Here is a 144,179-nt window from a genome sequence, read left to right as displayed (position 1 = left end):
AGAAGACACCCTGGGGTTGTTTTCTTTCTCCTCTTAGAGCCCTATGTAATAATGCACATGCCGTGCCAGTGCCTGCATTCAAAGCTGACTGATGACTCCAGAAATTCCCTCCCTTCCTCTACACATCCAAGCAGTAATCAAGAATGACTGTCATTACTCTTAGGACCGCCTCCTTATCCCCACACTACTCATATCTTCAATATTTCAGATATCTCAACATTTCTCAACATTAGAGCAATTGTCTTCTAACTGTTCTCCCTGCTGCCAGCCCCTGATCCATACTCCATACTGCTTTCTAATGAGCAAAACTGACCATAGGACTGGCCAGTTTAAAATTCTTTAATGGCTTCCAATAGCCTTCAGGTTAAAAATCCAAACTATCCTAGCACAGGCTCTGATAAAACGATTACCTCGGTTCATATCCTGTCTTTGCTATACACCCAGTTGGGCAAATTTCTTAATCTCTTTGATTCACAATTTCCTCATCTATAAAATGGAATAACAATAGTCCTTCTTCATAGGTTTGTTGTTAAAATTCAAGGAGGTACTCCTTTAAATATGTTTAGCACTGTGCCTAGTAAGCAGTGCAGCCTATAGTTGAAATCAAAGCCCATCATATTCCAAATATGTTTTCTTTTGTGACTCTACTATTCTGCCTTTATCCCAATTTATTTCCAAACAAAAATTGTCACAACAGTATTTTTGGTTCCACATGCTTTTCCAGAAGCTTTCCACTTCCCCCACTAAAAAGTAGAACTGGGCAGGACATTTTGACCACCTCAATAAACTGAGTCTGGGACAAGTTAGGCTATGTAATCTCTGAGGCTGAGTCATAAAAGGCAATAGACCTTTTGTCCAATGATCTCTTTTAGAGCATGCACCTTTGGAGGCCTAAGCTTCCACATGAAAAGTTCAGCTACCGGAAGCTGCCATTCTTGATAGGTCATTGGATCACACAAAAAATAGAAATACCTGAGGATCCCTAGATGTCCAGCCATCCTCCTAACAGGCCCAGGAGTCATTGCATGGAATACAAAAGAGCAGACCTCTCCAAAGCCCTCTCCAAATTGCAGATTTAAGAGTTAAACAAATGATCATGATTATTTAAGCCCCTAAGTTTTGGAGTGTTTTGTTATTCACTAACAGAAAACCAGAACACCCACAGAAATCTCCAAATCTGTTTAATCACTTTCATTTCTCCCTAAAACACACCTTCCATGGCCTTCACATACGCAGCTGCCTCTGCGTACAAATCACCTCCAGCACCCACACATGCCCTCATTTAAAGAGTTGCTTTGCATTCAAGAGTCATTGTACTCAGAAATAGAACATATAATCCTAACATGCAAAAAAATGAACCTGGACCACCTACTTATGCCATATACGAGAACATATTCAAAATGGATTAAAGATTTAAATGTAAGACCCGAAACCATAAGACTCCTAGAAGAAAATATAGGGAGTAAATTTGCAGACATTACTCTGAGCAATATTTTTACTGCTATATCCCCTTGGGCCAGGGAAGTAAAAGAAAAAATAAATATATGGGATTATATCAAACTTAAAAGTTTTTTTTTCACAGCAAAGGAAACCATCAATAAAACAAAAAGGCAGCCTACTGAATGGGAGAAGATAGTTGTCAATGATACATCTGATAAGGGGTTAATATGCAAAATTTATAAAACACTCATTCACCTCAACACCAAAAAAAACACAAGCAATCCAATTAAAAAATGGGCAGAGGACATGAAGAGACATTTCTCTAAAGAGGATATACAGATGGCCAACAGACATATGAAAAAATGCTCAACCTCACTAATCATCAGAGAAATGCAAATAAAAACCACAATGAGATACCACCTCACTCCAGTCAGAATGGCTATCATCAATGAATCAACAAACAAATGCTGGCAAGGTTGTGGAGAAGAGGTGCACTGTTGGTGGGATTGCAGATTGGGGCAGCCATTATGGAAATCAGTGTGGCGGTATCTCAGAAAACTGAAAATGGAACTACCTTATGACCCAGCAATTCCACTCTTAGGTATCTGTCCAGAGAAATCCAAGACACTAATTCGAAAAATATATACACCCCTATGTTTACTGCAGCACTGTTTACAATAGCTAAAACTTGGAAACAACCGAAATGCCCTTCAGTAGATGACTGGATTAAGAAACTGTGGTACATTTATACAATTACTTAGCTATAAAGAAGAATGAAGTGTTACCATTTGCAATGATATGGATGGACCTAGAAAACATGCTAAGCAAAATAAGTCAGTTGAAGAAAGACAAATACCATATGATCTCACTTATATGTGGAATCTAAAAAACTGCATAAATGAGCAAAGTAAACAGAAATAGTCTCAGAGATAAAGAGGAAAAACTGATGGTTGCTAGATGGGAGTGGGATGGGGATGAAGGAGAAGGGGAGGGGATTAGAAAGCACAAATTGGTAGTACAATATTGCCACAGGGATATGAAAGACAGTTTGGGAAATATAATCAAATTGTAAAGATTTTGTAGGGTGTCAGATGGGCACTTGTCTTATTAGGGAGAGCACTTCATGGACAGTGTAGATGCCTGACCACTGCAGTGCACACCTGAAGCTGAAGCTGCATAATATTATATGTCAACTATAATTGTATATATAGTCATGGGATATGGAGTTTAGCATAGGGAATAGAGTCAATGGAATTGTAATAGATATATACGATGTCAGAGGGCAATAGATTGGGGGGGGTTATCACGTTGTGAGGGGTGAAATGTCTAACTAGTTCATTGCTTTGTACACCTGAAACTTACAAAAAAATTACTGTAGGTAGTTTTAGTTATACTTCTAGTAATCATTAGTCAGTGTTGCAGTTTTAGTCATCTTTCACCAAATCTGGACGTGGGTGGCTAAGAAACCAAACTTCAAGTCAACATGTTTTGGCTTAAATGTTTTTTGTTCATTGCTTCCAGAGTGTAGGACTTAATTTCTACAAACCTCTTTTCCTCCAAAAAGGAGTAATAGCCAAACCCCTATCTTAGTATTGTAGATTTTCATTCATAGCTCCTAGCAACATTCCTAGTATTTAATGAATTCAATACATGTTGTTGTTATTAGAGGGCTAATTATATTACATCACAATCATCTATTTATTTCTGTTTCCTTGCTGAACAGGAACAACGTATCCTCAATGCCTGGCACCTAGGATATGTAAAAAATATTTTTGTTAAATAAATAAATGAAGGAAAAAAATGGATGGATGGATGGACGGATGGATGGATGAATGAATGAACGAATGAATGAATGAATGGACACATATAATTTAGCCTCCCTCACATCAAGCATGTAGGAGAGGTAGGATAATAGAGATCTCCAGTCCTAAGGGAAGCAGTTTTAATGCTGGCTGCATGTTTTTCTTCATGTCAGGTCCAATTCTTCTCTTTTCCTAATGGTGCGATAGCACCACAGCCATTATTTCTTAGCCCTAATTCCCAAAACCATGCAGAGAGAATCCTCGTTTGGCCAAATGAACACTTTTGCTCCTGACAATCCAAACCAGATGGTAGGGACTGTAAGAAAAGCCAGTGCCAGAATCAGATAGCCTCCGCTACAGATTCCCTTTCCTCTTCTAACCAGTTTATAGCATGCCATCTAGATACCTGACCTTGCCAAGTAAAACCCAGTTAATCTTTTACAATGTCAGTCTTCTTTATAGACTCCATGATATGGGAATGCCATATGGTAGCAATGTGCAGAAGGGACTCTGCTCTTACTGACAAGCAAGTTTATGCTGCACTAAGCAAATAATTTACCTCTTGCCTCATGCATGATACTTCCCCACTGATTTCTGCTCAATAGAGAAAAATTGATATAAATTATTAAACAGCAACATAGCCTTGATTAATAAGATGAGAAGAGATATTCTACACCTAATTTTCATTTTCACCATTGGATTTACATGTGTGCATATTTATACATAAAATTCTCATTATAACAGCTAGCAATCTATGGATATGCTTGCTAAGTTCCAAAACCTGCTATGAGAACTTAATGTTTTTCCAGTACATAGCAATGTTTTTCCAGTACACCTTAATTTCAATATCCAGAAAACCCCAGTATGTCCTCTTGCCTTAGCATGAAAGGAAAAGTTTAAATATTTTTTGAATGACTAAAATCCAGGGTGTTAGCTCTACTAGTCATAAATTTCTTTAAAAGAAAATATGGGGTTAATTTTATTGTTGTTACTATTGTAGATTCTACGCTTCTTATAAGTGGAATCATTTCTGCATTCTTTCTGTTTGAAGGCCACAGAATACTGAGGGTTAGAAAGATTTCTGAGGTGTGGCACCACCCTCTCTGATTGGGCAGTAGCTCTCGAACGATGTGGGCCTTTTGCTGTTGACTCACCAGAGGGCAGCTTTGCAGCTTGATGTCAGCACGCAAGAATGTCAGACACTTCTCTCCACCAGCCCCCACCCCAAACCCCCAGCAGTAGCCCAGAATTAAGCAAAGCTGTTTGGGTTTGCCTCCGACCAGCCTCCTGGCTGGGCTTCTGGCTGCCCTGGTAACCATGCTTCAGCAAAAAATTCCCCACCAGCTCTCTGCTGGGGAGCACTAAATTATTCCACTTATATGTCTCTGAGGATACCAATACAATTTCCCAATTTAGGTTTGGATATTTGGGGGACTGTGTATGGTTTTCTGGGTGCCCCTCTAAAACATAACACACACATACACACATACACATACACACACACACCTTCTGTAGAAGGAAAGCACTAGCAAAATTTCTAGATTCTAAATGGATTGTGTGCAGTTTGGACTCCTGGTATTTGATCTACCTCAATTCCCGCCACATCTCTGACTGTTCCAACTGAAGACTCAGATGAGAGCTAAGACCATCCCTGAGGCCCTTTCTACCCTAACAGTCTATGATCCCATGAAATTAGACAACTAGGAGCTTTCTGAGAGGATTGGCTTCCTGATGTTCAGAAGGGTGCTCATGGCAGAGCTCCCGGCCACACAGTAGCTCGTCCGAGCTCGGTGAGAACTGATTTTTATATGTTACCTATGTTCACATCTCTTCTCCTCCTCTCTGCAGCATCTCTCCTGTTAGTAGCAAAGAGAGTCATAGTTCTAGCTTAGTTTTAAGTTTTAGTCTTAGTTCTAGCGTTGGTTTTCACCTTTTAGATGGTGTTTGTGGTTTTAGGCAATGGAAAGCACTAAGCAGATGGTAGACTGTATACCCAGTTGAGGTAATCATGGCCAAGGTCATGCAAGCCATTAAACCAGTATAGTTAAGACAAGGTAAAATTGATGAATCACAGAAATTAAGTCTTCAACTTGCTGAAGTGTGAGGATCCAGAGTTTAAGGAGGTTGGATTCCCTTGGTACACTAAGATTTGAGGAGAAATGGCTCTCTCTGATCTTGCCCTCATTCCATTTCTTTATCCTGATGAATGGCACCAACCTAAACTCCTGGTTCTATTTGAAGGTCTTCCAGGATTCTCCAGTTTGGTTACTGTGGTGGGCTAAACTGTGACCCTTAAAAATAGATGCTGAAGCTGAATAATATTGTATGTCAACTATAATTTAATATATATATATAGTCACAGGATATGGAATATAGCATAGGGAATAGAGTCAATGGAATTGTAATAGATATATATGATGTCAGAGGGGCAATAGATTGGGAGAGGGGGAGTTAAAATTTTGTGAGGGGTGACCTGTCTAACTATTGCACTGTTTTGTACACCTGAAATTAATAAAAATAAAGAGAGGGAAAAAAAATAGATGTCCATATCTTACTCCCCGGAACCCAGGAACATGGCCTTCTTTGGAAAAAGTTAAGGCTCTAGAAATGAGACCATCCTGAATGATCCAGGTCCCCAAGTCCATTGATAAGTGTCCTTATAGGAAACACACAGAGGAGAGACACAGTCAGAAGAGGGCATGGCCATATAACAAGCGAGGCAGAAGTGGAGTCCAGCCACAAGCCAAGGAACTCCTGAAGCCACCAGAAGCTGGAAGAGGTAAGGAACAGATTCTTCTTGGGAGCCTGTGCTGGGAACTCAGTATCTGCCAACATTTTGATTTCAGACTTCCTGCCTTCAGAACAGTGAATACGTTCCTGTTGTTTCAAAGTAACCAAGTTTCTAATAATTTATTATGGCAGCCATAGAAAACTAATACAGTTACAAACTCAAATACCCTATAGGAATCACACAGGTAATGAAATAAGCAAGCAGTCTAGGTAGGGAAATTCTAGTTTTTGCATCCCATATAATTTTTTCGTATTAAAACTGATCATCTCAAAGACTTGGAAACAACACAAAGCGCAAATGGTCTGTAGCAAAAGAGAGAAAAATGCCCTAGCCAAAAGTGTATATCACTCAGATCCACCTAATTGTTACTGTGTGAAAATATGTGTGAAAATATGAGCCCAGTATGACCACATCATCCCATTTTTATTGGATTTTTTGGTTTTGATCTCCTGCATTTTAAGCGTTGGTTCAAAAACCAAACAGGCAAACTGCACTTTGTGGGCCTAGTCAAATGTATCTGAGAGCTGAACTGTAACCACAAGTGGCCAATTGCAGCCTCTGGAGCCAGCTGACACTTCTAACAGAACTTAAGGTACATGCCACCAACAGTTCATGATAGAACCACGAACAGAAGAACCTTCTTTTCTTCCTACTTTCACCCCATCTGCCAGCCCAGGCCATTTTCATTCAAAATCTCCCCCCATCCTTGGTGTAGAGAGAGAGAAATATTTTGTTGAAACCTGAGATAGTTCTCATATACCTGCCTCTTCTTTCTTGGTCTTTCCTCTTAGTTTCCCTATACCACCTTAATTGGAACCCTGACCATTTAGTATCTAAAAGCCGTGCACGCTCTTGCGTGTGTGTGTGTGTGTGTGTGTGTGTGTGTGTGTGTGTGTGTTTAAGAGGATTAAGGGGAGAGACTTTGCAATGTAATGTGTAATTGCTTTAGGAGGAAAAAATGAAAGAAAACAAATTATTCACCAGGGAGAATTGAAAATCAAAAGCCATTTTTCTGTGCTTATTTTATCACAGAACATTAAAATGTATTTTACTAAAAGGATTGGTATTTAGGTCAGATAAAACTTGAGATATAAAACTGAGACATAACTTAATATTGACACAACTTCTGTGTTTAGTTTATTAAATGTTGCTACTTCTGTGATCCGTTACCACATCGCTAGAGCTCCCCACTTCCCAGTTTCAGACAGTGGGTGTCCTCTGGAGCACTGTAAAGTGAAACATAGTTCGGCTAGAGTAATGTTTCAGTCTGTCTACGAAGGTGATTAGGAAGATAGTTATGAGCTGTGAAAGTACTACAACACTAAAACTAATACAAAGATTTGTATTGTAACTCTTGGTTGAGTCTTCAGTAAGGAAAGTTGAAATCAGCTTTCTTAATTGATCCCTGTGTTCTCATGGAAATATTCTGAAAATAAGTAGGGGTGAGAGTGGGAATTTACTGAACGGGACTGAGGGATTTTACTGGGGAGATGAAAATGTTCTAGTGTGATGATGGTTACACAACTCAGTACATTTATTAGAAATCATTGGGTTGTGCACTTAAAATGGGTGAACTTATAATATTTAAATGTGTTTTTTTTAATTAAAGTTGGAGAATCATTAAAGGAATGAAACAAGACTCATAAAACAAGACTCTCTCTTTTATCCCATTACCAACCTGTCAACAAATTTGGCAGTTGTTCCTACCAAATATCTCTTATTTCTTATCTTTTTACATATTTCAAGTACATAATACCTAACTCAAAATATAACATGTACAAAATAAAACACAATGAAGAATTTTCCTCCCACTGTTCTCCCTCAGCCACCCAGTGCCCCTCCCTGAAAATAATTAATGTTGTCAGTTTCTCGAGTTTCTTATGTATCATTCTACAGACACTTTTTGCATTTCCAAGAGCGTGTGTGTGCATGTACACACACGTGTATGTGTGTGCGTGTGTGTGTTTTATCCCCCCCAACACACATAAACCTTTTTTTTCCCTGAAACTTGTAACATATTGCACAGTGTTCTGTACATCTCTTTTTCACTTAATAATTAGTACCACATCAGAATCTAAATATCACTCAAATCTTTTCCTCTTTACTATCCCACTGCCAGAGAACTGGGTAGGATCCTTACCACCTCTTTCCTGGGCCGCTGTACTTCATCTTATGTGAGATACCATCAGTTATAAGATACACTGGTCTTTGGGGGCCATTAAGAGAGAAAAAAGGTTGCCAATTAAATTATGACATGCCATTGATTGTAAGATGCCTCCCAATTTCAGAAAAAAACATGATGATAAAAATACATATATATGCACAAACATATAAACAGTAAAATATGGCATTATAACATTCTCCAACCAGTTCTCCAACATCAAACCTGGCTTCCCTTCAATTCAGGGTCTCCTGCCAGAGTGATTTTTCTAAGCTCTAGGTTTAATCTTTTCATTTCTCTACTTTAAATCCTTTATGGTCTCCCACTGCGACAGGATGAAGTCCAAATAATTTAGTGTGACACATGAGACCTTTCCCTTTTCTGGCCTCATTTCTCTCCACTAACCTATGCTCTAGACATGCTCAGCTATTGATTATTCCTCAAAAATGCAGTGCTCTTTTGAAATTTTGTGCTTTTGTACAGGTTGTTCCCGCTGCCTGGAATACACTTGACCCTCTTTCCTTTCAGCTAAATATCATTTGTCCTCTAAGATTCATCTCTGGGAACACTGCCATGAACTTCCTGAGTTCAATTAAATGTTCTTTCTGTACTGCCACCCTTACTGTGCTGAATTCCATCAAAAGCACTTCTTGTCTAACATTGGGCTTCACTGTTTCCTTGCCTGTCTTCACGGCTCTTAATTTACTTGCATCACAAGGGATTGCCACAGTGCCTAGGTTATGGTAAGCATTCAGTAAGTATTTATTGAATGAATGTGTACTTTGGCCCTGGATGTAATCAACATATCTGCAATAATGGAGGTGTGGTCAGCCCAGTAGAGGGGAAAGTACACTGGGTCTGAAGTCAGAAGATGCCAGTTACGGGCTCGAACACATCTAACTCTCTGATCTTAGTTTGGTCAGTTAATGTTTCCAAGACTTGATTTCCTCACCTAAAAACATGAACAGTATTACCTTCCCAGATGGCTGTGAAAAGGATTCAGTGCGGGAAGCATCTGAAGTAATTGGCCTGGAGTTAGTGCTCTAAACATAGCACCATCCTATGCTGTCAAACAGATTTTACGTACCCTGAAAGCAAACACACCCCTGACTTGTGTTGTAATACCAAATGGCCTGTGTTTTCCTGTTATTTTATTCCAATGTTGAAAAGCCGATATATACCATGTTTAAGAAAGCAAGGTGATAAAAAACACATACACTCAATTCTTGCCCATACCATTACCCCCAACCCCTGTAGGTAATCACCTTTAATAGTTTCTTTTGGATCCTTCCCAGGTTATAGTTTTAAAACACAAATACACGTGCATATAATTACATATTATATCCCCCTTGAAATCAGGAGAATGCTGCAAACAGCACCAACACACAGACTAGTAATTCTTTCGCACTGTCCATCATGTGAATGATATGCTCCCTAATGAGACTTCGCCTTTACAAGAAAAAATTATTTTCAGAATCGCAAACAGGTTCCAGTTGGGGCCTGTGGCTCAGGTACAGAACCAGTTCTGCCTTTTTAAAGGCTATGTCTTTAGATACCGACATTTCTTTATGTGTTTAGACATCAAGCATTGGTAGTATGAGGCAGTAGATTGGGCTTCATAGTTATTATTCTTGCAGTTTTGTTGGTCACATAAATGATAAAGTACAAGATTATTAAGAGTTTGGCAAAATGTGGATATTCACATAATAGACCTTTGTTTCCTTGGCAAGTTTAATTATGGCAAGGATAGCCCATGTCCTCTCTCCCTTCATCTGTATTGTTTCCCCCTCATGCATCCGTCACCTCAGTTGTTAGCCTGAAGTTCTTAAAAGTCTCAGATGAGTGGCCCCAGGTTAATCACTATGCTTCTCACTCCCAAATCCCTGACGGCCCACTGTCTTTACTGACGTTCTCCACATGGACAGGAAAACAGACAAATTAGGAGAAATCTAATGAGTTAGTCATCACACAGCAGATTCACCATCTCACGCCCAGCAAAGTACTGTAACTCTAACCCCACTTATCATGTATACACACAGTAGAAAACTTAGCAGACAGGTTAAGAATGGGCTAGGGAAGAGGCTAGAAACTCCTGATGGTCTTACATGGTGATGGAAGCACAGGACTCTTCCATAAGCCGACATGTGGGAGCCCGAGTCAGCCCTCTACACTGTACAGGCCACAAATACTGCAGACCCAGCAGACAAAGAAAAATAAGTGCAAGGAGCTATGAGAACCAGCAAAGGCACTGAATCCAACACAGTGAGGGAGTAGGGAGGATTAATAAGACAATCACGTGAAGCCCATTTATAGCTGATTTCTCAAAGACCATAAAGATATTAACACAATTTACTATTTGGTATCTGAGCCAGACTAATAGGATAACACAATGAATGAGCTGGAGATGGTCAGGTGGAGAAGGGCAGAGAGAATAAGACATGCGGAAGCATGGAGTTTCGGTTCCAGTCAAGATGGAGCAGTAGGTAAATGCTGTGTTACCTTCCCTCACAACTACATCAAAATTACAGCTACAAAACCACCATCATTGAGAATTGCTGGAAATCTTGCAGAACTGAAGCCCTACAACTAAGGAGGTACAGAAAAAGCCACCTCAAGACGAGTAGGAGGGGCAGAGATGTGGATTGGGCTGGTCCTACACACACGTACGCCCACTAAAAATCAGGAGGGATATCTTGGTTGCAAAGGTCCCTCCTGGAGGATTGAGGGGTCCCACCCCATGCCCAGCCCACAGTTCCAATGCTGGGGAGAGAAGTCCCATATTTTCTTGTTGTGAAAACCAACGGAGATTGTGGCTGAGTGAGACAGAGGCAGCTGCACTCGCAGGCACTCCTCTTAAAAGGACTGCGCACAGACTTACCAATGGAATCACTGTCTCTGAGCTCCAGCACTGGGGCAGCAGCTGGAGATGGTGCAGGGACATATAGTGGGGAACTGAGTTGTCTGGCTTCAGAACATGGCTGGAGGGGCAGCTTTCTCCAGGATGGGGGAACTGGTGGAAGCCATTGTTTCTTTACTGAGCCCTCCCCCTTCCCAGCTGCAGACACAGGCGGCTGCCATATCTGAGTCTCTATCAAGCTGGCTAATGCCCTTCATTTGCCACACCCTAGTGATTCTAGACCCTGCCCCGCCCAGATTTCCGGCACACCCAAGCCGCTTCCAGCAGCTTTCTCATACAAACTGCCTGCTTTGGCTCATAATGCAGAATTTCCTAGGGTCTCTCAAAGGTTCATGGAACCCAGACAAGCAGCATCTGGCTTCAGCATGTCCTGTACTTCTGGCTGAGCAGCCCAAAGCCAGCACTAGCGGCAGCTGGCCTTCATTCACGGCTTGGCTTCTCAAGGCACTTCCAAGCACGGCACAGGCATCAGCCATCTGCTGATTGTTTTGTGCTTCCTGCAGGGTAGCACCAGGTGGGGCACAGGCTGGGGCTGAATTTGACCTGCAGTGGGTCCCCTCCCAGTTAGCTCATCTTTGAAATGAGCTGGAGCATCACCTAGCTGCCTCCAAGGATGACAAACCCAAGGGGTGGATTGGGCAGGTATCAGAGCCCTGCTGAGGCAAATCCTGTTTTGTAGAGTTAGTCCCTGCACAACTCCTCCACTGTAGTCATGGCCAGTCCTCACAACCAATAAACCCAAGGGCCAATCCCTCTCATTGACATGCAAATAGCAACAAAGGCCTAACTACAAGAGGAAGGTACACACAACCCATGCAAGGGACGCAACTGGAGTGCATGGTTCAGAAAGAGTGTGCCACTGAGCCCCACAGCACATCTACTATATAAGGTCACTCTACTAAGACCAGAAGACATAGCAGCCCTACCTAATACATAGAAACAAACACAGGGAGGCAGCCAAAATAGGGAGACAAAGAAACATTTCCCAAATAAAACAACAGAACAAAGCTCCAGAAAAAGAACTAAACAAAATGGAGACTAGCAATCTACCAGACACAGAGTTCCAAACACTGGTTATAAGGATGTTCAATGATCTCAGGGAGAACTTCAACAAAGAGATAGGAAACATAAAAATGGAGATAGAAAACATAAAAAGGAACCACTCAGAGATAAAGAATACAATATTGTAAATGAAGAATACATTACAGGAAATCAACAGTAGATTAGATGAAGCTAAGGATTGAATCAGCGATTTAGAAAACAAGGTAGCAGATAACACCTAATCAGAATACCGAAAAGGAAAAAGAACCCCCAAAAATGAGAAATGTTTAAGGGGCCTCTGGGACAACATCAAGCATAGCAACATTTGCATTATATGGGGTACCAGAAGGAGAAGAGAGACAGCAAGGAATTGAAAACCTATTTGAAGAAATAATTTTAGAAAACTTCTCTAACCTGGTGAAGAAAATAGATATATAAGCCCAGGAAGCACAGAGTCCCAAACTAGATGAACCCAAAGAGGCCCACACCAAGACACATCATAATTAAAATGCCAAAGATTAAAGACAAAGGAAGAATCTTAAAAGCTGCAAGAGAAAAGCAGTTAGTTATCTACAAGAGAGCTCACATAAGAATATCAGTTGATTTCTCAACAGAAACTTTGCAGGCCAGAAGGAATTGCATAAAATATTCAAAGTGATGAAAAGTAAGGACCTACAACCAAGATTACTCTACCCAGGAAAGCTATCATTTAGAATCTAAGGACAGAAAAAGAGCTTCCCTGACAAGAAAAAGCTAAAGGAGTTCATCACCATCAAACCAGTATTACAAGGCATCTTAGAGAGTTTTCTTTAAGATGAAAAAAAAAATAAATAAATAATATGAATAATAAAATAGCAATAACTGTATATTTATCAACAATTACTTTCAATGTAAATGGATTAAAGCTCCAATCAAAAGGGGCTAGGGGTGAATGGATAAGCAAACAAAACCTTTACATATGCTGCCCATAAGAGACTCACTTCAGATTGAAAGACACACACAGGCTGAAAGTAAAGGGATTGAAAATATATTTCATGAAAATGGAAACAAACAAAAAGCTGGGGTAGTAATACCCTGTTTCCCCAAAAATAAGATCTAGCTGGACCATCAGCTCTAATGCGTCTTTTGGAACAAAAATTAATATAAGACTTGGTATTATATTATATTATATTATATTATATTATATTATATTATATTATATTATATTGTATTATATTAGACCCAGTCTTACATTATAGTAAAATAAGACTGGGTCTTATATTAATTTTTGCTTCAAAAGATGCATTAGAGCTGATGGTCTGGCTAGGTCTTATTTTCAGGGAAACACGGTACTCATAGCAAACAAAATAGACTGTAAAACAAAGACTATAACAACAGACAAAGAAGGACATAGTAATCCCACTTCTGGGTATTTATCCGAAGGAACCCAAAATGCTACTTTGATGGATGCGCTCATCCATATGTTCACTGCAGTATTATTTACAATAACCAAGATAGGAAGGCAACCTGGGTGTCCCTGAACAGATGAATGGATAAAGAGTTGGTACATATATTCAATGGAATATTACTCAGCTGTAAAAAAGAATGAAATCTTGCCATCTGCAACAACATGGATGGACCTGGAGGTTACTGTGCTGAATGTAGGAAGTCAGACAGCAAAAGACAAATGTCATATGATTTCACTTATAACTGTAATCTAAAGAAGAAAATAAACAAATGCAATGGAAACAAACTCATAGATTCAGAGAACATTGCGATAGTTGCCAGATGGGAGGAGGGTTGGGGGGGAGTGAAAAAGGAGAAGGGATTAAGAAGTACAAATTGGTTGTTACACAGTAGGGTATAGCATAAGGAACATAGTTAATAATATAGTAATAACTATGTGTGGTGTCATATGGGTACTAGATTTATCAGGGTGATAGATGGTAGGGGGGTTAGGGCAAGGTGAAAAAGTTGAAGTTATTAAGAAATACAAATTGGTAGCTACAAAATAGTCATGGGCATGTAAAGTAAAGTATAGGGACTATAATAAATAATATGGTAATAGCTATGTATAGTGCCAGGTGGATACTAGTCCGGGGATCACTTCGTAAATTATATAAATGTCTAACCACTGTGCTGTATACCTGAAACTAATATAAAACACTATTGAATGTCAACTCTAATTGAAAATTTTTTTAAAGGGGGAAAATATAGAGAAGAATAAGAGGTTCAAAGTTCCAGGTATAAAACAAATAACTTTTGGGGATGTAATATACAGCATGGAGAATATAGTCAATGATATTGTGATAGTGTGGTACAGTGTCAGATGGTTGCTGGACTTATCATGGTGACCACTTCTTTAGCATAGGGAATATAATCAATGTAGTAATAACTATGTATAGTGCCAGGTGAGTACTGTTGAATAACTATGATGTACACTTGAAACTAGTATCATTATATGTTAACTATATTTTAATAAAAATCTGTTTTTAAAAAAGCACTAAGGCTCTAAGTCTTGAAATAACAGGGCATTTTAATAACTCAGGATAGTCCATGTGAGTGGAGATGGAATACCGGGGAGACAGATCCAGCGTCATGATGAGAGATAAGATGAGGCTGGAGAAATGGCCAAAGCCAGATGATGAAGGACTTTGTGAGGTCATGCTGTAGAGCTTAGATTTTAACCAGAAGGCTCTGCTAGGAGCCACTACAGGAATTTAAACAGGGAATAACAAGATCAAATATAACTTGTGAGAATGTCACTCATAGTACGTATGCAGATCATAGATTTGAGAGCTGCTTTCATAGTACCTACTGTACTATATTGTAATAGGCATTCATCTGTCTCCACATTAAACTGTAACCTCAATGAGAGCAGACAGCATGTCTACTTTCCACTATTATATCTAATACAATGCCTAGCACATATTTAGTCATGGATGGATGGATGGATGGATGGATGGATGGATGGATGGATGGATGGATAGATAGATAGATAGATAGATAGATAGATAGATAGATAGATAATTAGATAATTAGATAGATAGATAATAGATGGTGGGTATCCAATATCTTTCATTTTTTTGTCTCTAATGTGTATGCAGTACTTAGCACAATGTAGGTAACTGATATAGCTTTGTTGAATAAATTAATGAATGTAGACTTCTGCCTCATTCTCCAGACTTACTTCCCAGCATTCTCCAAGATGCATGATCTGACACAATAAAATTGTATAGTTTACCCAAATTTCCTTTATTGTTTGCCTCTAGTATGCTGTTCCTTCTGATTGGAATTCCCTACCCCTATTTCATGTCTGTCCAGTGAAAACCAATTATTTCAACACTCAGCTCAAATTTTACCCACTTTGGGTGAGACTTTAGTAATAACAATACTTCCTATAGCCATGCTAATTCCTCCTGAGCCACTAGTTTCTTGGCTCTGATTGTGTACCTTCTCATTTATATAGTTTTAATTGCATTCATCACATTTTGTATTATAATTTATTTATGTACAGCTCTAGATTTTGAGCTTCTAGAGAGCAGGGACAGTCCCATTTTGCTTCCTTAACACCCATCCCAGCCTAAGCCTTGATCATAAGGGACAATCAAATAATGTGTTTATGAATGTTATCTATTTTTAAAAACTATTTCTATTTTAATACTTCTGGAGTCATTACTTTCCAATGTGTTAAGCAGTTCTTCCTTTTTGTATCCTAATGCCATCGCAGGCTACCTTCAGCGTGTGCCCTAGGGGTTGGTGAACAATTCTGTGTCGATAGAATTCACTGCCTTTGTGGTTTCTTCTTTGTCATCTCACCTTTCCTGCAGATTAAGGAGTCCTAAATCTGATGAGGTAGATCTTTAATCTTTCTTTTCTTTTTTTTTTTTGTCCTTCAGATCCTATCTTTATCCAATTTATCCTATAGGATGCTTAGAGATCCCAGAACCACACAGTATTTTAGGAACAAACGCAAGTCTCCTATCATTATACAAATAAAAGATAATATATTTTTGTGTCATTTTCAACATTTTTCCAGGGATGGTCATGATTTTTTTAGCTTTTGAAGTAAAAGCAATAAATTGAAGCAGAATTTTTTCAGTGACCTCTCAGTCTCCTTCTTTTCATAAACAAGAGCTCAAATCCTAGTGCAGTGTTTCCCCTGCCCCCCAATTCTCTCCCCAATGTCTTTTTCCCTGCCTTTTTTTCATGGCCACCTACCTCTGTCTGCAAGGGGTAGTTTCAACCCTGGTTACCAGCTCCTGTTCAATAAGATATGGTGTACAGCTTACTCCTTTCAACTAGAATACGTAAAAAAAAAAAAAAAAAAAAAAAAAAAAAAAAACTAAGAACAACAGATTCTCTTTACGTTTTCTCTAAAATTAATCATTTTCCATTTTGCTAATTTCTGCTCTCAAGATTTAATAATTATTTTTATTGTAGTTAGTACTTGTAGAGTACTGTATTTATGTCAGGCACTATTTTAAGTTATTTATATTATATACATATAGTCATTCAATCCTTACAAAATTCCTATGACATCCATACACATTATTATCCCTCTTTTAAAAATGAAGAAACTGAGGCACTGTGAAACGGAGTGATTTTAACCTATGCAGTCTGACTCAGCCTAGAGGTGGGGTTTGGTGGAGAGGGAGGGAAGAGAAAAGGCAGAGAGTTTGATCTGAGCCTTTCCTTTATTAGCCATGTCTCTGGGTTAACTTGCTTAATTTTAATTTAGACTTGCTGAGCCTCAGTTTTGACATCTGAAATGTGAAAATGGAAATAGATACTTCAGTTTATTGAGAAGAGTAAATATAACCATGTATGTAAAGTATCTAGGCAACTGAAAGTGTTTAACAGATACTTCCCTCTCCTCTCCACCCAGCTAGTTCTTTTTTTATATTACTACCACCATCTGAGAGCCACTATTAGAAATCCTGTCCTGTACGAGCTGTATGAAATGAAGCCCCCATTCTCTTCACTGCAAACTGGCAATCATAAAACCCAAGGTAAGATTAAATGAGATCATGTTTGAAAGGCAATTAGCACAGAGCCCAGCATATGGTAAATGCTCAATAAATGTCAGCAGCTATAATGACAGTGGTGATAAGGAAGGGGAAGGGACAATGAAGGATTACGGTCGGTGATGAGGTTTTCACCCCAGTTCTCCCTTCTCACCTAAAAAAATGACTCCATCTGCCCTCCAGAGCTATAAGACATAGAAAAGCTTGTCACTGTTACTTCTTTAAGGGAGGGAAACTACTTGAATCCCCAGAAACTATCCTCAAGCACAACAGTCTCAACCTTCTAGTAATATTATCTGGGACATTTATTAAAATTTCAGATAGCAGGAAACCACTGAGAAGTTCTGGTCAATAGGAAAAACATGTGGCCCAGAGACCTACAGATCCACGCTTTGAGTTGGTAGCCCTGGGGTCCCATTAAAACATTGCCCTGGGATTAAATGAGTATATTTCTTGTCTGGAACCAAGATTATTGCTAGGAATCTAAATGAGATTCTTAGGGAGATTTAAGATTGATTGTCGCATTAAGGGGGCTGTTTATTTAGAAATATTTATCACCGCTTGCCAACTCAAAGCATTTATTCAAGTATCACAGTTTAATTATTGAGAATATAATAAATAACAAAATAGACACTCCTTTGGCAAATATATGTGTACATTTATACACATAGATATGTGTACTTGTGTATACACATCTGAGCATTTATCTCAGCAGTCTGAAGTATCCTTAAAATAATTTTCAGTCTGTTATATTATATCATACAGCCTAGTCTTAAATTTCTGCTCCTGCTGGACTACAGATGGTATCATCAAATATTTACCTATTGTTACATAAAGGACAATGAATACGTGTTTTCTGTCATTCTGAAAGGCCTAACCTTGTTTTATTCAAAATATGTTTCTCATACACTCATCAAGAATGTTTTAATGCACATTAAAAAGGTCACCCCATGAACATCTCCAATATTAGTAAAGAAAATTTATGTATAGATAGTGCCACTTTATAGATTAAGAAGGTGAGGGGAAGAGTTTACATTTCCACAGACAACAAAGAAAAGCAACATGATAATTTAATGGTCATCAAACTAATTCTGTGCCCAAATCATTAGACCATAATCTGCCATCAACTAACTTTGGTCAATCTTGTTTGCTTTGAAGAAAAAGAATTTTCAAAGATAAAAAGTGAAATTTTCATATTTCACTTGTACCCATTATTATGGCTTCCACAGTATTATTAAGAAGTTAAATCTAAAGTCCTTCCAAAGACTAATTTAAGCTCACAACCCAATAAGCAGATAAATTCATCTTTACTGATCTTAAAAAAAAATAGAGACATTTAAAAAAAATTAGATGTCTCTGGCCAAACCTTGAGTAAACTAGAAACTAAAGGAAAATTGCAAGCATTTCTTAATGTAAACCACGTAACTCCACTTAGAGATAATAAACATCTCACCTTTTATAAGGACTTCTAGTATTTTTCTAACGTTTGTTATGTAAAGAATTACATCAGATGAATATCACTAATTCCAGATCTACCCTTCAACATTACTCTGATCAAGTACTTTTAATCCAAACATTCTTTGCAATGTTCAGAAGTAACATATTTTAATTTAACCATTTATAAACATTTGAAATTAACCATTGCCTCAAGGCCAAATTTAAAGAAAAAAAATTAAGAACTTTAGTCATTTATGCTTTTCTTAATGTCATAGCTCATTAAAATTTGTTCTAAAAATTATTCTGGGTCTTATTACATATTTAATGTCTTAGTCCTTCAGTTGAATGTTTTTAATATTACCTTTTGAAATTAGAGATGAAAATGGTTTACTTCATCTTGCTAGTCATCCTATGCCTTTTAAAGGAAGAGTTGTTTGGCTGGACAAAAGTGTGTGTGTGTGGGGGGGGGGGTGTGGTTAAGGATTAATAGGCTGTTGTAAATTAGAATGATGTGATATTATTGCTCAGTTGACAATGTAAGAAACAGGTGCGTATTGGGTTTCTCTTTGGCTTGACAAGCAGGTGTGTGGTATGTCACTGGTGCTGATTCATCCAGTCTCTCAACTTCAAACCAAAGCAATCCAAAATTCCTAGACATTTTGTTCATTTTAGACAGGAACCCTTGTGAACTCCAACCAGGCCTGGGATTCTACTTGCCCACGGACAATTTTACTAGGTACATTCAGTGGTGTTTCAAAGTTCACAAGGATAACTTTATAGGGTTGGCTGATTTTCTTTTTATAGAGCTTGACCTCATCTCTTGAAGCCTCCTAGAAGGCAAAATCAGTGAAACTTAGGACTATTCAAAGTAGATGTTGAGGGGAGAGTAATTCTCCAGTGTAGTGAACTTAAATTAACAGACTACTCTTACTCATTAATGGACATTTAAGCAACCATGTTTTGCATTCAACCGCAGTTTGAATCACACGATTCATCGTGAATCACACGATGAGTTGTAGGAGGACGTGTAAAATATATGGAATGCTGGTTCTTAGCGAAGGGTCCATGGTGAAAGGTCCTTCTAGTCATGTGTGAAAATTGTGTGTGTGTGTGTGTGTGTGTGTGTGTGTGTGCAACTGTGCATTTTCCTGAAGAGAAAAACCATAGATTTCCAGAAATTCTCAATGGGGCATAGGATTCCCAAAAGGTGAAAACCACTGACATGGAGAAAATAATAAATGACTACCTGTCTTTGCTTTAGTATCAGGTATTATAAAACATTGCAAGATTGCCTTCTATGACCTTTCCTAATCACATCAATCAAGACTGATTCCTATGCCTTTCTCCTCCCCTCAGAGATACTTTGAGCCTCACTCCAGTAGGTATTGCTCAGGAGGCCAGGCCCTTGAGAAGACTCTCCGACTTGGTCAGCTCCATCAGAGCACTGGTGGAACACCAGATGATTTTAGATGGCACAGCCATGACATTGAGACAAAGTCAGATAGTGACAGACATCCCACTTGACACTCTCCTTTAGTTCTTCTTAACATGGGCAAGGAAATAAATGCTGATGGGATTATTTTACCACTTCTACAAGACTTTCTAGTTTCTTCTTTCAACAGAGAGCAAGCCTCAAGCTCAGTCTTCATAGGCAACTCTATATAGCAAGAATTTCATAACATTACTTTGTTCATGGTATCTCTTTTCATGGTTATCTTCATTCAAGGCAAATTATATTGGTTTTTGACTTATAGTTAATTGAGAAAATTAATTTTGAAATAAATGTATTTAATTTTAAAAAGGAGAGACAACTTAAAGAAAAATATTTTTATTAGTGCAGATGATACAAGGATACGACAAAATCATAAAAGTGGTATGTAAAATGTAGAAATTTGGGGAACACCAGAATAAACAATTGTTCATTAAGTCATGCTTTTCTTTTTTACAAGATTGACAGTCTTTTGTAAAATTTAATTTATTTAGGACAACTCTTATAACCAGCAACAGAAATTTCTACTAAGCATTTCTGAAAAGTAAGTACAAATTCTAAGAAATGGCTTTAAAACTGATTTGTTAGGATGCTTTCAGATACTCGTAATGGAAAACACAACTGAAAGTATCTTAAACAAATAAGGACTATCTCCTGATGTTTCCAAGGTAGATTCAGGCAGTGACTCAATGACAACACCAAGAGCCCAGGTTCTGGCTATATTTTCCTCTGCCATCTTAGCACATCACTTTTGTCCTCATATTTGTTCCCCTGTGACCTCAGGATAGCTTCCATGGCACCAACTCCTCACCCAACAATGACCAGATTCAGGAATGTATGAACCACTGTCTTCTGTCCCTTTCAAGAGCAAAGGAAACCTACTCAACTATTTCCTATATTTGCCTTCACATTTCATAAGCAACTTTGTACCTCATGCCTACATTAAATCAGACATTGCCAAGAAAAAGAAAATTAGCAGGATTGCCTTAGCTCAAACCCCATTCACCCACTGGAGCTAGGGAGGGACCAATGACAATCATGGACTTAAATAACTGAACAACATTGGGGTTCTCTTGGCAAAAAAATTATGAAAAGAATGACTCTAGGGTAGGCAACCACACTGTTTACCATTAGTTTTCATTAATACAAGATTTTAACAAGTCTGGAGGTAGCAGAAAGGCTAAGGATTAATGTTGGAGAAAATTGTTATTTCAATGTCACAAATAAGTAATAGAAACCTGGGCCAAATTGACAAAATACACACAGAAGATGGTAGTTAGAAAACTAACAGTTTTTTTAAGGGTCCAAATAGAGTAAACTCTCAAAAAAATTATCTCAGGAGTTTAAAAAACATTGATTAACTGAAAATCATTCTCCCCATCCTACCCCTTTCAGATCTTGTGAGCAGGAAAAAGATCCACAAGGACAATCCCAAGGCAATACAAAAAAAAAAATGTTGTTGTCTTAAGAATTTTATATTTTCTTTATAGCTGCAGAGTAGTCATCATGAGGGAAAAATAAGACCAAACTGTACTTTGTTAGACATTTTCTTTTTTTTTTCTTTTTTCAACTTACAGGTGAAATGTGTCAAGAGCATCTCTACCTTACCTGTGCATAGGGCTTGTAAATGTTTTAATCTGGCCCTGGCAGGTAACTTCAGCACCAGTAAATAATGGAATATAAACCTTCAACTCCGTTTTCTCAATGTACTTGTGCTATAAATGATTTCTAAGCATAGTTCTTGGCTTTATTCACCACTCCAGAATGAATGGAATCAAATAAATGACTGAATCAGGATTTGGACTGAGACATAAGTGACAGGAAAGGTCACAACAAATATTGAAATATTGATTGAGCACCTGAAAGGTGCCAAGTTCTTTGTATTTGTTTTGATTTTCATCACAACAGTAACTGCAATACAGACAATTTCATTCTGATTTTAAAGATGTACATACAAGTGAGGGACAACGAAAGGGGGTGATTTGCTAGAGTTTACAAAGCTAGTAAATAGTGGAACAAAGATTTGAACTCCGGTCTTTCTGACCCCAAATTCCATGTTTTTTCCATTGAACCATCTTGCCTTCTGAAGGTCGGTGCAGCCAAATACCAAAGGATAAAATCAAGAGATTATGAAATGGGATTAAAGGAACAGGCTGAGATGTGGAGGATTAGAAAAACAAAAGTCAAAACCAAATCTAGGTGACAAATACATATTTAGTATATACTAAGAGCCAAAGAATGGCATAGAAAAGAGACTGGAATATGGGGGGACGGGGGGAGTCTAGAATCAATACTGACTCCAAGATACTTTGAGATCTAAAGGGAGGGGCTTCTTAAATGTTCCTTGGTGTGGGGCCAGAACAGGGAGTAGATGTGGGTTGGACAGGCACACCTGGGGAATAAGGAATGCACTTGGCAGGGTGGGGTTGGGGAAAACACACTTTATGGTGAGGTTGTCTTTTCACAGCGAGGTGAGATTTCACTTACCTTATACTTATATGGATCTGAGGGCAAACTCTATCTACCTAACTTTTAATTAACTGGCAGACTTTTTCTCCTTGATCATGGTCCAAATACTTCCATGTTTTACACATAGGTGGATGTTATGTTTATCATGAATCTTAGTAACCAGAGTTTATTGGGGATTATTAACGCTATGACAGTGTTACCATATTGGAGATACTTCTGAAGAAATGATGGCTCAGGTAGCATTTTTTCTATTCTTATACCAAATAGCTGGGTTATTGTTGCCTGAGTGGTCATCTGCGTGCCACTGTTATCTTAGATATGTCACTTATGGAGATTAAATATTAGTATTACAATTGTTGTTCCAAAGTATACAACACAGTTTTAGCTATCTGACTCATCTTAAGGAAAAGAATGTAGTTTATTTAAGTGTATCAATTTTAACCTGCCAATCTTCATAATGGCCTGCATATTTTTCACCAGCCCTTCTCATACCAGTGCTACCAGAAGATATGGCAGATATCTGTATCTATCCAAGCCAAAAGACAAATAATGTTAGTGCTGAGACATATTTTCAACCTGGGCTTACCAACAACCCATTTTAGTCTCAACCAAAAGTTGGATATACTCCACAAAAAAGTTGAAAAATCGCAGGAGGCCAAACCATGCAACAGAATTTCCAGAGACAGAAAACCAATGCCACACCCCTTCCCACCCACTTTCTCTAAGAGCACAGAAAATGGAGACTGCTCCACATGTCACTGGACAAAGGTCAACAGGTAATTTTATCAGTCCAATCCTACTGATCCCTGGAGGTTGTACTTAAACTTATTTTACTAAATATAATTACTAAGCACTCAATTTCTCAAAAAACATTGAACTGATTTTTCTAAATGAATTCTTCTATATTTAAACATACTTTGGAATTAGCCTGCAATATTTAGTGGTGATAGATTGTATTGCTTCTTTTACAAAGGTAATAGGAAGATTGTCTGCCTCTCCTAGAAACAGATCTATTGTGAAAGAGTCCAAAAGCTCTGGGGTTGTGGTCAGAAACAGCCTTGAGTTCAAATCCTGGCTCAACAATTTGATTCTGCATTACCTTGGGCAAGTTCCACAACCCCCCTAAATCTCTTCATCTAAAATATTGGGATAATAAATTTTACTTTAACAAATTGTTGGTTTGAGTCCAATGAGATGGCGCAAACAAGTATTTATAACAACATGTGACTTTTAAGATATTATAAAGAAATGGTAACTTAAATTTAAAAAGTAATAGACTCAATGAAGGGTCAGAAAGGGACTGTACGGAAGTACATTATAGTGACATAGAATGACTATTTGATTATTGGAAGCAAATAGAATGTTTGGGTATTTTGAAAATTCCACATAAAATCTAAAGCAAGCATCTTCCAAATATTGATGACTTCCATATCTAAATCTGCGGTCTTGACCTCTACTCCAAGCTTTAGACTTTGATATCCAGCTTCCCACAGGACTGGTCCATTTCAACACATCCAAAACTGAACTTACATCTTACCCTGCAGAACTATGGTTATATCCTAACTTAGTGGAGGGTACCTATGATTTCACTCAGTCACAGAATTCTCAAACCTGGATGTCATCCTAAAATCCTCCTTTTGTCATGTTCCACCCCAAACATTTAAATTAAGGATGATAGAGCTCTGGTTCTTGAACCTGGCAGAGCTTCACAACTAGGTGCTTTGTAAAAAGCCCTACCCCAGAGAGTGACTCAGAAGGCCTGAAGTATGTCGTGGGAACCTGCATTCACATATAAATAAACAAAACTTCCACAGAGACTCTGATATTCATTAAGATTTGGGAGCCACTCTTGCGGTGTACCGTCTTACCAGATCTCATATTTGCCCCTTCCCCTCCATCCCTACTGCAGCTCCCCCATTTCAGACCCTCGTATCTCTCTTGAATACTGAAATGATAAGTGGTCACTCTACATGTTGTCCCTCTGGCCCCTACCCCATTTAATCTATTCTTCCAGTGCTGCCAGTTTTATTTATCTGAACCTAAGCTTTAGAGAAAAACAGACCTAAATTCAAATCTCTGCTTTGCTAACTACCAGACTAATAATCTTCAGCAAGTTATTTCATCTCTCCTTAAGACACAATTTTCTCGTCAGGAAAATAAGGATGATACTAAAACCTATTAGATGAGGTTTCTATGGGATTACACATGTAAAGCTCTTAGTACAGGCACTGGAATATAGCAAGCTATTAGAATGACCACTATTGCCTTTGTTATTGCGACACAAATCTAATTATGTAATTCCTGTTTCACGTCCTCCTTCTGCTCCCAGCCATCTTGTCAGAGAGCAACTCTCACTGTTAGGCCTTCTTGATTCCCTTGCTTTTCTCCAGCCTGGACCTCTAACTATTACTCGTCATGACACATCCTCTGGTATTGCATGGCCTTCCAGATTTCTTCCCAGGGCTCACACCTGAGGCCTGCCCAGATGTTACAGCTCAGTCAAATGAGAATATCTAACCTGTGTTCACTTGATTCATCCCCTGCCTCTGACTTACCAACTACCAACTAACGAACTCTAAATAAAGTTAATAAGCACAATCCTCTTTTTGTTTTGTATAGTGCCCAAGTTACCATAGATATATGGTATACATAATTACATGTTCCTCCCTAATCAAAGTTCTGAGCGATTCTTGCCTCGGCCAATACCTAAAGTTTAAGCTCAGGGAGAAAAAAAGAAGATAGAAACTCAGGTAAGCTCAGGTAGAAGTAAAGGAGCCCAGCCTAGAGAGATGTCATTTTCTGGGGGAGGGGGGTGAGTCTGGTAGTCAGATCATCACTCTTCTTTATAAGGGAGTGAGACATCTTCATTCCAGAAAGGGCACATTGTGGCTGAAGCAGTACCCCAGCTTTTGACTGGGGGTATTTGAAGGCTCGGAGGAGACAAAGTAAAGCCCTTGGGAAAAGAGATAAGTAGGACACACACAACAATCGTAATGATGATCACAGCCTAACTTTTATTGAGCATCCACTATGGATTGGGTGCTACGTTAATTCTTCTACAAACATTTTCTCTAATTGTCACAACAGCCTTATAAGAGGTTGAGTGTCAGATGGAGAAACTGACTCTCAGGGGAGTTAAGAGACCACCCAGCAAGTAAACAAGCCTGCCCCACCCCCTACCCCCACCACTCACCCCACCACTTTGCTTGCAAGAGCCCAACCACAAGTGCACATGAGGAGATATTGCATCTCACTGAGCACGGCCATGTCCCAGGGGTTCTCTTAAATCGATTTGCATACTGTGCTCAGAAGAGCATAGTTCCTATGCTCTTCCGAGCACCATTTGCAAAGTTCTTGTTTCTTTGATCTCTAGGATCCCATTTCCTTCATTCAGGCCAGACAGGGCTGGTTGCAGGTGAGGCTAGAGCAAACTAACTTAGGGGACTCAAGTGCCAACTGTAGGTTGACAGCACAGTTTCAGATACTGGCCTAGACAACACTATTCTTTTAAAACACACAGCAATTCACTCATAAATCTACCAGACTCTGCCTATCATATAAAAGTAAATAAACTTCCTGAGAATCAGTACTGGAGAATTACTCCAAAATACTCAGGCCACATGTCCTCATTAGTTAGAATCCAAAAAACAACACAACCTAGCAACATGAGAATGAAAAAGTAATTTTTGGCACAAACCTGCAAAAGCAGCCATTAAAACTTACATGACAAAACATACATGACAACTTTGAAACAACGTGAAGTAGACTTATAAGTTCAAGTCTAAAAAGGAGTCAAAACTATATCTACCATATGGACATAATTATGTTTTTGTTTAAAGCACAGAAGACAAAACAACAGAAAGAATGTACCACAGTATGAATGGGGATTCACTCTAGGTGGTGGCAGCAGAGGTTATACTGTTTATTTTTCTGCTTATTGACACTCTGTGATATTTTTAAGGAGAAAAGGTTAATTCTCAATGAAAAATATTAACTGTATTTTAATAAAAAGAACTAGCCTTCTGGAAATTCATAGTGTATATCTGAATTGTTTCAGAGTCTGACTTAGCCCACCCGCCTATTTTCTTCATAATGTAGCCATGTTCCCATGACCTAACAACCTGGTGGCCTGTAGTAGGTTTGGCTATTTTCTTTACTACCTTATAAAGAGACTTCAATAGGTTTTTGGCTTCATAAACTATCAGAAATCCAGTCTTCTTCCCAGCAGTCCATTTACATAGTGTGATGTGGTGTTAAAACACAGGACCACACAAGCAAGGGCTGGTTTTAATTGTTAAGCATTTCCCATTGTGTTTGATTTCTTCCTTCTCTCTGACGGACTCGAGTAGAACTCATCTATAAACTGCTGTTCCTTAAGGACTCCCAACCCAAATAGGGCTGTCCCCCCACAGCGTATCCTGAAAAAAGTAGCCAAGTCACAAGATTGCACCAACCAATGATATCTCAGAATCCTCACCTAAGAAAAACTGGATGCCAGCTTCATCATAGAGAACACAGAAAATATCAAAGGACCCTTGTTACTGTCTTTCAGTGGTTGATACATTTTTCAGTTTCTGTTTCAAAATACTTTGGCAGCCATTTTACTCCAGGGAGCCAGAGAGGGGAAAGTCTGTTCTTGCATCATTACCAACAGCTTGGGGAAAACCCAGTCCTTTAACACACAGAGCTGGCTGCGTTTGTCTGCACAGAGACAGTCAAACTGCGACCCCTTAACATCTCATGCCTTCTGCTGTTATTCACTGAGCACCACTTGTGAGATTTAGTAGAGAGCACAAAACACTCCAACGAGCCCCTTTCGGATCTGCAAGTGTGAGGTACACCTCCTTTCTTCCACCTCCTGTTAACCCTGCTTTGTTGAAAAGGTGAGTTCTGTCAATTCATTTCTATAAAGCAATACTGCTCTATATGACACTGCCAAAACCACAGTAATGATATCAGGTGAGGACAATCTGGATCACTAGAAAGACAAACTGTAGGTTTTCAAACAAGTATGAGACATATATCTACCATATAAGGGAAGAGGAACCCAAGAAGATTACGAAAGAAAAAGAGCTATAATGGTGGAGGAGGGACAAGACATCTAAGGGAAATGTAGATCTAGAGATAATAAAGAAACCAAGAAAAGAGTTAAAAAAAAAAAAAAAAGTGGAGAAAATTTCTGTCTGAAAAGAAAAAAAACACTCCCTTTTTACCTCACTTTTGGGTGGTCTGCATTGGAGGGTGTTAAGTGGTGTTGAGGAACCCCAAACCTTCCAGCAAGATCAAATTCGCTTTTCCACAGATTGTTTCCTCACCTAGGACAGGACCATCACACCCTCTTTCAGAATTGCTCTCTCTCCTTCCCCCGAGTGAAATTACGTGATCTTCTATATTTATGTTTGGCATTGATTTCTTTTTAATTTTGACAAAATGAATCAGAACTGAAGAAAACAAAAATAACATCTCATACAAGGCCAACTGGACAAATATTTTCCAGGGATTGACAATTTCTTTGGTGTTAATTCCATGATTGTGTTCTTTTCTGGCTCTCACAGGGGATCCAAACAAACTCAGTAAAAATCAGCACCATTTATTAACACTATTCATTTTACCAGACTGTGAGGCAATCCAAAAGAAGATACATGGTTCTTCCCTTAAAGAGATGAGAATCTCAAAAATGTGTACACACTGCACTGTACACCTGAAGCTGAAGCTGAAAAATAATGAATGTCAACTCTGTTTTTATATGTACATATATATAGTTACAAGAAGTGGAGTACAGCATCAGGAATAAAGACAGTTGAAATGTAATGGCTGTGTGCGATGTCAGAGGGGTAGAAGATTGGGGGAGGGAGGTTATCACTTTGTGAGGGATATAAATGATAAATGTCTAACTATTACATTGTTTTGCACACCTGAAACTAAAAAAAAAAGAACTGCATACATAAGCCCCAGCTAAGATTTTAAAGGATCTCAGAGATGGTTTATAGTGAGAAAATGCACATTGATAATAAAGAATATGTTAAATTCCTATGAAGTTTCTACCTTGGTAATCATTACAGAAGAAGAGTGACCAAGAAAAATGATTTTTATTTTTTATTTCTAGCCTATGATACAATGCACTTGTCACTAGACTCATGTGACCTTCTGCACATGAAATATCGCTAATAGAACTGAAGAATTGAAATTATATTTTCATTTAATTTAATTGAAATAATAAACATAATTATTTATATTAAACTAATATTCAATTCAATTATTGGTAAACATTAAGTACGTTTGAAGCAATTTAGATATATGAATCTACTTTTTCAACTGCAAACATTATAAAATCTAAATATTATTTCAAATGACAATTTAACACCCTAATTAATGTGCTATAAGTGGAAAAAATGCCACAGATATCAAATAGTTACACGAAAAATAAATGCAAAATATTTCAATATTTTGTATTTGTCACATGTGAAAATTGATATATTAGGTATATTGAGCTAAGTTAAATATATTATTAAAATTATTTTCACTTTTTTTACTTTTGTAGTGTGTCTATTAAAATTTTTTTTTAATTTTTAATGACATATTTGGCTCACATTATATTACTTTCAGACATGCTTGTTGTTTTCTGAAAGCATATTATTTTTATTTCTTTGTTTATGTTCAAAAAGAAACTCAAACCTCTCCAAACTGAGGTTGCCTTTTAACTTTTCTATCAAACATGGCTGACTTAAGCAGGAAAGACACAGACTCAGCTGAGGAGAACAAGCCCTCCAGTACTGCTCCCTGCCCTCACCCCTCCAAGTATTGCAGAGGTTTGAGCAGAGCCCCATTCTCAGAAACACAGTTTCCCTTCTCTAAGACACTCCTAGACAATAAAATAGGACATTTCTGGAATGTGTTAAATACAAAAAGAAATCCCTACTCATTTCTGCTCCCTTATTTCAGGTGGGCGGTGGTCCCTTAGGTGGTCCACCGCTTTTGTTCTTGCCCTGTTTGCCCATGGGTGGGACTGATTATAGAGAAGATGATTACCCCGTTCTGTCTGTTCTTTGCAGGGGAAGCAGTAAATATTAAGCTACATACACCTGAGTGCCTGCGTCAGAAATGAAGTTACAGGTAGCCTGGTCCTTCCCACCTCCCCCAAAATTGAGACCCAAAAGCTCACAACCTGGGGTTGCGGTTTAAGAAATGAGCGTGGAATATGTCATTTCTTGTCTCTACTTCTCTGCCTGGCTAGCTCCTGCTCACCCCAATTAAGTCTTCTTTCTTTCAGGAAACCTTTCCAAATCCAAGCTATTGAGTCTCAATGTCCTTTTCTTTACTTCAGTCATACCCTGTGTCTCCTTTTATATTCATCACCACTTTCTTGTTAAAGATCTAGTATCTTCTGGGTTGTGTTTCCTCATCATTGCTTGACATCCTTAATACAAAAGGCCAACATACAAAGGACATCCTGACTCTTAAGAGAGTCTAACTAGTTTAATTGCCTAGGAATAAGCAAGGAGTTAGCCTAGAGTCCATATATAAGAGTGCTTCCCAAACCTTAGCTATTCATGTTTTTGGTTTCTTTTTTTCTTTTTTTTTGGGGGGGGTGGGGGGTTGGTGTTTTTTGTTTTTTTTCTCATACCTGAGTTCCTTCAGAACTCTTATTAATGTTTGTCTTTAAATCAATTTTTAAGTAAATGTGTTTAAAGAAACTTTTTATCACTGCCATAAGGAAAACTAATATTTTTTCATATGCATTAAAAATACATAGAAATCAAAATAAAACATTTACCCATGTACCACCTAAAATAAAATCCTTTCTTCTACCACCAATGGTATACTCATGACATGAAGGAACAATGATCTAGAATGTCATTGGCACACTAGATGAAAGTCTAAAGTGTGGACATTGGCCTTATGAAAACTTTGTGGCAAACTGAAATATCTAGCTTAGGAAAGCAGACAGAGCTTCTTCAGGACAAAGACTTTCTTTGAACCATGGATCACATACATGCAGCTCCCCATTCTGGACGCAAAGCCAACTATGGGCTGGGGAATTCAGAAGTACAGGAACTCAATACACTCCAAGAAAAACAAAATGATCACAAGAAATGCATTCCCAACCAATTCCACTCCCAGCTTCCAGCTCCCTACAGCAACATCTGAGTGAGCAACACACTGACAGTTGGCATGGACAAATATTTTAACTTAGAGGCAAAAGAAAACAAATATGTACAAAATCTGAAGTTGACTTATAGTGTGCTATGTATCCCAAAGTGACCAAGTGGGTCTCTCTAAAGACTTCATCAGAGGAGATCCAAGATGGCAGAGTAAACACTGTGCCTGCTTCCTTCCATGAACACATTAAAATTACAATTAAATTATACAACACTCAACAAGGAGAAGCATCTGAAGTCTGGTTGAACAGAAGTTTTATAAGTAAGGATATACAGAAGAAGCCACATTGAGACTGGTAGGAGGGGTGGAGATGTGAAACGGGCTGGTTGAGGATGGGAGAGATATCTAGGCCACGGAGGTTCCCCCGGAGGCAAGAGACCCCATCCCCACACCGGCCTCCCCAACCCAGAGTACTGGTGCTGGGAAGAAGAGCTCCCACAACACCTGGCTGTAAAAAACAGTTGGGATTCCAACGATCAGGGTGGGACCAAAGGCTGCAGGACATACTCTTAAAGGGCCCGCACATAGACTTCTCACTCACAGGCACACACCTTAGGCTCCAGTGGAGGGACAGTAATTTGGAGGATGTCAAAGACATATGAGGGGAGGGGCAGACTGAGGTGTGTGGACTTAGAGCAAGGACTGGAGGACAGTCACCGTTTTCCCTGAATGGGGCCTTCCTCTCATGCAGCCAGCAGGTGAATGCCATCTTTCCTTAGTTGAGACCGCTCCCACACAGCCAAATCTGAATCTGATTGGCCTGGTGAGCTCCAATGCTCCATCCTGCTGACTCACTGGGACCCCACCCAACCCAACTCACCCAACACCAGAGGCACTTTCTCCCGAGCAGTCAGCCCTGCCCACATTACACTCTTTATTGGAAAACTATCAGAATCTGCAGGACCCACAGGAGTGACAGCTGGCCTTGGTGTTCTCTGAGACTTCTGCTGAGTAGCTAGTAGCTCCAGGCTAAGCAAAGGCACCAAACCAGAGTCTACATTAACCTGATGACCACAATTCTTCCCACTCTAGTGACTCCCTGAGACCCTGCCTCACCCAACTCATGTACCACATGAGGCTTTATCCAGGACTGAACCTTAAGGAAGCTGGCAGGTGGCAGCAGGCCTTGGGGTTTTGGGCAGAGCTGCCCCAGGCCCAGTACTGGTGGCAGCCATCCTCAGTTCACATTATGGTTTTTCCCATGCTCATCCAGGGTTAGCATAGTCAGCAAACGACTTCAGATCACTTTGTAGCTCCTACCAAGCAATCCCCAACTGGTCACAGACAGTGGTTGATCAAGGCCTGCACCAGAGCCCCTCACAAGAGGCCCCAGAACCAACACTTGGAGGTTGGCTCAGACCACAGCACAGCACCGCCTAATTACCCCCACAAGCTGTACACACAAAGGGTGGTCTCAGCAGGCACTGGAGCCCACTGAGGTCAATCCCACTCAGTGGGGTAAGGCCCCCATACAGCAGCCTATAAGCTGTGGACATGGCCAAACCCCACAGCCAATCAGCCTGAGGGTCAATCCCTCAGGTGGGTGCACTGATGTGCCAATAGCAATAAAGCCTGAACTATAACAAGAAGGCACACACAACACATACAAGGGACACTCCTGGAGCACCTGGAGCAGGTGCCAGGGCCGCACAGGGCACCTACTACATAAGGCCACCCAGCAAGACTGGGAGACATAGCAGATCTACGTATTACATAGAAACAAACACAGAGAGGCAGCCAAAATGAGGAAACAAAGAAATACATCCCAAATTAAAGAACAATAGAAAACTCCAGAAACAGAACTAAATGAAATGAAAGCAGCAACCTACCAGAGACAGAGTTCAAAACACTGGTTATAAGGATGCTCAAGGAACTTAGTGAGAACTTCAACAAAGAGATAGCAAGCATCAAAAAAGACATAGAAACCATAAAAAGAACATGTCATAAGTGAAGACTACATTAACTGAAATAAAAAATGCACTAGAAGAAATCACCAGCAAATAAGATAAAGCAGAGGCTTGAATCAGCAATTTGGAAGAGAAGGTAGCAGAAAACACCCAGTTGGAACAGCAAAAAGAAAAAAAGCATCCAAAAATAAGAGGAAAGTTTAAGAGACCTCTGGGACATCAAGTGTAACAACATTTACATCATAGGGGTACAAAAGGAAAAGAGAAAAAGCAAGGGATTGAGAACTTCTTTGAAGAAATAATGACTGAAAACTTTCCTAACCTGGCAAAGGAAATAGACATACAAGTCCAGGAATCACAGAGTCCCAAACAAGATGAACCCAAGTCCAAGCAGGCCCACACCAAGACACATTATAATTAGAATAGCAAAGGTTAAAGACAAAGAGAGAATCCTAAAAGCAGCAAGACAGAGGCAACTAGTAACTTAAAAGGAAGCTCCCAGAAGATTGTCAGTTGGTTTCTCAACAGAAACTTTGGAGGCCAGAGGGATTGGCACTAAATATTCAATGTAATGAAAAGCAAGAACCTACAACCAAAATTATTCTACACAGCAAAGCTATCATTTAGAATTGAAGGACAGATAATTAGCTTCCCAGACAAGAAAAAGCTAAAGGAGTTCATTACCACCAAAGCAGTATTACAAGGAATGTTAGAGGGCCTTCTTTAAGATGGAAAAAAAGATCAAAATTATGAATAAAAAAGTGGCAATAGCTACATATCTATCAACAATTATTTTCAATGTAAATGGATTAAATGCTCTACCCAAAAGACATAGGAGGGCTGAATGGATAAGAAAACAAAACTCCTACATGCACTGCCTACTAGAGACTCACTTGATATTGAAAGACACACACCGACAGAAAGTAAACAGGTACAAAAAGATATTTCATGAAAATGGAAACAAACAAACAAACAAAAAACTGGGGTAGCAATACTTATACCAGACAAAATAAACTTTTAAACAAAGGCTATAACAAGAGACAAAGAAGGACAGTAATCCCACTTCAGAGTATTTATCTGAAGAAACCCAAACACTACTTTGAGGGGATGTGTGTATCCATATGGTCATTGCAGCATTGTTTACAATGGTCAAGATATGGAGTCAGCCTGGGTGTTCATTGATGGATGAGTAGATAAAGAGGAGGTGGTACATATATACAATGGCATATTTGTCGGCCATGGAAGGGAATGGGTTCTTACCATCTGCAGGGGCGTGAATGGACCTGGAGGGTACTGTGCAGAATAGAGTAAATCAGACAGTGAAAGAGCTGCAATGTGATTTTGCTTATATGTGGAATCTAAAGAACAAAATAAGAAACAAACTCATAGAAACAAAACAGAAACAAACTCATAGATACAGAGAATATTGTGATGGTTGCCAGATGAGAGGGGGGATTGGGAATGAGTGAAAAGGGGGAAGAAATTAAGAAGGACAAATTGGTTGTTACACAGTAATCATGGGGATGTAGGGTATAGCATAAGCAATATAATCAATAATATTGTAATAACTATGTATGGCATCAGATGGGTACTAGGTTTACTGGGATGATAGATGGGAGAGGGTTTGAGGATCAGGGTGAAAAGGGTGAAGAGATTAAGAAGTACAAATTGGTAGTTACAACATAGTCATGGGGGTGTAAAGTACAGCATAGGGAATATAGTCAATAATATGGTTATAACTATGTATAGTGCCAGGTGAGTACTAGACTAGTCAGAGGGTTCATTTCTTAAATTATATAAATGTCTAACTACTATGCTGTATTAATGCTGAAATTAATATAAAATAATATTGAATCTCAACTGTAATTTAAAATTTGAAAAGGGGAGGAAAGGTGACGGGGAATAAGAGGCCCAAATGTCCAGGTGTATAACAAGTCATGGGGATGTAATGTACAGCATAGGGAATATAGCCAATAATATTGTGATAGCGTGGTACAGTGTCAGGTTGCTGCTAGACTTACGATATTGGTCACTTCTTTAGATACGTAAATGCTGAATAACTATGGTGTACACCTGAAACTAATATAATATTGCATGATAGCTATATTTTAATAAAAATCTTTAAAAAAATGAAGTACTGATAGAGGGTAGGGCATAAATGAATCTTGAAAACATTAGGCTAAATGAAAGAAGCTAGTTACAAAAGACCAACTATTATATAATTCCATTTATATGAAAGTCTACAATAAGGAAATGTACAGAGACAGAAAGTAGATTAGTGGTTACTTAGGGCTGGAGTGGGGGGCTAGAGGGGTGCTAAAGGAAACAGACTTTCTTACTGAGGTGATGAAAATGTTCTACAATTGACTGTGGTGATGGTTGCTCTGTAACTACTACAATCCATTGAATTATACACTTTAAATGGGTGAATTGTATGGCTTGTAAACTACGTCTCAATAAAGTTTTTGGGATTTTTTTAAGTGCATCACCAAAAAGACTGGTAGTGAACACATCAAAATATTAAGAGTGGCTGGCTTTGCACAGAACTATGATGTATTTCTAATCACTAGACTCACCCCTGGGTCACATTCTTGAATTCTACAGAAATAATTTATCTTAAACTCTCAATACTTGAAGCATCCAAAGAACAAAATTTGTGATAAAATAATTGTTAAGAAGTGATCATCCACTTTCAAAACCACGCTAATGAAATAGTTGAGGATGAATATGGTATAGTGAGTGCTCTGTGAGGCCAGACAGGGATGTCCCTGGGCTCATTTCTCACAGCAGTGCAAGGCATGGCTCCTGCTGGAGGGAAGTAGGACGGATCTGGATTGTGCAAATGTATTTGTGTGTGTGTGTGTGTGTGTGTGTGTGTGTGTGTGTACACAGTAATACAATATTTATTTAAAAAAAGAGAGAGAGACTTCAACAAAGACTATTTAGTGATAGTTTCATAATTTCCCTTAAAATAAGTTCTTCAGACAAAATAAATTCAGCTTGGCTTTTTCTTCTAAGTCCTCTTTCTTATTTGGAAGCTACTATTTTTAACAGTGCAGTATAGTTGTTCTTTGTCCATGCGTACAAAATGAAATGAGACTTCTCTCTTTGGAAAAATGATATTAAAATTCTAGGACTTCAAATTTTATTAAAATCCCCTAGGAGCATATAATGACTTCAGACCTAGTCTACATTGTAGTTTTACACATATGATCTTATTTCAACCAATTTTCAAATAGAAATAGTAAGAACAGTCAAAAGAACACTTTTTTTAAGTACATTAAATAAACATAGATTTTATATAATATATCCATAGAGATTTAGGCATTTAGGATGATAAAGAGAGTTTCTGATAGCTAAATGGGTAAACAACAAGCAAGTTCCTTCCTATCAAATAAAACTAAGGGTGTCGCAATCAGGTTATTTTGGAGGCATATTATTTCCAAGAACTGGCAATCACTCTCAGTTAACAGAAAATTACACCCATATATTCTTAGAAATTTCTCAGTTCTCTCCTCACTTCATAGTGCTAGGGTGGTAATGTTCCTCTTTGAGGTGGTGTACATTAAATACACGTGGGTTTATGTGAAAATACTAGGGGATTTTTACATACTTTCCCACCCTAGATGCACCAATGCACCTAAAATATTTTGCAGAGGTAGTTATAGTTTAATACACATTCTAGAAAATCTTTTTGAGTAGTGACAATGTTGCTCTAAAAATTAATAGTTCTTAGAAAGGAAGGGATTATGTTCTTGAAACAAAATAATGTCAACAGCTATTTATTTTCAACAGTACAAATGTTCTCTTCTTTTGCGTGAAACATATGACAAATATTGCTTTTTTAGGTCCCTTTATAAAGTACAAAGGCAATATTAGTTAGCCTTACAGAGATTAATAAGCAGAGAAAATAGTATTTTAATTAGTTGCAGGGACTAATATAGATGAAAAACAATTTGTACTACTCACAAAAGGAATGGTCTGTAATAATATTAACATTTACTGTTAATTGTAGCATATTAGCATGAACTTTCACATTCATGTTTTCTACTCTCATAAAGGCTTTCATATTCATTATCTTCTTTTGGTTTCTATAAAATAAGATAGAAATACTATCTTCAATTTAACTATAAATACCGTGTTTCCCAGGTCTTATCTTACTATAATATAAGACTGGGTCTTATATAATATAATATAAGACAGGGTCTTTATAATATAATACAATATAATGTAATGTAATGTAATATAATATAACATAAGATAATATAATACAATACCAGGTCTTATATTAATTTTTGCTCCAAAAGACCCATTAGAGCTGATGGTCCAGCTAGGTCTTATTTTTGGGGAAACACAGTAAATAGAAGTCTAGAGAAGATAAATAATTTTCCCAATGTAACAAAGCAAAAGTAGTAGTTAACCCGGGACAAATCCTACTATTTTTATCTTCTGGTCAAATGAAATTATCAAACTGTGGTGCATCTTTATACTATATATCAACCTTACAAGTCAAATTATCTTGTGCTCCTGTCATTTTTCTTCTCTGAAACCTAATACATCACTTGAACAAAGTCCAAATAAAACCCCACAAATATTGTATTACTTAATAACAATTATTTACTATGCTGTAAATAATTACTGGGTTGGGCAATCCTTTAAAGGAGATATCATTATTCCCATTTGACTGATGACAAAACTAAGGCTTAAAGAGCCTCAGCTATGTGGACAGGATCACATAGGCACATATAATTAGAGAGGAAATGGAATCCTGCTCTAACAAACTGCAGAGCTGGCATCTTTACCCTTCTCAAGACTCCTCAAGTGAGGATGCAGGGCTCCAGGATGATTTTCCAGCCAAGGGAACTGTTCAAATGTGGACAGGCCAAGAAACAGACCAAAGCTGGTCTTCATACAAGCTAGAAAATTACTTTGGTGAATCAAATTAATTGTTATATTACAAAGAGACTACCCAAAATACTCCATCAAGAAATTAAGTGTTTATAATGTCATATAAAGAAAAACATTAACAAGTTGTTGTTAACCTCAGAGGCAACCACTCTAAAAGGATGCAAAGTTATCCACAGTGACAACTATGGTGAAAATCTTCTAAAGACTTATAATCCAAAACCAATTCTATGTGGGCACAAATGTACCTTTGTTCACACATTTGGCTCCCAATCTGCCTGCACTTCTCAAGACTCTGCTTTCTCTCCCTCCAACTGACTGCTGCAGACTTGTGGTATCACCTCTCTGACTGATGCACAGTGACAGTCTAGCCTTTTCTCCAATCCTGTTCTTATTTGGGATTACACATTCTCTGGATTAGAAGACACTGAGTTAATACTTTGGGGCTACAAACAATACCAAGTTGCATCTGAGAATACAATAGTAAGTAAGCAATACTGACTAGAAACAGCTAGTTGCTTTTGCAACACCTAGTCCACAATCAATGTCCAGTAAATATTTGTGGAGTTGAACCCAATAATATCAAAAATAATTCAGAAGGAATATTTCCCCAGGGTATGTAGAAATATGTAAGTTCCACAATGGATAATTGAAAATTGACTCTACTTATGCTCAGAAACCCAGAAATGGAAGGGGATTTAGAGATAATCACACCCCGTGAATAACTGAGGCCCAGAGAGATATGGCCAAGGTCACAAAGATAATTAGTGGCAAAAGTGATCCATGAACTGATTATGTCAGACTCTTGGTTGAATGGTCTTTCTACAACATTGTCACTTAGCAATATAATTTTTAAACTGAATTTAATCACACTCTCCAATATATGGTTACTGCAAAACAGATTCCTAGGTACATGTATATTTAGGCCCTTACAAGCCCATGCTTTAAAAATGCTGGATGTTCCTAAACCTGAGTTAGGAGACCTGTGTCTCATTTTTAACTGGTCACTTAATAGTGAATCACTTTGTCATGCTGGATATCAGTGTCCTGAACTATAAAATGAAGAGGCCAAATGTGTCTGTTAAGTTGCAATTGACAAAAAAAAAAAAATATATATCAAACTGATTAAAGCAAATAATTCAAACTGAACTTATCCCTTGTATCTAAAGATACAGGGCTCAGAAATAGACATGTTTCAAGTATGGCTTATTCCAGGAGCTAAATTTTGTCACCAGGATCTAATCTTCTCCCATGTGTCTGCTACGTCCCTCTCTATTGACATGGTTTCAGGCCCCAGGTGTCACAAGATGGTTGCCAGCTACTCTAGGCCTATATCCTTGCAAATTCAAGTCCTTTGGGTCAGGCAAAATCAACAACTACAGTGGACAAAATGCCTATTTAGGTCACTTACATATGCATTGATTTCTAGTTCTGTGAGCTCCCATTAATGTCTATCTTAGGTTGTAAGTATATAAACTACTTTGCGGAAAGTTAGTACCTCCCTGTGCCCCAGAGGCAGGCATTTCTTACACTTCCACTGCCATGGCCACGACTAGTAAGTAGCATCTCATCATGTGCTCCATGTTTCAGTTCTGCCTGATTGTAGTTTCTTCCACATACTCTATTGTCACATGTCACTCTTCCCTCTGTCTGAGATGCCCTTATTCTCTCTTGTCTGTGGAAAATGCTTACTCATTGAGCCAAACATCACTTTCCCTGGGCAACCTTCCCTGTTTACAGCCCTCCCGCAAGTGAAATTGACTACTCGATTGACCTAGACCTCCCTACCTGCCTCGACAGGAATACATATATTGTGTCCCCTTCATTTGTTTACATGTATTCTCCAAGAACTATTGGTATTTAGAACTATTCTCCAGAACCACGCTTTCTTCATCTTTGTGTCCCCAGGACCAAATACAGTGCCTGAAACACAAAAATCCATCAATAAATTTTGATGTATCAATTTATCTGATGAATCAATAAACTCTAGTTCATCCATAACATAACTGACTCCCATTCTGTCACCTGAAAAACAATTAAAAAACATGCATGTTCATCCCACACCCCACTCCAACCTGCTGACAATAACAAATGATTTTACAGTCTTGTATGTTCATAAAGCAGAGTTGATCCTGCTTTCTAACCATTGTCAGGACAAACATTTTTTTGGCTTTCACAAAGTGAATGGGATTCCACCACCACTACATCTGAGGCATCTGGGCATTAGAGAATATGCTCCCCAACCCCTGCATAATCATATATATTTCAGTGTTCCACTCTCTTAGATAAGACTACTAGAACACTTTTAATGAGGTTTGTTGAGTGTACAATTTGTGTTGTCTATCACTATGCCTCAGCTATAGTGGTTAATTTGAGAAGAAATTCTGTGTGCTTGGGGAATTTGTTCATGAACAATATCCCTGCTTGTCCTCCATTGCCCATGGGCAAGCCAGACGTTATTATGCCAGAGGAGTGCAGGGTACAAGACCTTTCTTAGGGACCTTCGAGACAGGCGTTTGGGTGTGGGTTATCACTCTGTGTACCCCACCTCTATCCCACTTCTTTATTTTTATACAGGGACAATCATTTAAAAGAGGCATCTGAAAAAGCCTAGAAAAAGAAAATAAAGGTAGCATGCAATGAGGAAAGGCAGGCCATTGTCCTTTTCTTGGTTACAGGAATGTGTAAATTAACTTCTGATGACATCCACAGCTACAAGAAAGGAAGACCAAAATACGGGTCCCTAACTTCTATGATTCACTGCAGCACAGGAAAAGCTCAGCTTAATAGGCTGCACCACTGACTTGGGTGTGGCTGCTACTTGTTAGAGCTCAATAAATAGGCTGACCCCCAGTTGATTGCCAGTCATGGAACTTAAGGAAGCCAAGAATTTAGATTAAGGAACTTAGTGGGAGATGCTATCTAAGGTTGGTGATGTTTTATTTGCTTGACTCACTGTCCATGAATTGGGGAAAAACAAATAAACAAATTCAGAAAGCATGTTTACTAAAAGAGTTCATTCAGTATTGCAATACTGGTGTTATTGTCATTGCAGAGCCACTCAGAGACCACACACGTCGCTGGGAAGAAGTCTAACTGTGGCCTCTTAAGAGTTACACTCTCACACTCTTGGGGAAACACGACCTTTCGGCTTCCTTGAATGAACCATGCTATCTCTCAAATCCAGGCTTGGTGCATACTGTCCCATTTGCCTGGAATACCCTTCTTCCACTGCCTTCCTGATCCCCCAATTTCATGTAGTTAAATCTTATTTTCCTTTAGCTCACCATCCCCCAAGAATACCTCCCATGATCTCCTAGATTTGATTATACCTCCTTGCATTCTGAACTTTTCCTTCCCTAGTATTTACCACACCTCTAGTTATTTGTTCAATGTCTGCCCTCTCTGTTTGGTTGTAAAGTCCATAGAACCAGGTCCCTTACGTTTTGTTCACAGCTCTGAACAAGAAAATAGAGGAGTGTGGGGTAGCCTGATTAAATGGAAGAAGAGTGCAGAGAAAGTTTTTCTTATTCTTATACAAATAGCAAAAAAAAGGGGTGGGGCGGTATCTAGAAAATAAAAATGAAGTAAAGACAAAACTAACATTCAAATATGTAGTAAGTCCCTCTTATGTGCCAGGCAGTAGACTATGATATATATGCTTGGGGCCTGCAAAGACCAACAAATTCCTGCTCAACAAACTGTAGTTTTTATCTTCATTGAGTCAGAAAACAAGAGGTTGATGAAACAGAAGGATATACAGATTCCTGAAATAGGAAGAGGGAAATGAGAGAAAGACAATCTGGGGAGAAAAAACAGACTTTGAACATTTGCCAATTTCATTGACTCCTTTTATCTTCTTCACCTGCACCTCAGTCTGCTTTTGCACTTGTGTTTTATAACAGAATATGGAACATAAAGAATATGGAACATGCTTCTTAAGATTTATAAAGACATTTTGAGTTCTTTACTTTATACATCATAGTATTCTTTCAAATAAACAGGTCAATCAATAAACATCATGGAACCCCTGAAGACTGTGTACTTTAAAAGATATGCCTAATTCAGCATTCATATCTCAGCTCTCCACATCCCTTCTAGCCACACAGCTGCTTGTGTGTGCATGTATCCTTGTCATTTTCCTCCTAAATCAGCACTCTGTAATCACAATAACACATGTTGGTGCTGTATTAGGTAAGGAAGTTGAGACAGTACCTTACATGACTCAACCCAGTTCATGTTCCCTGAAGCTTCATTTATTTGACACACACCACCCCCTCATTCTGACCACACTGCCTTGGCAGCACCACTAAGTACTGAAGGTGACAGTGATTAAGTCCAGTCTCCTAAATAAAAAATACATTATGTATCTGTTTTCTTATAGGAAGAAAAGTCATGCTAGTCTCCATGTAAATATGCCTGTGCAATTCTATAAAGAACACCCATATATTAAATTTTCACTGGCCTACAAACAGAAAAGAAGAAGGATCAAAAAATGTGTTTATTCTTGGCAAATGTGTGTTTTTTGTGTGTTTTTTTCCAGAAGCTGATTGCAGAGAGGAAGGACTGTAACAAAATTCCTTCCCTCTCAAATTCCTATGATTTTATGGGGACACCCCATGGAGCTTGGAGTAACATGATGATAAAAGATAAGCATAGGGCTTTGGAAATTCTCCAGAAGCCGGGAAAGTAGCATTACCAAGGCAGAAAATGTAAGTTGAACAAGAATTTTTAAACAGCTTATGTTTACCTAGTAGATGTCAACTCTTCATCACCCAGACAGTGCTAATTCTAGAGATGTAAAGGAAGTTGGGGGTTGGGATTCAAATGGATAAAATTAGAGAGTTGGAGAGAATTCAATATGAGCTATCAGAGAAAGAAGGCCCTGGGGATAATCATCCTTCCAGGGAAGCATTTAAAGCCTCAAACAAAATCAATGAAAGTTCCAAAAATGTCTGTGTCCAGGCGCTTTTCCTGAGGCACTTTATACATGAAGCCAAAAAATGGCCCTTATGCCCAGAATGAAGAGATAGGGGTACAGGTGCTGATAGAAAGAGAATACATCACTAAATGTTGTAAACTAGGTGAGTAAAGGGAACATACAGCATAATTTTTGTCCCAAGACTGAATCACATCTTACTAAAAATCATGTGTGTACTTAATAGTTGATCAAGCATGCTGTACTTCACCAAACCATTGGTATATGGCATTACTCCAAGGCCCGTGGTTTCTCTAGAAGAACAGTCTCCATGTCCCAGACCATGAAAGGAAAAAAAAAAATCACCATCAGTAGAAAAGCGATGCTAGATCGAAGCTAATGAACCTGCTCGGGAATTACCCTTAAAAAATAAAAAGTCTATTCCATCACAGGGGCTCTTTCCCCTACCAGAAAATCTACCATCCAAAAATTCAAGTATAGTCTGTTCAATTTCAAAAGGAGGTAGGGGGCCATTAATAAAGGAATGCCCTTTTCTTGGTTAGAATCATATCTGCCTCTCTCTGTGAAAGTCTGTAAGACTTTGGACATTGTACAACTGCAGTTCTCAGAGTCAGGTAACCCTTTGCTGTGGATACCTTCCTGTCGAATCATCAGGCGATGCCTAGAAAACTAGACTAGATTGGCAGCCTTTGCTTAGGGTATGCCAGTCAGCTCAGATGAGCCAGGAGCTGGAGGCATACTTAAGACTGAAGCAAGGAACTAGGTGGGTGGCCTAGATTGGAGGCTGGGCTTTATAACAGAAAGATGCAGAGATGGAGCTTCTGGCCATGAGAAGCTGCTGAGGGAGATACTCACACTCCAGGGAAACATGCCAGTCCACATCAAACCTACATAATCACTAAAGAAAATGGGCCCAGGTGCCAGCCTAACGCTATAAATAAAGAATCTTGGCTTGTCAAAGAGAAACCCTTAGTATCCTAGGGCATGTGTTACAGATATATGGATGAGCACAAAGAGAAATAGATCAAAGGCGTAGGTAACAATAAAACTTAGCATACATAAGTAATTAGAGTTGTTCAAGTACTTTCCCACAAATATCGCATAGAATCATCCCAACTCCAGGGATGGAAGAAAGGCACAACTATTGTTGTGCCCACCTTTCAGGTTTACCATAAGGCTAGAAATGAGATGTTAAATGAAAACAATCCTGCACGTGACCACTCAGCTCATCTTAAGAACATCCCAGGGAGCAGAGGGCACCCTTCACACAGGAGGCAGCCCATGTTCAAGTCGTTCATGACTTCAGTCCCCACACAGCGAGCTGGCCCACACTTGGCCACATCCCATCTCAAACCCTCAGACTTTTTTGTCACTAAATGACTCACTCTGTGGTCGATTAATTCCAACTAAGGCTGCCATTCCTATAATCCTCATATGCCCAAAGAAAGTCAGTTTACCTCCCCTGTTCTTAACCCCTTAATGCTCTATACTTCCTCTCTTAGGATTTTCTCCTCAAACCACTATGCCCTCTGGAATCTTCATATATATGTACATATATACATATATATATATATATATATATATATATATATATATACCTATAAACACAGCATCCCCCATCCCCCCATGTTATGTTGTGTATTTAACATACCATAGAACTAAGGATAGGGGTGACAATTTCTTGGCTCCTTAATGTCCCTTTAGAACCACCACACTTCCACCCTGGTACCCAGGCTATCTGACTATACTACTGCATATACTTCTACATTTCTATCATCTGCGGACCTCCTGGCCATATTCTTCAAGACATAATGCTCTTCTCCCCCCAACCCCAACTTCCACCATCATTCTAGAAAACTTCAGTGTCTCTGTGGGATATTCACCCAACACGTTCAATCTACTGTTCCTTGACCTCAAATACACAATAACAAACTTCACCTCCACTCAACGTAGACTACCCCACACTGCCAGAAATACCTCCTGAACCTTGTCATCACTAAGGAGGGTTCCACACCCAAAGTCTTGACTGTGGGACTGCAGCCTTTGTTCCAGCTGCTGCCCCTGCTGGGTTACACAACTCGTTGCAGGCTCTGGGCAGCCCCACTTCCGGCTCCCTGCAACCCCGGGATGTGCTGAGCCCCACTACACCATCGGCTGCCTTAGGCTCCCGCCCAAGGTGTGAATGATACAGGTGGTGCCATCAGCGCCCTCAGCGAGGTCAGCCTGTGCCTCCTCCTCTGCGACGATGACATAGACACCGTGAAGCATCTCTGTGGTGACTGGTTCCCCATCGAGTCTCCAGACTCATAGTATCCTCCAACTCATAGAACGTCCAACAAGAGGTTCTTTTCCCAGAGGAGCGCCATCGTGGGAATAAAAAGTAGGACCAAGATACATGAAGAGGCTGCCTTTTACTTGAGTTTAAAGGATCAAAAATCGACCACTACCTGGACATCCTCACCACTAACAACCCAGCAATAAATTTTTACGAAAACAGACTTTAAGCAGCACCATCTCCCCTGCCACTCCTCCATCCGTGGGGCGCTCAAAGGTGGCTTCCTCCACATCCTCTACGTCAATGGTGGCCACCCTCCCTGGACCATCCTGGACTGCAGCCAGCACTTGGGCGCTGCGCTAGCAAATCTGAGCGCCTCCTCCATCCTGCACGGGATCTACCGCCAGGCCCACAGCCTGCTCTGCAGCTTCCTGCCGTGGTGGGGCATCTCCACGCAGGGTGGCATCGAGTACAGCCACACCTTGTGATGCCAGCCAGGCAGCCTCCAGTAGGTTCCACCCCTCAGTGCCCTGTGGAGCCCACCTTCCCAGTCATCTGACCTCAGCTGTCCTCTGCACAGATGTTGGCAGGGCCGCCTGCCCCAGCTGCAGACCAGGTGCTACTGCAGGCTCAGGAGCAGAGCGTGGTGGGGCCGACGGGCCCGGTCTGTGACAGGCTCTTCCAGCCCTTCTTCCTTCTCTGGAAACCTCTGCCCCATGCCCTGGTCTGGCCCCCATGTGAGTGCACCAGCCCAGAGGCCCACTGGGGTGCAACAGCATTCACTGTGATCTGTTTCTACTGCTGCCCCAGGAGTAAGGGGACAGGAAGGGGCTTCCTTCCCTGTACCTCCTCACTGGCCTTTTCCCCTCCATTACCTGTTCCTTGCAGCTTATTCCTCCAAAACCAGAATTAATTTCTGGGAGGAAGTTACCCAAGTGTTACAGGCAGACTTGACCCTAAAGGCACAGGAGCCTCAAAACAATGAGGGGGTTAAATAAAGGAAATGCCGGACTCTCATCCAGAACTGGCCAGCAGAAGTGGAGCAGCCTCCACTTCCTTAGTAGGGGAAGGCTTTTCACCCAAGCACAGAGCTCTGGGGCTCAGCTCCCTGAAACAGACAGTCAGATAATGGGAAGGTTTCCCACTTCTCTGCCGGCAGAAACCATGGAACTGCCCATAGATAGTGGATGAGTCACTCCACTGAATTGCCACAGGGAGCCGGGCTGAGGACAAGTGCCAGTGAGGGTCCTGGAGGTCCTCACCCCCAACCCCCCAGTCCCATGAGCTGTAACTCCAAGTTCTGGCCAGGTGCAAACAAGAGGAAGTTGAGTGTGGTGTTGATCAAGTGGGACCTGGCGTTTGGGGCTGGGGGGGTTGGGGGAGTCACATGCCTTGTGGTCCCTCAGCCTCTGGGAGCAGAAACAGGAGAGGCTGTCAATGCTGAGAAGCATGCACTCAGACATCACTTGCTTCTGGCATCCCCACCAACCCCATCCCCCAAAACTGCTTGCCGCCTTCCCTGCCCTCCAGAGTAGAGGGGCTTGGCTGAATCATGTCCAGCATTGCTGCAATGTCATGGAGCCACTGTCACAGCATTAGCCTCAGCAGGAGGAGAAGGGGGAACAACTGGGCAGTAGGAGCTCGGGGACTAGCATCCTTCCCTTCCTCAGAACTCCCAGCCTGGGGGCTCCTCTGGCCTTATGGTGAGAAAAGGAGGGTCTCCAGATGAAGGTGAGCCGGGGCAGGAAAAGCATTCCTCCTCCCTTGGCCACCTCACACTCTCGTTGACTGGTCCCCACTCCGCACTGATGTTGGCTCCAAGCTGAGACTCAGCTCAGTGTCTTCTAATCTGAATCAATGACGACAATGTGGTTTTCATTTCTGCTTTGAGAGGTAAGGGCACTGTAATGCACCATTAAAATTTCAACTCAACATTTCCACTTATATATCTAGAAAGCACCTCAAAGCCTCATGTCCAAAATTGATCTCTCTCTCTCTCTCTCTCTCTCTCTCACACACACACACACACACACACGCACGCACGCACGCACACACACACACACACACACACACACACACACACTCTGAATCTCTTATCTCCTCCTCAGTAAAAGGCATCACCACCCAGTTGCTTGAGACAGAAACCTGGAAGTCAAGTCATCCTTGCCTACTCCCTCTGCCTCACCCAATTCATCAACAACTTCTACTCATATTATCTCTAGGCTTATCTCAAATCCAATCAATTTTCCTTGTTCAAATAATGAACGACAATCCTGTTCAAATAAGGAAGCTAAAGCTGAGAGAGGTTAAGACATTGCACAAAGTCACACAACTAGTAGGTGGCGGGGCCAGCTCTCACTCCCATCGGCTTCCAAAGCCCATACTTGAAATTAGAGAATGCTGCCTCATTTGGAGGAGCTATCAGAGCCAAAGATATCTCCAAGAAACAACTGCAGGATGGCCAAAACTCAAGGAAAAAAAAGGCCCTGGGGATAATCATCCTTCCAGGGAATCATTTAAAGCCTCAAACAAAATCAACGATAGTTCCAAGAACGTCTGTGTCCAGCAGGTGTTCCTGAGGAACTTTCTACATGAAGCCAAAAAATGGCCCTTATGCCCAGACTTGAGAGAGAAGGGGGCAAACAGATGCTGAATAGGAGAGTAAATCATGGAAATTAACCATTGAGGGGCATGTGTCATGAGTGAGAATAATCCTTTGCTTTTTAAGCCACTGAGATTTTGAGGTTGTTTGTTACCATAGCATAACCTGGTTTATCCAGACTGATTTAATCTCTTCTATTTTCATTCTGGCTTATTTGGTACCCTCACTGTCAAATCCAGAAAGAAATAAAGATTGAAATGACTGCAGGGTAGTGTTCTTCCCTTGGAAATATTTTCTAGTAATTTCATTTATTCTGTTGTTAGGTTCATGTTTCTCCCTGGTTTTCCTCTTTACACTTCTGATGTCTGTGAAGGTGTCCATAGGAGGAACTGAGAAGAAATGAATGTTGGGAGGGGGGAATAAATGAATGGCAATTTTTCAGCATACCCCAAAATGAAATTACCTTGAAAATTACATAAGAATAGACTGTGAGGCCTAGGGAAAGGTGATGTAAATAGGATCTATTTTTATACTATAGTATCTTCCTAGAGGCTTACCTTTATGTCTTCCTCAGTGAAGCCAACCAAAATGTTCTTTGCACTAGAAGCTGTATCTACCTCTATTCAGTGACTGAGAACTTTAAATTACTTTGGGTTAAAAGCATGGTATTTGGAATCTAACAGAAGTAGGTTTATGTCCTGGTTCTCTGCTACTTCCCAGCTGTGTGACCTTGAGCAGATCTAAAATGAGGACAGTAATAGTTATCTATGTCATAGTGTCACTGTGAGGTCTGAACTATCAGTGAATGTACAGTGCTAATCGCAGTAGATACCAGGACTTAATAGGTGCTAGTTAGTAGTAGTAGTAGTGATACTATCATTTTCGTCATTATTGTTATTTTCAGTATATAACAGACATACAAGGACACGTTTTTGTATATCTAATCCATAGCAGCTGGGTCTGAAAGACACAAGACTATGAAGTCTCTTTTGGAAGATGGGAGAAATAAACTCCAACACACTTGCAAACCAAAGAACACATGGCTCTTCTGGATGACTTATGAGTTAATTTCTGGAAAGGAATCAAGAGACGATCTCTGTAAAATTAATCTTTTTTAAATTCAATATTATCTTTATCAAAGCAATTCTTGTACATTTGTAGGCAAATCTTACTACCGTGAGGCTTATAACAAAAAACAAGTCTCTTGCTTGGGGTGGTGTAGAGGTGAACACAAAAGGTTTGTTATGGTGCGGCCGGTTTGCTCAGTGGTTAGAGTGCAGTGCTGTTAACACTCAGGTCGCCAGTTCGATTCCCACATGGTCCAGTGAGCTTCACCCTCCACACCTAGATTGAAAACAACAACTTGACTTGGAGCTGATGGGTTCTGGAAAAACACACTTCCTCAATATTCCCCAATAAAAGAAAAAGATTTGTTACAATATGGTAAGGGTGAGAGAAAGGGCTATATCTCGAATAGCCCCTTGTTTGGGGGCCTAAGCAGCTGGGTGGAATGCAGGCCCATTAACTAAGATGGAGAAGACTAGTGGATGAGCAGGATTTCCAGCAGAGGACAGAAGCAAAGAATCAAGAGTTCTGATTTGGACCTAGAAATTTAGACAGCAAATATAAAGATGTTAGGTAGACAACGTGATATACAGTCTAGAGGTCAAGGCAGGGGTCATGGGGAAAGTTACTGCTTTGGAGGTCACTGGCATGTAGATGTTAAATATTTAATATTTAAAATAGCAACTTAGGAGAAGAAAGCTTAAAAAAACTGATGCTGTAAGGACTAGACACAGTGGAAATGTAAAGGCTGTATGCGATGTTAGAGGGGTAAGAGATTGGGGGAGGGGGATTATCACTTTGTGAGGGGTATAAATGATAAATGTCTATCACAGTGTTTTGTACATGTGAAACTAATAAAAAAATAAAAATAAAAAAATAAAAACTGATGCTGAAGCCCTTTAACATGTAGAGCTCAGAATGAGGAAGAGCAGCCAAGAAAGGTGACTGAGAAGCAGTGGCTGGTAAGACTGGCAAAGAGCTAGGAGGGTGTGGTGACTCTGGAGCAAATAGTAGTTCAGGGAGGAGGGCACTGTCAACTGTGTGCATGCAGCTCAGTATTCACAACATAAACTCAGCCACCCTTTATTTCACTGCCTCTACCCTAAATGGACCACTGTGCATTTGCTCTTATTATTGTCTTGTATGGCAATGCCTCCACCTGCCCAAATCCCACCTATCCTTTGTGACCCAGCAAGAATGCCATCACCTTAGCAATGCACCTCCTGATCTCACTAATAAAACATGGTCTCTTCCTCCATAATATCCCATAGTCCCCTGTACAGCCCACTACCTTTTATTCTGCTTTGTGCTATAATTATATGTACTCTCTCCATCCTTCCTGTATCCCACTAGGAGGACCCAACCCCCTCCTAATGTAGCAGACTGTTGTGCATGCACGAGGTGCTCAATAATTATCACTGAGTCAACTCCAAAAACATAGAACTCAAGTCTAGAAAAGTATCGACAAAGGACAATCTCTTTTATCACTTTAGATTTCTGTTTGCCAGTACGTGCATCACCTGTACCCAAGCCCAGGAATTTTTTATACATTTTCCATATATATAGCCATATATATATATATATATATATTTGCTATTGGCTATTTTAAAAACCATTTACATTCATCTTTCCCCCAGATCTCAGGTATGAAAATAACAAGTTGCAAAATTCCCACAGATGAAACAACCTTTGTGATCCCTGAACTTCACAATAAAAAGCTAAAAAGACTGTACCCATCCAAGCCTTGGGTTAGAAGGTAGGCAGCACTTCTTCGATGTTCTTGCTTCAAACATCGCCATGTACTTGCATCCTCCTACACTGCGGAGGGCTGTGGTAGAAAGAGGTCATCTGGAAGGTAACTCTGATTAAAAGTTGAAGGGAGAGGAGAAAAACAAGTTACCAATGGTAAACACAGTCAGAGTCAAAACAAATGATTAGTAGAATTAGTGGGGGTGATCACATTGTAAGGTATAAAAGTGTTGAATTACTATATTGTACACCTGAAACTAGTATCACTAATATAAGGTGGTATACTAACTAGACTTAAATTTTTAAAAAAATTAAAAACATAAAAATTTTAGAAACCAAATAGAATTTCTACAGGCCTCATAATCAGCAAGAGCTATAAAACGTGCTGTACAAACGGCTGGGGCTTAGGGTGAGAATGTTTATCTTTATGATTTCCGTTATCCCCTCCTCTGTTTTGCACCATGTTGCATCACAACTGTCTTCCAACACTAATCACTCTTTCACGGTCAATGGCAATTCAGAATATTAGATCCTCAAACTTTTGCTAAAAAGTCTAGGCTTTTACAGATATTTGTAGATAGACAAATAGCCCAGTGATGAAGGATACACATTCTTTTTAAGTTTCATAGCCCAGACCTACCACATATAAACTGTATGATCATCCAAACTGTTTGCTTTGTGTTAAGATTTCCACTTCCTATATTTTCAGACCCACATATTCAGAATTAGAAAACTTTTTGAGAGTGCAAGGTGACAACAATTGCGAATGCCCAGTAATATACTACATAAGTATAAATAACCAACCTAACCTCTCTCTGCCACCAGAATTTTCTCACAACACTAAAAAGCCTGGTAACCTCCTTTTCTTAATGGTGGCGCCAGTTCAACCACACTCTGGAAGGTATTGGTTTCGTAAAGTACAATGTGGAACCATCAGTATAAAAGGGCAGCATGGGGGGAAATGACAGTATGGGGCTTTGTGGTCTATAGATTAGTTGCTCATACAAGAACCTGTGAGGGAGAAAGCCCCCAAAAGATTAGTCACTTCATTTTGTGTTGCAGAATTCAATTCAGGCTAACAAAGCATTTGCCAACAAAGGAGATGGCAGTATTCACTTGCTCTGGACTGAATAAACAAATGTGGGAATTGTGGGCTAACTAACGTCCTGGGATAAACCAGGCAGTCAGCCAAATTCTAGGAGTTTTGATGAAAAGACAGCAAACCCACACTTTTCTTTATGGAAAGTGCTCCGTGGGAGTATTAATGTCCACAGAGGAAGGCCTGGGCCTTCAACTTGCCTTAAAGATTCATCCATATTCAGCCACAGGGAATTTTCAATGCTTCTGTAATTAAAAACCTAGATTAAGTGATAGAAGCTGAATCCTTTCTTTTTGGGAAGTGTTAAATATGCCATTTATCTCCTTTTAGAAATGTGTTGTCACTGTCCCTTTTTAAATACTACATTACCCTGAAAAGATATAATTAGGCTACTAAAATGTGGCTCTGGTTCTATCTTTCCATTCATTCATCCATTTCATTCATTGAGTGCTTTCCATATGCTCCAGGCACCATGTAAGGTTCTGTGGATAAAACAGAGACTGAGTCAGACACAGGCCATGCCTTCGGGAAGACCCCAGGCCAGGCTTGACAACCTCAAGGGCACTGAAAAAGTAATACAATCTTGGAACTTTATTTTTAATTAGAGGAAAGTATTAATTTTTTTTTTTTTTTTTTTTTTTTAGTGGAAGAGGCAATAATATAAGTTAGTAGGGAAGTCAGAAATAAGAGTAAGGGGTTTCCTTTTATCTGGCCACCAGGATCCCTCGTCATGCTGTGAAGACCACAGTCACCACTTAACCCTAGGCTAAAGTAGATTTTATTACAAACTGCAGCTAGTGAAATGTCAAGGGCTAAGTTTACAGGTCCTTAACTAACTCAAGAAAGACTTCCCTGCTGGTGAAAGAGGTCATACACTCTCCTTTAAATCGATAAGGCTGGTTTATCTACCCAGATCAGAAATGTATATGGTGTATGCAAGCTAAAAACAAAGTCCCTGGATGATTCAATGTGAATATAATATAAACTAGCGGGAGAAAGTTCACTGTGGTAACTGACATGCAGGAAGCATTTATGGGTCTCCACAAAAATCTCCAGGCTTCCTTGAAGTGTAGGGTTCTTCTTAAGTAGTACTTACCCACATTAGAGTTTTCATACTTCCCATATGAAGACCTAATCTCCATGATTTATTAACCCTGCTGAGTCTCAGCAGGAAGCTGCCAAACTGCAAACAGAGAGAATTCGTTTTAAGAGGCATCATATATAACTGACTTTAGAAGGAAATTCAGGTAGATTAGCAGAGATTTTAAGAAAGCTATTTCACAAATAACTGGCAAGGAATCTGGAGTTTATGAAGTCATCAAACCAATACCAATTTAAAATATTTAGGTTAGCCTTGTAAACATAATTCGTTAGGGATAAAGGTATTACAGAATCAAGATTTGGGAAAGAAGCTTACCTCCTGCTTAATCACTATAAAAAGTGGAGGGAGAATTGAACAAGAGAAGTATAAACAAACTCATAAAGCGGAAAAAAGAGCTACTTTTTTAAAAATAGGGAAAGACAACCCAAGCCTGGGATCTGATGATAAGCAGGTAGCAGAAGTTCCCCACATTAAACTCTGTTTGACCAGCAGCTCATCGTGCACCTTGAAGGAACAAGACGCAGTGCACAGCCACAAACCAGAGGAAGTCCTGCACAGGAAGTGGGGAGGAAGACATAGCGCTATGGACTCCAGGACAGGATGAAGCCAGTCCATGTGAGGTTCAAGAAAACTGAGTAGGCAATACAAGCATCAGAATGTTTCCTGTGTCATTAACTCGAGACCACAACCTCATTCCAAACACCATGGAACCGCAGATGAAAAAAGCTGTGCAAACTGGGACCACCTTTCAAAACCTCTCTCTACTGTTTGCTTATCAGAGATGATCAGAACGCTCCTTGAGTGAGCACTTCTCACGGCACACACTGGATCCCACTGACATGAACAATCTGACGGACAGTGTCAGATTTCCCAGCAAAATTAAACAAGCAGCTTGACTTGACAAGTTGTATAAAGTAGCAGAAAGAGCTTCCCTAGACAGTGCCAGAGAATTAGGTGCCAAAAGCCTCAGGTGGTTATTAAAAAATAGTTACCACCTCTGAACGGCTGACTACAGTCTCTTCCTTGCCAGGAAACTGCCACCGCAGAATCCAGCCAAAGCCATCACTGCCCCCTTAGGAAGCATTCACTGTCCACTGTGAGCTCTTGCTAACATCCCCGATGTTTGTAAAGTAGCTAAACAGGGCAGTGACAGTGATTTCTGTTGTCAGTTAAGGAGAAACGGCCCAATGGGATTTTAACTTTTAACTGGATTTCAGCCATGCTGTTTCCTTTGGTTACCTCTCAGTTGCGATTGCTTCGTGGCCAAGTCCTAGGGCACTTCACTTCCATGGTCATCAGAGCAGTACAAAGCAAGAAAAATTGGAAAGGGGTCAAGACAGCCCAGGTCTATCTGTAATCAGCTATATGGCCTTTGGCCCATCCAAGTTGCTTCATGTTCCCTTATCCTTTAGTCATTAAAAAAAAGATAACATAAAATCTACCTCACAGGGTTAGAATCATAACTGAGAACAGATGAGCAAAATGTCAGAAGTATATTCATCTATACATACTTAAGTGTGTGTGTGTGTGTGTACACAACTTTTTTAATCTTTTCAAAATGCATAGAAGTGAGGTGTTGATTTGGCAAGTACCTGGGTAAGTTAAGTAAGATGGACAATCTGGATACTTTAGAACAAAAATGCCTGTCTTGGTTTTAGGGAAAAGGAAAGTTGTCTAAATGTTCAGACTGTTCTTCTCTTCCAAGTTCTTATGATGGAACCTATATAAGACTGACTTTCACAATTGCTGGGAGGCCAGAGACAAATATTTTGAGGAAAACTAACAGCTACTGAATATTTAATGTTTGCTATATGCTGGCCAATGTAGGAAGCTCTTTACAAACATTATTTCACTTCCTCTTCATTACAATCCCATGAAGTGTGTATTCTTTAATAACATTATACATTATGCCTAAGTTTATGAACAAATTTATTGTTTGAACTGATATTCAAACCCAGGTCTGTCTGACTTCAGGGCCCTTGATCTTTTTTTAATTAAATTTATTGGGGTGACATTGGTTAGTAAAATTATATAGGTTTCGAGTGTACAATTCTATAATACATCATCTATATATTGCATTGTGTGTTCACCACCCAGAGTCAGTTCTCCTTCCATCACCATATATTTGACCCCCTTTACCCTCTTCTACCACCTCCCCCCAGGAGCCATTGCAACTGTGCAGAAAGCCATGTTTCTCTTTTGCCCCTATTTGAGATTTTAGCGTTTTCCTTCACTATTAAAAGCTGGCCCCTGTGCTCTGGCTGATCTGAGGGTCAGTTCCTGTTGGCCCCTCGTGTAAGAGCAGGAGGTTACTGGAGGGTGACATGAGGGGTTCCTCGTGGTGTGAGGGACGAGTTCTAAAAGGAGAAGGCAAAGAAGCGTCATGAGTAAAGCACCTACAGGACTTCTACTCAGTTCTGAAGGGCTGCATTTTGGGGGTTAGTGCTACAGAGGTTTGTATTTAGACACAACAGGAAGGAACTTTTCCTATATTCTCTGGCCATTCCATTTAGACTGAAACTATAATATAGATGTGGCAATAAGCCGTTCTGGAATTTTATTCAATTAAGATTAATGCCTAAAAGGTTGCTATGTCCTCAGATGATTTCTTTGGAGTTAGAATCATTCCAAATAGCTACCCCTATTTTGTCCCAGAAAGCAATACTGACTCAGGAAATGTTTCTAACATGCTCCATTGTAATGCTTGAACCCTAGAAGAACCACAGAGCATATTAGCCTGCTTATTAGAAGTTATTTAGAAATACCAACTGGGAAAGATTTAAACAGTAACATTTTTGAAGAGTAATATTAATAGCTGAATAGCTGATATTTGTTGAGTCCTTACGAAATTGAAAGCATAGTGCTACACCTCTTATACAAATTATTTCATTTGAATCTTGCAAAATCCCTATGAAATAGGCACTGTTATGATTCCCATTTTCAAATAAGATTATTAGGTTTGTCATCAATATTTCTCATTGTCAAAATGACAAAGGAGGGTAGAGTTGAGGTAAGAGCAATGGAACATTTCTACATATCCCCCCTCCGGTCTCTCCACTTTTCCAGTGTTCTCGCAAATATCTTATTCCATCACCTAAGGGGGTTCAAAAATCCATCCATTTGTCCTACTACTTCCCTAACATGGATTGTTGACTCAGTATATCTCATGAAATTAACCAGAAAAAAACAAACAAACAAAAAAACAGTGAAACCTTAAAGGAGGCAATTAAAGGCATTTAACTTAAAAGGACCTGAGAATGAACTATCACACCAAGAAAATGGTATATGCAAGTTATGAAATTGATTGTGATACATAAAAATCCAATAGAGAATCCTAAACCCCATAAATAGACTCTGTCATGCAATTCAATGGAAATTATTCCACTGGAGTTATACAAAAGATAAGGAGAGAGATTTTGTTAAGAAGTGCAGGATTAGAACATTGAGGTCAAAATGAGAGGGCCTTTGATTATTATGTGCCTTTGGTTGGCTCCCAGAGCCTGCCCCAGCTGAGAGATTTCATATCAACATCAACATCAGAGGCACACAATTTCTTGTAGCAATGGGGTTAATACACAAAGGCATTTACAAGATGACATGACAGGCTAGTTGTTCATGAAATCCAACTCTAAAATATACCCAATGACTTACATCATCCTTGGAGATATCAACTTAATCTTTTCTCATCTGGGGTCACAGAAAAGCTGGATCTCAAAATCTCCTTAAATGGAAAATACTTAGGAGGGAGTTATATAGTAGGTCTTTGTTTCTACATTTCTTGTTTATGTTGTTGTTGTTGTTACTAATTACCTATGTTTTGCAATATATTTTCTTTAACGAAGACAGTGTGAATCATAAAATGATACAAGGAATTTTGTACAATATAAGCAAGCTATGAGAATCATAATAATAATTATAATACATTTTACAATTTGATGAAGTATGGTGTTATAAACTACTCTGCTCATTTCATACCTTTTGCTTGATTAATTCATCACAAGTTGTAAGTTCTTCTGCTCTCCAGTTCCTGGAAGCATGCAGTTGCAACAGTGGTGAATGGGTGTCTCTTCAAAGCCCAGGTCAAAGTTAAATCTCAGAAATAACTGCTGTTTCCTCATCAGTTCACCAGCATCCAGACCTTTCCACTAAAACTTGGAAAGATGAAATATTTCTCTGAGCATATCAGTGGCTCTTGTGGAAAACGGTTGGGTACCGAAAAGATAAGGAAAAGAGAAGAAAAAGGAAGAAATGAGGAGAGGAGAGCTTGGGTGGACAGAAGATGGAAAGACTTTTATCTATTAGTGTCATGAGTTTATCTGCATTACATGTATTACATCTACATTACAACTCTGGAGGTAATTTGAATCACCCTCATTTTCCAGAAAAAGAAATTGGGGCTCAAAGGAGAGAAGTAGCCTATGCTACTAAAAAGTGTCAACCCCAGGATTTGATCCTGGGTCTCCCTGATTTTATAAATTCCCATTCTCTTCCAACATATCTCCTTACCTCTCTTCCCAAAAGAACACTCCTTTGATTTGCACTTTCAATTCTCTAAGTGCAGGTAACATATCTGGCGGCAAGAAGACAGAGTCTTTTCATTGATCTCCACAGCTGAGACAGAATGAGGTTTATTCTTCTCATTAAAAGGGAGACCAGATATAGGAGAAAGAAGAGGCAGATGTTAATCCTGTAATTTGGCTATGACCCAAACATAGAATGTATTTCCTAATCCCCCTTCCCAGATCCCTTTATTACCTTGAACAGTGTGTGAAGTGGAGAAATACGTTGAATATGGTATACCTCTACTCAATATATAGAATATAGTAGTTCCACTATTCAGGTTTAGCACAGATGCCTAGTTTAAACCTATGTACCAGATAGATCCTCCTGCCTTTTTCCTCTCTTGAAGTTATTATCTATATAGAGAGTCAAGTCCTTAGCAGATCCTTGAGGGGGCAGGCAGACAGTCCAGTGGTTAAGTACGTGGGTTGTACTTATCTGGGTTCAAATTCAGCCACCATCAATGACATGGCCTTGGAAGGGCAAATTATTTTACTTCTTGATCTTCCTGTGATTTTTCAATCTCTAAAATGGGGATAATAATATCTCACAGAGTTGCTATTAAAATTGAAGAAAATGATATGCATAAAGTTCCTAGCATGATGCCTAAGACATAATGAGAGGAAGTGCATTTTTCTTGAATTATTGCTCTGGTCTAGCTCAATACACTGTCAAATAGACAAATCATAGTATTTTGAGATAGATTTAAGGTCTAGGGAATTATTCTGATGGCTTCCATTTGCTACAGGGAAATTTATCTGGAGGACAAGAAGCTGTTCAAAAAAGCTGAGAGCTTTCTCAAAAGACCTGAGCTATTCAGGTTGTCTCAATATTTTTTTCCTATGTCCTAAGTCCAGTGCAAATAAAATTGCAGCCTATTAGGGCCAGCCCGGTGGCTCAGGCGGTTAGAGCTCCATGCTCCTAACTCCGAAGGCTGCCGGCTCGATTCCCACATGGGCCAGTGGGCTCTCAACCACAAGGTTGTCAGTTCGATTCCTCAAGTCCCACAAGGGATGGTGGGCTCCGCCCCCTGCAACTAAGATTGAACAGGGTACCTTGAGCTCAGCTGCCACTGAGCTCCTGGATGGCTCAGTTGGTTGGAGCATGGGCTCTCAACCACAAGGTTGCCAGTTCAATTCCTCGAGACCCGCAAGGGATGGTGGGCAGCGCCCCCTGTAACTAGCAACGGCAACTGGACCTGGAGCTGAGCTGCGCCCTCCACAACTAAGACTGAAAGGACAACAACTTGACTTGGGAAAAAGTCCTGGAAGTACACTCTGTTCCCCAATAAAGTCCTGTTCCCCTTTCCCAATAAAAAATCTTTAAAAAAACTTTTTAAAAAAATTGCAGCCTATTAAATATTTAGTATTTAATATAGCCAATGAATTCATTTTAGGTCTAATTTGTGATACTGCAGTATGATAGTGCATGTATATATAAAATATTGTTTAATGAATGTGCATGGTGATTTGTGAGAATTTTAAAGAGCTTAGATCACAATTTTGAGTAATTTACATTATGGCAGAATTTTCTAGTGTTATATCTTGCCTTTATAGCATATTGCTGAGTCTATATGGTCTAGTTAACACCAAGATCTTGGTAAAAAACACAGCCTTCAAGGATAACTGTCGACATCAGATGATCTACTTTTTGACCTGCATTGTGGCAAAGAGCAGCCTGTGTATTTTACTACTTCCTCCATCCAAACCACAAATATCACCAGCACCCAACCTATCACTGCGCCCCCAACCTAATTCAGTACTTAAGAAATAACGGTTGGAGAAATGTGATTAACTTAATGAAGCTAAGTTATTTGTACATTTGCTGAGATATTACTGTGAATTGCCACTAATAATAAATACCTGTGCCAAAATGCAAGCCATAGGGGTTATAGTGGTGAAACTGCAAGAGGGTTCAAATCCCACTTCCACCACTAATGAACAGTATGGCTCCGTAATGAATGAATTAACCTCTGTAAGCCTCAATTTCTACATCTACAAAACCTAAACAGATTCAAAACAGTGGCTATTTCATTCAATTTGATTAGATATTTTGATTAGTATTAAGTGTCTGCTTTATAATAAATGCTCAGCAGACAGTAGATAGTCTATGCTAGAATACAAACAATTCATTTTCACCTTATAATTCTACTCCTATTTCCCTTCCCCCTTTAAAAAAATCTACATTTTTATTTTCATTCTTTTATTTTCATTCAGTAGGATACAATATATCCTACTGTATTATTTGTGTTCATAAAACCTCCTCCAATCCTCAGTAGAGATTTAGTATTCAGAAAAAGCCACAACAGGGGGTGGCCGGTTAGTTCAGTTGCTTAGAGCGCGATGCTCATAACACCAGGGTTGCTGGTTGGATCCCCAGTTCGATCCCCGTGTGGGCCACTGTGAGCTGCGCCCTCTACAACTAGATTGAAACAACTACTTGACTTCGACCTGATAGGTCCTGGAAAAACACACTTAAAATAAATAAAAGTTTGAAAAAAGAAAAGAAAAACCCAGAAACAATAAATGAATAATATTTTTCCATTTCTTCCTTCAAAGAAAAAAATTTCTAAAACGAGTACTGATCTTGTGAAAAGAATATGCAGTGAAAGATCATTTGGCACTTCCTAATGTAAATACAGAGTAGTGTTCTCAGGAGGTGGCCAGGAAGGTTGTGTGAGGACTCTAATGAAACCTATCCAGGCACCTTTTGCCTTCAAACCTCTTTTCCCAGCCAAGACAAAAAACACTGGTTAAACATTTCCACTCTAACTGACTCATTTGGCAGAAAAAGAAGTCCAGAAGCCAAGAGGAATTAAAAAAAAAAAAAAAAACTGGTGGGGAAAAGGCACAGGAAGGAGGTGGAGGTAGGAGAAGCACATTCTATCCCATCAAGTTATTAAAAAAAAAAAAAAAAAATCCTTGAAGATTACAAAGGGGGATGTATTGACCTTCACAGGTAAAGTCAGGACCCTAGAAAGGTAACACTTCTTAAAGTACGCTTTCCACCAAAGAGTGTTAACAACCAAAGTGGTATTTTATAGGATTACTGTGCTATAATTCAGTTATCTACAAGATAATAACCAAAAAAATACATGTCAACCTACACAGGAAAGCCAAGGGTAAAACCTCCAAAACATTCATGTTCACATATACTAGTAACAGACCCAAAGCTGTACTTTAATTAGACTACTGTGAAAAATCATCAGTGTATGGTTACACAAGTGTATACACATGCCCAAACTCATCAAATTGTATACATTAATTATGTGCAGTTTTTTATCTACCACTTATATTTCAATCAAGCTAAGGAAAAAAAGAAAAATGATTAGAGTAATTATTTGATAATTTAATTATATGAAACAACTGGCATATTTTAATCTTTTTCTAAGCATCTTACAATCTTTAGCTGATTTGTTCCATAATAATTGCTAAAGGTAAACTCATTATTTCTTATAACTCCCAACATTTTTGTACATGTCCAGTGAAAATATTTAATCAGCATATTCCATACACCTTTAGATTGTTCATCTTTCTTGTTTTGACAATTCTGAAATACAATGCACAGAATACATAAACAGGACAAGAGACAGCAAACTGTTCCAGCTCTCTAAATCTTTATTAATCACCAAATTATCTCTCCAATACACTGTCTTTAACACTTTTATAGGAAGATAAATAATGGAATGAGGTTCAAGTATTTAGAAAGTTCATGTCAAAGAAAAATATAAAGGCAGGTTTACATACCAGTTAGTTAGCCAAAAAATGATCATTCAGCACAAACTAAATACAAGGCACTCTGCTAAAAACACAGGGTGAGAAACAAATAAGGCACGGTTTGTGCTTCGGACTCACCATACATTGAAAGCAAAATTCAGGTAGGTAACTAAAAAGAATTGTGTGTCCATAAATTTCATGATGGACAACCAATTATGATAACACAGCAAAATTTTTCCTAATTATTGCTGGGTTTAACTTTTTTTCATCTGTAAAGTGAGGGAGTTGTCTTAGGTCCCTTAGGTCTCTTACAAATAAAACATTTTGTGGTAATATGTTTATAAAACATTTATTTCATTATTTTTTCGCCGAGAGCTAGAAAATTGTTGCCTTTAATATGTTAGGCACTTGTGCCAGAGAATGCAAAGGCTTTTGAACCAATGCTTTGCTTTAGCAGGACAGAGATCTGCTCACTAAGTAGCAACTGAGGAAGCAGAAAACCATTAGCTAAAAAAAAACACACCAGTTTTAATCTGATTTCTCCTGCTGCACCGGTCATTCCTAGAATTTGTGTAATTGACATTAACATCCTTTTCTCAGATTATTACTTTGTTTGACTAATAGCAAACTATTTGATTAAAAGTTTTTTAATCTGCCACCATCACACTCCAATTTTCATAAAATAATCAGGTGTGAAATCTAAGCTAAAGAAAGCGAAAACTAAATACTAAAACATAACACGTGTTAGTTACAGCTGCCCTGGGCAAAATGAAGTTTCACTTCTACTGTTCCCTCTTCCCTGACTTTTTGCCTCACATTTGTGTGATATGCATGCATGTGAGAGTTGTGAAGATTAATAAGCCTTCAGTAAACAATAGGTCTTCTACCATTACTACGATTATCATTATTTATGCATTTTCTTTCTGCCATACCTTACTCTCAAAGGTAGGTCCTACACACAAAGCTTCCCAGAGTATAATATGTGTAATACTGAGTACTTGAGAAGATTTGGGGATGCATACAGGAAGAAAATATATTTAATTTAGTCATATGCTTATATTAAAGTATATTAGAAAATTCTGTGACTGACACATCAACCTAGTGACTTAGCAGATATTATTAAATAAATTTAACTAAGTTAAAAATAGTGTATTTACAGAAGCACAAGAGTAAAGATGGTATGTGAATATAGCGAAAATTATGAAAATGGAACATAAACAACTGAAATCTGGGAAACAAAGCAAAAACAACTGCTTTCACTATCTCAGGAGTGGGGAAGAAATGTCACATTTTGAAAGGGGCAAATTTATTACTTACTAGATATAAATTCCTTCAGGGAAAAAATCAGTCTTCATCTAGGTCAGTATATTAATATGTGGTCAACAACTGAATGCTACACAGATTCAAAGAGAATTGAAACTGTGTGTGTGTGTGTGTGTGTGTGTGTGTGTGTGTGTGTGTGTGGTCTTCAATCAGAACATTCCCCTTATTCAGATAATATTTGCTCTGTATGGGAAAGCTTTAAACTGTAATTCATACCGAATTTTATTCAACACCAGTAATTTCTTACTATAGAGAAAAACCTGAGTTTGAGATCATCTTTACCAGTATTTGAAATGCATGGATTACAAAAAAACAAACAAAAAACCTCTCAAATTACTAATGTATGTGGGGAAACTTTTAGCCAATCACCCTTCACAATACTGGAAAAGTCCAAGCACATAGTAGTATTCAATATGGTTTTGTTAAATAATCGATGTTGATATTATACTCACAAATAACCTAAAGCTTCATAATCATATATAGACCCTGACAGCACCTTATAATTTGGCAGGGGAGATGGAAAAGCTAAAAATTAAACAGATTGAATTACAATTCTTGTATAAACAGTGTTATAATAGTATTACAACGGCAGCCCATTAGTAAGAATATCACAAAACTCTGTTGCAAATGTTCGAAGCATGTATACATTTCATAAGCAAGGCAAAACCTTCCCAATCATATATATTATGGATTTAATTACTTAGGAGATTTTAAGCATAGTTATTGTGATATGATTGACATGGTTGTTTGAGAAGTTCAATGATATGTTTTGCTTTCTTTAACATGATAAGGCCAACGTTACGATTAAGGTCAAATTTTTTTATCTTAATACTGGGTCTGATTACTTGTGAGACAACATCTTGAAGTCAGTGCAGCTTGAGCCCCTCGAAAGTGGGTGCTCCCCCCCGCCCCCCCAGCGCAGCGCCGCAGTAGTTTCCGTTGGGCAAGGTGGAGTTGAGCACGCCAGGGAGGGCAGGGTTTACTCTCCACTGACAGTGAAACAGAAGAACCAGTGTTCACGCATTCGTTCATTTTATGTGTTGAAATCAGTAAGTACATTTCTATGTCATACCTTTTCAAACAATAGTTGTACACTTTCTGCATTTTTTTCACTTTCTGCATTTTAAAGACAGAAAGAATAAAGATTTGAATTACTGAGCTCTGTGGATTGTAACATTTTTCACTGAGTATTATAATTATTCATTTACAGGTCCTCGAAGGCAGAGAATGTCTGGTTCACTATTCTACATCCAGAGCCTGGGTCGGTGCCTGACACATTATAGGTGTTCGGTAAATATTTGTTGAATGAATAAATGAAGGAATTATAAATGTATAAATTAATGCTTCAGTCCCTAAAGAGTTGTCAGAAGAAGGCGTTTGAGAGAGGAAATAGGAAAGACAACTTCTGAGGCCCAAAGTCAGGCCATTTATTCATGTTTTCTTCTACCTACCAGGTGAAGCAATGAGAGCCAAGCAGTGATCTCACCTGTAGAACTTGTTGGGCTAGTCCAGTCAGCAAGTAAGGTGAGGCCTAGCACTCATGCCAAGCACAGCAAACTTGGCTAATAGATTCCCAGAAGTACAGTGTAACTGCTCTCTCCATCCAAATCTGTTCTTGTAAACTAGATCTTATTATCCACTGTGGAATTTGACCAGTTACACTGAGATTATGGGATGTTGAGAAATTTGCACTTTAACCACACAAGGATCTGGGCCACTCCCTACTGTTTTGGGGTGATTTTTAAACTTATTTTTTTTCAAAGAAAGTTCTTTGGAGTCTATGAGTTTTCTTTTCATCTAGAGTTGAATGTAACTTAAATTGATTCAATGTAAGTTAAATTGATTCAATTTTTGAATGTAAACTGTCTGCAAATGTCTTTATTAAAATAATTAAAATTATTGAATAACTGTATCTGCAATCTAAATACAATACTGCACCCTTTATCAATCATCAAACAAAATTATGTTAGGTGCAGAGAAAAATACAAAATAAATAAGATACAGTCTCCAGTGCTGCCTTTTCAGTCAGATTTCCACTGAAGTAATTCAAAGCCTTAAAAAATGTTCTCCTTTATCCCTCAGCAAGAGATGCAGAAAGGTTAAGCTATTTTTCAAACTAACAATAAAAAGTAACCATGCACATTATCACTTGTCCAGGCAGTAGAACTAAACAAATTTTAATGTTCCTTTTTAAGCAAATTTTTGTGGTAAACAAAAATTGTCTCAGGGTTTTGCGTGTGTGATATTCTCAAAGCTTTCTGGATATACAGCTGGGTAAAGTCCTCTCCATAAATAAAGTGGAAGTTGATCAGAGTTTTCCTCACTTTGTAAAATGGTTCACAGTAGGATCCCAACAGCTAGACAATTTCCGTAGTGCATTACACTTTTGTTCACCTTACACACAACTCCTCACAAAGCTATTGAAGAGGTTTAGGTACACTTGTAACATTTGTTCTCCTCACAACCTCAGAACTGACTCGTTGCCTTTAATTTTCTCTTTTCCTTTCTTCCCCATACATACATCCCTCTTCTCTTTTCCATCAATGGACACCACTTTGCAACATGCCTTCTCCTTGTCTCCATTTTGTCTCTGATACCGTCACCCTCTCTGGTACATTTGTTTACTGTTTTCGTGGGAACTTCTGCCTTGGCATAGAGTTATTTCGTGAAGTAGGGGGAGTGGTATGAAACCACAGGCATGACTAAGAAAAGTTAGAGAAAGCAAAACTGATCTATTGGCTGTGAGAAATGAGAAAGAATGCCAGGTTGAAATCAGAAAACCTAGGGATTGGCTCTGGCACCAAAGTTTACCTTGTGGCATTAAAATTCAGGGAACCTCTTGAGCATGTCAGTTTCCTCATCTACATAATTGGCATGCTAATACTAGCCCTGTCCACACAGCAGGTATGACAATAAAATCGAATTAGCCTGCAGGAGAGTTCTATGTTGCATTAATTTGAAAATTGTGTATCTCTGTATCACAGGAGATGAGGTTGTTGATGATGTTTGTCACCCAGCTGCAGAGGCACTCATGCACACCACTGTCCCCAGCCTTCTCTTTACTCTTGCCTCCCAGGGATATTTAGGATTTCATTCCTCAGGGTACAAGGAATCCACACATATGAACAATCCGAACATCTTTATACTCTGCCTAGTTTTTTGGCTTCATTAAAGCTTCTCCCAGCCTGCTTTGTTGACAGTCTGATGCTAGCCATGATCTCCTTTTCAACCCACAAGAATTACCCACATCCCCAGCTGCAGTCTAGTTGTTCATGAGCATCTAGATCGAACTAGAATTGAGTGGGGTGATGTCTCTCTGGAGTCAGATTGGCTGGGGTTCAAACACTGGCATTAAAAGGAAATAGCTGGACACCTCGAACTTGTTGTTTAATTTCTCTGAAGCTCCATTTTCTAATTTATATAGAGAAGGCCTAATATCTACACTCTAAAGGGATGGGATATATAAAAATCAATGAAGCTTTATTATAGCCCAAGAGCTAAATGTAACATATAACCCAAATACAGTTATTTAGAATTGTCCAAATATTTAAGTTATAACCTCTTAAAAATAAAGGATTTTAAATTTAGTTAGTAAATAACCGAATGAATGAATGAATGAATGAATTCTACTGAAGTAAGCTTAGAGAAAATATTGAATTTCACATCTCTCCTCTAGGTGGCGAACTGATACCTCCTACAGTGTATTCCATTTCCTGTCTCCTCTAAGATTGATAATGAAAATTATACTAAAACAAAAAAATCCATAATTTTATGTCTGTCATAGGGTAGAAGTAAACAACTATTAAGGTGTTGTCTCCCAAAGTCATCTCTTTATTTTTACATCTTTAAGCTTTTACCAAAAAAATATATATATTTATAGAAAATCATTAAGAAACACAATTGTGTAAGTACTATAAAGAAATAAAATTAAAATTGTGCAAGAGACTTTACAAAGCACTTGGGCAAGACTGCTTTGAGTACTTTCAATTTTCATGGCCTACTCTTAGGAAAACACTGTTTTGCCCCAAGTTTATTATTATTTTCCTAGGGTATTCATTCTTCCCCATATGGGTAAAAAAATAAAAATAATTCTCCTACCCATGATTTTTTTAAACTAAACCACAATCTATATTTTATTACAGATTCACTGTGAGAAAAACAGATAACATTGAGTAAAAGCTGAATGCATTATCATGTAAACTGGATATAGAAGAACAATCAAATACAATAAATCAATCCAAATACCTCGCTTTAACTTTCCTTCAAACCAGGATATGCATTCCCTGAATTATTTAAATAATGCCCCCCAAGCTCTATTTTCCTTTGTGATGACATAGTCTATATTTTCTTATACAGGAAATATGACTGGAAAATATCTTGGAAGGCCATGAAAGATGAAAGGGAAAAGCTAAATTTCAACCAAAGGCACACAGAACAGGAATAGCAAGAATTAATGATGCCTGTCCTGTTTCCAAAAGCAAAGGGAGGAGATGAGCAAAAAGAACAATGACATATTACAGCCCAAGAGCTAAAATTAAATGCATGTAAACAATTCTTGTTGAAACTAGAAGCCAGTGTAGATTAGGCAAACCAGGTAAAGAGTTCTTTCCTGCCAGAACATGCCAGGATTAGAGTCACCTCACATTGAGACATGGCTAGTGATAGAAGTAAAGTTAACACTGGAAAACCACAGAGGATTCTGAACTTGCGTGGCAGCTCTTAAATTCTACATTAAAATACTATATGTACCAAAAATCCATAGTTCTTCTTTATCCCCAGCAAAATGCTGAAAGCCCAGTTGTTCAGATATAGGAATCTGAATGAGAATTTCTAGCTTATGCATGATTATTTCTGTAACACACATTACTTGAGTAATTACTTCGGGCCTGGCCTTGCGGTAGAAGCCTGAAATAATACAGAGATGAATAAGGCATGGTCCCTACCCTCAGGGTGTCAAGGAAGTCAGACATGTTTGCAAATAACACTATATGAGAATAATCAAAGAAGGAGAGAAAGAAAGAAGCTAAGGCCAAATTGGTTTGTTGACATTAGGGTGTGGAAGAGTCACCCCTAAATCCTATCCCACAGCTGGGTTTGTGGTAATGCATTTGACCAGAATCCAACCATGGTATTATTTTTTATTGACTTTCAAATTAAACCTACAGTACTGGTTCTCTGATGCAGCTAAATCATAGAACTAGACCTAAGGTAGAACTAAACTTCTATAATACCTTTCTGAAAGCATTTGGGACTTGTTTTAAAAGATCATTCTCAAAGCCAGAGGAGTTATGGAAGAAAACACCATCCATTAAATTAACCTATGATTCCTAACTTTGTCATGAACAACTATAAATCTTTCTAAGTAAACTAAGAAACAAGCTAAATATTCATTAGTGGAGCAGTATAAATAAATTATAGACTATCTCACAGTTATTTTAAAAGAATGAGGTAGCTCTAGAAGTATCTCCACATGTATAGAAGTGAAAGAAAACAGCCAAGAGGAAACAATTTTTGTAGGCTATAAACTAGCCTTGTTATTTGATGCAACTCAAACACTTTCTCTAAAGGTGAAGCAGAAGCAGAAAATAAATATGTAAATAAAGTATGCAATCTGATGTACTTTTCACTTACTACTATTATGTTATAGCTCCAGAATTATAATGATTTAAAGTGAATTTTCTACAAAAATTCTTTTTGGTATTTGAATTAGTTTTTGTTACCTACCAAAAAATATTGTGTCTTGCAGTACAGTGTGTGAAGATTGTTAATATTGTTCCTAAATATTATTAGGTTGTTTTAGACCCTTTCTCTGTAGCCACTTGCGCAAGCCTTATCTTCAGGTTTAGAGCTTTCATTCTAATTAGCCCACGTACATGATAATTTCGATTCAGAAAGAAAAAAGTGAACTTTGACCCAACTTCTATTGTTAAGTGGATATCCTGCCTCCATACTAGCCCAAAGCAGATCTGTTATCATTTGCCTTTAGTCTTCATTATAAAAAAAGAGAAAGAAAAGGAAAGCAGGGTAAGGGGTTCAAGAAAAGAGAGGAAAAAAGGACTGACCATCCCTTCCAATAGTAAAAATTGAAAGTTGACTGCTATATATAGCCCTTACATTTATGAATATGTCAAAAACGCCATTATAATGATTGTTACAATTTTCCCCTTTAGTGAAAAAGTACTTTTTGAGTAAGATCATGCCCATAATGACTCAGGACCCTCAGAGGTGAACACAGCCTTCTCTCCTTCTAGGAAATTTTGTAAAAATAAAAAACCAGTCTCTCTTCTCTGAGCCAAATTCACCTCTAGAAATGAGGCAGCATGCCACAGAAAGCAAGACAGTAAAGCCTGCACAGGATGTGGGGCTCAGCCCAGAAGTTCAAGTCAGCCTTCCACAGCAGACAAGGGCAAATACACAGAGAAGCAGCCACTACCTTGGTGCCAACGGTACACTAGCACAACAGAGGCACCCACCCGCTCCTGGTGCCACAGCCCAAGCTAGACACACCCAGACTTTTCCACTAACAGGGCCCCCATAGCTGGTCTGAATTCAAGTCAATAGGAGCTTATTGCCATGGGGTTGATGAGAGCTATGTCTCATGCCAATCAACATATGCATGATTACCGAACAAGGAAAATAAAGAAGTAAAGGCAAACACATGTACCTGTACCTATATGATTCTTTTGAAAGGACTTGAAGTAGAGAAACTAGAACTAAGAAAGAATGGTATTATCTCAGTAAGTATGAAATAAGCACCAAGACCCTCTAAAGCAACTTTCTAATTTCAATAGGAGAATCAATGATGAACCTTCAAAACACAGTTCCAGCTGCCCTCAATAGCACTTATTGGTTTACTGTAAGAACATTAGTTAGACTGCAACCAACAACCACGAAACAAAACCAAAAAAACTAAGAAAAAATTAAAATAATACTATACTGCTGAGAATTATAGTTACCATCTACCCAGCACCTATCAGGTGCCAGATTGCTATATTGAGCTACACAGCTTAATCTCCATAACAGTTTTGTGAAGTAGGTTTTATTATCCCCATTTTACAGATAAAGAAACTGCATCAAATATAAATTAAATATCTTTCCAAAAAAATACCCAGCTAGAATGAAAGAAACTCTTTCCACTATACCAGGGGTCAGCAAACTACTACCCTTGTGTCAAATCTGTCTTGTTGTCTGTTTTTGTAAAGTTGTATTTGGACACAGACCTTTTCATTCATTATCTATGGCCGCCTTGGTGCTACAACAGCAGAGTTGGGTAGTTGTAGCAGAGATCATACGGCCCATAAAAATTAAACAATTTACTACCGGCTCTTTAGAGAAAAAGTTTGCCGCACAGTGGTATGCCACTAGGAATTTTTAAAGGGTTGAGTAAAATAAATACTTTCAGAGAATTATGAAATTCTAAGAAATGGAAGTTCACTACAATCAATTTCATTGTTAACAGCTACCCTAAGTCATTCTGCCTATGCACAGAGCTTTCTTCCACTCCTAAAAAAAAAAAAAAAAAAAAAAAAAAAAAAAAAAAAATCAGTTGGGGGAAAAATATTTGTGTATTAGAAAACAAGAATCTGAATTTTATTGACTAATTCTTTCATCTCCTCCCCAGTTCTACCTCCAGCTTCTCCTCACCTCAAGTTCTTACAGGACATGTCACCAAACTAGACACCTCAGAGAGAAGGAGGGAAGAAGTGGTGCTATAGCTTCATGAAACTTCCGTTCCATTTTCAGACCCTGACTACCTGCCACAAGGGGACTCTGAAGGAAGAATATGCCAAATTTCAGGGTTTACTTAGTTTAGTCTTGTGAGATTAATGCAAGTCTCAGTGGAGGCATTTAAAGGCTAGAATAATAGAATTTTAATAAGGAAGGCACGTCAGGTAATAACGAATTGATATGATTCCATTTAAAAAAAAGAAAAGAAAACAAGAACCCAGCAAAGCTGGGTGACTTGTCCAAGGTTAAAGGGGTAGCAGAGAAAAGGCTTATTTTATCTATTCTACCACACATTCAGCACAGTCTGGTATAAGGCCACAATTTATCCTATTCACCAGCTTCCATATATTCATTAATTTCATCTCCTTTATGAAGGCCACACCTTTGATAGAAAGAGCATGTTTGGGGAATCAAGCAGACTTGGGTTCAAATCCTGCTTTTGTTACTTGCTGTCTGTGTAAACTTAGGAAAGTCAGTAAACCACTTTAAGCCTTGTTTTATAAACATATATAGTTCATATTCGTGAACTATATATGTGTACATAGTTCAGTGTAAAGAAGTATAAAGAAGATATGAGATAGCACATTCAGAGCCTAACAAAGCATCTGGCACATAGTAGGAACTTTCTCAACATATGGCAAGTGAACCGTATCATCTTAGTCCCCTCTTGGACAAAGGTCAGGAGGTGTTAACGGTGGGACCAAGCAGAATCTCACAGTTCAAGTATAGATGATAACCTGCTGGCTGCATACTGTAGAGGAAAGGAATTTTCATGTGAGAAAGCTCACTTTTAAATTTTTTTTCTTGAGATTATTATGCCAAGCGAAATCAGTCAGACAGACAAAGTCAAAAACCATATAACTTCACTCAGATGTGGGCTATTAAATTGAAAGCAACAAAGGAACAAGACAAACAAAGAAACAAAAACTCACAGATACACACAACAGTTTAGTGGTTACCAGAGGGGTAAGGAGGGAGAAGGATGGTAGGGGTATGTGGTGATGGAAGGAGAACTGATTCTGGGTGGTGAGCATGCAACGTAATATATAGATGATATATTATAGAAACCTATGTAATTTCACTTTTAAATTTCTAATCAACTCTTATACCAGTTGCATATAATTGTTATCATATGTTAGGGTTTTTTGACAGCCTTGTTTATAATTACAAGGTTTTTATTGGAGAGACAGGTTTCAGGGTGACTCTGCCATCTGACTTGCCAGCACTTGTTAAAAGTTTTTATAAGGTGACTCGTGTGTGTGTGTGTGTGTGTGTGTGTGTGTGTGTGTGTGTGTGTGTTTAGGAGTCCTATTATTAAATTTTGATTTAATATATTGAGAAATTTGTGATTCAAATTTGTCCATATGTAAACCTCCCTCCCAACCAGTGTACCCCTTCACATACCCTACCCTTACCCCATTTATCAAGGGCTAGTTTCAGATTATTTTCAAGGTTTTCTATAGATAGACTCACTTGCAATGGACCTTACCTAATTCCCCTTAGTTACTTGTGCATGTGAAAAAGAAGTAAACACAGCTCAAAAGGGAAAATCTTCCAGGTATAGTGTGGGTGGATGAAAAAACCTAGAGGAAATTAAGACAATGTCAAGCATGGATGTTATTTCCTCATGTGCAATGTTTTTAATTTTGTATAGAGAGAACCTGCAGAATAAATCATGTTCACACCAAAGTCAGCAAATAGTACTGATAGCTCAGTGTTATAAATTGCCTACAGAGACAAAGAGACAGAACATGAGTACACAGAGCCCATAAAAGAATAAAGACACTCCGGTACGTAGAGAAATGAAAACAAAATGGAATGGACAGCAATGAAACAACTCCAGGATGACTCAATAATTCCAACAGCCAAACCTTTGTTAAGTACCTCCTACAAAGGCACGTAAAGCCTAGCTGTGAACCCCGGGCAGGGCATTGCGGAAAGGTATAAGTGGTAACCTTTTACAGATGTAAGAGTTTTCTCTTGTGTTGCTATTGACTTTATGTTTCCAACTGTTCTATTAATTAAAAGTACAGACAATAGTAGAAAAAAATGAAGGGAAGGAGAGATGAAGAAACATATTAAGAAAATAATATGATAGATGGTCTGAGAATGGGGCAACCGTTGTGAAGGTGATATACAAATGACTGCATAAAACTTAAAATGCCCCACAAATGCATCAAATCTTGTTAATTAACTTATGCTTCAAGACTGGTTTAAGAAGGCAACTAGGAATATTCTTTGTTACCAGCAGAGCAAACCTGACTACATCTGGTGAAAGAGATGAAGGCTTGAAAATCCAATCCTAAACTTTTTGCCCACAAAGAATCCTTCCCCTGTTATTAATAAAACATTTGTATCATTTATTCCTTGATGCATTTTCTTTTCCTAGCAATGTGTTAATAAATTCCATTTAGTAGAGGCTTACTATATGCTAAAATATACATACACTGTTTACTCTTTTGATTAATACTTATCCTATGAGGAAGATTATAACATCTTATGAATGAGGAAACTGAAACCTAAACAGGTTGAATAACTTGGCAAAAATCACTCAGCTAGAAAGTAGCAAACCTAGAATTTAAACACAGGTCTACCTATCTCCAAAGACTGTGTTAATTCTTCTCTACCAGGAAATTTGAAAGGACCGAACTTCCACTTTCTATGCCTACACCTCATCTTTTTCTACTTCTTACACATTTACACTTTGGCATTGCAATATTTTTCTTCTGTGGAATGTGGGAAAATATATCAATACCAGGACATTCAAAACAAGATTAGAGAATGAGTCATTTTTTGCCAAATACCCAGAGAGGACATACACACTAAATAGAATAAGAGAAGCAGTTGCTTCCTGGCCCAGATTCTCTCACCCCCCACCCCCACCCCACTCTCCAAGGCAGAGGAACAAAAACATAGAAACATAAAGTTCAGACACTTCTTAGGGCTCCTCCCAGGAGGGGTGTTGGCACTCACTACTTCCCGCAATGCAATGCTCTCCCAACAAAGGACAATTCTACAAGCAAAAAAGCAGCTCATTATCTATGGGCTCCAAACACCTGGTGAGCTGTTTAACTTCAACGAAATCTCTTCTCAAGAAACGGGGTCATCTCACTTTTGTTTTTTCAGTATCACGTGTAAGTTTTGACTGCAACCAGATATTCCAGGCAGTAAGGGTAACTGAAATGTGTTTAATTCTCTTTCAAGAAGAGCTTTGAACTTTAAGTCCTTAGATTTAGAAAAACAGATTTGAAAATCTGTTTTGAGAAAACTGATTACTAAAGTTAAAGGTCCCTAACTAATGGGAATCAGAATTCAGGAGATGGCAGAGAGTGGAACGGTACCGTACAGGAAATGTTACTTTCTATACTTTCAGATTACCCACTATCCATTTTGTAACCAAAGCAAATTTTTGCTCATTTGAATTGTGGAACATTAATATCACCATACTCATAATTTACTGATTACAAGCAAAAGGTAAAATGAACTTGTAAAAATACAAGGTCAGAAGTCAATATGTGAAAATGGAAAGTTGTAAGTAAATATTTGAGAACATGTCATTAAAATATTTTCGCATAATGTACAGATTAAATTTAGAAGAGGTGTTTTCCCATTGCTCTTCTCGTCCCCCACAGCCCTGGAAGGTTACCGCGAGCAGCAGCAGGTATGTACCTCAGTGGTCCTTACCATCCTGACTACCACAAAGAGACTCGGGCAGGTTGGGTCCAACACCGATGGGAGCAGTCATCCTAGTATGGCCACCAATATTCTCCCTTTAAATCCTGGCGAGTATTCCTGCAGAACATCCAACAATCTGGATTTGTTATACTGGCTCCTCTGTAATTAGGTTCATATCAAATATTCCACGAAGAACCCAACTTAGATGAACCTCAAACTGAAAATGGTCAGGCTGTCTTATTTGGTTAAGGTGGTAACTGCCAGGAAGCTGAAAAGTTTCTCTCTTGAAAAGCAGCTTTTCCCTTGTAATTAATAAATAAATCTATGCAGTGATGTGATGAGACTATTCTGCTCTCCAAGCACAGTCTATTGGGATCCCTTGGGAGACACAATACGGTGATTTTCTAACTCTAGTATTTACTTTATATTTATCAGCTGCCACCTTCTGGAAAGAGAACCTAGCCCCCTTCTATGGATAACTTTTTTTTTAATTCAGGGTGGTTTAAACTGTATCATTATTCTTTTTGATGCTCAAATTGTCCCAAATTAAGCCAGTTAGAGAAAAATTATTTTGAAAATATGGCAATGTTAAAATTGTATTATTCCATAATCAAACAATCCGTAAGAGATTTATAGGTATATGGTGATATTGTCATTTATTTTTATCATTGTTATTATTATTACTTAGTGATTTACTTGTATCATGCCAAGGAAAGGAGTTAGATATTTTTAATCAACTCAAGTCTATCATGGGATAATTTTCTGAAATGATATTACATGTCTTGTTCTTTTGTTGTTTTTGGTTTATATACCACATATCAGTGAAATCATATGGTTCTCTGCTTTTTCTGTCTGACTTATTTCGCTTAGCATTATACTCTCAAGATCCATCCATGTTGTCAAAAATGTTCCTATATCATCTTTTCTTACTGCCGAATAGTATTCCATTGTGTATATATACCACAACTTCTTTATCCATTCATCTATCAGAGGACATTTTGGTTGTTTCCATGTCTTGGTCACCGTAAACAAAGCTGCAATGAACATTAGAGCACACGTGTCTTTTTTTTTTTTATTAAATTTATTGGGGTGACAATTATTAGTAAAATTACATAGATTTCAGGTGTACAATTCTGTATTACATCATCTATAAATCCCATTGTGTGTTCATCACCCAGAGTCAGTTCTCCTTCCATCACCATATATTTGCTCCCCCTTACCTTCATCTCCCACCCCCCACCCCCCACCCCCCTTACCCTCTGGTAACCACTAAACTATTGTCTGTGTCTATGAGTTTCTGTTTCTCATTTGTTTGTCTTGTTCTTTTGTTGCTTTTGGTTTATATACCACATATCAGTGAAATCACATGGTTCTCTGCTTTTTCTGTCTGACTTATTTCGCTCAGCATTACACTCTCAAGATCCAGCCATGTTGTCACAAATGTTCCTATATCATCTTTTCTTACCGCTGAATAGTATTCCATTGTGTATATATACCACAACTTCTTTATCCATTCATCTATCGAAGGACATTTTGGTTGTTTCCATGTCTTCACCACCGTAAACAAAGCTGCAATGAACATTGGAGCACACGGGTCTTTATCTATAAATGTTTTCAGATTTTTGGGGTAGATACCCAGGAGAGGGATTGCTGGGTCATATGGCAATTCTATTCGTAATTTTTTGAGGGACCCCACACTGCCTTCCATAACGGCTGCACCAATCTGCATTCCCACCAACAGTGTATGAGGGTTCCTTTTTCTCCACAGCCTCTCCAACACTTGTTACTATTTGTCTTGTTGATGATAGCCATTCTGACTGGGGTGAGGTGATATCTCATTGTGGTTTTTATTTGCATTTCTCTGATGAGTAGTGATGTTGAGCATTTTTTCATATGTCTATTTGCCGTTTGTAAGTCCTCTTTGGAGAAATGTCTCTGCAGGTCCTCCGCCCATTTTTCAATTGGGTTGTTTGTTTTTTTCTTGTTGACTTGCATGAGTTCCTTGTGTATTTTGGATATTAGCCCCTTATCGGAGGCACTGTTTGCAAAAATCTTCTCCCATTCAGTTGGTTGCCTCTTTATTTTGTCGATGGTTTCTTTTGCTGTGCAGAAGCTTTTAAGTTTCATAAAGTCCCATTCATTTATTTTAGCTTTTACTTCCATTGCCTTTGGCGTCAAATTCATAAAATGCTCTTTGAACCCAAGGTCCATAAGTTTAGTACCTATGTTTTCTTCTATGCAGTTTATTGTGTCAGGTCTTATGCTTAAGTCTTTGATCCATTTTGAATTAATTTTGGTACATGGTGACAGATAGCAGTCCAGATTCACTCTTTTACACGTGGCTATCCAATTCTCCCAGCACCATTTATTGAAGAGGCTGTCTTTCCTCCATTGTATGTTTTTAGCTTCTTTGTCAAAAATTATCTGTCCATATTTATGTGGTTTTATTTCTGGGTTCTCAATTCTATTCCATTGGTCTACGTGTCTGTTTTTCTGCCAATACCATGCTATTTTGATTATTGTAGCCCTGTAGTACAAGCTAAAGTCAGGAAGTGTGATACCTCCAGTAGTGTTCTTTTTTCTTAAGATTGCTTTGGCTATTTGGGGTCTTTTGTGGTTCCAAACAAATCTGATGATTTTTTGTTCTATTTCTTTAAAAAATGCCATTGGGATTTTGATGGGGGATTGCGTTAAATCTGTATATTGCTTTGGGTAATATGGCCATTTTAACTATGTTGATTCTTCCAATCCATGAGCACGGAATGTCTTTCCATTTCTGTGTGTCTTCTTCAATTTCTTTCAAAAATGTCTTGTAGTTCTCAGCATATAGGTCCTTCACAGCCTTGGTTAAGTTTATTCCTACGTATTTTATTCTTTTTGCTGCAATTGAAAAAGGAATTATTTTTTGTATTTCTTTTTCTGAGATTTCATTGTTAGTATATAGGAAAGCAATGGACTTTTGTATGTTGATTTTGTAGCCAGCAACTTTACTGTATTCGTTGATTGTTTCTAATAGCTTTTTGGTGGAGTCTTTAGGGTTTTCTATATATAGCATCATGTCATCTGCAAAGAGTGATAATTTAACGTCTTCATTCCCATTTTAGATGCCTTTTGTTTCTTTCTCTTGCCTGATTGCTCTGGCAAGGACTTCCAACACTATGTTGAAAAGCAGAGGTGATAGGGGACAGCCCTGTCATGTTCCTGAACGTAGAGAAAAGGGCTTCAGTTTTTCACTATTAATTATGAGATTAGCTGAGGGCTTGTCATATATGGCCTTTATTATGTTAAGGCATTTTCTTTCTATATCTATTTTATTAAGAGTTTTAATCATAAATGGATGTTGTATCTTGTCAAATGCTTTTTCTGCATCAATTGATATAATCATATGATTTTTGTCCTTAATTTTGTTTATGTGATGTATCACACCGATGGATTTGCGGATATTGAACCATCCTTGTGCCCCAGAGATGAACCCCACTTGGTCGTGATGAATAATCTTTTTAATGCATTGTTGTATTCGATTTGCTAGAATTTTATTTAGGATTTTTGCATCTGTATTCATCAGAGATATTGGTCTGTAGGTTTCTTTTTTTGTGCTGTCCTTACCAGGTTTTGGTATCAGGGTAATGTTGGCCTCATAAAATGAGTTAGGGAGTACTGTCTCTTCTTCAATTTTTTGGAAGAGTTTGAGCAGGATTGGTATTAGATCCTCTTTGAAGGTTTGGTAGAATTCACTAGTGAAGCCATCTGGTCCCGGACTTTTGCTTTTGGGAAGGTTTTGGATGACTGACTCAATTTCGTTACTGGTGATCAGTCTGTTTAGATTTTCCAGTTCTTCTTCATGGTTCAGCCTTGGGAGGCTATATGTTTCTAAGAACGTGTCCATTTCTTCTAGGTTATTGAATTTGGTGGCATATAGTCCTTCATAGTATTCTTGGATGATCCTTTGTATTTCTGTGGTGTCCGTGATTACTTCCCCTTTTTCGTTTCTGATTTTGTTAATTAGTGTCATCTCTCGTTTTATCTTAGTGAGTCTAGCCAAGGGTTTTTCAATTTTGTTAATCTTTTCAAAGAACCAACTCTTTGTCACATTAATTTTTTCTCTGTCTTTTTGTTCTCTATTTCATTTAGTTCTGCTCTGATTTTTGTTATTTCCTTTATTCTGCTGACCTTGGGTTTAACTTGTTCTTCTTTTTCTAGTTCTTTAAGGTGTAACATGAGGTTATTTATTTGGGATTTTTCTTGTTTCTTGAGATAGGCCTGTAATGATATAAATTTCCCTCTTAAAACTGCTTTCGCTGCATCCCAGAAATTTTGGTAGGATGTGTTTTGATTGTCATTTGTTTCTATGTATCTTTTGATCTCTCTTCTAATTTCTTCTTTGACCCAGTCGTTCTTTAAAAGTATGTTGTTTAATCTCCATGTATTTGTGTTTTTTCCTGCTTTCTTTTTGCAGTTGATATCCAATTTCAAAGGCTTGTGATCAGAGAATATGCTTGGTATGATTTCAATCTTCTTAAATTTGCTGAGGCTGATTTTATGTCCCAATATATGGTTTATCCTTGAGAATGTTCCATGTACACTAAAATAAAAAATGTATAGTCTGATGTTTTATGATGAAGTGCTCTATAAATGTCAATTATGTACATTTCATCTAATGTGTCATTTAGGGCTGCTATTTCGTTATTTATTTTCTGTTTGGATGATCTATCCATAGCTGTCAATGATGTATTTAAGTCCCCTAGTATAATTGTGTTTTGGTCAACTTCTCCCTTTAGTTCTGTTAGCAGTTGCTTGGTATATTTCGGTGCTCCCTGATTGGGGGCATAAATATTGATGACTGTTATGTCTTCTTGTTGTATAGTCCCCTTTACCATTATGAAATGTCCATCTTTGTCTCTTGTTATCTTTTTCACCCTGAAATCTGTTTCATCTGATATCATTATGGCTACACCTGATTTTCTCTGGGTACCATTTGCTTGAAGTGTCAATTTCCACCCTTTCACTTTGAGTCTATGCTTGTCCTTGTAGCTGAGATGTGTCTCTTGGAGACAGCATATGGTTGGGTTTAGTTTTTTGATCCAATCTGCTACTCTGTGCCTTTTTATTGGTGAGTTCAGTCCATTTACATTTAGGGTGATTATTGATATGTGAGGATTTCCTGTCATTCTATCTTTAGTTTCTGGTAAGGTTGTGTCTACAAAGGTAAGCCTCTTTGCCTTTTGTTGTTGTCTATTATTTCTGTGTGGTGGTATTCTATGATGTTTCCCTCTGTTTCTTCTTTTATTTCAGTATATATTTCAGTTCTGGATTTTTTTTGAGTGGTTACCCTTAAGTTTATGTAAAAGAAAGTTTGACGTTTAGAGTATTCCATTTTCTTCAGCACGCTTACTTTCTCCATTTCCATATTCCGGTTCAGGCCTTTACTCTCCCCCTTTTTATGTTTTGGTTGCCACAAATTGCCCCTGTTGATGGTGGTCGAATAGCCTCCTTTAGTATTTCTTGTAGTGCAGGTTGTGTATTAGAAAATTCCCTCAGCTTCTGTATGTCTGGAAAGGTCTTTATTCCTCCTTCATGTCTAAAGGATATCTTTGCTGGATATATTATTCTTGGCTCATAATTTCTCTCTTTCAATAGTTTGAATATTTGGTTCCACTCCCTCCTGGCTTGTAGAGTTTCTGCTGAAAAATCTGGTGATAATCTAATGGGCTTTCCTTTGTAAGTTATCGTCTTCTTTTCCCTGGCTGCCTTGAGGATTCTTTCTTTGTTGTTGATTTTAGACAGCTTCAATACAATGTGCCTTGGAGAAGGCCTTTGGGATTGAGGTAATTAAGTGTTCTATTTGCTTCTTGGATTCGAGGGTCCAGTTGTATCCACAAGTTTGGGAAGTTCTCGACAATTTGTTTGAATATATTCTCTGTTCCCTTCTCTTTCTTCTCCTTCTGGTATGTCCATTATTCTTATATTGCTTTTTCTGATGGAGTCAGAAGGTTCTTGTAGAGTTCTTTCATTTCTTTTAAGTCTCAAGTCTCTTTCTTTTTCCATCTGTGTAATTTCCAGGTTTCTATCTTCGATGTCACTGATTCCTTCCTCCATCTGGTCAACTCTACTACATAAGCTGGTTATTTCATTCTTAATTTCTTCTATTGAGTTCTTAATCTCCAGAAATTCCATTTAGTTCTTTTATAAAATTTCAATCTCTTTCGTAAAATGCTCATGCTGTTCTTTGATTGTGTTTCTGAGTTCATTTAACTGCCTATCTGTGTTTTCTTGCATCTTGTTGAGTTTTTTCAGAACTGCAATCTTGAATTCTCTGTCATTTAAGTCACATATTTCCGTATCTTTAAGTTCCTTTTCTGGAGACTTTTCACTTTCTTTCTGAGCTGCCTTGTTGCCTTAGTTATTCATGGCAATTACTGATTTATCATTTCTCTTCCTAGACATCTGTAGGAGTGGGTTCTGCAACAGGTTGATAGGAAGAGGTCTTTCTTTTGTTTTCCAGTACTTGTTGGTAGAATGTTTTACTTTTTCTCCGACTGCAGCCTTTTTTCTCTCTCTCACACGGTAGTGCTATGTTTTCTCTGCACTATTCCAGCTTCTCACACAATGGGGGGATTCTCTGCGAGACGGGCTTCTCCTCTGTTAATAGTTTGCCTAGGTCACAGGGCGCAGTGTCCCGGTGGGTATGCGGAGAGCTTTTGAAGTTCCAAAGCTCTTCCTGCACCAGATTCAGAGCCCGTATGTTTCAGCAGTTCTGTTTACTCCTGCAGGGATCTGCCCAGATAGGTGGGGCCAGGGGCGGGGTGAGTTGTGAGAGGTGGCCCAGAGCAATGGCAGCGACCACCACCACAGCCAGTCCTGCTTCCACAGCTCCCTCCCCTTTGCCAGAACTAGTTGGGCTGTGTCTGCGGTCCACAGTTCTCAGAACAACAAATATTCTATTATTTTGATCTGACACTGCTACTGTTCCATTTCTAGCACCTGGCAGGTGAGGGCGGAGCGAGTTCTGGGAGGGTTGGGAGGGGCGGCTAGTCTCAGTGCCTAAGGCAGTGAGGCCTTAAACCACCGTTTTCAGCCTTCTTCCCTCAGTCTTTGCTCCGAGGTCTCTGCCGTGAGCGTTGGGTTCAGCCATGTTATATGTTGCCCCCTCAGCCCTGTGGGCCACAAGCGGAGCCCTAGCAGTCCGAGTTCTTCCCTCTCCCACAGCTGCGGTAGTTTCGGGAAGCAGCGAGCTCGGAGCACTGAGCTAAGTCTGCGTCCTGCGCCTACGCGGCTCCATCTCCGCACTTTTCCCTTCCCTCCTCCCCCACTCGCGCAATTCGCCCACCTTTAGGTGCATTCAGTAGTGGGCCTCTTCGTCTTGCCTGTCTGCTGTGCAGGGAGTCCTTTGTGGAGTTATTGTTGTTCGATTAGTTTTAAATTCCAGGGGAGCTTTACAGAGGCTCACCTCACGCCGCCATTTTGATGACCTCTCTTTGAAATGATATTACATGTGATTATAAAATATTTTACAAACTATACATCAAAATCAGTAACATTGTTTTATAAACATATATAATACTTCACTGTTAAATTTCAAGTGCTTATTTGAAATTAGAGTTTCCAATTTAAAACCCTAAAATTGGCTTTATGTTGATGATGTTTTTGCTAATTCTTGATTTTAATTTATTTTGAAACTTTCATTTTAACACTGCCTAGGTTTATAACCACATCAAATACAATTTAAGGCTGAGGTATCAAAATTAAAATCCAAAACTGTCATCATCATAATGATACTAATTTTGGCTTATGATAATTTTTTTAAACTTTCGTTTTAACTTTGCCTCCGTTTATAGCCATATCCAGTTTTTCAACACTCAATTGTGAGTACTCATTTAATGTGGGAATAGCAAAATTAAAAACTTAAACCCAATGTGACTTATTTTGGAACCAAGGTCTGTTTCTTGAAACTTTTTTTTAACTTCACCAGTTTCTCTGAGATGAACAATCACTTCACATTTGGTTTATGATTACTGAGCAAATTGTTTTATTATTGATTCATATAACAAAAATTACTTTAAAAGTTTTATGTGGTGCGAGTATTGATTTCTTATAAGCCAAGCTTTGTATGTCTGGTGATGTAGTATGAAACATGAAGCATATTCAATAAGGAATAACCTCTTTTCAGTGTTTTTTCTATAATGTGATTACCTTTTCAACAGAAATTGCTGCCCCTGCTAGAATGTAAAAGCCACGAGGACAGGGATCTTTTACTATTTTGTCACAGGTGTATTTTAAGGGCCTAGAGGAGTGTGCCTGGCACATAAGAGACACTCAATAAATATTTGTTGAATGGCTATTAGATGAATTGAATAATCAATGCAGACTTGTACACAGAAAAGAACAACCATGAAAAAAGCATTCCTCATTCATAAAGGATATTATTTTTAGGTGACTTTCAAATAATATTGTTTTGTTCAGTTTATTTTTTTCACTTGGTAAGAATGAATATAGAGAGAAAAATTTTAGAAAAACTTCTGGCATTGTTTCTGAATGTACGCTCTTTCCCTAGAAATAAGATCTAGCTGGACAATCAGCTCTAATGAGTCTTTTGGAGCAAAAATTAATATAAGACCCAGCATTATATTATATTACATTACATTACATTATTTTATATTACCTTATATTATATTATATAAGACCTGGTCTTATATTACAGTAAACTTAGACTGGGTCTTATATTAATTTTTTCACCAAAAGATGCATCAGAGTTGATTGTCTGGTTAGGTCTTATTTTCAGGGAAACAGCAATTCACTAATTTTTTTTCAACTGATTTATTCTAAGTTTGAATGTGAATTGTATTTACGAGTATGTCTTGGGAACTGGTCCTTACATGTAAGTAATCAAAGATAATACAAGGCCTATAATTTCAAAATGAAAAAGTATTAACAATGTAAAGAAATATGAAAAATGTCTTCAGAATTAGTAAGTAAATTTAGAGATGGAAAAGGTAGCATCAACATATATTATCAAGGTTTTTTTTTTGCTGGAAAAGTTTTGGAATTAATTCCTAGGATTAAACACTATAGTTTATACTATTTTTTCCTGAAAAATAAGCTAATCTTCTATGCTAAAATGTATGCCAGAAATGTTCATTCTTACATTTGTTAGTATAAATTAGTCTAAATTAGGAATATGCACTCCTTTCTGCACTCCATACCCATGTCTCTAACTGCCGTTGGACATCTCTGCCTACAGATATAACCATGTCTCAAGTTCAAGCTCCCTGAACCTGAACTCACGATCTTCACTTCAAACTGCATCCTCATCCAGTGTTCCCTATTTTGGTGACCGTGATCACCAGCCTCTCCAGTTGTACAACCCTTCCTAATACCTTCCTCTCCCTCATTTGCTATTGCAAGTTTATTGCTAAGTTCTGTTGAAGTTCTTCTTTAAATATATCTCAAAACATTCTATTTCTCTCCATCTTGGGTATAAACACTTTAGTCCAAACTATCAAAATCTATCCTCTGAACTACTAGCCCACCAATATCCACTCTTGCTTCTCCTCCAAACCATTCTCCAAAATGACACTAAAGTGATTTTTTTTCAATTTAACTGAAAATTTGATTACATCACTTCTCTGTTTAAAGACATCAATTTTTTTCTTAAGATAAAGATAAAATTCTTAACATACAACTCCACAACAATCCCAGCTAGCCATACGTTCCTCCTCCATTTCCTATGCTCTAACCATAATTGCTTCAGTATGCCTATGGTTCCTCCCACCTCAGAGTCTGCCACATGCAGTTCCTTCAGCCTGGAATGTTCCTCCTTGCAACTACTGCCCCATTCCTTCGGTTAGTTAACACCAACATAATCCTGTAGATCTCAACTCAAATATCCCTTGATTTCCTTGACCACCAGATTAGATCAGCTTCATCACTAAGCATTCACACAGCATCCAGGACTTTTATTTCATGGCAGTTACCATGTTTTGTAATTAATACTCTACGAAATGTTCATCACTTGTATGTAGCACACAGTATCTGATACTTAGTATACCAATTTTTTATTGGATAAGTAACTATTTTACAGTTAGATAACAATTCAATGTTTTATTTTAGCATTGGTACTAAAAATATGGATGAACTAAATGTAGATTAAGAATATCTTTTTAGGAGGATATAAACATGTTGGTATTATTTACACCACATGCATGACATATATTATCAGTAATATATGAGAGAATGGTTTCATAAGATGCAAGAAAGTTGAGAGCAACAAGAAAAAAGAGGCCACCAGGATCAAAGCTACAGAGAAGAAACTACAGGGAGATAAAGAAAGAGATTATTGGATCTAGCAACAAGAAAGTTGTTGGTTACTTTGGCAATTGGTTACCCAGATCCTGAGTGAAAGTCAGATTACAGAAAATTAAAGAGTGAATAGGAATGGAGATAACATTCCTCTTCCAAGGCCCTTAAAATCTGAATATGTACTCTATTTTGCAATTCGAAAGTTAACTATCTGACTATGTCTCTGTGGTATGATTGGATCTACACAATAGCAACAACTTAAGATTAGAAAAAAATAAATCCAGGTTCCATTCACAACGGCTCATGAAGATGGAAACTTTAATATAGGACTGCATCCACAGCATCTCAGGTTAATCAAAACTTTAAGTCAATTGATTCTGCTGAGATACAAGATCTGACAATTAAGTTCATGAACTCATCCTAGAAAAAGTGCTACATACCTCATTGCTGAATACCACTACGGTCACCTTCGAAGTACTCCCCTTGGGAAGCTATGCACTGATGCCAGCACCTAGTCCACCCTTCAAAGCAATTTTGGAACTCTTTCTGGAATGGCCATCAGAGCTGTTGTCCTATTACCCTTGATGTCCTGAATGTCATCAAAATGTCTTCCTTTCAATATTTCCTTTATCGTCAGGTAAAGAAAAGTCATTGGGGGCCAGATCAGGTGAGTAGGAAGGGTGCTCTAATACAGTTATCTGTTTACTGGTTAAAAACTCCCTCACAGAGAGTGCAGTGTGAGCTGGCACACCGTCATGATGCAAGAGCCATGAATTGTTGGCAAAAAGTTCATGTTGTTTAAGTCTAAATTTTCCACGTAGCCTTTTCAGTACTTCCAAATAGTAAACTTGGTTAATTGTTTGTCCAGTTAGTACAAATTCATAATGAATAATCCCTCTGGTATCAAAAAAGATTAGCAACATCATTTTGACTCTTGATTTGGACTGACAGAACATTTTTGGTCATGGAGATTTAACTGACTTCCATTGTGCACGCTGACGCTTTGTTTCAAGGTCATATCAGTACATCCATGTTTCATCACCAGTGATAACACGGCCCAAAACATCATCTTACCTCTCCAAAAGGTCTTGGCAAACTTTGATTTTCCTTTGCTTTTGTTCATCGGTGAGCTCCTTCAGGACCATTTTTGCACACAACTTTCTCATGACAAGATTTTCAGTTAAGATTTTCCTGTTTCTCTATCAATGTTTACTTGGTCTGCTATGCTTCTCACAGTCAGCTGATGATTTTGACACACAATTCAATGAATTTTTGCAATGTTTTCATCAGTTCTGGTCATTACCAGCTGTCCTGACCTCTCCTCATCAGTGACACATTCTCTCCTCTCAGAAAAATGTTTAATCCATTTGTATACTGCCGTTTTCTTCACAGCATTATCCCCATAAACTTGGACTAACATGTCCCTGATTTCATTTCCACTCTTGCAAAGTTTAACCAGAAATTTAAGATTTGTTCATTGCTCTAATTCAAGCTCAGACATTCTTTCAATGGCACACAAAAACACACAACAACAATAAAAATGCCACTCAGAAAGACACCACCACACATCAACACAAACACAGTTTGAGATACTGATATACATACCACGGTTATGAAATCTTATCAAGCTGTTTGTACAGTGCTGCCAATGAAAGCACACGGTTGCACGCTTGCAAACTTAATTGTCAGACCTTGTATGTACATGTGTTTGTGTGTGTGTGTGTGCATAAAAATTTTTAACAAAGAAGTGCCCCAAAATTTAAAAATATTTTAAAAATTCACTACATTTTGTAGGCCTGGATTCAAGATGACAGAGTAGGTAAATGCTGTACTTGCCTCATCCCATGAACACATCAAAATTACATCTAAATTATAGAATAATCAACCTGGAGAACCATCTGAAGTCTGGCTGAACAAAAGTTTTATAACTAAGAATATAAAAAAGAAGCCACATGGAGACTGGTAGAAGGGGTGGAGATGAGAAATAGACAGGACCCAAACCTCCGTGTGGCGGTTGAGAACCAGGAAGGATATCTCAGCCACAGAAGTTCCCCCAGAGAAGCAGGAATCCTCAACTGCATGCTGGCCTTCCCAGCCCCAAATACTGGTGCCAGGAAGAGGAACCTCCACAACATCTGGCTGTGAAAAACTATGGAGATCCCAAATGTCTGGGTGAGATGGAAGGCTCCAGGAAACCCAGGCATCCTCATAAAAGACCTGTGCACAGACTAGCTTGCAGGCATTCACCCTAGGTTGCCGCAGAAGGACAGTGACAAGGGGGGACATCAGAGACATAGAGGGGGCAGATTGAGGAGTGTAGCTTTGGAGTGAGGGCTGGAAGATAGTCATCATTTTCCCTGTGTGTGATCCTCTTCCTGTGCAGCTAGCAGGTGGGAGCCATCTTTCCTGTGTTGAGCCCTCCCCCACACCTATGGTCAAATCTGAATCTGCTTGGCCTGGTGAGCTCCACTTCTTGCTCCACTCTAGTGACTCACTGAGACCCTGCCACACCCTACTCTGTACCACACGAGGCTTTATCAGAGGCTGAACCTTACAGGAGCCAGCAGCTGGCAGTGGGCCTCAGTGTGTCCTATCATTTTGTGGTGCTACCCCAGACCTCGTACTGGTGGCAGTCATCCTCAGTTCACAGCATGACCTCTTCCATGCACCTCCAGGTCCAGCACAGGCAATGACCAACCATGGATCACTTTGTAGCTCCTACCAGGTAGTCCCCAGCAGGCAGTGGCTGACCTGGCCCTGTATCGGACCCCTCCCAAGAGGCACCAAGACCAACATACTTGACATACTTGGAGGTTGACTTCAGACTACAGCAGAGCTCCTCCCAATTAGCCCACAAGCAGCACACACAAAGGGCGGTCTCAACAGGCACCAGAGCCTGCTGGGTCAAATCCTGTTCTGTGTGATAAGCTCTCTGCACAGCAGCCCATAAGCTATGGACATGGCCAAATCCCACAGCCAGTTAGCCTGAGGGTCAATCCCACTCTTTGACATGCCCATAGCAATCAGGCTAAACTACAACAGGAGGGCACACACAATCCACACAAGGGACACTCCTAAAATACCCAGAGCAGATGACCAGGGAGACTCTGCCACTGGGCCCCACAGGACACCTACTACATTAGGCTACCCGGCAAGACTGGGAGACATAGCAGATCTATCTACTACATAGAAACAAACACAGAGAGACAGCCAAAATGAGGAAATAAAGAAATATATCCCAAATTAAAGAACAGTAGAAAACTCCAAAAGCAGAACTAAATGAAATGAAGGCAAGCAACCTACCAGAGACAGAGTTCAAAACAATGGTTATAAGGACGCTCAAGAAACTTAGCAAGAACTTCAACAAAGAGATATCAAGCAAAAAGAAAGAAAGAAAGAAAGAAAGAAAGAAAGAAAGAAAGAAAGAAAGAAAGAAAGAAAGAAAGAAAGAAAGAAAGAAAGAAAGAAAGAAAGAAAGAAAGACATAGAAACCATAAAAGTGAAGAATACATTAACTGAAATGAAGAATGTACCAGCAGGACACACAAGCAGACTAGATGAAGCAGAGGATCAAATCAGCAATTTGGATGACAAGGTAGCAGAAAATACCCAATTGGAACAGCAAAAAGAAAAAAGAATTTTTAAAAATGAGGATAGTTTAAGAGACCTCAGGGACAACATCAAGCATAACAACATTCATATTATAAGGGTACCAGAAGAAGAAGAGAGAAAGCAAGGGATTGTGAATGTATTTGAAGAAATAAAGACTGAAAACTTTCCTAACCTGGTGAAGGAAATAGACATACAAGCCCAGGAAGTGCAGAAATTTTCAAACAAGATGAACCTAAGCAGGTGCACACCAAGACACATTATAATTAGAATAGCAAAGGTTAAAGACAAAGAGAGAATCCTAAAAGTAGCAAGAGAAAGGCAACTAGTAACTTATAAGAGGCCTCCATAAGATTGTCAGATGATTTCTCAACAGAAACTTTGCAGACCAGAAGGGATTGGCAGGAAATGTTCCAACTGATGAAAAGCAGGGATCTACAACCAATATTACTCTACCCAGCAAGGGTATCATTTAAAATTAAAGGACAGACAAAGAACTTCCCAGACAAGAAATAGCTAAAGGAGTTCATCATCACCAAGCCAGTATTACAAGGAATGTTTGAGGGACTTTTTTAAGACAGAAAAAAAAAAAAAGATTAAAAAATATTAAATAAAGTGGCAATAACTACAATCTATCAACAATTACTTTCAATGTAAACGAATTAAATGCTCCAATCAAAACCACAGAGTGGCTGAATGGATAAGAAAACAAAACCCTTACATATACTGCCTATAGGAGACTCACTACAGGTTGTAAGACACACATAGATGGAAAGTAAAGTTATTTCATGAAAATAGAAGGTTAAAAAAGCTGGGGCAGCAATACTTATACCAGACAAAATAGGCTTTAAAACAAAGACTATAGCAAGAGATTAAAAAAGGACCCAGTAATCCCACTTTTGGGTATTTATCCGAAGAAACCCAAAACGCTACTTCAAGGGGACATGTGCATCCATGTGTTCATTGCAGTATTGCTTACAGTGGCCAAGATGTGGAGGCAGCCTGGGTGTCCATCAATGGATGAATAGATAAAGAGGAGGTGGTACATATATACAATGCAATATTTCTCGGCCATGAAAGGGAATGGGTTTTGCCATCTGCCGTGGCATGGATGGACCTGGAGGGTATTGTGCTGAGTGGAGAATGTCAGGTAGAAAGAGACAGATGCAATGTGATTTCACTTAGATGTGGAGTCAAAAGAAAGAAATAAACAAACTAAACAGAAACACACTCATAGATAGAGAATACTTTGATGGTTGGCAGTTGGGAGGAGGTTTGAGGGGTAGGTGAAAATTGGGAAGGGATTATGAAGTACAAATTGGTTGTTACAAAGTAGTCATGGGGATGTAAGGTATAGCATAAGGAACATAGTCAATAATATTGTAATAACTATATATGGTGTCAGATGGGTACTAGATTTATCAGGGTGATCGATGGGAGGGGTTTTGGAGAGCAGGGTGAATAAGATGAAGGCATTAAGTACAAATTGGTGGTTACAACATATTCATGGGGATATAAAGTAAAGCATAGGAAATGTAGTCAATACATTTCCTATGGTAATAACTATGTATAGTGCCAGGTGAGTACTACACTAGTCAGTGGGAATCACTTCTTAAATTGCACAAATGTCTAACTACTATGCTTTACACATGAAATTAATATAAAATAATATTAAATGTTTTCTACATTGTGTAGAGTGTGTTTTATGTGAGAGTCCTGGAAGGAAAATATGCTTTATCAGAAAAATATGAATTATCCCTAATGAAAGATTATTAAGCATAGTTCAGAAATAACACGTTTCTGAGGAAAAAAAGCAAATTAAATATGCTTATTTATTTAAATATTTATGTTAAGTACAATCTTCAAAAACATTAAGATAAAGCAAAACTCTCAATTTGTTGATCTTTTCAGCATAATCTTCAGGCAGTGAAGCTCCCAGCAACTATCTCTACTTTGAGAAAATGGTTTCTGGTAACTCAGTCTCTCACATGTCAATGGCTTCTAGAATCATAGAAAGAGAGACAACCAGGTTACATGCCTCTTTGGTGAATATTTATGTTACCAAAATATCAAATCTGAATCACATCCAGACTCTACATCTAAATAATAAATTACAAGAAATGCTGGTGACCGAGAAAAATATTAAATGTCATCATGCAGAAGCATTCTGCAAAGTCCAGACTTCAGAAAACTACAGAACTAGCAATTCAATTCCTGCAATAAATAAGTTGAAAGAAAAGGTGGGGGGAAGGAAAGATAGAGGGAAACCTATAGATTAAAAGAGATAGAAGAGACTGGTATCAATTTCAACCAATTTCAATGTGTCGATCTTATGTTTATCTTTATTCAAATAAATAAATTATTAATAACAGTTTAAAATAAATGAAAAGTGATATGTGTAAAAATTGGAAGAGACTATTATGGAATGAATTGTGTACTCCCCCAAAAAATTCATATGTTAAGTCTTTAAACCTCAGTATCTCAGAATGTGACTATATTTGAAGTATGGCATTTAAAGAGGTGATTAACTTAAAATAAGCCTGTTGGGGTGGGCCCTAACACTGACTAGTGTCCTTATAAGAGAAAATTTGGACACACCAAAGAGATACCAGGGGTTTGAGCGCACACAGGATGACCATGTAAAGAAGCAGCTGGAGAGTGACCATGTGTAAGCCAAGGCGAAAGGCCTCAGGAGAAACCAAAACTGTAAGAAAATAAATTTTGGTTGTTTAAGCCACCCAATTTGCAGTATTTTGTCACTGCAGTCTAAAGAAACTAATACAGATACTAAAATGATGACTATGTCCACCATTATATTAATCTTAAGAAACACAAATGGAAGGATATACATTGTGGATCCTGGAGCAATAAACCTCAATTTATAAAATAGAGAGAGAATCAAGCCTCCTGGTGGGAGATGGGTCACATATAGTTTGAAAAAGCCTCAAAAGTGATTCTGAATTTTCTTCTCTCCCCACTTAGAAACACTGTCTTGAATCCAACCATATACAGGTTATGTCAGTACTTCTTTTGGTCATTCGACTGATTCTATTCACATTTTTATAGTGAGTTCATATATAGTTTCACCAACTAGAATATAAACATTATCACTAGGGATCTGCCTTATTTATAATATTGGAACTGACTCTACTCATTCCCTTTTTATTTACATCCAAATGCTATGCCAATTTACTGTTTACTTTCTCTGTCTTCTTGCTTATAAATTGTCTACCCTATTAAAAGGCATTGCTGTGACAATTCCAAGTTTCAGCTCCCCACTATGTTCTCATCCATTCCATCTCTTAAATGTGTTTAAAGCATTAACAACAGGTTGTGTTTCATCCTAGAGACAGCTGGGTTTCAGGGAGAGGTAAAATGTTTCATTATCTTACTCTATTGTCCAAGACAAATGTGCTATTGTATTACATGTGAAATGTCTACTTTGAAGTCTATTAAGGGTGTGCTGTGAGGTGAGCCATCTGGAAAGCACAGTGTAGACTGGAAAATAATTATAAGCCAGTTTATTGCACTTTTTCCCAGTTAAGCCTACCATGACAGCTGCTAAAAACACTATGTAGTGTAAAGGCTAGATGCTCCAAAGCTACACAGGTTAGACCCTACCTCCAACAATGATTAGCTACTATGCAAGTTACTTCTCTGATCCTTTTGTCTTGTCAGTAAAATTGAGATACTAATGCATGTTGCATAGGGTTCTTATGAGGGTTAAATGAAATACCACTCATAAAGCACTTGCAACAGAGTAGACAATAAGTGTAATTTCTCTTCTTTTAAATATAGAGGATTGTTAATATTCTTTACATTGAGAATATTAGATCATCCAATAATATTGGGAAGGCAGGTTGTGCAGGATGGTTTTGTAAAGAAGTCCGTTGAGCTTCTATGTGTTTTCCTTTGAATTTCAGGGGAGAAGAGGCTTTGGAAGATCAAGTCTGACGCGTCCTCAGGAATTCTCAATCTGGAATGCATTAAGACCACCCAGATGCGTTTAGCAGGGAAGCGCTGTCCGTGGTGCTAGTCATCGCGCATACCCCTGACAACACTTCTCCCGCCCAAAGTTCTTTTCCAGCCAACTTGTTTTGCGAATCTCATATATCTGTCTTGTGGAAGAGTCTCGGTCATTCTGTCCATTGGCTTTTTCCCTACCTTACCACTTTTTATCTACGTCTCCTTCAACAAAAAACAATTATCTTCCATCTCCTTATCAAATCCAAATAGTTTGTTGTTGTTTTTTCAGACATTTTAGCCATGCCTACCACTACCGAACATTGGCTCGGCCTATCTTTTCCTAAGTTTTTTGTTGAGTTTCAGAGAAATCCAAGGCGAGAACACAGGAAACAGTTAATTTACAATGCATTCTTTAGAAACTCTCTTCAGTTGGCAATTCCTCTAAGAAACTTTCCTTGCACCTCCATTGAGAGTTAAGTTCCCTTCTTCCATACACCCCAAGTAGCCTGTAGCCACATCTCTCAGTAAAGTTGTTACATTAAATTGAAATTTTTTATTTCCTAGTTTTGAGTGCCATTAGGGAGAGTTTCTTAAAAGCTAGGACCTACATATTATTCAACTGTAGATTCCTGGAATATAGGACATGATGAACTAAATTAATTACTGGAGCCTTTAGAAGGAAGGTCCCAACAACCCTCCTTTAAAAGGCAACCTGCCTTGTTACATTTGGCTGTGCACTAAATTTCAGAGTAGCTAGGCTGTTCTGATAAAGATATTCTGGACTGAGCTCATTTGCCATCTCTTCCACCTGTATCAGTCTGATGACTCAGCTCCTGAGAGTGACTACCAAAGAAACAATGCCATCCATTTCAAAGACTCTGCCTTCCTGCTGTCCATCTTTCCTCTTCCTTCTCCCACCCTACCCACATACCTGTAATCCCCGATACACTGCGTGGGGACGAGCCCCAAGAACTAGACAAAAACAGCCCATTGACGCTTTTCACTCAAAAGTAAACTTCTATTTCTCCGGCCAGATCAAAGAAAGGAGCCACCATCAACAAACAAAAGGACAATTTGTTTTTCCAGGTAAAAGTAGAGGCTCAAATAAGTGTGAAAGTGAGAGCAATTAAGAAACTGAAAACTAAGAAATGGGAGTGGGGTGAGAAAGAAAAAAATGTTATTAGTGCTGCCACGTTCTCTTCCCTACCCAAGTAGATTTCCACTCTGTTGAGGATCATTCAATATATCTTCAGGTCTAACCACCGCTTCCATGCCCCTCCCCCAGTCTTTAAAGAGCTCTTCCTCATTCTACAGTGGTTTGAGGAGAGAGAGTCCTAGCTAAGGCATGCTAGAAAAAAACAGGTGGAGTCTCTCATTTGTGAATAAGCAAGCAATTGCCCTCCCTTTAAGATTGTCTTGCTCCTTGGCATTCTGAACCAAAAAATGATGTTGTAAATAAGAACTATTCAGTGTTAGGAAACTTTCATGTAGTTCCTCACCAACGGTTTTAGGCAACAGATACATAATTTGTGGTTTTCTTCCTATTTCAATCAAGCATCAGGTATAATTTTTTAAATCTTTAAAGCAATGCATATGTTAATTCAAACGCACCTTGGAAGATTAGGAAGAAAATAAAAGCACTTGGCCTTTAAATCTTCAGAAGAGGATTTAATGACAGGTTCAGCCTGTTTAATGACAGGCCCAGCACCACACCCCTGTTTTATTATGTTTCATTATTATTGTATAAATTTCCTTTATTACTCATGACGAATAAAAATCAAATACTTGCTGAGGTGGGTTTAAATAGGTAAGAGTGCAAACAAAAATAAACTGTCCAAATATCATGAAACTGGAATCTCAGATTCTTAAAATGTATATTTTAAGTATCTTACATGTACCAGGTTGCCACTGTCAATCTCAGAGTAGTTTTTTTTTTTTTTTTGGTTTTTTTTTTATGATTGTATCCATAACTCAAAGACGAAAAGAATAAAAACCAAATTCAAGACAGGATTCTCAGAATTTTTCACTGAAACTGATTTTTGACTGACTCAAATAGAAAGACACACCCAAAAGAAAATTGCTAAGGTTGATGCAAGATGTGAAACTATGAAGTTCAAGTACTGCCTGGGGATGAATTTAACCTGCATGACAGGTGCAGAGCTGTCACTTTCAGACATCTTAAGAAAGAGTTATTTTAAATGTCTTTCTCTCAGCTATTTGATTCCACAGGGAGCGACTAACGTTTCCAGCGTGAAACCAGGGAGCCCGAGGTTGAAGGAATGAAAATCCTCTACTCCGCCTGCTGGAAGGAGGGGCTGAATACACTGATTCAACGTTTCCAAAAACTTAGCCAAGGCTTCGCTGGACACCGGGAGAGCGGCGCAGTGGCCTCTGCCCTCCCGGAGTCTGGCGCATGCGTCCCAGCATGGTCTGGGCTGGCTCCCCCCGCCCCTACTTCGTCATCTGGAGCGTCATCCGCGGGTCCGTCCTCCCCGCCGGCACAGTGGGACGCTAGCGAGCCGGCTGGCGGGACAGCGGGCGGAGCCTAAGGGGGTGGGGAGAGGCCAGCCGGGCCGCCCAGCTGGAAACCGTTTCATTCCTGGCCGGCTCTCCTCTTTGCCAGAGCGAAGCTCCGCAGTGAGTCAGGACGCTACAACGCGCCCGCACTCTGCAGCCGGAGCGGCTTTGCGCTCAGCTGCGGCCGCACCAGCCGCCTTTCCTGGGAACGAGCCGCGAGCATCCGCTGATTCGCGGGCACCGGGAAAAGCCCGGCTTCACGACCGGCCGCTTGGCCATCTCACGCGCCCGCGAGGCACAGAAGAACCGCGAAAGGGGACTGACGCTGAGCTGAGCTCTTCTGCGGGGGAGAGAGACGCCCCGGAGAGGAGGGGAGGGAGGGAGCAGTGTCGCGAAGCTCAAGGCCAGCGGTGGATCATCCCGGCCAGTTGGCGTCTGGGGGCTGCGAAATGCGGGAGGAGGACAAGGGCCTGATCGGTGGTAGCGACGGTGATGCGGGCCTGGCCAGCGCCGCGGCGCGGGGGCAAGTGGAAATCGTGCGGCAGCTCCTGGAAGCCGGTGCGGATCCCAACAGAGTCAACTGCTTCGGGAGGCGCCCGATCCAGGTAGCTGGGGCCCCGGGGCCTCGCCGGCAGGGGGCGCACGAATGAGGGAGAGTGGCCTCCGTGGGACGCGTCAGGGACCTAGGTCTCCACTGTGTCTCTCAAGAAAGGGAATGAAAACCCCCCTGCTTCAGTTTGGTATTCTTTTTAATGGTGGAAAAAATATCAATATTTTTTTCTCCCTTCTCATGATCGGAGATGAAAGGTATAGATTCAAATAGGGAGGGAAGGGCAAAGGGAACGTTTATTTGGGGAGAACTGCTTTGTATGTCTTTCAGCGATAGAGATAAATTATAGGTTACACATGCTGGATTGGATTTAAGGAATCATGCAAAAATCATATAACGGGAAAAAAATGCACCGTGAACTTTTAAGCTGCGATGTGAAATTCTTTGTATTCTTTCTTTATGGAGGCGAACTAAATACAAAGGACCCAGAACAGGATTCTTCAACCACAGCACTTAATTCCTTTTATGTTAGCAGTGTCTCTTGAGTGTTACATAAGAAAAATGCTTCTATGGATTTGTACTGTTTAATCATCATACTGAATATTTGGATTACAAAATCATTCCCGCAGCAACTGTCAGGTCCCTTTTAAATGGAAGAGTCTTCATAAATAATTAGCTTCTTCACTGTTAAAATGTGTTTATTCAATATGTTTAACTATTAATACCGTTTTAATTAGCACTGATATATTTTTAAGTCTTTTAAAATCTAAGGTAATGTTTTTGTGCTATACTGTTGACTATTATGGTCATATTTATATAGTATATATTATAATAGTATTCACCTCACATCACCTTCCAGAACCAAGCTTTTATTAAGGAAACTTGTTAATAGTGTAGATTTTAAAGAAAAAAATGTGTTATTCCTTTCGAATTCTTAGAAAAGTGTTAGAAATAAGGGATAGTTTAAAGCGATGAAAATATGGTAAAGTAGTTCTTAAAGACTTAAAATTATATTAATAATGTAAAGAGAGGTTTTATTTATAGTTTTAACTTACCATTTCCTGAGATATTAAGAACCACTTTTTTCTCTCTTCTCTACATGTGAAGTAGCCTTTATATCACTAGTAGAAATGAGAACATATGGTTTTAAAGGCAGAAATGGATGTGTCTAATGTTCATGAAACTATATATATATATATATATATATATATATATATATATATATTACTTTTCAATTGCATGGTACATTGTATTTTTATTTTTCAATTACAGTTGACATTCAGTATTATTTTGTATTAGTTTCAAGCATGGTACATTTTAATACACAAAGTCACAAGAACAAATAACTCCATTTTGGACATTTAGTTATCAAAAATTGTTGTATTGTTAAAATAAGAAAGTAAATGCTTGTATAATGTACATGTATACAAATGGATGCTTATAGGATTACTGCTCAAAACATCCTTTTTCTAAGTTATGCATTGTTCTGATTCAACTGCTAACACATAAGCTCTTTTTTGTTTTTTCAAGTCAAGTTGTTGTTCTTTCAATCTTAGTTGTGGAGGGTGCTGTTCAGCTTCAAGTTGTTGTCATTTCAGTCTTAGTTGTAGAGGGCGCAGCTCAGCTCCAGGTCCAGCTGCCATTGCTAGTTGCAGGGGGAGCAGCCCACCATCCCATGCAGGAGTCGAACCTGCAACCTTGTGGTTGAGAGTCCACTGGCCCATGTGGGAATCCAACCGGCAGCCTTCGGAGTTAGGAGCATGGGAGCTCCAACTGTCTGAGCCACCGGGCCAGCCCAAGCTCTTTCTATATAGCAAAATATTTACTATTTAACATTATAAAATCCTAGCACATTATAAAATCCTATGCAATGTAAATATAGTGTTTATTTTACGTTACATTTTCACCCTTTAAACTTTAGCACTTCTCTATAACATTTACTTAAATACTTTAAATGGTGAATCAGTTATTAAAAACAAATCATTTGCTTTCATCATCTTATAAAACGACTATTTACTTTTGCCCTTTATCCCAATTTTGGGTCAAATTGTCAGACTGTATTCTATTTATGAATACAGACATACTCATATATAACTGAAAAGCAAAAGCTTTCCACAGGGGATTTACTACGACAGCTAAACAAAGTAAGCCTTATTTTAAATTTAGTTGTTTCTTGTTTTCTCCCCTAAAGCATATATGACTGTCTAATATTTTTAGACCCAGATTATGGTGGTGGGGCAGGGCAAAGGAAATAATTTAAGACTTTAAAAGCCTTTAAACTTTGCCTATCAATCATTTAACAAAATAGATTCCCATGTTAAAATGGAAATTAAATTTTTCCTTTTTCTCACGATGATGACAAGCACTGTATCATCAGCTCTTTCTTGTCTCAGCATGTTTAGAGAATAAAATGGAACTCTATTAGTAAAGAGCATAGCCGGGGCAAATGGGGGACTAGGGAGGAGGATATTGCGTAAGCAAATGACGCTTACCCAGACTCCTGAGGCTTGTGAGCCCGCGCCTCTGCGTTAGTTGGATACTTCAGGAACAGGTATTTCTTTGAAATGGCTCTACCTCTCCCTGCCCAGGCTTGCATCTTGCTGTCCCCTCGCCCTGACCGCTCTGCTCTCCCCCGCAGGTCATGATGATAGGCAGCGCCCGCGTGGCCGAGCTGCTGCTGCTCCACGGCGCGGACCCCAACTGCGCAGACCCCACCACCCTCGCGCGACCGGTGCACGACGCCGCCTGGGAGGGCTTTCTGGACACGCTGGTGGTGCTACACCGAGCGGGGGCGCGGCTGGATGTGCGCGATGCCTGGGGCCGCCTGCCGGTGGACCTAGCGGAGCAGAGGGGCCACCGTGATATTGCCCGGTACCTGCGCGCTGCTGCGGGAGACTGATGGCGGGTGCACCCAGCCGCCCACAACGACTTTTCTCCCTAGTTCCCCACCCCCAACTCGGTTCAATGAAGGCTGCAAACGTGGAGCGGCGGAAAGCCGAAAAGCCATTTTGGGCGACTCGACTCCTCAAGCGGAAGAAGGGGCACACCGGAAATAAATTTTTTTTCTGGATCCCACCCTTGACACTCACCGTGAAGCCAAACGCAGAGAGGTGGAGCAAGTGGATTTCAGCGAGATTTTGGAGCGGAATGTTTAGTTCCCGGGTGTTGTTTACTTTGCAGGGTTTTCTGTCAAAAAAAAAAAAAGTGGCATTTTAAGCAATCCACAGAGGACCCCTGGTGCCTGTGGATCTTCACACAGATCACACAGATGATGGGGGGCGGAGTGGGAGGCGGCGGTGACTGGCACCGGTGGGAGGTAGGTGAGACGGTTTACCCACTGGTCTTGAAGGAGCCTCGCGTAAGCCCCCACCCGCTTCGGGCGTTAGGCCCTGGGGGCTACGAGGGAAAACCTGAAGACTGAGGACCAGATGACGAGGATGACTGTGGAAGTGGGTGTCAGGCACCCAACGCATTACATGCTTTTTGGTGCTTGTGATACACAGCAAGTGACGTGCAAACCCCCATACACCCCGGAAGCCCTGGAGACTCGGCCCAGCCCCACAGGATAGTAGTTACGGGGAAGAGAGGACGCGGAGCCACCTCGAATTTGCCCGCACATTCTAACATCCTCAGGTCAAGCTGATGTAGGACAGCTCTCAGAAAGGGACAGGACCTTGTTTTTTGGTGATTCAGTCCAGGAGGGATTCCTGCGGTGTTCCCGATGTCCGTGAACGGAATGAAGTGGCGGATTGTAGCAACAGCAACTGTAGCGGTTAGCTGTAATGATTTGCTTCATCTATAATACGATGCGATACAGAAACACCCCTGTAAATTGCCACTTGAAAAGATGTTGTGATATTTTGTACCTCTGAGTTGTTCTTCAGCAACAATCTTACTTAATGGGGAAACTTTAAACTACAAAGTACCGGGTCCTTGATTACAAGGTGAGGAAGAATTACAGCTGTTACATGAAGCTATAGCGCAGTGCCAACGCCTAGATTACTTTCATTCTTAAACTATTTATTTCTTTGTTAAATTTTCTATTTCCTTTACTAGAGTGTCTCAGGGGATCAAGCTATGAAATATTTTTAGGAGACCAATGCACTTACCCAGTAAATTATCACGAGATATTTCCCAACGCGTTGCTGAAAGAATAGACTGCATATAAAACTTTAACATATATGATGATGGCTCGTGGAATGTCTTAATATCTGCTAAAGGTGCACTGCTTTGGAATTTAATTTCCAGTGTTGCTTGATTGATTACAACATTGAAACAACTAATACTTCACTGCTTTAATAAATAAAAGAAAACAATAGAGGTTGGACTCCAAGACCTGGGTAATTTGGCTTTAAAATGTGTGTTCGTGGATTTACCACTAACTCCTCTGAAATGTTAAAGACTCAAAGGGGCTCACATCTCTGATTGTTTGTAATAACTGTTAAGTGTTACCAAGAAAATTTATAAAAGCTGGTTACACATACATTGAAAGATTAATGTGTGTGTGTGTGTGTGTGTGTGTGTGTGTGTGTGTGAATGAGAGAAGAGCAGAGCAAACAGAAAAATTAGAAAGATTTTTAAGGGGTACCTTTGAGCTAAGTTTTAAAAATCTTTATTTCTCCATCAATTCTTTATTCCCCAAATAAATATATTACTGGGAAAGCATAGCTGAGAATCAGAGTAGATCTTATTGGGGAAAATATATAAGCAATTATTGACACATAACTTGTGCCAGGCATACTTTTAAATACATTTGCTCATTTAACACCTAAAATAAACCTGGGAGATAGGTATTATTCCCAGAAGAGGACAATGAGACAGAGAAATATCAAGGAACTTGTCAAAGGTCACAAGATATTCATTCCATGATTGTAAAATAAGTTTATCCAGCTCCAAAGCTTATGATTTGGCTTTATTTTGTTTTCACACTGCACCACCCTGTTCTCCAAAATGATTAATGATAAATATAAAGTCAGCTAAAAATTTATTTGAAGCAGAAACACTTTTTCTCCCTTGTAAGGTATCTCCCTAGTAAGTTCCTAGGATATGTTTTATTTCTATAGTATCTAATAAATCTGAAAAGATTCTTTTAAATCTATTTTTAAATAGCAACAATATGAAGAATGGCCTCCCCGAAAAAAGACTTAAAAACAACACTTTTGGAACAAAAATAATGGAATCCCCATTTTCAAATTAAGCCATAAGTACAGAAAATACAATTCTAGTTATCACTTAAGCACCCAGTCATTACTGACTACAAAAATAGTATTTTTAAAGCTTATGTTGCTTTATAATTACTAAGAAGCACTGATCATTTAAAATCTTCCATTTGATTATGAAATCCATCCTTCTGTCCTTTATTTTTTAAGTTCTAAGATACACAAATCTGCTAGTAGCATGAGGCTGCGTAATGAAAAATAATCCTTGAAATAAATATGAAACATGTTATTTCATTCCTAATTTAAAGAAATTATGGAATCTGATTTCAAGGGAAACTAAAACAAGAAACTGTGGTTGTGGATCTCCCAGACCATATTGCATTTTTTAAATATATATATACACTGTTAAATCTGTTCAAGTTTTCACTTTGAAGGACACATACAAACAAATGTAACTCTTATACAGAAGCCCTGCTTCTGGCTCCACTGTGGAATTACAGAAAAATATACATGTTAATTTCTGTATCTAAGTCTAAAATATTACCAAGGTTTCTACAAATCTTACTCCCTGTCCTTCATTTCAAGAAGATCTGGAAGTAAAATAAATTCAGAATTCAATAATTTATTCATTTGGCCTCATTTTCATATTTCCTTTTCAGCTGAGGGAATGGATGAAAAAACAAGGATGATTTACCATGAAAGCAAAATCTGTTAAAAATTTCCTGGGCTCTAATGTGTAAAATTAGTAATTGCAGATCTGAGGAATGAAACAGGTTCATAAGGAGAGCTCAGGATCTATAAAACTACAAAGAGCTTTAGGAAAGTGTGTACCTAGGAATGCTTTTATATTTTCTTTCTGTATGATGGTAAACACAGTATGGTATCCAGGACCAAATAATTTATCTTCTGAAGCTAGGTAACTGATCTTAAGCAAATAAACATAACTAGTTTAACTTACACTTACATTGAGATTCTACATTGCCCTTCCTTTGTGGGAAATGTTAAAAACAAACTACTCTGTGTTAATATGTAATAGTCAATAGGGATTTTTTTTAATCACCTCAATAATTAGCTTCAATTATTTCAAAAAACAAACATGTTTATTTTCCTTTTATGCTTTACTAGGGGCTGATTATTTTTATAATAGGCTATAATTTTTCCAATGTTCAAGACATTAGCACTCTACCAAAAGAAAAGCAAGTAAAAGTAGTTATCTGCAAAAATGACAGAAACCATCTGAAGAGGCACCCTTGTGGACTGCCTTCTGGAGCAAATGCAAAAGCCATTGTCACCTGAAGTACAAGAGGTCTGTTTTCATGTTTATGTCATTAGTGAATAATCAAATTCTGACATGCTTACTTGGTTTTCATTATTAACAAACAATTTAATGATTTTGTGAAAACTCAAAAAATAATTTTTAGGTTAGTGTAATTTCACAGTGTTCAATTACTAAGCTACAAACGGATAGATGGTAGAAGATAGATAGATAGATAGATAGATAGATGATAGATAGATAGATAATACTTAAGAGAACTTTAATTTTAAAAATTACCTGAAGAAGCAACAACAGTTGAATCACAACACTTTCAATCCTCTCCTGTTCTATTTATAACCCCAGGGAAGAAAAAGCAAAATGGAGGAAAGAGAAATTAAGACTTGATTGGAAGATAGAAGATCTGGGTTCCAGTATTGTTTTCTTCAACTAATTCAGTATGTGACTTACTAAGCAATGTAAGTTTGATTATACTCAGTTTCCTCATCTATAAAAAGTGGGAGTTGGACTCGATTACTTCTCAGTTCTCTACTATCACTAAAGTTTTACCCCTTATGAGTTTGTTGCACACATCACTGTAGTGGGCTCTAATATTTATTAGTAATAATTTTGCCATGGTATGAAGCAAAAAAAGACATATAGAGGAATGAAGAGGAGAGACACATTTTAAAATTCTGGAGCCCAAGAAGGGGAGGAAATCTTTATAAGCACCACCTCCACTAGTTAGTTGGAAAATTACAGACAAGTTTGTAGGAACTAGGACAGAAAATATGCTTTGCAAAATAAATACTTGAGTTTAATTTTAAGGCTTGTCTCACTTCTTACCTCTGACTTTTCCTTTTGCTTTTTGCATTTCTCTCACACCACTCAGAGTTACTAGAGGAATGTTTCTTAAAATGGGAAAAGCAAGTAGACCCAATAGTTTTGTAAAATAAGTGCTCTGAAAGAAAAAGTGATTTTTAAGTGAGCATATAACAAGGGATTCTGACTTAAATGGGGTTGGTGTAGGAGTTAGAATAAAAAGAAAGGGTTGAGGGTATTAGAAGGAATAGAAAGTGCAAAGGCAAGAGAATACTAAAATATGTCAAAGAAGTCATTAGAAAATGAGTAGCTCACTGTAAACAACTGTCCCAGATTTCACAGACCAGTTTCTAAGAGTGTGTAGCTTTTGGTTTGCTTCCATTGGGTTCTTTGAAATTTGAGGTGCTTAAATTTTGCTTGGGTGATACTAAGAACCAACTGGTCAAGGAAGAGTTCTGTGTTCCCCAAATATGTATGTGTCAGCCATTTCAAGAGATTGGAGAATGGGATAAAAAGAAAGCAACAAAAGGCATAGTAAAAGGAGCAGCATGGTGGTGTTTTGTGGAATATGGGTCAGTAGTTTAACAGAACTAATCAGACCAAAACAAACTGTATATGGTCCCCATGCTGATGGGATTTGTGAAATACTTCCAGGCCTAAAATAAGAGGAATCTGCTCATCCCCTACTTTTCTTGATTTTCTATAAAACCTTTCTCAAGTTCAGCTATTACAAATGGAATGACTTCTTTCTTGTCTATGGAATCCCCCACTCAGATTTTAATATCATTCCTCGCATAAGGAAAAAATGCTTTCTAGAAAGTCATGTTTATACATCATCTGTTTGTTAATTATGTAATAAAGGAAAATTTGCTTTGAAGCCAGTGCTGCTAATGAAGTAATACGTAACTGGTATGGATTACATGTTAAGCACAGTAATATAAACCAACATGTATGTCAGAACTGAGCACCCAACTCTGATTTAGTAATTTGAAGTTTGAAATAAACATAAACCAAAGATTTTGCTGGTTAAAAAAAACAATGGGAGATGTATGAAGATGATATGCTGATTATCTCACAGCATCTACATCAGACTGGAAGCTTACAAAGAAACCCCAAACACCTATTTATCCCCTTCCCACGCAGAAGCCCTTGGCATTAGACCTCCAGTAGATATATAGTCAGTGCTGGCACAGACACTACTATACAACAGTTAAAGTCAAAACTTGAAGACCAATTACAGTAATTAAACCATGCCTCATTTCCCTTTTATAGTTGGCCTCCTCCCAAAATTCATAATCTTCTAATTCGCTGTCCTCTCACTCGAATACTCTATATTATTTATGAGAGGACTGGTACTACTTCCTTTGAACCCTTTCTTATTTCACCTCTGGGTCTTCATTTCATTTTAAACAAACTCCCCTCTACCTTCTTACAATGTCACACATTTCTCCATCTCCTTGCCTTAGTTAAAACTGGGTCTCCCTGAGAATTCCACTTTCTTCTGCACTAGATACTAGTGACTGTGAATACAAGAGGGGGATTCAAAACCAGTAATGAGTGTCTGCTGTTTGGGTGGTTTTTCAATAGTCTCAAACCAAATATGTAAGGATTATCTACTGTTCTTCAGGTTTCACTCATGTCTTAGTATAAATAATTGTATTTTGGGTTTTTTTTTATCAGATTAAGCTGTAAATAATTTTAGTATGTTATTACATATTTTATAATATGTCTATAAGACACACATAGAAATATAAAACAGTAAACAATTTATTCTGTTCACAAACCCACAGATAGCTCAACAGATTATTGATGACACAAGGAGTTTTCTTCTGAAGGGTAAGTGTTAGAATTATTTATACCCCATGGTTCCTCATTCCATCTGTGGATTATGAGTTGCTGAGCTTTACCACCTTTCCTAGGGCACAGCAATATCCCTTATAGTCCCCTCTATCCCCTCCCAACATGCCACCTAGAGTTATAAACTATAATGTTGCCTAAAATATTTTGTCATCCTCTTGTACTCTCTAATCTCTAAACTGCCTTTGGTATTTAGTTATTGCATATGGATGTATTCCAGGATTGCAAGTGCTTTTTTATCTGTTTAAATACTATCACAAACAAAGTAATTTAATGTTATGCCCTTTTTGGGAAAAATAATATTTCATTTTACATTCCTCCCCGGATATTTATTATATCTGTACTATGATGGTGCTGTCCCCACCAGTCTTTTGAGACCAACATACAGGAAAGTTGTTTCAACTCTGGTTTCATATCAGAATCACCCCTAGAGATGTTCAAATATAGATTTGCTGACTAACTTCAGACCTTCAGAATTAGAATCTCAGGGTTTGGGGCCCCAGATTTCTGTAGTTGTTACTTTAAAATTCCTGTTCATGGTAACCTTTCAAACAGTGCAGGAAATAAACAGAATTAAGTAAAAAAATCCTGAAAGCTCCTTAAACCCCCCCACCCCATTCTCACTTCCCAGGGCTAACCACTGATTTTCAAAATTTTTAATTAGCCTTCCAGAAATATAGGTGCATATAATTGTAAACACCGCTCCCCTAAACATTTGGAAAACATAAATAGGATCATACTCTTCTGCAACTTGATTTCTTTGACTAGTAACAGATTATTACAACTTCTATTATCAGGACATATACATGCACTGCATTTTCTTATGGCTGTATAGTTTTGTATTTTATGAATGAACCTAAATTTTTTAAAACAAGTCTCCTTTCCATAAATATATAAATTGTTTCCTTTCTCCTTTCTTGCTCTTTTTTTCCTACTACATACGATGCTCCAAAGAACCTTTTTTGCATCCTTATATGAACTACCTATAGCAATTTATAGGAGTGAAATTACTAAAGCTAAGGGTAGTTCCCCCATCCCCACCCAACCCCTCTCTCAATCCCTCCCTCTCTCTTGCACACACAGTGGGCGTCTGCACATATGGGTGTCTGTATAAAATCTTTCTATACTATATGAGTGAATTATATATTGTGAATCAAAGGATATATATATATATATATATATATATATATATATACACCCACATGCATATATATTTCTTTCCATACATATACATGCACATTACATATAAAATATATGTCCATACATATATTTAGGTATATGTAGTTTGCATATTTATGAGTTATAGGAGTAGAATTGCTGAGACAAAGGGTACATATATGCACCACAATTGTAATAAGTACTGTATAGTTGCCTTCCAAAACAATAGTGGTTACAATAATGTGTAGGAGTGATTGTTTTCTGACAACTTTGCCAATGTTATCAGTACTTTTTATTTTTGCCACACCTATAGATATTGCTTTACTAATGAATAAAATTGAATATCTTTTCATATATTTTTTGACCACTTGACTATTTGTATATCCTCTACTATATAATGCCCATTACACTCTTTGCTCATTTTTTAACTGGGTTATCTTTTTACTCATTTATGTATTTATTTACATATTATAGAAGTTAATCTTTTGTCATATATGTTCAAATAATAGTTTTAAAATATTGCTTATGGTATCTTTTGCCTTATACCTTTGGAACTTTCAGTTTGAGCATGTGCAATGTTAGGGAAGTTTCTCATCGAGTTTTGAAAATCAGGAGATTCCTGAGAGAAAGCTAGTGTCCTTGTGGGGAGAGACGAACACAAGGTATATTAAGTACAGTGTCTTCTTCTATCTTTGCCTGTGGGATGAATTTGCTGATCCAAAATAGAAAATCATTTTCCTCAACTCAGAAACTCAGAGAGATCTACAGAGTCAGTTTTGTGTGTTTTTTAGCCAAAGGAAAAGAGCAAAGAAAAGCTCCAACATTCAGGGAAAATATGAAATTGGCCCACTAATAGTTCACTCCCTCTGGCCGTTAGTACAAGAGAAAGACCATAAGGCTTATAGTCCAAAGACCTTGATAATTCTAGTCCTGGCACTTGCTGGCCATAAAGTGTCCAAGATTTGAGCCCCTCTGGGCCTCAGTTTTGTCACCTGTAAAATAGGGGTAGCAATCCCAAATTCAAAGGGCCACTGTGAGGATCAAAATAAGTAATACAAGTGACAATGTATACACATAGTTCTTAATCATACATTTTTTGGAGAGCACACAACCAAAAGTCATTTGGAATTCCAAAAGTCTTTGGAATGCCACAAATTCGTTGTTTTGCTAAGATCATCTTCATAATTGTATTCTGCTGAGTCTAATATTAAAATTAGATAGAATTCCCCTGCATGCCACAACTAATAAAACCCAGGTGGTGGGAAGCAGGGGAAAACCAAGATGAAATTTAAGTTTAAATTTTAAAAATTATATTCATTGAACACAGAGCTTACTGTATAATGATCTTAATCCTCTCACTCAAATGGCATTCCTGTGAAGTGGGCAACTCCCTTATTCCCCATAACAAGTTTGGGTGGAGAGGAAATGGCTCTAGATGAAGCTATACAGGTCCAGTCAATACAGACAGATCCCTGAATTTAGCTTGGAAACTGAGGCTCAGCTGTACCCTCAGGTATAATGGCATGACATGAGGTTTGATTTTATGTATCAACTAGCTAGGCTATGGTACCGAATTGTTTGATCAAACACCAATCTAGATGTTGCTGTGAAGGTATATTTTTAGATATAGGTAACATTTAAATCCATAGATTTTTTTAAAAGGCAGGTTACCCTCTACAATGTGCATGGGCCTCATCCAGTCAGTTGAAGGCCTTCAATGAAAAGACTGAGATTTACCAAGGAAGAAGAAATTCTGTCTCCAGGCTGCCTTCTGATTCAAAACTGTAATATCACCTCTTCCCTAAGTCTCCAGCCTGCCAACCTGTCTTGCAGATTTCACACTTGCCATCCCCCACAACTGGGTGAGCAAATTCCTTAAAATACACACACATACATACACACACGGATACACATACATCCTATTGGTTCTGCTTCTCTGGAGAACCCTAATAATTTCAAGAGATGTAATACAGGTCTTCTCGCCCTCAACCACCAGGGGTTTATTGCTACAGCTAATCACCCTGCTGTGAGCCCAGGAGAACCCTTCACTCTTTCACTTCTCCAGGGTCCTTAAATGATACTGTGCCAGAATTGGGCATCATTTTTCCTTCAGGATATTTTCTCTGAACTACCTGTTCCCTAAAATGCCCCTCCTCCGTTCGCTATAAAGTGAAATTCCCTCATTACAATTGTATGTTTTCAATAGTCCATCTCTCCTATGTATGATTTTTTTTTTTAGGTGGGGGCTCATGGGTGTGGTGTAAGACAAAACAGGATCTGGCTTCCATGCAGTTTGCATACTACTGTGAGAGGCAGATCCAGATAATTTCTGTATGCAAAGTGCAATATGTAAAAAACACGCAGCTCTGATGGCGTCTGAAAAAGGAACAGACGCTGAGCAAAGACACTTCAGAGAGACCTGAACACAGACCTGGCCTTTCGAAGAGCGAGAAAGAGCATTCATTCACTCTAGACACAGGAGTGGTAAGTAGCCTCAGCACGGAGCACGGCGTTCCGGAAAATTCTGAGGAAATCCTACAGGAGAGGGGAGAGGTGCAGTTGTAACGATCTAGAGAGACGTTTTAAGTAGCTATTTAAAACTAGTCTCTAACTCTGACCTCATCCAAGCAGGCGGTTAGGCGGCTACGTCCTGAGGTGAGGGATCGAAGTGAAAGAAACCTGCCGCTAAACCTGGCCTCTCAGATACAGTAGGTGGCTTGGACAATCCAAGCCTCACTTTCCTCCTCGTCTGAGAGCCCTGGATCTCCTTCTGCAGCTAGGCCACTAGGCCCGGGCACATGTGGAAGAAGCCACGGAGAGGCGGGCCACCTTTTAGGCTCCGAAGGCTGGCCTAGTCTCACATCCTCTCCTACACGCCCGGCCGGCCAGGCCTCTCCTCCAGCCCGCGAGCCTCTGGGCCGATAGCGACTGACTGCAGGCCCAGAGGTTGGGGCACCGGGTCAGCACCTCCCGTCTGCAAACGGCGTCCTGGGCTCGACTTCCCGCCTCCGGAAGCTGGCGAGCCCGCAACCGAGCTCCGTTCAACAAGAGAGCCGGGACCCGCCACACTGCGCTCTGGAGCCCGGCTCCTCCAAGCCCTCAGGCCGCCTCCGCGTCCTCGACTCACCCCTCCTTTATGCCGCTTCCTTTCCTTCCCCCGCTTTCCTTGCTCAGAGTGGACCACGCTGAGGAAGGGATGGGGGAGGATTCCAGAAAGAAAGTGATGTGTTAGAAGAGATGGGGAGGGGCAGGAGGGGAGCAGAGGGAACAGGGAGCACTCTGAGGAGTCCGGCAGTGAGAGGCAAGGGTGTCAGAGCACCGGGCGGCAGGAGGAGGAGGCTGAGCAGGGCTGCGGGCGGGAGAACCAGAACGCGGGGAGAGGCGGGGGAGCATCCCATGGGGGAGGGGAGCGCCGGGGCGACAGGAAAGAGGAAGATGCTCAGAGGTTAAAACCGAAAATAAAAAACTGCCGGGTGAAATGACCGATTCTCGGTCCACCCGGCATCCTTGGCAACGCCGAGCGCAGGGAGGGGAAGGGGCTCCCAGACCAAGCAGGGACCCCCGGGTTGGGGATCGGCTCCGCCTACCTTGTCAGGCGCCGGGCCCGTAGCTCCCGCGGCGCCAGCGCCGCACAGTGTCCAGATATCGCATCGGCCGTGTGCAGCGGCTTTTATTTCGCTGGTTTCCTAAATCTAGAAGACGAGCATAGCGCCATTTCTTTCAAAACTGACATCCAGCCTTCTGAATGGCGGTACAGCAATGACATGACTTTTCTTTCTTTCTTTTCCTCGTTTTAATCCAGTTTGGAGAAATGGAAGATCCTCAGCAAGGGACGCGAGGAATAAAAGAAGGGAGACAGGACAGCGGGGAGCAGAAGCCGCGGAAGCACTGTGGTTCGCTGCTGGTAACAAGTCAGGTGACAGACATTGAGGGGGCGGGCTGCTGGAGATGCGTCTGGCGTCAGGCCCAGGAGCTGTCACCGCGTGGGGCGCCCGCGCCGAGCGGGTGGGGGGAGCGGGGGGGGGGGGCGCGGAGAGGCGGGAAAGAGGAGGTGGGGGAGGGGAACCTAGGGCGCTAGCCGCGGGCGCGCTTACCGCCCTCCGGGCGCCTCGGCCCGCCTTTCCTGCGTACGCCGGGCACCGAGCGGTTCAGAGATCTCGGGAGGTCTGGGGCGAGCGGGCGCGCGCAGGGAGCGCGGGTGCGCGCCTGCGGGGCGGGGATGGGAGCCTCCGAAACGCGTGGGTCTCAATTTGCAACTGGGGGACGGGCAGGACGCTGCTTACCTCTGGTGTAAAAGGAGGCGCAGTGCCCGCGCAGCTCCACAGAGCATGGACGTGGTGGGCACGTTTGTAGTAGTTGTGAGGATTCGGCGCGCGCGGCGCCCGCCTCAAGTGAGGGCTTTCGAGGTACACATCGTGTTGCCCGCGGGTCAGTGGGCAGCGCCGAGTGTGCTCGACGTTGTGGCCTCCGTGCTGACGCTAGTGAGGAGCCATCCCAGAGCGCAGCCGCGGCGTCCTGGAAGACCAGGTAGGAAAGGCCTCGCAAAGTCCCGGGAGCAGTCGGCCCTTAGATGATTTTGTTTGGTGTGATTTACTACACAGCTGTATCATCTTATGGGTGTGAAGGCTCTATTCCAGTCTCTTTCCATACGGGTTACACTTACTTAGATGTGAGGTTCTCCCAATATGTTGGGTACGGAGCCCCTTCACACACCTCCTTAAACCCTGTGAAACTCTGGGGTAACCTGGAGATTCCAAACCCGCGTTAGAAGTATTCCTGGATTGCCTGGGTGGGACAGTCAGTAAATACCCCCCCACACACACACACCACACACACACACACACACACACACACACCACACCACACCTCACCCCCCACACACACAGACACACACACATCGTGAAATACACAAGGTGTATTTGTAAGGCACTTTATTTCGCCCTGGGGGCGAGTATTACTAACGGTCAGTTTTCTGGAGGCCGCCTTTTTTTCTCCCCAGTATTTTTGCCGAGTAAATCTCTTCTTCCAGTAGTTGCACATCGCCTGACTTCCCGAAATAATAATATTGATCGAAGGATCAGTAACTGCTAAAAGGAGATTTTGCAGAGCTGGGTTTTCGTGGTGAGCTGGAGGTTTCTTACTTGGCGGACAGATTCAAATTTCCCGGGACAATGGCCATTATGTTTAGCAGAAGGTAGTCTGAGGTATCTCAAACAATGTTTTAATCATCTCAGGCCACAATGAACACTTTTTTTAAAAATGAGGCCTACTTCTTGAAAAACAGAATGGGTAGTTTTGTCTTCACATCAGATAAATCTTGATGCAGTCAGTGTAATTTCCTATGTCCAGAATAATGGGAAATATATGCATCTATATTTACAATATTCAGAATCCTATTAGAACTTGGATAATTAGTCTAAAAACAATTTAATGAGGCTTAATTTTTGTGACCTTTCTTAGTGCATCATTTCCTCTGGAATATATGTTTTGAAAATGCAGAGGCCAGCAGAGGGGTAATTACTTTTTTATTCTAACGTCAGTAAGTTTATTGACATGTAAATGTAAAACTGTTAAAACCACCAGTGTTTAATTAGATGCCTCAATTTCTGCTGGCAAAAGTCTAAAAATGATGTATAGGGTATATTACATTTTTTCATATTGTTATGAAAGTTCAGTTGTTTAAAGAATCTGTAGCAGGAGCTTGTAATGATTTCATAGTGTGATCTTGTTGGTTTTTTTAATGGTGCTTTATTCGTACCAGCAAACATTTAGCTACTATGATATGTCTTTTTAACATCACAGTTGTTAATATTACTCTCTATATAAAGCTATTTTATTTAAATTACTAGGTTGTACCAGAAATCTATAGTAACAAAATTAAAATTTTTAATCTGTGTAAATACTATAATTATGTGTTTTCTATTTTAGGAGTATACAATACAATATTGTGACTACTTTAAGTTAGAGAAAATATTTATTTTATAGTGCACTTATTGTATGAAATGTTAAAAATATTAAAATGATAGGTCCATTGAAAGTAGCTATTTATTTCTTTTTATTTAGGAATAAGTCAATTTTCAGGAATGATGTATAAAGTTATTTAAAACTATGAAAAGCCTAATTTTCAGCAAATATTTAAAGACAGAACACATGACTTAGATATAATATGTCTTGAAAATATGTGCAATTCTCCAACTTCATATGTGAAATTATGCGTATATATATAAACATCTGGAAGTATTAATTATAAATGATAAGTAATCATATATTTCACATTAGTGTATATGTTATGTCTATGATTATATTGATTTAAGAATCTGTATAGCAGGTAATTATGTTGGGATTCATACAATTCTTATGAGAGCTACAATGCTTAAAAATAACTTGTATGAATTATTTAATATTAATGCAAGTATGTGAGGTGTTAACATATTTTCAGTTTCTGCAAATACATTCACTCTGACTTTTTATTTTTGTATGACTGAAAAATGTATATAATAAAATTCCACATTACTAGTTTGTTATATACACATGCCTGATGAATTACATTAATTGATGTGTTACTTCTACCTTGGCTTGTTAACAAAATAGTTGTATCTTTATGAAATTAATTGTTTAATACTGTTTGGAAACTCTTAGGATTTTTTCCCTCTGTAACATGGTATTTTCTCAAGGTAAGCACTATACAGTTAGCATAAACCATTATTCCCAATGTGTACATGATCTCGAGATTGTATTACGTTCTAAATGAACAATAATAACCCTTTCAGAAATCAAGGCATTTATTTACTTTTTTGAAGACTTGAATTTAAAAAATTCCACTGTCTTCCTAAAATAACAATGGTATATGTAGCCTATTGCTATCAATTCCCGCAATATTTTACATGTCTGCTAATTACATATTATTTCATCACTACTAACCATCATGGTAGAGTTACGCTAAACCATTTTCTCAACATGTGAATAACTCCTGTTGCTAAATTAATTTCATATCATCTCAAAAAAACTTTCTTAACGGAAGGCTGACTATTTGGCAGTGTTTTTACAATTTTAAACCCTTTCGTCCTTTTGGAGAAGCATAACAATCTCACTTTGCCCCCGCTTTAAACCTCCCTGTGCCTATTCGCAACGTAGTTCGCTTTTCAGTAAATGGTAAATGTGAGATAAATACGTAGCTATACCTATTTCCAAGACACCTGGGGAAGAGTAGGCCTCTGGTCTCAGCACGTACCCCCTTCTCGGGACTCCTCACAAGTTCTTTTCAGATAACTTCAGGCTGGGGCTCCGGTATCGGAGAGCTGGGCTAGAGTTGCGATGGGAGTCCCCGGGACCCCAGAGAGAGCCCGCAGTAGGGAGTGACACTCAAGCTACTCGGTGGACCCCGCCTTCCTCACCTTCCCCACCTGCCAGCTCCCATCACTCTCCTGGACCGACCTAATTCCTAGAAACCATGCATATCCTGGAGGTTTAATTGGCAGGTGGGATAGGACTCTCCAGCGAGAGTTTGGACGCTGGCCCACTTATCACCCCACTCCACAAACTCCCCACTTTTACTTATATCCTCCTCTGGGCTTCTCCCCTCACTCACACTATTTCCACAGGTAAAGTTTGATCAAAATAACAGTCATTACAGACCAGGGGTTAATATGTAGAGCAAGACTGGGGCTTCAGTAGGTGAAAAAGGGAGTGGCGGTAGGCAGAGTCTGAGTGCGTCTTACGGAGTCAGGAAGGGTGCTAGGGACACAGGAGACATCTCTGGCAGCAGACATCTCTAGGTCACCTCCCCGGCTTAAAATTGGCTAGGCCTATTTTCTGGAGGGGAGGGGGCAGAGTGGGTTAGGTTCCCTCTGAGAAACCATGGGCAAAGGGCACTTCCAAGACTGGAAGGCTGTTCCATGCCCTTCCATGCCAGGTGGCCACCAGAGTGTTAAAAGGCCTCATCCTCTGTATCTCTGTCTGGGTTGCAAGATAGTATGGAGAATAATGTTTTTCCAGTGATGTCTCCCAACTGTTTTCTTCTTATAGAGCAGCCTTCCTCCTGTTTGAAAACTTCCCTCCCCCTCAGTTAAATCATTCAAAATGAAATCAGTTATTAGAATAAAAAAACTCTAAATACTATTAACAAGACCAACTTCTGTGACAATAAGCCAACGGATGGAGAAGATCTTGGGAGTAAATGAAGGCTTTGTTCGGTAGGGGAAGGAAGGTTGTTTAAAGGCTCTGTTCCATTTTAGAAAATGCCTACCAATTTGGGACCTCCACAGATTCCCCACATCCTAATTCATGGTATTTCAGCACTCCCATCTGTACTGGAAATCGCTGAATTTACTACGTGTTAATAGCATTTGTTTTTTAAAGAAGGGAGGATTGAAGAAAATCTCTGCTTGTCAGTGAAGTTATTTATTTTATGAGCCTTAGACTGACTGTTGTAGTTGGACAAAATTACATAATCAGAAAGAAGTAATAAAAGGGAAAAAAATTAAAGCAATCAACAAAAAAATTTAAAATTCCAGTGCCTCAGAGGTCCTTAGAAAAAGAATAAGTTGATTTTTGTTTTTCATATTATAAATAACATAATGGCTTTGTTCATGAAAACATGAACATTTTATCACAAATGATTTTTTAAATTCTTCTTCAACTAGCTCTGTTTTCCCCCTTCACCTTCAAGCAAACAAACAAACAAAAAAGTCAATTTATGTAAATGGTTGCAAAGCCAATAGGAATTATTTTTTTAAGAGAAGAAAGGGTTTGTAGAGGTTCAGAACTGTATGAACAAAGATATGTAACCTCTTAAGCAAACTGAAACTAAATTCGTGCAGTGGAGTAACTAAATATGCCTTTCCTTTCTTAGTTTAAGCACAAGAATTATGAGAAGTCAGAAGGCAAAGGTTTTCAGAAGGATCATTATCAACGTTGCTGTTTAAAATACACACTCTGAGACTCATTCCCAGAAAATTCAACACTTTTGCTGTGGGTTCCAATCATTGAGATTTTAAATAAGCACTTGAGAAAAATTCTGTTATAGATGGCTTATTGGAGCACCATTTGACAAATATGTTCAACATTACTTTTAACCTTATTTTTGCTTGTTTGTTTGTTTATTTATTCATTTATAAATCCAGGTCCAGGCCTTTAGATAAGATCTGAAATTTTAGGATTAATCAATCACACTTTGGGTTTCAGGGAAGACACTGAGAGTCTAAGTAATTAGAAAAAGCTATTTTACCAAATGAAGGACAGCCTTTATTAATATGTGAGCCTTCATCTGAACTGGAAAAGATTATCTCTTAGATGCCTGATTTTTACTATCAGAACATATTTTGGGAAGAATGCTGTAATAGGATATACTTATGTGTTAAGGCTTGTAGCACTGAACAGAAAATTTCCATGTAAGACATTTATATCTTATCTTTTTGAAACACTATATACCCTTATTTCTGTTTACATAGGATGAACGGTGCTAGATAGATAGACCAATAAGTAATAAGTAGTTTAATTTCATGTTTTTATCCAAACCAAGAGTCAAGCTGGTAAACATGGCAACCTAAAGTTAGAAAGGAAAAACAAAACAGGGAAGTGTTTCACAGCTTTAAATTATATTTTAGGTCAAGGTAAAATATAGCCATAACAGAATAAAGTACTTATGGACCAAATTATGGATCTTTGTGTCTGTAAAAGTACACTTACAAAAGGGGAAATACACATAAGTAAAGTAAGCTGAAAATAATTTGCAATCTCAAGAAAAACTAAAATACTGTGCCTTCCAAATTATAATCATAATTTTTCTGCTTTTAAATGCAATTTGTTTAATGTTACATCAGTTACTTTGCTGATGTATTAGGGGGGAAAGCTTGTTTTGCTTTTTTTTTTTTTTTTTTTTTTTTTTTTGAGTGCCACCATTTTCTTGCTCTGCTTTGCTTAGGCTGCCAGGTCATCTGACTCAGCAACTGTACAATTCTTTCACCCAATTTAAAGAAACAGCAACTATCCAAACAACAGTAACTCCCCCCAATTGCAAATCTTTCCACCCTGTCAAATAGTATATTTTAACTTTAAAATAATTATTAAATGTCTATACAACATGAGACACTGAATTTTACTCCATTCAGTTTACATGCTGAGTAGTTGAAGTTTAATATATTTTATGTAATGTATGATTTCTAAAAGAAGCTTGATGAAACTTTCTTTCAAAGGCATATGGTCAAGTTTGCTTTCTCTTTTCCTTCAAAATAATTATAATAGAGCACATCAACTTACGTTATCTCATTTAATTGTCACATTGTCATTATGTTTTGGGGATTTTATTTGTTATCTCATAGACTGGAGACTGAGGCTCAGATAAGTTGCTGCATGGTCTGCTAAAAGTCATTGTGCTTCTAAACCAAGTGCCCTACTTACCAATTTCAAGGACTACATTTCTTCTAGTTAACTGTTGTTTTGTAACTTGCTGAACTCCTTTGTATTTCTGTTTGACTCAGCATTAGCCCCATAAGTTCCAGTAAACATACATTGATTGAATGAATGAAAATGGAAGTCAATGTAATAACTGAAATCCTTCTAGGCTCTAAAAGCCACTGAATTACACAACAAAACAAGGAGATTAACTTCTTTCAGAAACCTATTTCTTGCCCAGAATAAAACAAGTTCAAAAATCCCTTGCTGATTAAACATAAAATACTTGTCCCCACTTTGATTTAAGAACAATCAATGGGAAACCTATGCGTGACCACAGGAATCACTTGCAGGATGAAACAAAAAGGTTACTTTCTTAGAATATATGACCTTGATTTTTAGATTCTGTTCCCTTCACTTACTAGTTGTGTGGTATTCAGACTATGTACTTAAAATTCTCAGTGCTTTCATTTTCTCATCTGTAAACCTGAGATGATACCCTGTAGTATTCATCTAATAAGAACAAGATAAAATAGGATATGTAAAGATACATTGTAAACTTTCAATTGAAATACATTTGTCAGTTATTGTTAAAGTGCCTAAATTATGCCCTTTAAAGAACATTAGTTTACTTTTACAGTAAATGCCTACTTAATTAGAATTTAATTATTCAGAGTAGCTAGAAATTCCTGAACTCCATTTTAAAGAATATACATATCATAATAAAAAATTATTTATTTATTCAAATCCCAGCCATATTCTTAGCGTGTCAGGTAAAAATTAGTGTAAATTTGCCTATTTTTTTTACCCACACATTTACAGAAGCCCTAGAGGATGGTCTTTACAGTGTTACTTTAAACTCTTCTAGTATTCATAATTATTAAATAGATATTAAAATATTCATGAACTCATTTTCTAAGAAATCAAATTAGTTTTAGAAACTGAAGGAAGGTATTAACCTGCCTTTCATTTATCAAAAAAAAAAAAATGCAATAGCCCAGAATAATAATTTCTGGAAGTAATGGACTTTTAATTCCTTCAGAACAGTTGCTGCAGTCTGAATATCTAGATCAATACTTTTAGTCTGGAATTTCCTAGAAATTCTTTCATATAAAAAGTGCACGCATGCGTGTGTGTGTTAGAAGGAAAGAGGGTCAGAAACATTAAAGTCATCCTCAAAATCTTCAAAATGTCCGCCTTAAAAGGTAACCTTCAACTATTTTTATTTACATTTACTAGGCTATCAAAAAGACAAAAATTATTAAATATTAATTATACTTCCTTACGGCAAAATTGACTTAGGTATATAAAATTGGTGCAAAGTAAACATAAAGTGTATTCTGTTGTCATTGTCTTTTAAAATAAGTGAAGTCTAGGTACACCAGAAACTAATATAATATTGTATGTTAACTATATTTTAATAAAAATCTTAAGATGAAATAAATGAAATCTAGAAGTTATAATCTTAACCATCAGAAATAAAATTATAAAACTATACCCTCAACCCAGAGACTCAAAGGAAAGCATGAGTGGAAATATTAAATCTGCAAGTTAAAGGTGCTAAAACATGACTAGGAAACATTTTTTATTTATTCAGGGTTGATATGTAGTATTAGGAAGTTAATTTCTTCCAGAAGAGTTTAATCACATATTATGTGAAGAATGTAACTTAAGGAAGAGTGGTCCCACACAAAAAACATAACACTAAGACTATAGAGCCCCGAGAAGGCAGACTACTTTCAATTTCAATACTGAAATTAGAATATTCTTAATTATTGTTATACCAAATCAACCATAAATACTCCACTCCCATCCCCAGCAGTGAAAACTGAACACAATATTACTTCTCTGTGGGTATCAATACTATCTTTGCATTCTAATAGCACATACATGCATCAGCAGCATAAGCAAAATGGAATATTATATGTGTTTATGATTAGCAATTAAGAGGGTAATGTGTGTTTGCAAAGAGAAAATCTGTCCCATTAAGGAGAGAAAAGAGGAGGTTGGGAATAGAGGTTTAGAGAAAGTAAACTTTATAATTCTTCAGTTTTGCCTATAGTTTCCCCATTGTACCTCCAACTTGAACTGCACACTAAGGAGGGGTGGTGAGTGGCAGTAAATTCAGAGGAAACATTGAGCCGTGACACACTTCATTGTCACTTCCCATGATTTAATGAAGGTTTTACTGGAAGTTCTTTTGTTATAACAATCAACTTTATTACAAAGAAGCTCTGTTTTCAGGGGGGTTAGAATTCAAAGAAGACAGTATTAATCACACCTTTTAGAAGGGAGTTTGCTTGTCCTAACCACAGATACCTGCCAGAATGTGCGATAATGAACAAAAAAAATACTCAAGAGGAAATTGACTTTGATGGCCTAAATGAATAACATGATAGTAAATGTCATATCTATTCTTAAAAAAAAAAGTAAGTTCTCTGTATAGCAAGCCTACTGTGTGCCTAGATTTTTACATATCTGACATCCTTTGTTCCTTATGTACCCTAATGAGGTAAGTTTTATTTTCCCCATTTTGACAGGTGAGGAAATGGAGACTCAGAAAGTTTCCATAATTTATTCAAGCCTTCACAGCTGGTATGTGAGGGATCAGGTCTGAGTATAAAGACAGGGATTGTCCCATTGCCCATACTGCATTTGTGTCTCCTCTAGGATTATTATTACAGATATGGTTAACATTCTCACAAACCATGTCTGTTCAAGTCAGAGTAAGCAGCTGTAACCATAGAAAGAATATGGAGAGAGAACTGAGTTCAAGATTTGCAGCAAACATTTATTAACTGAATAAATATGGCAGTGTACCTCCCCTCATTTTCTTATCCATAAATCAAGGGGGTAGCTTGTTGGGAAGCAATTTTTGCAATGTTTGTCAAGAGCCTTATACTCTTTGAAAAACTGCAAAACTGTTTATTATATTAATTAGAAACACCATAAATATTTGACAACAAGGATATCATTAAATAAACTATAACATTTTTTCAATGGAATGTGTTTAGCTGTTAAAAAGCAGTGTCTATGAAGTGATTTTGAAGAATTTGGGAAAATTCTTTAATGATAAATAAGAGGAAAAACTCATTTCGTAATTGTATTATATTCACAAGAACTGAGCAAGAAAAAAAAGAGGAAATATTTCAAATTGTTAACAGTTGTTTCTGTGTAGTGTATTTTGTCCTTATGCAGTTCATTTCTTTTTTAAAAAAAATTTTTAACATATGTGAACTATATTCAGGAAAAAATCATTCAAAAATCATGGGACCTGGTTAAGTGACTTTGAGGGGACTTCAAGATCCAAATTTCTATCATTCTTTGCATTATTACCCCCAGAATAATCACTCAGAAGCACAGTCCTTCCCAAAAGTGAAGATCTTGTCACTTTGGTCCAGGATTTGCAACCTGTTTGAAGGCACAGTTTTCAAAGAAAGTAAGGATTGCTGAGTTGCCACCATGTACTATACAAATCAATCCACTGAGAAAATAATAGGACTCTCAGACAGAACTGGGAACCTCAAAGTTTAAATTCCTCCTCCTTGTGTATTGTTACTTAAGTACTCTGGGCTTCTTTTTTTTATGATTTATGAAGGAAGGATAATATTCTCTATCCTACAGTTGTGGGATTAGGAATGCTATCTATAAATCTATTTAATGCTTCTCATATAGTTGGGTGTCAGTAAATGGTATCCATTATGATTTTCTTGGCAACTTTGAGCAAATTTCCTATTGTCTCTATTTCTGTCGGTCTCTCCTCTAATTATATGCCTTATTACTTATTTTGTTTCTCATATGAGGCTAATTCTCAATATCTGTCCATGTAAACAAATTATATATACACAAATACATAGTATAGATTATATAGCTATATATAGATATATGTACACATATATAGATATATAGCTATACACACATACTGTGCTAATCTTTTAGTTTTTTCAGCTGGCCAAATTGCTACAAATAAATACAAGTAATTCACCATAAGAAACTTCTCAATATACAAAAGCAGACATTTACAAAACCGTTGATTAGGAAGTGATTGTTTCTATGGGCTGCACAGATTCCTCATTCCACAAGAGCCCACTCTAGAGATACTTTTAATAAACTCCTTACATAGAATTAAAATTACATCTGTTTTGCATACAACTTAGAAAAGACATCTGCTATATAACATGTAATGCACTTCTAAGATATCCTCAAAATGATCTTGGGGAGATGATGATAGATACTGCAGATTCTATACCCAGTTAATGCTTTGGAAACTAAGATTGAAAAATTGGTACTTACCAATAATTGTGATACAGGTGTATAATAAGTCATTTTGAATTTTGTGCTCCTTGCCAAAATCCTGTTTGAGCAGGAAGAGAAATTTTGCGGTAACTCTGAGGGCACGAAGATGTCAGAGATTCCCTAAAAGAGTGCCTTACTCATAGCAGGCACTCAATAGTTGTGCTATATTTAATTTAAATAGAGACTAGTAAAAGGGAGATGGAAGGTTCCTCCATCTTGAATTTTCCATAGATCTCATGGTGGGACCGATTCCCTGTGCTTACAAACCTGTTCAGAGGTCTGCTCTGTTTTCTCAGAGGTCTCCCTTTCATGCTAAAGCTACCTTTTCTTCTTGTGGAAAAATAAATAATTAAAGGAAGACCTGGCATTCTTTGCCATTTTTCACCGAAGAAAGTCCTTTTTCCCCATTAAAAATACCCACAGTGGGAAAAAAAAATACCCAGATGGGACACTGAGCCCTCAGAATTCTTACACAGGGGTGCTTTACTTGGCTGAACAAAGAATCTCCTGAGGCACAATTGTTGTTATGCCGACTTCGTAGATGGGGACAGTGAAGCCAAAATAAAGTATCACTTGCTCAAGGTAATAAAGTAGGTGGGGGATCTTGGCTGGGGTCCTCTTTTCCTTACTTTATTAACTCTTTCTAAATTAAAAGGGATGGTTGAAATTACCTTTCCATTGCCTTAGTCTTTGAATAATACTCTACTGTACCCAGCATTCTATCCCAGACCCATCTATTCAGGCTTAGCCCAGCCATTACAGGGTGCATACCTCGTTCTGAGACGCTGTTTCCTAAGGAGCTCTTCTTAATTGTGAGATCCTTTCTAGACCCTGAAAGACAATGTCTTTTTCCTGGTAACACAGGCCTGAGATGTCAGTTGTCAGAATGCATCTTCCTTCTCCTATACTGTTAACGTAGGCTCCTCTCAAGGGCGCATCCCAATTCAAGACCACTTTCCTTCTCCAGAGAAACAAATATGTTGATGGTTGTTACCAGTACACCCGCTTGACTAAAGACCCACAACTTAAAGCCAAGTGCCTGACATATAGTAAGTACTCAGTTACTGTTTATCACATAAAGTTGTGAATGATTTCATAAAAGCAACTTTTATTTGTCTAATAAATTAATGTTTATTTAATTAATTGGAATGGCTAATGTATACATATAGTACAAAATTCAAACAATACAAGTTGCAGATGTGAAAAGAAAGTCTCAGGCCCTCCCAATTTCTCATTTCCTCTCTCCACATTTATGGACTTTTGTGTATCTTTCCAGAGTATTCTATGTATATTTTATTTTTAACTATATTTTTTAACAATTATTGAATAACAATACTAATATTGAATATGGGGAAGAGATGCATGCTTTTAAAATGGCATTTGTGTGTGCCTCACTTGATATAATAACTTCATGCGGTATAAAGGATAGAGCAAGCTAGAGAACCCATTTTAAAAATATGGACATTGAAGCTAAAAATAGTCTCAAAAGATTTTACAGTCAAAAAACTGTTCATTAGATACATCAGGACTGTGTCAGTTGGTCCCAATCCAGAGCTATTTCTCCAACACCTTTTCCCAATAAAATAATGTTGCTTATAATATGTTTGCATACCATTCATATCATTCCTTGACAATTCTTCAATGCTTTGTCAGAACTAGAATCTAGTTTCAGAATGCTGTCTTCTCAAATATCTTTCTGGTGATGTTTTGAATTAATATTCACATCTAGAATTGCTATTCTTTGATTTGTAGGGTTTCTGGAATAGCATCACTGTAAGATTTTCTTTAGTTTAATAACATATTCAGGTGTCCCTATTGTGTCATGATCTCCACTCTTAGCTGGGTTCTCCAGACTGATGGAAAATCTTCCTTGAGTCTTTCTCAGCCCATCCTTCTTTTGTCATAACAAATATACGAAACCTTCACCACTCTCACTTCCTAACCCACCATCTTATTTATCCCCACTGCAAACAAGTCAGCCTCTTTGTTCATGGAAGAAAGTGCTTCAACGTCCTCCCTGCCCTGACCTTTTCTCCTTTTTCAAACCTGGTGTTATCTCCTGAGTCCAAATCTATGACCACTCCCTATGTCGTGTATTCTATTTCATCCTGACTTTTTAGGGACCTTGAGTCCTCAGAAACAGCCTATCTTACCTGTGACCTGAATTCCTTTTTTCTCTTTTAGCTGTCCTCTTCAGCAGGCATTTTCCCTTCAGGGTATTTTGTGTGCTCAGGGCTCTTCCACCTTCCCTATGCCTCCCTTCACTATACTTCACCTTGAACTATCGCAGCAAAGCTGTGCAAGAGTAGTCTACACACTGTGTCCCCACTTCCTTGCCATCTCATTCACTCCTGGTTTTTCTTCTGCCAATGTGAGCAGTCCTTTGAGGCTCCTTTGCAGGCTGTTCTTCCAGAAGTTTATTTTTACAGCTTCTCAGCATACATCCCAGTGAATTATTTCAGGCATTCCCAAACTTCTTTGCCTTTGCACATGCTCTCACCTCTGCCTCAAATATCTTTCTCCTTCTTTTATATCTTTATACTCCTACACCTTTCTTGGATGTCAGCTTTCAGCTTTCAGCATCCATGGAGCCTTTGCCTAAGCCACCAGAATGACTCTCGTTCCCTTTTCCTTTTCTTGTATCATGCTCTCTACTTCCCTTTTCTCTTCTGTGGACATTACCTGTAATGCCTCATTTAATCCCTACAACAACTGTTTGAGGCAAATACTATTTTCCCAGTTATACAAATGAGAAAACTGAGGCCCAGGTACATTCAATAACTTTGTTCAAAGTCATAGATCAATTAAGTCAAAAGTCTAGGTTTGAACTCAGGCAGTCCAATTCTAGAGCCCAAATGTTTAACACCTCCCCCACTGTACACTCCCAACATGCTCTACCCTGAGCTTGTTGAATGAATGAATAAGTGGTAATCTTTTTTCTCAAAAGGCTGATCAGAATTGAGACAGGTTTAAATTTCATAGTATAGATTTTCAAAACTGCCAATGCAGCGCATACCTAAATAAGACCATGATCTCAGAGAAGAAGAAAAGTTTGGGGATGATAACAACAACCAACAAAGTTTAGAGTTTAAAAAGGTCTTTGAAAAATTTTTTTTAAAAAAGCTCTTTGATATACATCATTTTATCAACCCACAAAATATATTATAATTGCACTTTACACATGCCTGTAAATAATATATCCAAGGGATGTTTTAGGTGGTTCCATCACCCATATCCTTGAACAACAGTCCAACATATTGCACAAGAGTTTAAAGAGTTTTTTATGTAGGAATCCATAGTTGAGTTGAATATTGGTCTAAAAGTTAGACATATTACAAGAGAAATCTATTCCTCCCTCCCATCACCATAACCACTATTTCCCCTCCACCATCAGACGTTTAGCTAGTTAAAAAATTTTTCTGTTGTCTACCACAGTTTGAATTTTCCACACGATTGTTGCACAAATAATTGAGAGGTGCCTGGAGGAAAATATAGATAGATAGCCCTACTAATGCATTGTGGATTTTTATAACAAATTTGACATTCCCATAAGTGTCACCATTAATTGGCATCATTTAAGAGAAATTTCTGAATTCCCTGAAAGTTATATTGAGAAATACAAGTGCACATGAATACAATTTTTAAAAATTGTTGCATATTTCATTTTTGGAGGAGAAGGTCTACAGCTTTCAGCTGATTCTCAAAGAGGCCTATTCTCCCTGCCCCAAAACTAAAAGTCATTATTTTAGTGATGGAAACTAATTTTAATATTGGTCTAAAAGTTAGACATATTACAAGAGACATCTATTCCTTCCTCCCATCACCACAACCACTATTTCCCCTCCACCATCAGACATTTAGCTAGTTAAAAAATTTTTCTGTTGTCTACCACAGTTTGAATTTTCCACACCGTTGTTGCACAAATAATTGAGAGGTGCCTGGAGGAAAATATAGATAGATAGCCCTACTAATGCATTGTGGATTTTTATAACAAATTTGACATCCCGTAAGTGTCACCATTAATTGGCATCATTTTATTTACTATTTTTAATGTGATATAAAAGATTTATTTTATAAATAAATGTCAATATTAGAAAACACCAGAAATTATGTTTTTGTAACTACTTAAACTTGCAATAAAAAGCTTTAGATGTCAACCTAAACACTTATGAAACAATATCTAGTTTTTCAAAATTCTTTTAGAACATACAAGAAAAAGAAAAAAAAAGTCTAGTTGTCGGCTCTGATGTATTTAAAAATCCCCTGGGAAACTTGTAAAAGCTGCAGATTCTTACACTGTAGCTCTCGAGAATGTGCAGGTTTAAAGATTCTGGTGATTCTGTGTAGTTGTGGTCTGGGCTGTGAGAAATACCTCTTCACGTTTTCTCAGATCCCACTGCATCAGCAGGAAGCTGCTTACTTGAATCATTTTTTCTGAGCCATCTGTAGAGCTGCATTCTGTCCTGCCTTTACTTTTCAAATAGTTCCTCCATTTATAAAGAAAGTTATCCAAAACATCATTCCTCATCAACTGTCCCAGGCCACAACCACCAATTGGTATCATTTTTAAAACTTCATGCTTTGCCTGAGCTAACCGTTCAGGTATTCTGGGTCTTCAAGAGAAGTTAAATAGAGATTGAAACATAACTTTTAAACAGAGCTGGTTTAGCTAGTAGGCAGATTAATCACCGGCTTAAGGCATCAGCAAAGCCTGAGCAATCCAATTTTTTTTAAAAAAAAGTACTTATTTTTAAAAGCATAAAACTAATAACCACAGGAAAAATGGAAACTTTGTTAGATTTTCTTTTACTTGTTACACACCTAGTTCTGTTTAACTTTTCATTAACTATGAGGGTGGTGGTGGAAGGTGTCCACTATCTCTTCAGTGATTAAGGTCTTCGTGGCCTCCCCTTTGAATAGCACATTGATAATTCTATCCAAAGCATTTTCTTCTCTGTGCCTCACAAGATTGCAAGGGAATCCTCAAAATGGATCATTTAAGAGCTGGCAGGTATTAGCTTAGGATGCGTGGCACTGTTCTGAATGCTTATGCCAGGTGTGATCAAAACATGTGGTGAATGTTTAAATAAAAATGATTACAGTAAAAGACACATTGCCATTAATCCCCTGCAAAAGACTCCCCCTCACTTCGAACACTTATCCCATCGTTCATACCACTTTGTGAAGCAGTTCTGGAAGTCCTCTTTCCTGAGTGTCTTCATCCTCCATCATGACAGCGCACCGTGTCACCCATCGCTTCTGGTATGGCAGTTTCTGTCAAATTAAAACATTATGGTGTGTCCTTATCCACCGTATTCACCGGATCTGGCACCCTGCGACTTCTGGCTCTTCCCCAAAGTCAAAATGACCATGAAAGGTAAACATTTTGAATTGATTCAGGACATGGAGGCAGCCACAACTACGCAACTAAAGATACTCACGGAAGAGGACTTCCAGAATGGCTTCAGAAAGTGGCAAGTATGATGGGATAAGTGCGTTTGAAGCAAGGGAGAGTAATGGGGGATTAATGGCAATGTATACTTTACTGCAATAATTTTTTTTTATTTAAACATACATTGTATTTTTTTTAAATCACACCTCGTATGTACATCAATTCATTTAACATACACAACAGCCCTATGAAGTAGGGAGCACTCTTAGCTCTCCATTTTATAGCCAAGAAAATTGTGAGGTTTTTCCAATAGGAAGGAGAGGTGTGGGGGGTCGGGAGAGGAGCCGGCGGACTCTGCAGCTACAGCACTGAACACTTTTTCTGGTCTAGGAAGAATTATTTAGAACGGTGTCTATCAGTACAATGACTCCCTCGCCACTTTCCTGTCTGCTTATAGGCAGAAATGCCCACCATCCCTGTTAAATAGACCTTATCTTCTGGGACCAGCCCTTTTACTAGGCAGCAGTACCAGGCATTGAACAGTCTGGGAAACCTTCTCCTTTGTCCTCCGCTTTACACGTGTGTAGGTGGGGAGGAAGGGGGGGGGGAGGGAGGGCGCGGGCAATCTCCAAAACGAACGTTCGAGCGGGGATTTCTGGCGTGGCAGACCCAGCGCGCAAAGCCCAAGTATAGAGCGGTGGAGAGGGATGTACTCTAAAAGAAGGGTAAGCTCGTAGTTGTACGAGTGGTACAGAGCCTTGACAGGGCTCTTGCCAAGAGAAAGCGCCCCTTTCTTCTGATAAAAGAGGAAGCAGTACTTGGCCTGGTTCGAACTTGGCAGTTAGGAATCCTGTGCAGCACGGTATTGCTAGCGGTGTCATCCATCGGAAGAAGGAAATGGGAGAGAAATTTCCCTTGAGTCGAGTGGACTAGCCCTGAGACCCGCGCGCGCCTCTTTTGCCGTGCCGGAAGTGCAGGGGGGGGTTGCAGGGGGTGGGGGTGAGGATAGGTGCCAGGCAGCCACAGCACCGTCTGGGCACAGCACCGTCGGGCTCTGCCGGTTGGTACACGGGCTGCTTCCGGTTGGCACACGGGCGGGCGAGCTGTTCACACGTGACAGCGGACGCCCCAAGTGGGGCGACTTCAGGGGTGTTGCATTCGCAGCTTGTTCAGAGTGAAAAGCGCCTCTTCGGAGGACACAGTCGCTTTGCGGTGGGGAGAAAGCCTCGGCAGGAAGAGTCCGCCAGCGCCGAGGGGGGGAAAGAGGAGGGGCGGGCTGGCGGCCAGAGGCTGGGCCGCGCGGCGGAGGGTGGAAGAAAGCGCGCAAGGGTGTTAGTGTTACCCAGCAGCATGGAGCCCTCGTCCGACTTGCTGGCGACCGCCGCCGCCCGGGGCCGCGCGAATGAGGTGCTGGCGCTGCTCCAGGCGGGGGTACCACCCAATGCACCCAACATTCACGGTCGGACCCCCATTCAGGTGGGCGAGCAGGTTTGCCGCGGTAGGAGGGGTGGCGGGCGGCTTTGGGGAACCAGGTTTACAAAGGGATCGGAAGGAATCAGGTGAGCGTTTCGATTCTCCGTAAAGGGGTGACATTCTGGGGAGTTTTTAGATAGACTTTGGCGCCGGAGATTTCTCTTGGCAAAGCCCTGGGGGCTCACGAGGCCAAGGGAGGAATGAGGAAGCACAAAGGGTGCCCATCCCTAGCACGGTGTGAAGATCTAGAAGAGACAACCTATTTGTGTTCCTAGAGACCGAGGTATATTCTTTATCAGATACAAAATTTACAAACGTGTGGTGTAAAACGCAAGCTTTTAAAGATTTGCTGGGCTCACTTAGGGCTGAATTCAAAGGCCTCGAATAGAACTGATGATCCTCTTACACCCGAGGAGGGAATTTCAGTGGAAATCTACAGCTGTGTATGTTGGAATAAATATCAATTAAAATTATTCAGGAGCAACTACCTAATGTGTTTGTTTTTTTATTTTAACTGAATAAGGAAAATATATGCTTGTTTTGTAATATATGCTTGTAAGAATTTAGGAAATGCAGACATATATGAAGAAAAACATTAGTGTAACCTCGCCTGAAATAACATCATTTTATTTATCATTTTAGGGATATCTCCTATTATTATTGTTATTGTTAACTTACTTGATTAACGTATTTGGAATGGAGTTTTCAGTTCCTCATTAAGAAATGTTATTTCTTCTCTCCCCACTCCAGTATTTGTGTGGGGGGAGGGGGAGGAAAGGGGGTAGGAGCGGTTCAGGTTTTTGCTCTTTGCCGTCACTAACTTTCTAAATCTCAGGCTAAAAACAATTTATTCCTGGCAGTCATCATCCTAGTTTTATTCCCAGTGTTGACAATGATTTTGATTTTGAAAAATAAAATTTATATGAAGTAAATTCATATTTCAAAAACTCCAGCATAACAAGACAAAGGAAAGTAGCTCTACTTGGAACTTCACAAACTTCCAAAGTAAATTTTCCTTTCCTGAAACTGTTACATAGGAAATTTTTCATACACTTTAAAATACAGATATAAAAATGAAATGAAAATGCCTTATAACTTGAGATTATTTGGGATTTAAAGTGTGGAGAGAATTTGAGACTGGAGAGATTGAGTGGTTGTAGATGAAAAGCATGACCCCTTTAAAAATAATGCATGCATGATCCAGTAATTTGATGTCTCTAAAAATATCACCACCATCCTGAAAACTGGGAGTTTGGCGATGGAGTTCTGGAATATGTTAGAAGAGACCTTGTTTGTTTAAATACAAAAAGAAAAAAAGATGTTGGATAACTAGTTTTAACTTCTTTTAATAGGGGGGAAAAGAACATAGAAGAAAAAAAGGCAAGATTTTGGTGTAGAACCCTAATCAACTTTGTGTTTAATATAGCAATATTTATAGAACAATTCAAATTACTAAATTAAATTTAATGTATTATCAAATGGATTTAAGCACCCTACAAATATTCGTTTAACTGGTTTATTTATTTATTTTTTGCTTCTGCTATTATGATTTAGATATTTAAATGTTAGGTTACTGTCCAGCCTTTAATACTAATATATAATAAAAATGTTTAAAACCAGTTAAATGATTAAGGAATTCATTGGATAAATGTAGTTAGTATGAAAGCTTTCCCAGTTTTTATTTTAAAACAGCGCATTGTTCTAAGGCACTGCAATAGTTTTTCTTTCTTTTTGGAGCTGTAATTTGGTTCACTTATATTTTCTCTGTCTTTTTGAAAATTAGATCATTTTCACTTTCTCCAGGACAGTATAACTTATTATGGTTCCTCGGTTTGGACGAATTAATTCATGTTTAATACAGAATTTCACTAAAATAAGTAATTCTTTTTTATACAGTCACCATTTTCCAGCTAATATAACCAAATAACGCTTACCCTAAAAAAATAATTGTCTACCACCCACACTCAAATTGTAAAGTCTCTCTGATTGCAGACACTTTGATAATGGCTTTGTTTCAAAGATGATTAGGACCCAAATGAGGTCAGGGCCTCCTGTTTAGTGAACTCTCAGAATAAAAATTGGAGAAATGCCTTAGCTTCCTGTTTCTGCCATAACAAATTACCGCAGATTTAGTGACTTAAACCAACATAAATGTATTTTGTGAAGACAGTTCTGGAGGTCCGAAGTCTAAAATGGATTCACAGGGCTGCACTTCTTTTGGAAGTTCTAAAAGATCATCCATTTACTTGCCTTTTCCAGCTTCTAGTGACCATCAACTTTCCTTGGTTCATGACCCTGAATCTTCTCTCTGATCTCTGCTTTCATTCTTATACCATCGTCTCTTGACTATGCATCTCTTATAAGGTAACTTGTCGTTACGATGGGCCCACCCTGACATTTTAAGTTAATCTACCTCAAATCCTTAATTTAATCACATCTGTAAAGTCCCTTTTGCCATGTAAGGTAATATATGCACAGCTTTCCGGTGTTAGGAAGTGGACATCTTTGGGGGACATTATTTAGCTTGCCACAGGAAAAAAAAATTAGGGCTGGTTAGACAAACTTCATTTTATACTTAAAGAATTTGAAGTTTAATATTCTGGGGAGCTAAGGGTTGTTTAAAGTTTTTCAAGAATTAAGTGGGCTTTTGTTTTTCTCCTGCTTTTTAACAATTACCATGTTCTGGGCTTGAATATACAGCACTGATCCATACAAAATCTCTGGGCCTTACATAATTTCATATCAAAACGAGGGGGAATATACAGTAGCTTAGGCTGCAGTAAAAGCAAGTTTGTCCCTCACTCTTTATCTTTTGCCGTTGTCTGTGCCTCTGGCAGTGTTCTATGTGTGGCTGAAACTCTGCAAAAGGTTGGAGAATATAATGGGAATTCAATGTGTACAGAAAAGTAGAATGGGTAGGAAAACGGGCTAAGAGAGTAACTGAAAGCAAATAAAGAGTAACTAGACATCTATGAGTTTGTACGGGTGTCTGCACCGGGGAGCGACTTTATAGTTTCTTTAAATTACTTAATCCTGTCCCTGCTGCCTGCCCTCGCCCTGACCGCTCTGCTCTCTCCCGCAGGTCATGATGATGGGCAGCGCCCGCGTGGCGGAGCTGCTGCTGCTCCACGGCGCGGACCCCAACTGCGCAGACCCCATTACCCTCACCCGGCCGGTGCACGACGCCGCCCGGGAAGGCTTCCTGGACACGCTGGTTGTGCTGCACCAAGCGGGGGCGCGGCTGGATGTGCGCGATGCCAGGGGTCGCCTGCCCGTGGACCTGGCTGAGGAGCGGGGCCACCGCCATGTTGCCCGGTACCTGCGTGAGGCCGCAGGGGGTACCGAAGGCGGTGGCCACGACCATACAGGTAAATCAGGTGAGGTGGCCAATGTCAGAATTTGAACTCAGAGAGCTTCCTCAGCCCAGGGCACTCCTTTTGCAGAAGAGAAAGGTGACCCCAGGAAAGCAGAATCTTGTGTCTAGCCTCAGCTTATACACTGCCCGCCAATGGGACAACCCCGTATCCCGATCGGTTGCCTCTGCAGGGCTGCGGACAGGAAATAGCCTGAGATGGACTTCAACATGTCAAAGCCCACCCCATCAACGCTCCTCCCCACCCCTTAAACACTCGCCCTCCCCACAGCTCCAGACCTAGACTGGAGCATTGAAGACTTAAGGCTAGAGGTCTAGTGGCCCCTCTTCCTCCAAACTAGCTGGCCAGCCGCATCCATTCAACGGCCCTTAGTTTCCCTATTAGCTTACCTAGATTGTTGGACCAACCCCTGCGATTTCCAAAACCAGTTGCGCAGGGCATCACCTGGCAGAGATCTGTCATTCCTAGCGCTATTGCAAAATTCTACTAAATCCGTCGCTATGTGCGGTGGGGTTTTCCAGAGCTCTCCCAAGGGGGTACTGAGGGAATCTGGGATGGAGACTTCATCTACCCTCGCAGTCTGCACCCTGGAATATACTGCACGCTCTGGGAAACAGAGACCCTTTCTTAAGCTTTTCGCTCTCTTAAGCTTTCGGTTTCTGCGGAGAGATCGCTTTAGGAGGGAGATGGATACGTGGTTCTTCTTGCCTAGGACCACAAAGCCTTCTTTTCCCTCGGCTCCATTTCCCCACCTCCACTTCTTTCTGGCTAAAGCACAAACCTTACTCTGACTTTTTCTGGAGGAACCATTTTATAAAAAATATATAAATAAAGCAATAAACGAGATGAACGCGAATATTTAAGGTAAACCATGACTTTGCAGATAATGAAATCTATCCTATTTGGGCTCAGAGCTGGGGCACTAGGTTCCCTGGGCCTTAGTGGAGCCTGGGAGGACAGGGTGGAGAGGTTCGCTCTGAGCCCTCCGCTGGGAGTGCAATGAGCGCGGCGCCTCGATGTGAGGGGGAGGACAATCTCCTTTAGCCTGCCCACCTTCTTGCTCCTCCAATTGAAGCTTGCGTCCGGGACATGGCGTAGGACGAGGGACCAATCACCGGGCTGTGAACAGAATTAGATGATTGAATTGGGCCCCAGGCAAATGAATAAACTGAGTAACCCTTCATAACCAAACCTAAGATGTGTAACCCAAGCACCCAAGACCTTCCTTCTTTCTTGCCTCCCTCCCTCCCTCTCTCCCTGCCTCCCTCCTCCCTTTAACTAAGATCCTACTACGTGATCAGCTCCTTTCTAGGTGGGACACAAAACAGGAGTCCTGCCCTCACAGAGCTTACATTCTGGAAAATAGACTTTAAACATTATAACAATGTATTTTCAGGGAATGAATTTGTAAAAATCAATGTGATGTGTAAAAGTGAAGTGTGAATAGGAGGGGAGGCGATCTTAGAGTGGTCCGAGAACCTGGCTGATAAGAAGAGATTAGCCACTAGAGGCAGAGAAACTCTCAAGTGCAAAGACTGCTGCGGAAATGAACGTGGCAGGTCAGGAGGATCAAAAGGCGGGCTGGAGCGTGTACACAGCGAGATCAGAGAGGAGGGCAGAGGCAGATAATTGTAGGGCCATATAGGTCAAAGAAAGGGTATTTGAACCATTAGGAAGCCAGCAGCTGGTTTGAGAGAGGAGGCCTGGGGAGGAAGACAATGGTACTGGAGGACAATGGTACTCAGCCCCGACTGCTCAGCCGCGCCTAATCAGGTGTCTACTGATTGTGCGAGTTCGCTGAGTCGCTCGCCAGCCTCAGGGGCAAGAGATGCTTTGGGACTTGCGAAGGGCGAGGCGACATCTGCATGTCCCCGCGCCTGGCGTTATATGTGGCAAGCACGCTGCACCGTTTACATACCGCTCTTCCTCTCGCGGGCCTCGCTCTCCCTACGCCCAGCTCCCCCCCCCCCCCACCGCCCGGAGCGCAGGAGCCGCCTGCTAGCCGGGAGCCGCCTGCGAAGCAGTGGATGCTCTGTGAGATCAGGGAAGCTCGGGAGTGCGGAGGCTGCTGGCAGGATCCCCACCGGATGGACAGACAGACCTTGGGCTGAGGGTTGGTGGGTATTGAGAGGAGGATGCGTGTAGGCGAAGACATGAGAGAACCTTGTACATAAGTGTCTGAAAACCTGGAGGACTGCAAAAAAGGAGACAGGAACGAGTCTCACATCTTTGATTTCTGATTTCTAATGTCTTTTTGCTTTCTTCCATTTGCAGAAGACCCCTCCATGCATTAGAAGATCATGGAGAACCGGAGAAGAAACAGAGATCTTCTTTTCCTTTACCATTTTCATTTATAAGCATTAAAGAAAAAAAAAAACACAACACTGTTCCTGCCTTTTCATTGGGTTGGAGTTTTCAGGAGTGAACACTCAGGCTCTGAGAGCACGTGTATGCAGGCACTTCCTCTGTGAGCCTCGCGCACCTGCCGGCACTGTTGTTTTTTACAGACACTTTGTGAACTAGGAAAACGAAGCTTAAATGGGGCAGATGGCGTTTCTTGTCAAATAACCAGTAAATGTCAGAGCCAGGGCTCAGTTGTTTTTGTTTGTTTTTAAATAATGCTTTTTCCTTCGCTCATTTGGTCAACATTTATTGAGCACCTATTATGCCATGGTGCCAGGGGTACAGTGAGGTAAGACAGACATCAACTATTAAACACACAAACACATGACTAGAAATTTTCCGTACTTTCATAGAATCGAAGACCAGGTTGTTCCCGAGACTCGCTGTTGTTTCGCGTACCTCTTATAAAGGGAGCTGCTGCATGAGTACACACCGTGGGCTGTAAGACACATCCGGATCTCAGATGATAAAAAGTCAAAAGGTGGGTTTTAGGATTGATGAAATGGGGTAAAAGGTGATGAATGGAAACCTTTCATCAATCCGAAGGGAAACCTCCGATTGACAGACTCTCGCCCGTTTGACCTTCTGTTACTTATCCAGCTCCAGGATCCGAGTCCTGGAAAGTTTAGGTATTTTACCCAAGCCGTCACAGCTAGTAGGTGGCCCACGACAGCGGAGCTTCGTTCTGCAGCCCCCTTGGGGCCTGCATGAACTGATCCCCCTTACCAGGCCCAAAGCTCTGGGACCCGCCGGCAATGGCTCCAGCGGGCTTCGAAGTAGCTGCGGACCCCCACCCAAACTAAAAGCAGCTGGGCCCTTCTCTGCCAGAGCAGGGATGCTGCGGGGACTGGCTCCAACTTCAACTGGGCGGTAAAGGCCAGGCTGCCTCCTCCCATGCCAGGGCACCACACTTCCGTTTACTTAGACATTTTTTATTGAGGTGCAATTCATGTAACATAAAATGAATTATTTTAAAGTGTAATTCAGTGGCATTTAGTACACTCACAATATTGTGCAAACATCACCATTTATCTAGTTGCAAAACACTTTCATCACTTTCAAAGGGGACCCCATACTCATTAAATCTTCCCTAACCCCAGCCTCTGGCAACCACTAATCTCCTTTTGTCTCTATGGATTTTCCTATTCCGGATGCATTGTATGATTCCACATATGAAATGTTCAGAATTTCATATAATTCTGCTTATAATTCCACTTATATGAAGTCTCCAGAATATATGTGTCTTTATGTCAGTTTCAAAGTTTTGCTTACTGTAGCTTTATAATATATTTTGAAAACGAGAGGTGTGAGTACTCCAACTTTTTTCTTTTACAAAATTATTTTGATCGGTTTCAACTTTGTATCTGGGGTTGCAATTCCATATAAATTTTAGAACCAACTTGTCTCATTTCTGAAAAAAAAAAAGCCATTGAGCTTTTCATAGGGATTACACTGATATGTAGATCACTTTGGGTACTATTGCCATCTTGATAATATTATTAAGTCTTCCAAACCATGAACATGAACATAGGATGTCGTTCCATTCATTTAGGTCTTCTTTAATTCCAGCAATGTTTTGTAGTTTTCAGCGTACAAGTATCACAACTACTTGGTTACATTGATTCCTAAGTATTTTATCCCATTTGATGCTACTGAAAATTGAATTGTTCATCCTTTTTGGATTGTGCATTACTAGTGTATAGAAACACAACTGATTTTTGTGTGTTTATCTTTTATCCTGCAGGTTCACTGAATTTATTTATTAGCCTACTAGAGTTGTGTGTGTGTGTGTGTGTGTGTGTGCATGTGTGTGTGTGTATTGTTTAGGATTTTCTATATATAAAATCATGTCATCTGCAAAGAGGGATAGTTTTACTCAGTCTTTTCCATTTTTTCTTGCCTAACTTCTGCTTAGAACTTTCAGGACAATGTTGTTTATAGAATTTTGAGTAGAAGCAAAAGCTGACATTCTTGTCTTGTTTCTGATCTTAGTGGGAAATTTTTGAATCATCATTGAATATGATGTTAGCTGTAGTTTTTCTTTTTCATAAATGCTCTTAATCAGATTAAGGAAGTTCTCGTCTATTCCTAGTTTATTAAATATTTTTACCATGAAACAGTGTTAGGTTTTGTCAAATTATTTTAGTGCATCAGTTGAGATGATCATGTTTTTTTTCCTTCATTCTATTAATATGGTATATTACATTGACTGATTTTCATATAGCGAATCCCTGGCACTCATGGGATAAATCTCACTTGGTCATGGTGTGTATCCTTTTAACATTCTGCTGGATTAAGTTTGCAAATATTTTGTTAAGAATTTTTTGCATCTATATTCATAGGGGATATTGGTCTGTAGTTTTCTTTTCTTAATATATCTTCATCTGGTTTCAGCATCAGGGTAATGTTGGCCCCATTGAATGAGTTAGGAAGTGTTCACATCTCTATTTCTTGGAAGAGTTTGAGAAGAACTGGAGTTAATTGTTCTTTGAACTTTTGTTACAATTCACTAGGGAAGCCATCTGGTCCTGAGCTTTTCTCTGGGGGGAGGGTTGACTAGTGATTCAATCTCTTTACTTGTTATACGTCTTCAAATTTTCTCTCTCTCTCTTTTTTTTCTTTAGTCAGTTTTGGTAGGTTGTGTGTTTCTAGGAATTTGTCCATTTCATCTAGGTTATCTAATTTGTTGGTATACAAATGTTTATGGTTTTCTCTTATAATCTTTTTTATCTCCTTAAGTTTTCTGGTAATGCTCCCATTATGCCGTTTTCGCTTGGTTGCTAAAGTTCCCACAAAATCAATTCTGACGATTATCTTTTTGGTGTTTCTGTGTAGGGATGGGCCCTTGGATCTTCCTACTCTGTCATTTTCAGTGACGGGCACTTCTATTTTTTGTTTCATTTTGTATTAGAGTAGAATGACAAAATTGCCTTTGCTATGCCAAGTTTCTTTCTCCGTACAACCTCTATGACTGGGACTCAGTGCCCCATGCCCTGCCTTCCCACTCTGGGTATCTGTCGCCACCATTTCTCTGAACTTCTCTAGCTCTAACACTCGGCTACCGTCCTCCAAATTTTCTCCACTGTCTCTCCTTCTCCTCCTCCCTTCCCTCCCCACTGCAGGAACTGGCTCTTCTCCTTGCCACAGCACCTCCCCTAGCACGCGCGTGCGCACACACATACCTGTGTGATATCTGATAGTGATATCGGACATTCCTCGGATGCAGTCAGCCCCCCTCCCCTTGCTAGCAGGCTCCGCTGGGGTGTGGGCGCCTCGGCTACAGGAAAGGCAGGTGCTATTTTAAGGCCCCAAGCGCCTCCGGCATGACATAGTGTCTTCAGGGCCTTCTCAGGGGTACAAGCTCACAGGCTCCCCGCTGTGCGGGTCCCCAGCACGCGCACGCGCACGCGCACGCGGGGCCCCGCCGTCCGCGGGCAGAGCCCGATAAGTGAACCGCGCAACTGGGCCCGGGTCTCACAAGGGCGGCCTCAGATGCTCCGGCGGCTTTATCTGGTTAAAAAAGAAGAAGAAACGGAGAAGAAAAGGGAGAAAAAAGGAAAGAGAAAGAGGACAAAGGGAGGAGCTTTAAGTCTGTTGAAGGCCCTCAGTTTGGAGGGAAGCTGCCGGAGCTTTCCCACCATGTCGGCTGAAACTTTCGGAGCCAACAAGACTGGAAGGATAAAGTAGGCGCTGCTGAATTGAAAAATTTTCAACTTCCGTGAGGCAACTCGGAGCCCGCGGGCTGGGAGAGCAGCCCCGGATGGAAACTGGCTCCCCGCGTACCGCCCAGGGGTGGCCCGCAGGAAGGGCTTCCTGCACCTCTTCCCAGATCTCACATAACCTGGTTTAAGCAATAACGTTCAAGTAATAAGCAAGCGGGAGAATCTGTTGCATGGCCTCTTTTCTAGCTTCTGGGTGTTATAAGAATCCTCGGCTTCCCTTGGCTTAGAGACGCATCACCCAATCTCTGACTCCATCATCAGCATGGCATTATCCTCTGGGTCTCTCTGTGTTGTCAAACCTCCCTCTCCTTTCTCTTATAAGGACACTGGTCATTAGATTTAGGGCCCTCTCTAAATCCAGAAAAATCTCATAATGAAATCCTTAATTTAATTACATCTGCAAAGACCCTATTTCCAAATAAATTCACATCCATAAGAACTGGGGATTCGGACTTGGATATATCTTTTATGGGAGACATTATTTAACTTACTACACTTCCTAATTCATTGCTTTCCCCCCTAGGCCCCATAAAGAAGAAAAAAGGCACAGGGATAGATTTTTCAGAGACTAGCCCCAAAGCCAAAAGCTCTTGCAAGATCAGTCTAAGACATCCAGAATCTCTAGTGGATAAAATTGGAGCTCTGACTAGATATGATTTTTTAGAGTAAGCCAAAGAGAATAAGGATTCGATTTTTGTGGCCATCAGGAAAAATCTGGACAAGATTTCTCCCATCAACTGGGTTGAGGACACTAACAGGAATGATTCTTAAGAGGACCAGGCGGGTTAAGGAAGATAAATTGGCACACGGGACTAAGTGTGATTGGTGAAAAGGAGAAAAGTAGACTAGAGTGGGGCTGCTTTCCTCATGCAGAGTGAGGGCTGTCCTCTTTATGCACCCTCCTATGGTGCATTTAGATACAGTCACGGAACACAATCCTGGCTCAGTGTAACTAGAAAAAATTAGTATTACTTTCCTATTTTTCCAATCATTTTCATAAACAATATGTCAATGAATTGTTGCAACCCCCTATTTCAACTTTAAAATCAGGAAATAGAGAATCTGAGAGATGACAGTTTGCTGAGGGCATGCAAATTCTCCAGGCCTTCAATAATGATACAGAGGTTGACTGCACAAGTTTCCTCAACTACCTACTATTACTCTACACGTTTTATAAATGAGGAAGGTGAGGCTTAGAGAGGTGCTGTAAGTGGCCCAACCACTCGTACATCTAATGAATAGTGGAGCCAGTATTTGATCCTAGTTCTGTTCAGAAGAGCATAGACTATGCCCATTGAGCCTGACATTGCTCTAAACTGGGTAGTCTAGGTCCTTTGACCTTTCTCAAAGAGGAATCTGAGATTAAAGCTACCCTGCTTCTCGTGCCTGGTTTCATTAGAGATCTCAGTATAAGTAAGAAGTCCTGATAATTTCCTATACCCACTCCCTTCATTCCCATAATGCTCTATTCTTTGTTTATAACCCAAACCTCTCCCACCTCCCAAACTTTTCACTGTGTTCCCTGGTACTTCTACTACATAATTAGTCAGTGGCCTGTAGCCTCAATTTCTTCTTAGATAAGTTTCTACCTCATTCTTGGTATAATAGCAATCTAACTCTTCCTAGAGGACGCTGAATTTCCTACAGGTCTCTGAAGTAGAAGCTTTCATTCTCTCTCATGAGCAACCTGACAGTCAGGAGGTGGATTTGAAACCCTCCTTAGTAACAATTATTTCTTCCCTAATTGTTATGGATTGAATTGTGTGTCCCCAAAGTACATATGTTGAAGTCCTAGCCTCAGATATCTCAAAATGGGACCTTGTTTGGAAATAGAGTCATTGCAGACATAATTAGTTAAGATGATTAATTCAATATGACTGTTGTCCTTATAAAAAGGAAAATTAGATATAAGTGCGTACCCAGGGAGAATGCCTTACAAAGATGAAAGCAGAGATCTATCAGCCAAGGAACACCAAAGATTGCCAGTAAACAACCAGAATCTGAAGAAGAGGCACGAAACAGATTGTCCCTCACCACTCTCAAATGGAACCTTTCTTACTGACACCTCGATCTTAGATTTCTAGTCTTCAGAACTGTGAGACAATACATTTCTGTTGTTTAAGTCTCCCAGTTTGTGATGCTTTGTTATGGCAGCCCTAGCAAAATGATATACCAACCCTCAGGTATAAACCCTGTTTAAGGCTCAGACCATTCAACCCAGTTTAGTACTTATTTCCTTGAGGATACTGCCTTACTCAGGTTCTTTGATATAAACTCCCACAGAATGATTTCTGTTATGCTGGAGCACTTATTTACTCAGTTTGCAATTGCACAAATCTTGATGTTGCTTGATTAATATTTGGCTTTACCTCTAAAATCCATGACCTTAGCAAAAGTTTCTGTTTTGTTCACAATCGTATCCCCAGAGTACGTGCTCATCAAATATTTGTTGAATGAATTAAAGCATTTCATTGTTTTAGAGGTTAATTTCTTTTTTTAAAGATTTTTATCATAATATAGCTAACATAAAACATTATATTAGTTTCAGGTATACACCATAGTTATTCAACATTTATATACCTAAAGAAGTGATCACCATGATAAGTCCAGCAACCACCTGACACTGTACTATGTTATCCAATATTATTGACTATATTCTCCATGCTGTACATTACATCCCCATGACTTATTTGTTTTATACCTGGAGATTTGAACCTCTTATTCCCTTTTACCATTCCCCCCTTTTTAATTTTTCAATTATTGTTGACATTCAGTATTATTTTATATTAATTTCAGGTGTATAGGATAGTGGTTAGACATTTGTATAATTTATGATCCCCCTGACTAGTGCAGTACTCATCTGGCACTATACATACTATGTTTTCCCCAAAATAACACCTAGACGGAAAATCAGCTCTAATGCGTCTTTTGGAACAAAAATTAACATAAGACCCAGTATTATATTATATTATATTATATTATATTATATTATATTATATTATATTATTATATTAATTATATTATATTATATTAGACCCAGTCTTATAGTAAAATAGGACAGGGTCTCACATTATTTTTTCTCCAAATGTCGCATTAGAGCTGATTGTCTGGCTAGGTCTTATTTTCAGGGAAACACAGTAGTTATTACCATATTATTGACTATATTCCCTATGTTGTACTTTACATCACCATGACTATTTTGTAAGTTTGTATCAGTTTGTACTTCTTACTCCCTTCATCTTTTACACTCTGTCCCCCAACCCCCTCTCATCTATCTCCCCAACAAATCTAGTACCCATCTGACACCATACATAGTTATTACAGTATTACTGACTATATTCCTTATGAAATACCCTACATCCCCCTGACTACTCTGTCTCTGGTAGGTTGCTTGCCTCCATTTCGTTTAGCTTTTTCTGGAGTTTTCTCTTGCTCTTTCATTTGGGATGTATTTCTTTGTTTCCTCATTTTGGCTTCCTCTGTTTGTTTCTATGTATTAGGTAGATCTGCTATGTCGCCCAGTTGTGGCCAGATGACTTAAGTTGTAGGTGGCCTGTGGGGCCTGGTGGCACAGTCTCCCTGGTTACCTGAGCTGTGTGTTCCAGGAGTGTTCCTTGTATAGGTTGTGTGTGCCCTCATGTTATAGTTGAGCCTTAGTTGCTATTGGCACATCAGTGGGCTGATTGGCTATGGGGTTTGGACACTTCCACAGTTTACAGGCTACTGTGTGGGGGACTTACCCCTGAGTGGTATTCACCCCAGCATGCTCTGGTGCCTGTTGAGACTACCTTTTGGGTGTGCTACTTGTGGGGCTAATTGGGTTGTGCTCTGCTGTGGCCTGAAGCCAACCTCTAAGTATGTTGGTTCTGGGGCCTCTTGGGAGGGGCTCTGGTGAAGGCCCAGGTCACCCACTGCCTGGTAAAAGCTACAAAGCAATCTGAGGTTATTTGCTGCCTGTGCTAATCCTGGAGGCATGTGGGAGAGGCCACACCACAAACCGAGGACATCTACCACCAGTATCAAGCCTGGGGTTGCTCCACAAAATGCCAGGAGGCCCTGAGGCCTGCTGCCACCTGCCAGCTCCTGTAAGGTTCAGACACTGATAGAACCCCATGTGCAAGTTGGGTGAGATATGGTCTCAGGGAGTCACTAGAGTGGGAAGAGTTATGGTCACCAGGTTAATGTAAATTCTGGTTTGGTGCCAGTGCTGAGCCTGAAGCTACCCAGCAAAAGTTTCAGAGCACACTGAGACCAGTCTCTGCCCACCTGGCGTCTGTCAGACTCTGATAGTTTTCCAAGAAATAATGCAATACTGGTGGGGCTGGCTGCTCTTGGAGAAAGTGTCTCCAGCATTGGGAGAGTTGAGGGGTGGGATCTCAGTGAGTCAGCAGGGAGGAATTGTGGGTCTCACCATGCCATTCAGATTCAGCTTCAGCTGTAAGTGTAGAGGGCAGGCTCAATGCAGGCAAGATGGCGCCAGCTTGCTGGCTGCACCAGAGAATGACCCTTCACAGAGAAAATGCCTACAGTTCTCCAGCCCTTCTCCTAAAGCTATGCAGCTCAGTCTGTCCCCCATATGTCTCTAAAACCTCCCGAGTTACTATCCCTCTGCTGGAGCCCAAGGTGAGTGCCTGGGAGTGACTCTGTGTTGGGCCCTTTAAGAGGATGCCTGGTTTTCCCGTCGCCTTCCCTCCCACCTGAATGGTCGGTGGAAAACTCCACTGTTTTGGAGGTTCCTTTTCCCAGCACCAGTACTCTGGGCTGGAGAGGCCAGTGTGAGGCTGGGGTCCCTCATTCCTCTACGGGGAATTTCCAAAGCTGAGATATCCCTCCTGGTTCTCAACCACCACAGGGAGGGGGGTTAGCCAATTCTGCATCTCCACCCTTCCTATCAGTCTCGACATGGCTTCTTCTTTATATCCTTAGTTATAAAACTTCTGTTCAGCCAGACTTCAGATAATTCTCCAGGTTGATTTTTCTATAATTTAACTGTAATTATAATTTGTTCACGGAAGAAAGCAGGCATAGTGTTTATCTACTCTGCCCTCTTGGATCTTCCCCCTCTTAATTTCTTTTTGAAACACAAACTTTGGCAAATATAATTCAACAAACCTTATCAGTCATCTGATAATTAATAATTTTATGTTACCAGGTAATTGCTTTCTAAATGATACTTGGCTTCTTTTAAAATTCTATTACTTGCTCTTGTCTTTATCTAGTTTGCCCACCATTTTGTTGACTTTGGGGCTGGGGCGGAGGGTTTATTTATTTATTTATTTATTTATTTATTTATTTGTTTATTTCATTGACAGTCTTTTGTCTCCAGAATCTTCTTCATAGTCTTTAGTAGCGATTTCCTCAGATATTTTGGGAGAATTTTGGGCAGCAATCGCCATAATTTAGTTTGTTGTAGCCATTACAGGGCACCTTCGTCATCCTCTTATGTTTGACCATGTTTGTCTTCTAGTCAAGATTTTAGAACATTAAGAGGTAGATGGCCTAGCATTACTTTTAGCAAACTTACTCTTAACCAAATGGTAGTCACAGATAGCTAGGGTTATCTTGAATTAGCCAAGGATGCACCATTATGCAACTTGGGGCAGACAATGTCTTGGTGATAAGAGTGGATGCAAGAGAATGATAATCTATGAGGTAATTCTTGGAATTTTTTTTAAATATATATAGTTGTTATCGGCCCAACTGGAGCTGGGATGGCAGATGTTGTGCAGTGATTTCAGATCTGATGGTAGATTAAGATACTAGACAAAGCAGAGGGAAACATATCAGAATTCAGTTGCATAATTTTAAATTTAATTTAAAATTTTAGTACCTACTATATTTGCAGGGTTCAAAAATCAAATATTACTATATGGTATTGTGGGATAATAAGAAATATATTTGGTCTTTGTCTCCCCCCCACCCCCCCACGCCCACCCTGCACGCCTTTCCTTCCTGCCACAGAACTGCTAAAACCCTTGAAACTCCTGAGTGATAAAAATGTCTTTTCTTTATTAATGGGATGAGCCATGGCTGGGGCTCAGGTTTCAGATTAGGGACCAGTAACTAGGAAGATCAAGCAAAAATAAGAGGGTTAGACCTGTCAGTCCCTCCTCCCCACCTCAGGGGAGGAGAGGGGGACTGGAGATGGAGTTCAATCACCAATGGCCAATGATTTAATCTATCATGCCTATGCAATGAAACCTCCATGCAAACCCCTAAACATTGGGAGTCAGAGAGCTTCTGAGTTAGTTAACATACTGTTGTTGCCTGAAGAGGATATGGAATCTTTATGTAACACCTCCACATACATTTGTATAGCCAAATGACAAATTGATACACAGAAATGTGGTATCATACAGCCTAAAAAGTAACAAAGTACTGACACATGCTAAGGTGTGGATGAACCTTGAAAATAAAAGGCCAAGCAGAAGAAGCCAGACACAAAAGGCCACATATTATATAATTCTTTTTATATGAAATGTCCACAATAGGCAATTCCATAGAGACAGAAAGTAAAACTGTAGTTTCCAGGGACTAGTGGAAGGAGGAAGTAGGGAACAACTGTTAAGATATAGCGATTCTTTTCAGGGTGATAAAATATTCTGGAATTAGACTGTGACGCTGGTAGCACACCTCTGTGAATATACTGTAAGTCACTGAATTGTATACTTTATTAGTGTGAACTTTATGAAAAGTGAATTATATCACAATAAAGCTGTTATTAAAAACAAACAGACACCACTATGCCTGAAAAAAAAAATCCCCAAACCTTTCAGTAACTTTCATGCCTATAATGTCTCTTTTACTTCCTCTACTATTACTCTTCTTCACTGGATCATTTTGCTTCAGCCACAGTGGCCTCCTTGCCATTCTGCCACCATGCCAGGCAGTCTCCAGACTTAAGGTCTTAGAACTGTTCTACCTGGAGTCCTTTTCCCCAAAGACTAATTATCTGGTCACCGTGTGTCATTTTCTTATGCTGACCATCCTATCGAATGTTACTTACAACATTCACTCCTCTGCTGAGCCGCCTTACCTACACTAGTTTTTCTTCCCCCTCCCCCCCCCGCCTCGCAGCTCCACTTTCAAACATGCTATATAATTCTCTTGTGGTTTCTTTTTTTTTCTTTTAGCTTCTAGTTATTTTTTTCTTCCTTCATGTGAAAAAACAAACTTTTTAAAGGCAGGAAACTCTTCTGTTTTTGCTAATTGGTGTATTGTAGCTCCTTATAGCAATGCCTGGCACAAAGTAGGCATTTTACACATATTTTTTCATAAATAAATGATGGGTTTCCTTGCAAATATATGAATAGTTAATTTTCTTTCAATTAGTCTCTTCTTATGGAGAGAATACAAGGTGATTGTGACATAACAAATGAATGCATGAATGAAAAAAACAAATACTATTTTTGAATACATAAATGCTGCAGAAGACATCGCTGTCATGAAGAGGTTAATCAGCATAAATAGCATGAGATCTAGAAACAGATCATATGAATTTGACCCTGGTTATGCCACTGCTAACTGTGAATGACTTGGGTAAGTTACCTAACATTTCTGAGCCTCAGTCTCCTCATCCATGAAATTGGGAATTTAATAGTATCTGCCTCACGAAGGTGTTGTAAGAATCAAACTATTTAATGCTTGTTAAATAAATAGCTATTGTCTGGCACATGGAAAGTGTTGAGTGAATGTTAGCTATTTTTATGTTTATCACATAGTATTTTTTATGCTTATTATGGATCCTTCTCTGTAAGGGTGAAAGTAGCACTGGTCAGTTATTTACAAATATAGAAGAAGCCATTTATGGAGGAATAATGGAAATGTCCAATGTTAAGAGAGAGGGCAAGAGAATGAATATAATCCACAATAGAATTAAATTCATGTCATAGAGGGTACTCTTTATGGTTTTGCTCTTCAGTGTAGAATGTGGGAATTCTCGGATTTAATCTTCATAAAAGGACAATATGAAGGATTTTTGTAGTGAAGGAAATGTTTTGTATTTTGACTGTGTTAATGTTAATATCCTGGATGTAATATTTTACTATAGTTTTGCAAAAGGTTACCATTGGAGGAAACAGGATCTGTCTGTATTGCTTCCTGCATGTGAATCCATAAGTCTCTCAAAATAAAAAGTTTAATGAAAAAATAATGAAACAAAATATACTTTGAATATTCTAAAAAAGTTAATGTTTTCTTTGGGTGGTCAGATGAAAGGAAATTAAAATGTTTTTCTTGTGACTTGTATATATAAATTTTCACACAGGTATTACTTTTGTAGAAAAAAAAGTATCATTTATGAGAAAGAATAACCCTGAAACCTAATTAAACCATTTGAAATACATTGATAGCTGTATTTTATTATACAAAGTATTCAGCTCTAAAAATATTATGCGACAGACTCTACAGGTCAGTATGTTTAGAATTTAATGTAAATTAAACACTACTGATGACCATTGTGTCTCTGTCATCTAAAGAGCCAAAATCTATCAGCTGACTCCAACATCTGGCATTGTACTTAGTTATCACATTCTGTTTCTTCAATAAGCATTTCCAGCTCCCCACTTGACCCTAACCCAACCA

General features: G+C 39.2%; 2 protein-coding genes, 1 long non-coding RNA gene and 1 pseudogene across 20 annotated transcripts; 3 read left to right on the top strand and 1 right to left on the bottom strand.

Moving 5' to 3' along the window:
- The first annotated feature begins 42,700 nt into the window (after positions 1–42,700).
- On the top strand, positions 42,701–46,724 carry LOC109436472 (N-alpha-acetyltransferase 60 pseudogene; annotated as a pseudogene).
- Positions 46,725–48,445: 1,721 nt separating this feature from the next.
- LOC109436481 (uncharacterized) lies at positions 48,446–108,269 on the bottom strand. 11 transcript variants are annotated; one of them, XR_012495696.2, is made up of 11 exons: positions 108,132–108,269; positions 106,976–107,079; positions 97,386–98,092; positions 96,789–97,132; positions 95,352–95,417; positions 56,863–56,989; positions 56,332–56,507; positions 52,351–52,437; positions 51,624–51,736; positions 50,140–50,267; positions 48,472–48,685 (listed from the first exon to the last, which is right to left on the bottom strand). It is a non-coding gene; the product is annotated as an uncharacterized LOC109436481 (long non-coding RNA). The 11 variants fall into 11 exon arrangements; XR_012495692.2 differs by having other exon boundaries at positions 48,454–48,685; positions 50,140–51,736; XR_012495695.2 differs by having other exon boundaries at positions 48,462–48,685; positions 51,624–52,437.
- On the top strand, positions 93,685–98,629 carry CDKN2B (cyclin dependent kinase inhibitor 2B). Its single transcript, XM_019715067.3, has 2 exons — positions 93,685–94,351; positions 96,935–98,629. The coding sequence occupies exons 1-2, from the start codon at positions 94,196–94,198 to the stop codon at positions 97,193–97,195; spliced, it is 417 nt and encodes a 138-aa protein (XP_019570626.2). The 5' UTR covers positions 93,685–94,195; the 3' UTR covers positions 97,196–98,629.
- LOC109436478 (cyclin-dependent kinase inhibitor 2A-like) lies at positions 107,001–131,855 on the top strand. Of its 8 annotated transcripts, none has more exons than XM_074330325.2 (3): positions 107,001–107,028; positions 108,347–108,448; positions 129,180–129,515. In XM_074330325.2, the coding sequence occupies exons 2-3, from the start codon at positions 108,356–108,358 to the stop codon at positions 129,498–129,500; spliced, it is 414 nt and encodes a 137-aa protein (XP_074186426.2). In that variant the 5' UTR covers positions 107,001–107,028; positions 108,347–108,355; the 3' UTR covers positions 129,501–129,515. The 8 variants fall into 8 exon arrangements, with proteins under 8 accessions (XP_074186426.2, XP_074186425.1, XP_019570624.2 ...); XM_074330324.2 differs by lacking the exon at positions 107,001–107,028 and adding an exon at positions 131,746–131,855 and having other exon boundaries at positions 108,353–108,460; positions 129,180–129,465; XM_019715065.3 differs by lacking the exon at positions 107,001–107,028 and adding an exon at positions 131,746–131,855 and having other exon boundaries at positions 108,353–108,460; positions 129,180–129,474.
- The last annotated feature ends 12,324 nt before the right edge of the window (positions 131,856–144,179 follow it).

Source organism: Rhinolophus sinicus, chromosome 16 (genome assembly GCF_057876585.1).
Source record: "Rhinolophus sinicus isolate RSI-liver-muscle chromosome 16, RSI-T2T, whole genome shotgun sequence".
NCBI classification, from domain to species: Eukaryota; Metazoa; Chordata; class Mammalia; order Chiroptera; family Rhinolophidae; genus Rhinolophus; species Rhinolophus sinicus.
The sequence above is the reverse complement of the archived record's forward strand: the minus strand, read 5'-3'. Positions and strand labels throughout refer to the sequence as shown.

Excerpts from the sequence above, each read along its gene's own strand:
- LOC109436478 (XM_088793222.1), top strand. The coding sequence starts at position 125,975 with ATGGAGCCCTCGTCCGACTTGCTGGCGACCGCCGCCGCCCGGGGCCGC. Across the intron at positions 126,101-129,179 it reads ACGGTCGGACCCCCATTCAG|GTCATGATGATGGGCAGCGC; the intron begins GTGGGCGAGCAG and ends TCTCTCCCGCAG.
- CDKN2B (XM_019715067.3), top strand. The coding sequence starts at position 94,196 with ATGCGGGAGGAGGACAAGGGCCTGATCGGTGGTAGCGACGGTGATGCG. Across the intron at positions 94,352-96,934 it reads TCGGGAGGCGCCCGATCCAG|GTCATGATGATAGGCAGCGC; the intron begins GTAGCTGGGGCC and ends TCTCCCCCGCAG.